At 38.5% G+C, this 144179-nt stretch overlaps 2 protein-coding genes across 6 annotated transcripts; one reads left to right on the forward strand and one right to left on the reverse strand.

Annotated features, from left to right (window-relative positions):
- Window positions 1–19068: 19068 nt before the first annotated feature.
- SNX20 (sorting nexin 20) lies at window positions 19069–32131 on the reverse strand. The gene is made up of 5 exons (XM_052797278.1): window positions 31832–32131; window positions 26755–26878; window positions 24497–24674; window positions 22667–22818; window positions 19069–20086 (listed from the first exon to the last, which is right to left on the reverse strand). Exons 3-5 carry the CDS (start codon window positions 24660–24662, stop codon window positions 19418–19420), a joined length of 987 nt encoding a protein of 328 aa, XP_052653238.1. The 5' UTR covers window positions 24663–24674; window positions 26755–26878; window positions 31832–32131; the 3' UTR covers window positions 19069–19417.
- A 630-nt stretch (window positions 32132–32761) lies between these two features.
- Window positions 32762–62796, forward strand: CYLD (CYLD lysine 63 deubiquitinase). Of its 5 annotated transcripts, none has more exons than XM_052795988.1 (17): window positions 32763–32961; window positions 37366–38026; window positions 39095–39262; window positions 40245–40350; window positions 41407–41505; window positions 42602–42718; window positions 44391–44770; window positions 46263–46428; window positions 47244–47385; window positions 47951–48073; window positions 49395–49486; window positions 50598–50664; window positions 53622–53754; window positions 54383–54491; window positions 55592–55710; window positions 56381–56597; window positions 58087–62796. In XM_052795988.1, the coding sequence occupies exons 2-17, from the start codon at window positions 37520–37522 to the stop codon at window positions 58269–58271; spliced, it is 2730 nt and encodes a 909-aa protein (XP_052651948.1). In that variant the 5' UTR covers window positions 32763–32961; window positions 37366–37519; the 3' UTR covers window positions 58272–62796. The 5 variants fall into 5 exon arrangements, with proteins under 5 accessions (XP_052651949.1, XP_052651948.1, XP_052651945.1 ...); XM_052795985.1 differs by having other exon boundaries at window positions 32764–33006; window positions 39095–39397; XM_052795984.1 differs by having other exon boundaries at window positions 32764–32961; window positions 39095–39397.
- The last annotated feature ends 81383 nt before the right edge of the window (window positions 62797–144179 follow it).

Genomic DNA, 144179 nt, shown 5'->3' on the forward strand with positions numbered 1-144179 from the left:
GTAAAGATTGAATCTAGTCCAAAATGGGTTGTTTTTCACATAAAGATACAATTCAGTAAAGGCAAGTGCGTTTTTAATTTAATAATACTTTGTGTAGTTACTTCATTGTAATGCATGGATTGATTCACCATACTCTTGTCTCCCAGCAAACTGAAGATAGAAATGGGACCTGGTTAGATGGGTGGGAATAGACCATGTAAGTAAAAGAATCCCTATGGAGTTTTGTTTCAGATTCATTTGCCCTCTGTCAAGACAACTTTGTTTATAAATCGGTGAGAACTTCTGGTGGTTATAAATTAAACCTCACTTTTACGAAGGTTCTTAACTTTTCTAAGAAGTGACCAGATTCCCACCTAAACTGAAAATTAGTAATTCTGATGTTCTTGATTGTGGTAAACTGCTAAAATTGATTTTGTAGTATTTCTTTTACAAATTAATTGTAATGGTGAGAATAAAATCAATCATAATCAACGTGAAAAATAGGTCTTTTCGAACAGGCTTAACTTCATTCTCTGAGAAAATTAGAAGTCTGATTAAGGAAGTAACCAGGTAAGGAATATATTTAGGCTTCTGTAAATCTTGCGACTATTACATAAAGAGCATTATAGTTTGTCTGTATGGAAAACATTAAATAATTAAGAACAAGTTGATAGACTTGTCTTGCAATAGCTGTCAAAAGAAACTTTCATCAAATAGCAATGTTTCCAGGAGTGGTATATATCAATGTGGAGCCTGGCATTAATCAGTATTTTTCATTGTAAGATTGCTGCTATGACACTGTTGAAGGCAGAATGCCAACCCGGGGCAAACCTGTCCTTCCAGGTGACTTGGATTGTAAAGTAGGATTGGAACCAGAATAATAAAATCTTTTGTTATATAACCAAAAGCAAACTAATAAATAAAGTAACAAGGACTATGAACAGTGCCTCGTGATTAAGAGCGCTATTGTGAAAGCGGATACTGTGAAATGTGTTTGGGTACCACAGTGGAGAAGCAACTGAACATATGACATAAGCAGGAAATGGCATTAGAGGGGGCATTGACTTATGTGCATGACACCTCTGAGGTGGTACAGGACTATAGCATGCAGCTGTAGCATTAGATTTCTAAAATTATTCTAAAAATTGGTAAGATGTAGGTACTGAATAACAAGGGAGATGATATATAGGTTCAGTGGATCTATAACTGATACAATCCTTATAGAACCGGTGTCCATGGCGGTATATGTCTCCATGTGTGTAAACCAGATGAGATTTTCTCTGTCTTTATTTTGGGGAGAGCCTTAAGGGACAAGGATTCCATCTTCCAGGTTTTGCATTGTTGATTTTTATGGTAATTGAGTCTTATCCCTTGTTTCCATGCAGCACTAAGCAAAACTATTGCTCCACTTCGTTAACTCGGATGTCTCATGGATAAAAATGAGCACAACTTAAGTGAAACTGAAGTGTTGAAGATGCCAAAAGCAGTACAAGTCTTCCAATTTGAACTATGTTGTCAAAAAATAATTACTGCAGAAGTTGTGGTATCTCCCAGCTATATCCTGAATATCCCCAATCTTTACTGCACTGTGGCCTGTTAAACCCTGAAGTGTGTGTCTGTGTAAAGGCACTTGGGAATGTTAATTCACAGCTACAGTTAATTCAAATGAATTTCCTGAGGTTTCCTGTTTACGAAAGCCTAAACTTATTAAAAGAGGTCTGGCTAAAGGCCCTGACATGGAACTTATCACAAGAATAAGCATTTCTATGACATTCCTGTTACAAGCCCTCACCACTAATATTTTTCCTTGAACTCCCTGCTTCTATGTCCTGAAAATAACACAGGTAAATCCCTAGTCTTTTACACATATTGAAAAGCCTTCTAAGTGAAAGAAATACTATAATAAATGATCAAGTATAAAAGAGCTTTGGCTTAGATGTTTCCCAGAAGTGATAGAACAAAATTAAAATTAACTGATTCCCCTGGAAAAACACTAATACATGTCATTGCAGCAATTCTGCAACGTATTTCTCTAAGTTTAATATAGTTTCTGGAATAGCTTTTTAGAATGGTTTTCACAGAAATTACTGAAGGAAGGAGATGTTACCTGAACGAATAATAACAAAAATGCACTAGGCAGATGGTACAGAGATCTAGGATCTAATTTCTGCCAGACTTCAAATGTGGCCATTCAGCTGCCTTTGCATTTTCTATGTGAGGATAACAAAACCAGCTTTGGAAAACTCCCAGCTCTCCCTATAAGCTTTAAGCAATTTCTAAGGAAACCTCTGAGATTTTTAGTTTTCTTTTGACAAAGGGAAGTTGGTGGTGTTCTTAAAGCTGTCTAAAATATTTTGACATGGAGCTGCAGTACAATTTTCACTTTAAAAATTTCATTTTCAAGTAGAAAATCCTTGCAGTTTGTGGGGGATTGGGAAGTTTCCAGTAAGATTTTTTTTTTTTTTAAGAAAAATAACATGAAAAGAGTAATGATTTTATTGCTGAAAATGAGTAAAGATTGATATTAAATTTTTGATTCACAGTGCAGCTTTCAGAAAGCCATTCTGGATTACTGTCTAGCATACTACAATAACCGAGATGTGCATCTTATGTTAGTCTTCTCCTTTATTTTCTTACTTTTTAAACTTTTTTTTATTATTTCTGTAACTGCTTTCTTACTTTTCTTTTTTTCCTCTGTGCACTTTATCTGTTAAATTTTAATTCTATGTCAGCATTTCATTATTCTTTTAAATCACTCCCTTCCTCCCTCATAATTTTAAACCTCTCTGGATTTGTTTGACTAGTTTCTTTTCTTCTTTTTTTCTTGTCTTTACCCTCTTTCTTTCTTTCATTACTACTTTCACCTATTTTTTGTGTAAGCTCACTTTTTAAAAATTCTGAAGTTTCTCATGTGCTTGTCTTTCCCAGTGGAAGACCAATAGTCAAGTTAGCCAGGAGTTCTCTTGGTAGTTGCACAGGTGTATTGGGTTTGCGTGGCAAGGTGTTGGTAGTGGGGGGGCTACTGGGCTGCCTGCTGTGAGAAGGTGCAAGAAGCTTCCCCCATGTCTGACAGAGCCAGTGCCAGCTGGCTCCAAGATGGACCTGCCGCTGGCCAAGGCCGAGCCCATCAGTGATGGTGGTAGTGCCTCTGGGATAACGTATTTAAGAAGGGGGAAAAAAAACGTGTGCACCTGCAGCCAGAGAGAGGAGTGAGAATATGTGAGTGAAACAACCCTGCAGACACCCAGATCGGTGAAGAAGGAGGGGGAGGAGGTGCTCTAGGTGCCGGAGCAGAGATTCCCCTGCAGCCTTTGGGGAAGACAATGGTGAGGCAGGCTGTCCCCCTGCAGTCCATGGAGGTCCACGGTGGAGCAGATATCCACTTGCAGCCCGTGGAGGACCCCACAGTGGAGCAGGTGGGTGCCCGAAGGAGGCTGTGACCCCGTGGGAAGCCCACACTGGAGCATGTTTGCTGGCAGGACTTGTGACCCTGTGGGGGACCCATGTTGGAGCAGGCTGTGCCTGAAGGACTGCAGCCTGTGGAAGGGACCCATGCTGGAGCAGTTTGTGAAGAACTGCAGTCTGTGGGAAGGAATCATGTTAGAGAAGTTCTTGGAGGGCTGTCTGCTGTGGGAGGGACTCCACATTGGAGCAGGGGAAGTTCGTGAGGAGTGCTCCGCCTGAGGAGGAAAGGAGTGGTAGAGACAATGTGTGATGAACTGACCACAACCCCCATTCCCCATCTCCCTGTGCCACCTGGGAGGAAGAAGGTAGAGAAAGGAGTAAAGTTAAGCCTGGGAAGAAGGAAGGGGTGGGGGGAAGGTGTTTTAAGACTTAGCTTTTATTTCTCATTATCAACCCATAAGCCTTTCATTATATTTTCTCTCCCCTACCCAGTTGAGGAGGGCGACTGATAGAGTGGCTTTGGGGGGTACTTGCTCACTTGGGAAAGAGGGTGCTGATGGATGGGAATCGGAGTATCAAAATGCAGTCTGCAGCTTAGCCTGTGCAGAGCAAAGTAGCTATCTCAGCTAACAGATACTGAAGGTTTAGCGCTTTCTTTTTGCAGAAATGAATTAATTTTTTTTTAATTGTGTATTTCTGAGTACTGCAGCCTGTAGCTAGCAGAATTGGAGACATGTGGAGTGGCTGGAAGTCAGGGGACAAACCAACCTGTGGACATCAAAAAGTACTTAGCTGTCTGAGTGCTGGACAAGGTTAACATGTGTAGCTAGAGATTTCAGTAGCCTCCTCTCTTCATTCTCTGAAGAACACTATTCTTATTGCCATTTCCTTTCTTAATTTGCAGCTTCTCTTTCTTCCCTGATGCATCTCTGACAGTCAGTTTTGTTGTGTAGGTATGGAAATTACCCATACATTTTCATCAGTGTCAGGGCTCTCTTGATATGCCCTGGAAAGTTTTGACAAATAAAATAGAGCTAAATACCAAGTGAAAACCTGTGTCTTCCTGAGCTGGCCCTAAAGCAGAATCAGTATTTTTTCCACAGTCATAAAGATTGAAGCCCTTTTTTTCAACAGTTTAGAGCTTCCAGTTTCAATCTTTTGAGGCTACAAACCTTAAAAGTCATCACTAACTCCTGTACAGGCAGACACCTGTGGAATCTCTGGGAAATGATTCTGTTTTGGAGCAGGACTGGATGTTACAATCAGATTGTGTTGCTGAAATTCTTTTGTGAGTTTCAAGCTCTAGTGGCAAGTTGCTGCTAAATGCCTTTTCCAATACTTAACTTGGAGATTTGTAAAAATAGGCCAAAAATGTGTCCTGCTATTCTGGAGACCATACTGTTTCTTTAGTAAAATGCCTGAAACGGACAGTTCACGTGGAAAAACCATAAAGGATCTATTGTTTTGAATACAAGAGGCACTGTTTCTCTGCAGGTGTTTTGCACGAGGGAAAGCTGCAAGGATAGCATTTGTGAGCTTTAACTAATGAGCACAGAACTGTGTATCCTCCCCAACCAATGATTCTTCCAGTGAATGTGATCATGAAGGAAAATAAATTCAAACATCAGCTTATTCCCATGCTAATTAGTGCACTCTGACTCTCTCACAAGATAACAGTAATCCAGACAGAATCAGAATCAAAAGCAACTTCTGGGGTTTTTTGGTGTTTAACATTGTAATTGTACTTTGGTTATTACAAATAGTACTATTTTAGAAGAAGAACACAGCCCTAAGAGTATGTGTGATTGTAACATTGGAGGTATGGACCAGATTCAGGGCTGGCGTTAATCAGTGGTTCAGCCCAGTGAAGCTAATGGTGATAGAAGCTGCCTCAGGGTGTCTGTCTATGTAGCTCCACTCTCCCCTAAGCTACTTCCCTGGCTTAATCTCTCCCCTATACAGCCTAGAAACGCATTTCTTTTTCTTACTTAAGATTCCATAGACCCTTCATATTTAATATTAGTATAAAGGGGAAACAGAGCCCCAGGAGAAAGATCAGAGTTTCTGTTCCATTGAGGCATCAGAGTCATTCTTCCCTTAATGAAGAGGAACAGCAGGATGGATAAAAATCAATGACTTAAAAAATAAATTGGATTTTTAATTTAAGTTTAAAAAAAAGTTTCTTCAGTAAAACTATTTAAAATTAAGTTTTAAACCCATATTAAGTCCACATTATTCTGATGTATTAAATTATTCAAAGCTTAAAGAAAAAAAAAAAATCCCCAAACGTGTTGCTGGCAAGGTTTTCACATTGGGCCAGTGAGACACTACTCGGTAGCAGTGAAGAGAAAACAGTTCTTCCAGATTCCATTTACTCACTTAATTTCATTCTGTAACTAAAGTCAAAACAAAGAAAATTGAGATATTTGTTTTCACTGTGTTTTTTCTATTACACAGTTATTTTCCTATAAAGATAGCAATATTAAAATTTGTCCTTGGAATTGAATATATCCATTTTGCCATATCTGGCACTCAGCACTGAGTGTCTGAAAAAGCAAGATGCCTCTTTTCCTCTACCACCTATGGTTAAAAATTAAGTGTAAGATGAGGTCCACTGGTTTTAAAATCTTGAATGACATGATAGTCAGAAATAACCATTGCAAGTCACTTTAATAAGCCTTCCTTTGTTGATTAAAATAATTTGTTTGAAAATCAAAATATATTTTGATAACTTTACATATTCCCCTTGAGAACACTTGCATTAATTTTTATTTATAAATATTGATTTATAATCTACATTTTTGTAGATTATTACCTTCTATAGTTGCTTTAATAAACATGTATAGTTAGAAAACTATGTATGCAGATGCAATAAAATGGCTATACTTAATCAGAAATCAACATGTTTTAAAAGTTACCAGTCTCTCTTTAGAAAAATAACTGAGAAGTAGTGATGCAAAACAAGACAAAAATAAATCAGTTTTCTGCTTGCTGACTTAAAGGTCATGATTCTCTATCAGGCTGTTCTGTTCTAAGCCTTCATATAACTTGCTAAAAAGCCCACAGGTCTAGCTCGTCAGAGTTTAATATGCAATTGACCAAGCACGTGTGATAGCATGGGTTATTCACAGGAAATATCACAGTGGTACAACCTTTTGGCATGTCTGTGTCAGTCTTGAAAAACAAGAGCACATTCTCTAGACATCTGCCACAAAGGAGGTGTTGAAGGGTGTGTATGTGCTGTTAGGAGGAGGCTATGTAGGAAATGAGCCTGCTGTTTGATTTGCATGCATCTTCATTTTCTGTTTAATTCAAAGAACTGAGACTGCCTGTCCTACCTTAGCAAGATACCTATCTATTTGCATTTGACCATTATCTGGGTTAGAGAAAACATAGAAGCAGCCCCTGCAGATGAGATATTGGTCAGCAAATCTGCAGAAACAAATTAGAAACAGGAATTGGAGGAGGAATTGCTCAGAAGGCTGAGCAGCTCTTCACACCACAAATTAAAATCTTGCCACTTGTTTGGGACTCCTCTCAATGCACAGAAACTTCGTTTGATCCATGGGGTTTATTCCCATTGTTTTCAGTGTGAGTAAATGGAAACATATCCATGATTTTAGGGCCTGAAGATGTGCTAACTGCCTTCAGTCCTCACTGGAATGAGGGCCTTTGCCCTAGTGGGCAAAATTCACTTTGAAACTGAAGAGAGTTTTGTTCTGGCAGATCCTGAAGAAAGTAATGTAAACTGTCATTCAGCACGGAGGGGTAAAGGGCTAATCTGGACTTGGATTCTGATTTTTAACACTGCTGTATCATGGGGTGAGGGGGAAGCTGTATGTTACCTTTTCAGCACGTGCAATGTGTGTGGGGGAGGGAAAGCAAATACTATTGCACAAAGAAATGAAGCTCCACATTTGCAGTTGTTTCAGGGTTTACCCCAATACAGGTTATAGAGGGGAGTAATATTTCTACTTACTCATCAATATCCTGTTCCGTTTCTTTTGTAAAAGCTTTTTTTCCCCCCTCCTCCCCCACTCCCATCCCCCTGTTGTCTTTGTGCCTAGTATTTTTCCACACTTTATTTCCTAAAAGACTAGCAGGTTTGACGATGCATTGTGATTTCTTTTCTACAGGGCTTTATGAAGGAAGCTGGAGGCAGTTCTCATTAGTCTCACTGACATCTTTTATCACTTATCAGAGGAACAAGCAAACGGAGAGCAATTCCTTTGATCATGGCAAAAGTAGAAAGAGTATTAAAAACCCTATGAAGATTCACTAAGTAGAAAGTGGAAAAGACAGTCTGTGGCATGTTTCAAAGAAGTAACATGATTTAAAGTTGCCAGATTTGCTTGTATATATTAAAGAATTGTTAATGATGCTACATTTTACATGCATCCTTAGGTTTTGGGTTTGTTTTTTTTTAAAAAAAAAACAAACCAACAGGCAAAGGAGTTCTTGGGTAGAATGGATGGATTAGATCAATTGGAAAATATCTCTAAAAGGTGAGCTATGTCAGAGGAATTCTGTGATTCAATGAAAATTCTTGAAAATAAAAATAAGGTTGTAACGGTGGCACAATGGGTTGGAAAAGAAACCTGCTCTCATGGGAGAATGTTAAGAAATCTTAAGAATTCCTTTTCTTTTGGAGGCATTCTGTGGTGAATCAATGTATGTTTGTGAAGTCTGCATATAGGAACTGCAATGCTTGCAATTATCCATGTATACCTGACTGCCCAACTCTGACCTCAGAGTGCCGCTGCTTCCTCATTCTATGGAAAAATAAGATTTTTCTCAGTGGTTCCGAGTATTGATTCACCTAGCATGATGCCCTCATTGTGCGCCTTGCATTATTACCAACAGGGCAGGGAGAAAAAGAGAAGCAAATATACCCTCCTACCCACAGCTATTGAGGCATTATGTAGTCTAGATCCACTAGTGCTTTTCTGTACAACTGCAGCGCAGTTATCCACTGCTTATAAATCCCTTCTCAATTTCTGCATGTGATCAGCTCGTATCTCAAAGCATCAGATTTGAATTGCCCTTGAAGGCCCTTGTCTCAACCTGTGAAAATACAGAGACCACAACTATTTAGGCGTTTTCTTCCAGCATAGACTCTGTGCCTGCCTTGTCCCTGCAGCATTTTTTACTACCAGAACAAATTTTTAACTATGTTGAATTTGATTGGGATATGATGCAATGTAGTACATTTCTATAGCACCTTTTATGCAAGCATCCCCAGAGCACTTTCTGATCAAGCTAAAATTAGCTCTGAACTACATACAAATTCCTAAAAGATTCATTTAAAAAAACTGGTAAAGAGAAGGTAGAAATGTATGCGCTCAATTCAAAGTCAAAACAGGCAGAGGGGTGAGTTGGTCTCTCTTACACCAGAGTAACAGAGGAGGAACTAATTCATTGTGTTGCTTTATAACAGGCTTGGAGTGTGATTCTCCAACTAGTGCAATGCACTGCTCTAACAGTACTGACCGAATGAATTGCATGAATGCTGTAAATGACCTGGAGGTGGCAAGTGAAGCAATACATAGGTGGTTTATCAGATGTCCCTTTATGTACACGTTGTTCTAACGTTTGCTGCTTCTGATAAGAAATGGGAAAGCCACACAATTCTTTGTGATACATGGCCTCCATCATCCACGAGGAAGACAGTGGGAAGAATAAACAAACATCTCTAAGGGATGTGAATCATGGATCCAAAATTATACAAATCTTTTTGCTAGAGTAAGGGACTTGGAGATAAAGCAAACTCCAATTGGTTTCTCAGGATTAAAAAAAGAAGATTGTTGCCAGAAGTTGTCAGGAGAGACAGGCTGACATAGGGGGACATGCTGAGGAAGGAGGCAAAGAGTTAGATCTTTTCCTAGACCTAGAGATCTTAATGAAAATCAGACTAGCATATGAGCTCTTTCATTGTTGTAAGACTTTGTTTTGATCCTTTTCTTTTAAATAAATAAAATGTTTCTTTAAGGCAGTAATTTGATCACCACCATTCTTCATGGAAGAGAACTGTAGGGCCTGAAGTTGCATCAAACCTGCTGAGAAAATTAGAAGAGAGATTGCTGCCTAAGACAGGTGATGATGGTCTGAACTAGAAAGAAGGGAACTGAACGTAGTTCAGTGCTCTTACTAATAATGGTCATGCATGTTTGTTAACAGCTTTACCTGCACCAGCCTGGTCGTCAGGCTGGTGGAAGACCACCTCCATGGCTTGTCCCTGTTGCTCCCAGAGCAGTGAGACAAAGGGCATCAGTGGCAACCTCAAATTATGGCAACTGTGTGACCAGTGGAGATGCTTGAGGGTCATCTGCAACAGGCAGGAAAGCCTTAAATGGCAGTGAACAAAAGGAAGAGAAATTTTATAGCCAAGTGGTTGAGAGAGACAGTATTTGAAGTCTGGCATTTCTTACAAAGAACAATGAAAAAAAATCTTTAGAGAAAAGTCAAATTTTTAAATACAACTGTACAAAGAGACATAAGCTCTTGTAACCATAGCTAATATATTAAGCAAGTTGCATTTTCTGTGGAGATGTGCCTTCTAACACTTCATTCCCCCAGACTAACTGAAAACTTACCATGGGGCACAGCTGAGCTGTACTGCAGTATGGCAGGAAGGGCAGGAAGCATGTATGTCTGAAAACTTTATCTTAGGCTGGGCTTTTTAGGTCTCTAAGGCTATTATGTGCTTTTGTGAAATTAAGAACTTTACCAAAATAGGAAGACAAAACGTGGAGAGGGTGTACATTCAGGCTACAGTGTTCAGTGAATAAATCCCATCTAAGCCTGAGGAAAGACCAACAGTATAGGTCAATTAGGAAGTTAAGGGCACCTCTGGAGCCTGTCCTGCTGCAGCCAGTCCTTTATGCTGTGGTGAGTCAATTGTCAAATGTGGCAGCAGTGAGGTGAGAGATAGTCTCTCAAGTACATTGTTTCCAATTTAGAGACCTTTCCATAGCTAGTAAATCGATCTATTTGCCTCCAAATATAATTGCAGTGTCTGAGGCAGAGAGAATGTGACAGAAAGAGCAGAGAGGTCTGTGGAGCCACATAGTGACGTCATGAAACAGATGCAAAATAGTAGCTATAAATATATCCAGGGGAAAAACTGAACCTCTGGACTGACACACAAATAATCTGCCCAGCTCTACCATGTGCTTCCTCTGACTGTGATTAGCTGCCTAATTGTTCTTTGTCTTGGCATTCCACCTGTTGCTGTTTATTGTGTTTACTGCTCACTTATCCTGTCTATTGTGAGCATCAGTGGCATGCTACAGTGTGGCAGGAATAGGGAGAACAAGCTGAGATCAGATAAAGTGTCTCCCTTGCACTGCCTTCGTGCTCTGCCTCTTAACTTAGGCATTGAAGGGTTTTGGGGTGGCAGCAGCAAACAAAGGCTGTTTCGGAGTGCTCTGCCTTCCCAATCAGAAGTGAATTCCTTTCCTATAGAAGAGATTTATATGGCAAATTAGGTCAGTTATCATTAAGCTACTGCATAGCAGGACAAATCATAATTTTAAATACATTTAAAATGTAAGTACATTTAAAACACATTCTGATGCAGTACAAATCAAGCCTCTTAGAGTTGCTATGTGGACCAGTCAGATGAACATGGAGCATAATAATCAAGGAATAAGTTAGTTGGGTTTACTGCTGCTTGTGAAGACTATATAATTTATACCATTGTTTATGTTTACTTCCAACCAAGTATCCTCACTGGTATCTCTTCAGGATAAGAAAAATATAAATGCATAAACCAAAACCCACTCTTTTTGTCAGTCTCTCTGAGTTAATGTTTTTACCTTAAAAATCTGCATCACTTTCTGTTCTCCAGCAGACTTGAAATGAACAGAAACTTATACCCTTCCTTTCCCAAAGCTTCCCAACATCAGCCCTAAGAATGTAGCCATCTGTTAGGTAACAGATCAACCATTTGTTTGCTTCTTCCCAGATTTCTTTTCTCTCTTCATGATTCACAGATAACAAACTTTTCTTCCTGGCTGTGCCTTTTTTGAGTCTCCTTTTTTTGATTGTCATAATTTAGTTTCATGGCAGACTTCATAATCTCATGGGCACCAGAGCCCTCTGCCAAGGTTTATGCAGATTTAAAGCCTGGGTTAATCTGTCCCAGTATTTATAAAACGTTCTGAACATGTGAAGCACTATAAAAGCACTGTAGATTATTACTGAGTCGATGGAAGTCGTGTCGTCCCCCCCGCCCCGCTAACTCAGCACACATCTAAGCTGCTGCTCTTGGAGGTGAGGTGCAGTGACAGAAACAACCAAATCTATGTCTCATCTTCTGAGATTGTATCTCTCTCTCTCTTTTCTTTCTTTCTGTCTCTCTTTTTTCCCTTTTCTTTCCAGGATTTCTGGAAGAAACTGAAGAGGAAGGAAGGAGATCCCCTTCAAAGATTTCACCTCCTGAGAGTATTCTTTCAAAGACTTTGGCATAGTCTTCCTGCCTTTTGCTGCCACTGGACTGCCCAGTTCCCTCACGCTGTTTCCTAAGCACTTTTAAAAGCTAGCAGTTTCTGCAGAAACCTTTTGGAAAAAAAAATTATCTTGATGCAGGGGGAGGCTGCTTTCAAGCTCTGGTCTGCAGCTGGCACTCAGTGGGGGGAGAAGCCAGTCTCCAAATCCAGGCCATCCCAGTGACTTGATAGAAATCACTAGCACAACTCAGGGAACTGTAGGCCTATGCTAGCCAGATCTGCCATGTTTTTCAGGGGCTGCTTCCAAAACCATTTTTATGTTTTGCTACTTAAAGCACAGATGAAGATGACCAGTAACTACAGTCCAGGTTTAGTCACCATGTCTTCCCCTTCCACATTCTCAACATGGGGACAAAGCTCAAAATCAAACATATGTATGTATAGTGTTTGCAGTATATTTGTACCTTTATATAATTAAATTAATGGAGCTTTAAAATATTTTATAGTAGTTGGACTCAAAACAGGATCAGCTCTCGTTTTCACACTTGGGAGTGTGGCTATCTAAAATGGAGTCAATGAACTTTCCCCAGCACTGTTCAGAAGGCATTATGGGTACATTTATTTTTACTTCCCTCCCCCCATTATTTGATAGTTCTTTTAAGAGTTGTGAGTTTTACTTGGTTCCTTTAGATCAGAAGGAAAAGTTACTGTAGGAACTGAGACGCTGCAGTGACTCTGGCTTTGAACTCACCAGGTCTAAAAGCCTGCAAGAACATTTTCTCTTTCAGCTTTCTAGCTAGCTCATAGAGCTGGCTGATAAAGGGGTATGTTAAATTGTCCTGAAGGACAGGTGGAAAGCTAGGCACTACAGTCTGAACTCACAATGGAATTGATATATATATATATTTAGTTTAATCATATTAAAATTTAAATGTTAGACTTTAGAGTAGATTAAAAAAAAAAAAATCAAGTCGTTAAAGTTTATGTCACTTCAGCTTGCGGGGGTCCTGAGCTCCTGCAAATGCTGCAGCTCCATCTAGTGGCACTGGAGCCAGTTGTCAGGGTGGAGGCAAATATGTTAGAAATGCTAATAACGAAGACAAATACTAAGATTTAAATTCTTTATTTTCAGTAAAATTCTTTAAGATTTCCTTTCGGTTATCACAGAGTCTACTCTAGCACTGTCTGGAATGAAACAATATTTAAATTACACTAGTTTAGAGAGATTAGTATATGAAACTCCATCCAGTCTATTTCTCTTTGGTATTTTTATTGCCTGAATAATCACGGTCTTACAGATGTATTCCTATTTCTAATAAAAGAGAGTAGTATGTTTAAAACTATGTAAGTATACATAACCATGTGGTAGTTGTAAAAGTAGCTTTGATCCAAATTTCTTAGAACACTTGGCAAACATTTACTACGCATCAAAACATTAAAATTTGTTAGCTCTATCCACTCATCAATCCATCTGTCCATCCACCCATCCATCGTGTATAGAGATTGTGCACATGTTTATATAGACAGTAGACCTTATTCTGCTCTCAATTACATTATAACTTAACTTATTTCAGTGTAGTTACTCTCAACTCTCACTGGTCTGACATGAAAATTAGTGTCTTGTGTATCTGTGTATAGAGCAAATATATAGTCACAAAGTGTGATGAACATATGTTGTAATGTGATCTTAATGTAAATAGGTTGGTTCTTTGGGGTTCTCACCTCATCCAGATGGGAATTGACATTCAGTGTTTTACACCATTACAACTGTGTTTAGTTTTTCAACACATCTTGCTCCTGCCTTTGATCTAATAAAAAAATAAACATTCTTGATTTGATTTGCTCAGCTGCTGTCTGAGCCACAAAACCTAGATTTCATCTTGTGTCCTGAACTCGACTCCCATGCTGCTTGTACAAATCTGTTGAATTCAATAAATGTATTTAGCCTTATTAAGATTCAGGAAAGCAAATATTATCCTCCAGTGATGCGGCAGATAACAGGAGTTAATAACAAGTATATGATAAAGATCACAGGATTCTCTGTAAACAAGATGCTGCATTGCACAGAGAGCATCTTGTCTGCATATGTTTCGTAAGTAACTAGGCATCCTCATGGGCTTCTTTAGTTATTTTAGAAAGTTGTGTAAACAGTATTATCTACTTAATGCCCCAAATGATATAATAATTGATATGGAAATGGGGCAAAGCTCAACAGATCATAATACAACTCTCCATGGACTCTTGGAGATGATCTGCCCAGATTTTATTTAAATTTTCTTCTAGCTTGTATGTATGGAGCCTGTGGTTTGTTACACATGCTAGGCGGATGTTGGTTGGATAATATTTTCTTTTTTTGACCTTTTTTTCTGGAATAAATTTAAATGTTCATTTATACTTGTTATCTGTTGTTGGTATACTTCAGAGGTGTCAATGACAATGTGAAGAGTAAGATCATACTGAAAAGGTCTGATACATTGTGTGCTGTTGTTGAGAAAAGTGGATAATAACAGTTTGCTAACATATATGGTACCCTGTAGTGGCTGTGTGATTCTTCTTGTTTAGACTACAAGAGCAGTGGAAAGAAATACCAGAGTTCTAAGAAATTCTTAAAACTGGAAAAATGTATTTGAAAATATTTTGCTGTTCCTTCTTGTGGAAAATGATATTGAAGCCTGGAGATTTTTTTATGTATTCTAAAAATCTCTTATGCAAGACTTTCTGCTTTGTTATTTTTATAAAGTAGTGGTTAAAATATTTTCCCTATTCAACCACTTATTAGTTCTTTGAACATATTAATTAGTCAGACTTACTCAACTGTTTTCTCTTCCATAGACAGCACATGCAATTGTCTCAGGTGTATGATACCAGGCAAAAATTAAGCTGTGTTGCAGTTGTCCATGCAAGATGAACTTAAGAACATGCAACCATGACACGTCTCTGTTCTGCAAGCTGTGATGCCAGTTGTACTTAACGATTTCTCTAGACAGTTAGTATGGTCTCCAGACCACTGTATTAAACTTTGGGAAAAATCACGTATTTGTACCACAATTCCCCCAGCTGAAAAATGGGGAAAATGATACATTGGAATGTACTGATAAAATATAAGTAAAACATAGCTTTATAGAAGAGGGCAAAGCAATATTAATATCAAAAAGGAATCTGAGATTTGATTAGACTTGATCAAGGTCACTCAGTGGGCTTGTGATGTTGCCAAGAGCATGGCTTGGGTCTCCAGACATTCTGTCTGTTGACTCCAGCTGCCTTCCAGGTACAGAGAATGGCTGATGAATGTTAATAATGCAAACAGGACAAATGCCAGCAACTGTTCATTTCCATTTATTTTATTAAACTGAAGAATTTTTTTGTAAAAAGCACATATAGTTTTGGGAGACAGGAAATGGATGAAATGGGTTTATTTATAAAACAGGATTTTATCACTCAAATATTGTACAGTAATGAAGAGTGGAAGTAAAATGGCTGTCTGGAAGCAGGAACCACCTGGTTGCTTAATTTATGTTCCATTCTTGCATATGTGGTAGTCCCAGAGTTTTCTTCTTCCAAAATAGCTTCACTGATGCAGTGCTATTCGCTTTTGCTGGCCTGGCACCTGGAGAGACAAGATGTGTACTCTGGGGACAGCATGCAAACCCCATGGAAAGTGCACAAGGATTTTAGTCATTGTTTCTCCAATGGCTTCTTAACAAGAGTTAAGGAAGGACAATAGATAAGCAAGACAGGTAGATGTGGATGAAAATGTTAGCTATTTCCTTTTTGAGCCATTCTTAAAACATTATTCAGAGGAAAAACAAGACACGGTAGCAGGTGGAGAGCACCCATTTAATTTCTATACATCTTGTGAAAAAGCCAGGACAGATTCAATTAATGAATGGGGGCTCTGCAGCCACTACTGTATCCCTGCACCGAGCAATGTTAATGGGGAAAGAGACTAATCTTCTCCGACTCCCTGCAGGAAATCTGCCCTACCTGGCTACACGGTTTTAACTGTGGAAGATAAAGTTGCATGTACAGGCAGAGGGAACCCGGTCGTTGCAGGCTGTCGTTCCAAGTGGAAGATAGCAGGGTCAGTATGGGAGAAGGAATGCCATTACCTTTCAGTTTAGTAACAGGTAACTGCTGAATACTCACTTTGCTGTAAAGATCAAGTGAAAAAGAATATGCAGAAGTTGACTTTTGAAATGTGAGTAAATGAAAGCAGAATTCTTTTGGCAGGTCCAACCAGTCCCTGAGAGTACACAGCTAAGAAATCAGAACTGGCTGCTTGCCTGTGGACCAGATGAGCCAGTAAGGTCTCACTACAGTCCAATGCAATAAATGGATACTTTGTAACTTCTCTAGTATATAAGAAAAGTAAGCACTGATTCTAAAATAAAACTGCATTCGTAAGAAAGTGGGCAATCAACAATAAGCACACAGGTTTGGCAACTTACTGCCTCTAAGTTCTCTTCCATTTCAAGATATCTTCAAGAAATGAAATAGGCTTGCATAAATCAAAATTGCCTCCATCCCAATGCACATTTCTAAGTTAAATGTTGGAGTTAACTTTTTTGGTCAAGTTTCACAGCTTTTCTGTTCAGTGAGTACTGAAAACCTAAATGAGGAAACTTTACTGGGGAAGAACTGGGTGAGGAAATAGGGGCACAGAGGTTAAGTTACTTGTGCAAAGTTCAGACCAAGTCTGTGGCAGAGCTCCAGGTGAAACCCAGGCCCTGTGCGTCCTCATTCACTGCCATCACCATACTAGCTTTCTCTTTCCAAGGACTTTCAATGTCATCTGTGAAAAGATGAACAAATCCGAAGGCCACAGGCTCTGCATTTGTAGGAAGGCAATACATACATGATTTGCTTGGGGGAGGTTGAATTGGTGGGGGAGATTTGAATTTTGCTGTATTCTAATAGTAATGAAATCAGAAACTGATTTTATGAACACTACACTTGACCCTTTGATGGCACATGCTGTAGGCTCTGCAGATTCATACATGAAGTGCCTTGGCTGGAAGTCCCAGTGCAGCAGAAATTGAAATCAGCCCTTTGAGTGAGGCAGATGATATGTTCTTCCTGGGTAGCTCTGAAGACGTTGTGGCTGACTGATTGCCACAGATGCCCCACTGAGAAGACTCTCCTTTAAAGAAGTTCAGTGTGGGGGAATTACCCAACAGACAACATTGTTCTTTCTTCACACCATTCCTGTATTTATTTAGTTCATTTTCCCCCATAATACAAGGATACTGACCTCTGCCTTCTGGTGGATAGGGACAAAGTGACCTATTCTAGGACCATTTTGCTGACAAAACTCTGCTAGTACATTATATGAAAAGCATTCTCAGAAGAAATTTGGCTTACACCAACAAAATAGTGGGGGGTTTTGGCACTGTTTATTTTAGCGCCTTTAGAATTCTGCACATTTTTCTCTTGGCCAAATTGCACCTCCTCATATTCCTAATGTGCACTGCCATGCCAACAAAAATTGTTTAGCTTTGGATTAGTTAATCCTTCAGAAATGGAAAGTTATAGCATTACCACAAGTAAAGGTTAAGTAAGATCTCTCCGATGTGCCGCTTTTCTGGTACTCGTCCTTGCTGGACAGCAAGTACCTGTGGACCCTCTAATCTTGTAGTCAGCTGTAAGATGAGGGTCTGTGGACACAATTAGCTACTCAGGTACAGTCCCATAGGAACCTGAGGAGAATCCAAGGCAGCTGTGCCTGGGACAATGCACACAATGATGGGAGGGGGCAAAGGGGGGAAATTATTTTTCCCTATCCTTTTGGTCTTTCACCACAAACTGCTGTGGAGATAGAGCAGCGTGATGGCCATGTTTCCTTTCTGCCTTAAGTTCAAGTCACCTGAGTGTGATGCAGACCCCAGACATGCTTTCTTCTTCACCACTTTGTTACCGATTCAGACATGATCCTCTAAGAAGGTGTTACCTTTGATCCATTTTCACTGTCCTGCCATATGGTATGTTGTGGGAAGATTAGTCCTTAACTTTCTTAATTAATTACTCTTAATTCTCTTACTTCTGGTATAACTAGAAAAAATAATAATTGTCAAATAACAAATAATCCACATATTTTGTGTTTAATGCCTAGCTGTTAATAGCTACTTAAAATATTAACTTTACACCCTAGACACTCCTATTATTCTGTATTTTTTCCAAGCCATCCTTCTTGCAACAATGCACAGTGATGTTTTTCAAGTTCAGTGCACTTTCAATTAGCTTATTCTTTTATGTGTCTGGGAGGTAAGTTAATACAGTTATTCCTGATTTATAGACAGTGTCATTATGGTGCATGTAGTATCTGTACCTGGAGTACAGGCCTGAAGGTACTTGGTGGACTACGTTCAGCAGAGAACAATGACCAATGCTAGCATGACATGTTAATTACAATATTTATGAGAATTAATTTACCGGATTATTAAAATAAGTGTATGGGAGAATAGAGTTGAGGGAAATTACAGAAGCAGGTAAATAGAGACTTTTTCAGCTCTTAGGAAGCTTTCACAGGAGTGTTAGGGCCAAGACAAGTTTAGTATTTGTATATGTGGGTTGGATCCCTGAGAGAATTAACTATAATATTGCAGTGCCACCAAGAAGATATTTGTGTTGTGTACCAGGCTGTAAAACTAAGGCAATGCCCAATTTACATAATCCTCTGAAAGGCAACAGGGAAGCACATGCTTAACACAGACTGTCTGTTAACCATGTGTCTCACAGCTTGATAATCAGAATTAAATGCTAGCATTATATTAACCAGATGTTCTCCCCAACAGCACCCTTCTGTGGTTCCTTTCCATTATGTATATAGTGCACATGGTATGAATTTTCTACCCCAGTCAGAGCTGTACTTAAAGATCACCCCAAACAAGAATGTGCCTTCAATGCAAGTCATAAAACTGTAGCAGCTACAAAAGGGAAATGAAGCATATTCCCTCATCTCTGATGGAATGATCATCGCTTGTATTTTTTGCTCCTACCAAAGCTGATTGTAAACCTTCTGCCCAGGTCCTCCTGCCCACAGCAGTTGACTTCAGTGGGAACAGGACCAATCCTGTCATTCTCAGAAATGGCAAAGCACTGTTTGACCAGGCTTCAGCTGGAGGAGTAAAAAACTACATTCAGTGACTGAAGATGCATCCTTTAGATTGCATCGACTGGGAAGATATTTCTCTTCTCGAAAGGAAGTAGTTCCCACATGAACCAGCAACGCCTCTGATTCTGCAGATTCTTAAGTGCTTTATTCATCGTATTTTCCTATTCTGACTTTTCACACAAAATAGGCTATGTTCAAAGTAAGCAAATCATAAATGATTTTTTGTTGCAAATTTCTTTCCAAAAACCTTAATAAGCTTAGGTGCTCCTCGTATCTGTAGAGTAAATATAATATTTTCCAACATAAAATTTAATGTCCCTTTCGAACATGGAAGATATTTGATTTAATTTTTTTCTGTTAATATAAAGTTATGTTAGCCAAACAGGTAATTTCCAGTTCTTACTCTTTCAAGAGCTTGTCTTTGGGAAAAGGAGCTGACAGCTTTTCTCTTTAATGAAATTGTTTCTTGTGTTCATTGTACATACTCCCGAACTGCAAGTTCTTTCAGGGTAAAAACCCGTACGGGATCTTTTTTTGCCTTCCATTCTTCCAGTTTTTCTTGCAAAGACAGAAAATCCTTGCCAAGTTCATATGCCAAAGTGATCATTGTTTCTAGCAATGGAGTATAATACCTGTGGCTGGTATGCACACAAAGGCATGATAGAGCTTTTTCTCCATATTCAAAGGCACTTGCGGGATTTTCCAGGTCCTTGTGGCACACCACGATAGCACAGAGAGTAGGGACAATTGAGACAGGGTTGCCTCTTGTCAGCCTTTCCTGCAGACCAATGACTTCTAAAAGGATTTCCAAAGCTTTGGTGTATTGGCCACCCCGCAGGCAGCCATATGCTTCCTGAAGCTCTGGCCTTGTTAAAAAGTCAATAAATTTTTTTGATCTTCGGATATATTTCATAGAATATAGAAGTCTCAGGTAGTCCTTGAAGGCTAATTTTCTCTCATTGATTATTTCTTCTGTGAAGTTCCCTGTTAGAGTTTTTTTGGGAAAGGTCACATCTTCCATTTCTTCACTAAACTCCTCCAGCAGATTTCTGTGCAGTTTCTCAAAATCTGAATAACGCCGTTCAATTACAGACTTGTTGCTGTCAAAACTCCCTGTTTGCAAAATGATGATTTTATACATCTAAACACAATAAAACAGAAAAATAAGCATGAGAAGGACCATTCTAGCCCCAGTGCAGTCAGATTTTGTCTGTTATTGCTTTGAAAAAACTTTGTGCTTGTATATTCCACCAGCTGAAACATTCCTGCACCAGTTTTACGTGTGTAATCTTGTATACTCCTATGGCTGATAGCAGTGCTGCTAAATTAGTTGCTGTCTGGGATTATGGTGCGTGCTCAGTGTAGGCCTGATCTTTGAAATCTGCAGCCATCAAATTAATAATTCGCACCTCCTGCTGTTTTGTACTTTTGTTACCAGACTTAGCCTTAGCACGTAAATAAGTTGTAGATAAACAATGCACTAACAGATCTCATCCTGCAAGGTGCTGGGAATGGTGAACTAGCATCAGACTGAAGCACGTAAAATCACTTATAAAGCATTTCTGTGGCTGTACTTTGTTTATAACAGCCATGGCTGCTGCAATCAATCATCTTCAGTGAACTGAATGGATTTCCCAGACTTAATATGGAATGTAATCTATTTTACATTGGTTGTTAATACTTAGAAATGTTGTTTGTATCAGACATTTCCAGGGATTTGGGGGTGTTATTAATGCTGTGAAAGAAGAGGAAGTATTTGGCAGTAATATTTGGTGTGTGCAAAAATAAGATGGAGCAACTCCAAAGCCTTTTTTCCCCCTCTAAATCATTGTTCTGTTACTCAAACTTACTTGGCATATAAATAATGCAAAAAAATGTGACATTTCTACAACAATCTGTTTGCTATCCCAAATCCTTCACTAACAGCTAGCAGCAATGCTGTCCCACATTAACAGTACTCAAGAGTATGTCCTCCTCAGCTCTTCACTAGCCTCAAAATGGCTATAAGAAATGTGATCTTAGAAAAATAGCTGCAAAATAAAATTGTGTGTTCTGTGTTGTACAAATAGATTCTCTTCTGGTCTTGATCCAAGCACAATGATGTTGAGGGCCAAATCCCTAATGTGCATAAACCAGTGGAGCTCCACTGAGGCCAGTTTAACTATGTCACTGTACACCAGCTAAGGACATGGACTGTTGGCCTTGCTGGCTTTTGGACGATGACCGTGTTCACATTCAACTTCACCCTGTTCCCATTGAATTATACAGGAACTGGAGCAGTTTTACTCATGCCAGTTATTTTCTTTGCTGCTGCTGAAGGGTGCAAACCAGTACTAGCACTAGTGTCTGTCTGATTCTCTTCCTTGTTTTTCCTTAAAGAGAAATTCTCTCTTTTAATCTTCATAAATTATCTTTACAGGCACTCCTTGAAAGGTTTCTAAATTTGAGCTGACTTCTCTGATCTCTCTTCGTTTGTAAGCACTGTGACATTTTCCTATACTTTGTCCTGCTCCCTGCTGAAAAGTGTATATATGCCTGATGCATATCCAAACCAATCATAAGAGCAATTTTTTAAGCTATCATTTTATCAAGGGCAGCTAAGTGAATAATTTACAAGTACTTGTTTTTTTATTTGTAGCGTGTGCATGAAAAAGGGAAGAAATACCATTTAATTAGACTATCATTCAAATTGTCTCAGTTAGTTGTAATGTAAATCTTTTTGCCCAGGCGTGTAACTTATGACTAAGTTTAACTACTTGCACATATGCTGAATGATACTCCTGTTCTCATACAGTTATACTAAAATAATTTTTAATATTCAACAAGCTGCATACTATTGAGTGTATGCAAGAATGGCAGCATCTAAGTAGGTGTGTATAGCATGCAATAAGATCTTAGGACAGTCTCCAGAATATTTACCTGCTCCAAATTCTGCCAGGCTGCATCACCCAGTATTAGCAACACTAGTATGACTCTTAGCATTTTTGATCTACAGACCTCAGAGGTTGTTGCAAACAAGCAAAACATCCCTATCTGAATTTAACATGAGTACTGAAAGAGACTTCCTCTAAATCAGTCCTCCTAAAGGCCAGGAGCAGAATCAGAAATAAAAACCAAGTGTCAGTACTGTGAGTAAAGACAGGAAAATCCAACCTCCTCTGCTGTTCCCGTCCCTCATATTCATGTTTCACCTTAAAAATATGACAGAAATATGCCATCTAATGGAGCTCTAGGTAGGGAAGGGGAACAATCCCAAGTGATCTACCTGGAAGATGCCTTAGACTTTGTCAACATCAAAGAATTTTGCACTTGTGCTAACATAAATCTCTGATTTGGAAGTTATACAAATGTAATGCAGCTGCTACAGCAGGCTAGCTCAATGGAAGTGTAACTGTATTGATATTTTTATAGTTGTGTGAATTCCCTTAAAATTGACAAGCCTCTGGGTGTTAAGGATACCCAAGCTACTAATTTACTTGATACCACTTTTCCACTGCTGCGGATTTTGTGAACTGATTGTTAGAGGGTTTTTTTAGGGGCAGATTCCACCAGCTATGCCCGTATGATCAGTGAGAACAGGTTCTACTCGGTATGATCACTGCTTGCAAAACTTGGCCCTCAGTAAGGCTTTCATGTAGTGAGGCATGCTGTGTGCTGTGCAGACCCCCTGTAGAGTGAAGAAAAATTAATGATCTTCTTACATATTCATTTCTTAGCTTACCACATATTTTGATAAGTGGTGCTCTACAATTCTGGTTGATGGGATTTCAAAAAGGAGTTTGACTTGTCTGCACTGGCGTTTTTCATTCCTCCAGTATTCCTGAAGCTCCTTAGTGGTCATCGAAGAGTTGGGACTTAGGGATGTGTTGGAATCTAAAACCAATACATTTAGTGTTTCAGATTATGACCTTTGCATTTGGAAAGAAAACTCTTATGCGTTTACTGTGAAAGGAGAGCCTAGAATTTCTGTTACTGTAACAACAAGACCTAAAGACTGATAAAACAAGTGATTTCACTGTTAATAAAGACAGGTCCAGATTCTTTGAGGAACGGTATTATGGTCTTAATTTTTGAAAGACACCAAACTGGCTGCAGAATACAAAGTTATAGAAAAAATACTGACAAGAAGTACTGTATGTCTAGGTTGTAACCTCAGACACAGCCTGAGCAAGAGATATGCTTCACCATCCCAGGAGTAGACCTAAGAAACACTGACTCAGTCTTCTGAATCAGATGTTTCTCCAGGCTTTTGTTACTAAAAGGAGGAGACAATAAAATGCAGCTGCAAATTCAGACATATATTCAAATACTGACACTATTCAAATATTGGGTTTATGCAGTAACCTGTGAAAGCTGAGAAAACATGAATAGCCTAACCTGAAAGGAGAAACTCGGATAACCAGCTCAGCTGAAGGAGGAATTCTCACATCCTCTTTTTCTTTTGTAGCTGAACTGATGCCACAGTCCAGCTAGAAATATTTTATATACCTCCCTCCCTTCCTCTCTCTCTCCCCCCACAGTCACATACACACACACACACACACACACACACAAACATATATATATATGCATAAATAAAAATGTAGTACTGCTGGTTGAAGAGTTTGCTTACAGGGGAATTTGATGTTGCTTTTTGAAAGGGTGATTTCTCTGTCTTTGAAATCTACTGACAACAGTTTTCATCTGGTGGCATATAGGCTAGAAAGGTGGATAAAAGAAATGGAATTTTTGTTTTCAGTGGGCACACCAGTCCCAATTTCCAATCAATAATGTCTCTGTCAATGCAGTCAGCTGAAGTCAGTCTGCAATGTATCTAACATTCAGTCAATGGAGGTGAATGACCACAAATGAATGGGAAGATAACAGCTTGATGCAGAAATAGAATTGTAAAGGCACCAGAGTACTCCTTCAGTGGCCCCACTTTTACATGTTCTTAACCATTTGGCCATACAGTTTCCATTATCAAGGCCTTTGGGGTTTGGCTCAATCTCTACAAAGCATGTATTTCCTAAGAGAGGTGGTGTTTATGATATCTTTGCAGGCTGAAAATCTTGATGAGATTATATATATTTTGGATTATATATAACATTTTATTTAATAACAGACGACAGCAATCTTAGGCATAGTAAAAGTTCAATGCTGCCTCTTCATAAGGCATGTGAAAGACTACTGCTTGAGATCAGCTTCAATCTCGGTGTCCTTGCTGATACTGCCAAGAAGTTCAGATTTGGAGATCTACAGAAAGTGCACTCCTGAGACAGGCCATCTGATGATCACTGTTTTGGTCCCTGGTGTGTAAATTAAATCTGGAGTACATTTTAGGTGCAAGGCATTTAAAAGGAAAACTCTGTGTGTATGTATACACACCAGGATGTGCATCTGTTTCACTATTGCTACATTATTACTACAAGTTTAATCAAGGCTTATTTTCAGTGGAGTATAGCAGTGTAAAACTGGGCTACTGCTGCAATAAATAAAGCTGATTTTTTAATATAAAAGATTAATGGCATAAATAGCTACATGAAAAATAAAATTAAAGGATAGTATCAACCTTGCAGGTCACCTTTTTCTGGGTTTTCTTTTCTCACTTGACATGAAATTTCAGCTTTGGGTTGATTTTGTTCTTCATCAGATGGACTTGCGGTAGAAAATGTAGTAATCCTGCTTACAGCTTCCAACAGTTCCCTTTCTGCTGTGCAGTGTGAGTGTTGGTCCATTGCAAGCTATCCCTGAAAGATTACAAAAAATATGACATTTCTTAGTAGCATGTCTTTAGAGGATCCAGTCTGGTAATCTTTTTTATTGACTTACTCATTGTTCTCTGTGAACTTGTATGAGGGCAACTGTAGTTTCATAAAAACTAAAGCAATAAATAGAAATATCTGCATAGCTACTAGTGAAGAACCATTCCTATTGCCATTGCCACTGAAAGTGTTTGGATATCTTTTTTGGCAGATTAAAATCAAACCTGAAAACCGTAAGAAGTTATGTTGAATATGATTAGTTGGGGAACTCGATTCTTATCTATGAGAATTTTGTCATAAACTTCAGTGGGGGCAGATTTTTTCTCCTTCTATTTTGCCCTCAAGCTTGCAAGTATGAGTTCAGATGAACTAAAATCTTGGAGATAATTAGTATAACTAGCAGCCTGGCTCTCTTCCACTGCTAGAATTTACTGTTCTCAAGACTTCAAAACTTGCCATCTGTTCTTAATCACAATCTGCAGGGCAAAATAGGGTGATATCTAAAATAGTATAATATTTTTGTCATATTTCACAGTTTCAGGTGCTCTCCAGAGACTTGTCTCTGTACTGTGAGAAGAAAACAACTGAATCTGACAATGGCTAGGTGGAAGGAGAACTGAGTTTTCTAATTATTATACAGATGCATTCTCCCTTTACTTGTCCTTTTAATCTATATACTGTGCTTGTAGTAGATCTGTATGCCTGTTCTGCTAGGACTACTATTTTACCACATACTGATAAAATGCCTAAGACAATATACTCCTATTCCATAGACCAGATTGGCCATTCTGTCACATAAATGTCTCCCCAGGATGTTTTTTTTTATTTTAAAAAAACCTACCTGTTACATCATTGTGTTATACTAGCAGTTGAAAAAATTCTAAGAGCATCCTAACAACTTTGCTGGGGTGCTGTGTTCTGTTAGTTAGCATGAGAGAACTGTTGCTCACAATTCAGCCAACAGGTGAAAGTCAAATAGAAGAACAACCTACTCTTAAAAAAAGCCAAGTCTCCCTGCTACAAATGTAAAAATAATGCCCAAGCAGTGGTTATTAAGTAATGAGAGGGTTTAGGACACGGATGTTACTAGATACCTTTTTGCTTCCACTTGTCTACCACACAGTTATGCAATGCTGGATACAGAGGTGAGGAAACTCCTTCAGCGGACCTATTGATAACTGGCAAACTGCAAGGCTGTAAAAAGAAAAGCAATTAATTTCCCCATTAGAAGTAATGGAAGTGCAAACCACGTTCCTGTAACAGAAACCCTTCCTTTGCCTGGCTTGGATAAGCAAGTACATACCTGTTGTCATCCTCCTTAATAAGAGCATCATGGAAGCCCTTCTTTTTGGACTTTGGACTAGGAGGTGAAAGTTCTCATTGTTCTTCTAGTCCTCCTTAAGATCTGCTTTTTGAACATTATGAGTAGCCACTTACTTCTTGTCTAACTGCTCAGTCTTTTGAAAATCACGACAGTTTATCCCAAGAGCATAAACTTGCAAATATTTGTTTTTAATGTAAAGATAATCTCAAATACAGTAGATTAAATGAGGAATCTGAAAATGGCCAAACAAATTCAAATGACAACTTTTTTCTTGGTTGTGAGTTGGTACAACCTTATCACCAAAACTGTATTTATTTTCAAGACATATATCTTTTTATATATGTGTAACTTTATATACATAAAATATGTATGTATAAAAAACTACCACTTTAGAACATGATTTACCAGAGAAACACAACACACTTGTAAACAGAAGAATGCAGAAGTGAACGTTAAGATATACAAGTCTTCTGCCTGGAATATATCTGACTTGAAAACTATCTGTACTTCATATAAGCAGTTTCATTTTCACAGCTAAAAATCATTGTAAGCTCTTTTAACTAAACTACTATTTATTTTTACATATTAAAAAAATCCCAAACAATACAAAAACTCTGCAACAAATTACACAATTTTACTTTGAATAGACACTGATCCCGCTCCGTTTCAGGGTAAATGCCACTCCAACTGCTTCACTGAGTTGTGAGTAACTCTAGAAACCGCAGTGCACAGAATACTCACCTGGAAACTGCTGAAGAGCTTTTAGTTGTGGTGCACGTGTAGCCTGTACGAAGTCACGAAAAGCCTTCTTCGCATTTTCAAAACGCAGAAAAATATGTCTGTGTTTTCTTCTAACAGGCACATTCTGTGTTTTACAAAAAGGAAGGAAGAAGCCTTGATTATATCAGACTTCCTCCTCCAATTGGCTCACTGGTTCAGTGCTGACTGATTACGCATGAAATTTCCTATCTGCCTCGAACAGCCCTTGTGCTGTCTGCGGGCGAGGTACGGCCTGCTGTCCGCAGTGCAGCTCCAGCAGCAAGGCCAGGTTTGCAAACCCGAGTGTCAGGATTACATGTGCAATCACAAAGTCTGGCAGAGGAAAGAGTTCAACAGTAAATACAATTACAAAATCAATGCAAACTTCTCTGTGCGGATTTCTGAAACCAAAAAACCACACTTAGCAAAAGAGAGATTAGGAAAACAGAGCCAAATATGTAAAAATGTACTTATGTGGAAAAACATGCCCCTTGGGACATCTTTAAAATACAGACTTAATATCCAGTTCAGAAAAGAAAATGCAGATGGTACCACAATAAATAGCCTCACTCAATGTAAACTTGTACTTCTGACAGAAATCCCGATTCCACATAGTGCTTAAACATACGATTAATTTCAAGTATCTGCTTAATTAAAGTTCAAAAAGGAGCATTATCATATCTGACATGACTACTAAACTTGAAATGGGCTTATGTGTGGGCCTAAAATTAATCCTGTGCTTGAATTCTTTGTTGAACTGAGGACAAAGTGAAGGAGAATGACGCTTTAACCCACATGTTCTTTGGCCCAGATGCTTGCTTTTGTAGTTCACTTCACTTTGGAAATTTGCTTTAAAGCATCAGGATAGCTATTTCTGGGGTAAATAATACGGACGCTATCTTTTTTTTGGTAATGTAAGTTTCCCTATTGCCAGTGCTCACTCGCTGAAAAACCAAGAGATTTTAATGCAGCACAAATGTGGGAGGCAAACATCCAAAGGACCACGTGGGTCCTGCCCCACGCATTCCTTTAGAACAAACAATTTAAAATAATGTAAAACCAGGGCCATAAACTGGCAATGCTTCTCTTCTGCTTTATTTGCAACATAAAACAATGCCAACTTTAACTTGGACTCAGTCTAAATGTAGAAGTTTTGCCAAAATAGCTGTCAGAATGATGAAAAATCACTCCCATGCAGCTACAGCCATACTGGCAAAAGCCCTAGTGTAGATGCCGTTATACTGGCAGCGTCCTTTAGCCAGTTTAGCGTGTTCCATGCGGAAAGTGATTTAAGTTACACCAGAAGAGAAATCTGTGCTTGCCAATACAGCTCTAAGGTGTAGCTATACCAGCCAACCCTTTTAAGTGTAGACAAGGCATGGGTTTCTGGCTCGAGTCTCATTCCTTTAAAGTTAGATTTATGGGTTTGGTTACAATTGTGAGCAACAACTAAGGGGGCTTTCAGTGCATTTCATTCACGCTGACAGTTCACAGATGTATCTAAGCTTTGAATTTTGAATCTGTTAATTTATGTGTTGCCAAAAAGCAATGTATTATTTTGTGATGCTTAGTGCTATTCTCCTGCTCTTGATAAAGCTAAAAGAAAGGAGGGAAGTATATTTTTCAGTATATTAAGTATAACCTCTACTTTCAATTATTTCAGAATAAGCTAAGTCCTAGTCAAATTAACCCAGATGATTATAAAAAAGCAAAATCTGTTATTATAAGCATGGCTGACGGATATGAAATCATTTACAAATCAAGAGTGTTCTGCAAGAATTCTGTCTGCCTCAGTCACAGCCAGTTCCTGAATGGGTTCCTCATGCCCAGGAGCCGTAACATCCACAGCAGGTTTGGCAGGCTGCTCCTCTTCATCTTACTCCCATGAGCTCAGGTTTGGTCCAGACAGCCCCTGGCCCTTCCCTGGAACCCAGTGTGGTTAGTCTGGCAGCATTTTCCTTTCCTAAATGTCTACTTGATTAGCACATTCAAAAAAAGTCTTCAGTATACAGTGGTGGTTGGTAGCAGAATGCATAACTAGTACCTTTCTTTTCATATTCTCAGTTCCACCTCCAACAGCCAAATACTGTGTAAAGGGTTAAGCAGTGGAAAAAGGGAATTTTCACAATGGCAGCATTCTGAGAGATGGGCAAGTGCACTTACACCATCAATTTATCTGACTATTCATACAACTGTGGTAAATTTTAATGGAAAAGCATGTTCTGTCATAGTCAGTGATGGAAAAGGGATCCTCATGCACTGGCCCACTCAGAGTTTGTATTCTGTGAAAGCACTGACTCTGGCATACACACAGAGCACAGTGTTAAAATGCATCTACCAAGGGATATGGAAAAGGTGCTCTACAATAACATAGGAGCAAGGCAAGGTTAAAATCGTAACACTGCAGTGCATAAAGCTGGTTGTCATAGGAGTTAGGTCCTCCATACTGATTTAAGATGAAAGGACTCATTTTAGGAAGACTAACCTGAAAGTTTATGTCTAAAACTTGGTAACCAGCCCCCAGATGAGCTAGCCTTGCGATGCCATGATAAGGATGCCTGTATTGAAAGACTGTGTTTGTGCTTTTGATGGTTAAAGAACCAGAAGGGACTGCTGCAATACTGTAAAACATCCTGCCTTGATTTATACCCGGATTTGGGCAGTTCACATTTTCCCAATCAGATTACATAAACCCAGACAGACACAATATTTAACCATAGAATACAAAGCTGGTAGCAGCTTGAAAAATTGTGAGATAAACTAATGTTATATACAAACTGCAGTTCACTGCCAGATTTTATTGGCATTTTATTATAGGCACCGCAAGGTCTTACTCTTGTTAAAGAATGTGGCTGTAATACCCCTCTTACAAAATACTCTTCAGCTTCTGTCCTGAGAAATACAGCTTTAGGCAACCTCATAGAGTCTGTCCTGCTTTTCCCTCTCAGGCCCCAAACTATGTAACTAAACCTTATTTATTTTACCAAATCATTCATGAAAACTGTAGATAATGAGAAAAAACAAGAGGAGGCAGGAATACCTAACATATTTATCCAAGTCCCCTTTTATCACATAACTAATATTTAGAAAGTGCTTTAATGTTGTCTTTGATGCTTCTACAAGAACCTTTCCTCTCTTTTTTTAATGCAGCTGGATAAATACCTACCATTTCCACGTTTGAAGTAGCAGAAAAATTCAGCTGTTCTACATGAATATTCTGCACTTTTGGGGTGATGCTGTGATGAATACCATACTCCTATCCTGGCACAGCACAAAATTCTGTTCCATGCTATTTATGTAATGTTTAACTGTATGGTGTTGTGTCACTTGAAACTGGAATTTGTTTACCATACTTCATTATTACAAAACATGTCTCTCTTAACAAGAGTGTGGTTTAAAGAAATAATTCACTGTTTAATGGCAAATATCTCATGCTGGTGTTACTGACAGGCTTTTCCACATGAAAGAAACGTCACAGGCCCATTTTACACTGCCAAAGCCCTGTTATCACTTTACAACTCCCTTATACTTCTAAAGGAGTATGAAGGAGCTTTAGAGTAAACAACAGTCTTGGCCTGCCTTTCATCCGTGGTCTGTCAGTGACACAGAGCTGTAATGCAAGCCCAGTGGGTCAATAGGATATTAACTTGGGTTAAATTTCACAAGCATTATTCTGTCTGTAGAATGACAGACTTTCTAAATGGTCTACGTCAATCATTTTTCCTGCTGAACTCATAGAGGGTTAAGTACATAATTACATGGACTAGAGAAATATTTTTAAACATTTGTTTTTGAGTTGTTAGGTATACCACATGTAGTCATTCCTAGCTAGTATTTTGGTATTTTAGTCTTATAATGTGTCTGTCCCGTTTTCTTCTCAAATATAATTACGGTGTACTTAGGCTAATACTTACAGTCATGTTGCACACGTAATTTATTTATATCCAAAATGTAAACATAATGAAATTTGGGATAACAGGATTTATAGCAGACATGCTAATGCATTTTGTAGTAGCATAAAAGGCAGCCCTACAAATGGAGGAAAATGCAGCTGCTGTGTATAGATAGCCACCTTGAGGATTAGCAGAGCATAACTCGGGTTTACTGTGTGCCCTTCTGCAAAATGAAGACATGTAATGCATAAATCTTTTTATCTTTTCACTACTCTTTATTCTTTAAAAATTAAGTATGACTTCAAAATGCCATTTTGCTCTTAAGTGATTAAATAAAATGGTTAGTGTGAGCATTCATTCCATAGTAGATGGAATCTCATTGTTTCCTCAGGAGTTTCCAGTAAACTCCTGCTGGTTTCTGACACTCAGACTATGTCCTTTCCATCTGCACATACCCACACCAGCAAAAGCCTGTGTCGTGCCTTCCCATCTTCCTACCAAAAGCCATGGCAGCGACACACACTGCTTCAGGGCTCGGAAGCCGGCACTCCAGCCCCAATGTGGGGCTGCATTGGATCTGCTTACTGACCGTCTCCAGATTCTGGAGATCTATAGGGAACAGGATTGACTGGAGCAGCCTTTACTTTAGCTAATGTTGAACTGCACATGTTACTAAATTACATAAAAACATATATTAAAGGAATGTTAAAGATGCTAAGAAACTAGGAAAGTGTATATTTGTACGTCAACGCCGTTGTAACCACCTGAGGTACGTGACCATATGCTATTATTTTCCAAGATGCATCTTTGTAGGAAGTCCATTTCTAGCAGTACAAAACTTCCGGAGTGTTTTTAAAATTAAATTTAAGGCACCAGTTTAGAATACTACGTGATTAAAAAAGTCTTCTCTAAAAATGAATGTCATCTTCTGGAAACGCTGAATGCGTGAATACAGCCTTTAAACATAACCACCCTGTTGAGCAACCCTCTTCTATTCTGGAGCTCATTCTCTCATTCATTAAAGAGCTCACTCCATAGAAAAAGCACTGATGCTAAGTGGATAAAATACAGCAGCATTCAGGTGACAGTCACATTCGGAAGTAGGTCGGTTAAAGAGGAGCTACACGTGGCTTTTATTAAATCAAACGTTCAGCAGCGTTACTTACATTTCTCGAGAGTAAAAGTGTTTCAAACCTGCGTACGGAAGCCAGATCAAGTTTGACAGTCACGAGCAGTCTCTGCTAACCCTACAGCCGCCCGCTTCACGAGGGATGCCTGACCGTACCAGGCGGGTGGACCCGCCGCACGCAGGGCACAGCACGCCGCCCGGCAGCCCCGCGAGCGCCGCTCTCGCCGCCCCCTCGAGCCAACAGCGCAGGCCCATCAAACGCAGTTCGCGGCGTTTCGCTCGGAGCGGTTTCTGCCCGCGGCCCAGCCTGCTGAGCGCGCCGCAGCCGTCCCGCCTTTCCCCGTCCCCACGTCTGCCGCTCGCCCGCCGCGCCGCGCCCCGCCCCGCGCCCTCCGCCGCGCTGCGGAGCCAGACCGCGAGCGCTAAGGCGCCGCCGAGCAGCCCCGCACGGGCGCCCGGCCGGCGCGCCGCCCCGCGCCAACGGGCGGCACTGCCGCCCGCCGGTGGGGGGGGGGGGGGGGGGCGCGAGCCACGCCCGCTCGGGCCACGGCGCTGGACGCAGGCGTGCGCCCTTTGCCGGAGGGGGCTGGGGACAACCGGCCCGGCCCTCGGGCAGCTGGGCTCCTCGGCAGGATCGGGCCCTGGGGGACGGCGACGGGGCGCCTACGGCCGCTCCCGCCCGGGCCCGCTGGCCCTGCCGCCTCCGCTGCCGATGGGGGCACGCGCACGCGCCATCAAATCAGCCCCGCCGAGGCTCCCGACGTCCCGCCTTCGCGCTCGGGACGGCCAATCAGCGCCCTCAAGGGAGAGCGTTCCGCCAACCGTGCCTTTCCGACCTCCCCGCCCCCTCCTCTGCGGCTCACACAACCTTGATGGAGTGGAAACCCCCGAATCACCTCGTCACCTGGCGGCGCTCTTTGCCAATAGCGCGACGAAGCGGTGGCGCCGGCGCGCTGTGATTGGCTGCCAGAGAGGCTGGGGGACGAGAGGGCGGGTCCGCCGGGGCAGCAGGGAGCGTTTCGCCGGCCGGACAACGGCGACGACGGCGACGATGACGACGGGGGAGCGGGGAGCCGGCCGGGCCGCCGCGCCGTGCGCCGTGGGCCTGTGAGCCGGCGCCGGGAAGGTCCCGCGGGCGGGCGGGGCGCAGGGGCTGGGGATGAAGAGGTGAGCGCGCGGGCGCTGCCGCGGGACGCCGCTCGGCGCCGTCAGGTAGGGATGAGGCGGCTGCGCGGCGCGGCCCGGCCCCGGCGCCCTAAGCGGCTCTCCCCGGCCGTTGCCGTGGCCGCCGGCCCCGCGCTGGAGGCGCGGCGATCGCTGCGGGCCAGGCCGCCCCTGCGGCGGCGGGGCAGTGGGGCCGGGCCGCGGTGGCCGCCCGGCGGGCGGCTGGGCGAGGCCCGGCGGTGGGGCCGGGCCGGGCCGGGGGCGGAGGTGGCTCCCGCCGGGGTGCGCGGGGGCGGCGGGCTGGGGCCTTGCCGCGGCTGTCCCGTAGTTCAGCGCTAAGCCCCGGGCAGCCCCTTGCTCCCGCTTAGCAAGTGCTTCGGGGCTTTTCTTCCCTGCCCTGCTGATAACCGCCCAGCGAGGTAGAGAAAATGATTCAGAACTGGGGGGGAGTGTGTGATAATTATTCTCAAAAACTTAGCCTTGCATCGAGCGTTGTGACGTGCAGGTACATTATATGTCGCATCTTACCTTGCTAGGCAATAAACAGATACATTGCTCTTGCCATTAAATGCTCCGTTAATGAACAGAGTTAAATATGGTTTGGTTTTCCTTTGAAAATCTGAACATGTGCATTTCATTTTATTGAGAGGGCTTGCATATCACGTTGACAGAAGGGTTGTCTGCGGAACAGTGATGATGGTGTGTCGTTGTATACTTGCCAAATCTAGTAGCGCCAGAGTATTCTGATAGTTCATAATGATTTTTGTTCTTCCTCTAAAGTAGAATATTTGTACTAAATTTGTAACACCTAACAAAATTTAGTGGAGTTTTTCAGCTGCATGTTCTTTTAGACGTCACGTTACCAGTATGAACTTACTTGTATCAGACAATATTTCAGCTGCTATTTTGAAGAAACAGTTTCTATTTTTTCGCTCATGGCTTGTATTGGAGTCGTGTAATTTTGTGTACGTTGAGCTGCAACTAAATTTACTTGCTCCTAGTTTTAACGTTCCTTTGAAAATTATTTTTGGACTGTTGAAGAACATGACTTTACATCTCGGCCATTGAAAACTTGGTATTTAAAGTGAGAGTTCTGTAAGAAACTGTACAATTTATTTTAGCCTCTTCATTTTATGCTCTGAATCAGAGCTACAGGCTTGTGTGTTCATGCTGAAACCTGATAGCTGATTCAGACATCTCTGTATAGTTCATCTAAGGCTACTGCAGGGTAGAAACAAAGTTCTCGTATTTCAGAGCAAACTGTTTTTATGTTTCTGTAGTGATAACAGTGACTCAAGAGAGGGGAAAAAAAGGAAGTTAGGGAAGCTTTCAAATTAGGTAGCTTATTACGGCCTACCTCTGACATTTTTGAAATTTTTTTTTTTTCTTTTCTCTGAAGTGTGTAGTGTTGCAGTCATAACTGTGTTTTGCCTGTTGCTTCCCAAAATCCTTTGAGCATGAAAATAATTCAGGTGGTAGGTGGAGTAGAAGAGCACAGTTGAACAGGCTCTGACACTTAAACGTCCATGGTGATGGTCCAGTACTCTGGTATGCACAAAGTTTTATGGTTGCTGGTATGTTGTGCAGTGTAGTGATGACTTGTTGCTAAGCATAATTTGTTTGGTTCCCAAATTAATGCTGACATCTAATAGTTTATTCTGGTCTTAGTCCAATACATGTGTCCTGTTTGTTCAGCAAGTATACTTTACTTGCAGAATAATCAATTCCATGGGAAATGGCTGCAAAAAAAAAATTATCGTAAAATCAGTGGTTTATGTACATACATTTCTGATATATTGCCAGAACTTAACATACATTTTAGCAAGATTTGCTGTGCTCTTAAAATACTAATTTATAATTTTTATTATCCTACAAGAAGGGGATTTGGTTTTTAGAGCTGTATATTTTGTTTGGCAGGGGACAGTGGTGGTAGATAGTTTTTAAGGGAAGGTATTTTATATAGTGCTAATGAACTTTTTCATAATGGAAAACCTTTTGGTACTGTATTCAGTGGCTTAGTAACATCTCTGTGGATAACTAGTAGTTTGAAAGACTGACCATGCACCATATAAAGTTATCATTGTATAATCTAAATGCAGCTGTTAACATGTTTTCACACTGAATTCTTTACTAGTAAACATGTGAAGATTATGTAATCTTGCAGCAGTGGACCTGCAAGCAGGGTATACTTGTTAAAAAAAATAGATATGATAAATAATATTTTTAATAAAAATTAAAAATTACTTTTTTTTAAGCTCTTGAACAGACTTCTCTGTTAACATTGTTTCCATACATACTTATTGAAATTAAAATGAATTATTTCTAAAAGTGAAATAGGAAAGGTCACGATCCCTGTAATGTCAGAGTTACTTGTTTGCAGTGTATTGGGGGTTGATTAACTTTGTGGAATGGCCTGCAAAAAGGAGAGTTAAGCAAGTGTATCAGCCTTTGAAAGCTGAGAACATAAAATGGAACTATGAAGAACAAGACTATCTATTTTTTTCCCCAGTGTCTGGAAAAAGTAAGGGGAGGGAACTAAACAGAACTTGGATGGAACTCTATTTTAATATCTGAGTAGACTTGTAAAAACTAATGGTCTTTTAATCATGTTTTCTTTGGGACGGGGGGGAAGATCATGTTGTGTTCTTCATCAGTTCCCATATAAAACATTACTATTTCAGTCCCATACTGATATCAGACTTTTTTGTTAATCATCAACAAACATTAAAGCCCATTTATGTGTATCAAATGAAAATGAAGAAAAATATTTTTTAACTTGAAACCACATTGACAGTCTACCAGACTTCATTGCAGTGAGGTCTGAAACTGTCCAGATTCTGTCCCTCAGATGTTAATTACTTTGCAGATGGAAACACTTTAAACCCCATAGTTCCTGTGAGCTGCTGCAGCAGTGGTGTCAAAGCGTGATGATGACATTGACACCCACATGTAACATCTGTGCAGACGAGAAGCATGCTATGAATGGCTGTATGGTACGAGTGCCTCACTAGGAGGCTCAGCAAGTCAGCAGAGAAATGTGTGAATTCCTAGTGACTGAAAGATGCTACTTTGCTTAAATTTCAGGTCCTCTGTTGCTGTTACTACTTTTCCTTAGGGGAAAGAGTTTTGTTAAATACTCTTTTTCTTTAAAAACAGGTGATGAAAATAATTATAGTACTACTGGATTCCATTGCTTTCTGATAGCTTCTGAAGCTGGGATCAAACTGAGTAGGAGAAATAGCAATAGATTTTGTGGTATTTGAATGCCATCAGAGAAAAGATCTGGAGGAATAGGGTAGCAAGAGGAGGCACAGGGAGAAAAGAGTATTTTCTTTTTATTTACTGAAGTTAAATTGATAAATAATCATTGAGATTCTCCTGTAACTGAATGCAAGCTGTGGCATTGCAGATTACTAACTGGAAAATTTACATGACAATATATTCTTAACTTGTATGCTACCCTTTTCTGTCATCTTTAGAAGAACAAATCCTGTTAAGGTACTGCGGATCTTTCTTCGCGTATCCAATATGATCTAAACTGTAGGCGTATATATGTGTGTATTTATTTTACTTTTGTATCTGCTACCATTTGAAATGAAGTATTTTCAAATTGTTCTTGTTTATTTTATTGATTGTGAACTATAATTCTTAGGATGATGTTTAACTAAGGTGTTTTCTTTCAGGGTATTTTAATAACTGAAAGTGATACAGTTCCTACTTCAGTGAAGTGCATTATCTTTCTAAAATGATAAAAAGACTCCAGGTTTTTCTTCAGAATTGCATGTTGCAATGCTGGCACAATTTGGTTTTCATACATTGTTTATTGGTTACTGGAACTGTCCATTTCTATTATTTAAAGAAATGGCTCTTACAAATTACTAAAGTTTCCATTTTCTGTTGCTCTCTTACACTGACACAATTTTCTGCTTCACCAAATCCAAATGTTATGTGGGATGACAGATGCAGTATGGTTTGTCAGAAATAAGTAGTCAGTAAGCACGGGAAAAGATCTTCATAGTAGAAAGCTTCCATAAAATATTGTTTGTAAACTTGAGCAGGATATTTATTCCTGTTCATCTGAAATTAAGATTTCTTTTTACTTTCACTTATGTCTGTTTTCTGCATTTCATTATACTTTTTCCATAGCCCCTTGCTTCAAGGAACTAGAGAAAAAAAAAATACACAGCAATAACAAGCAATAACAATAACAAATGGGTATGTCCATGATCAACAGTACTGTGGCTGTTTCAAGGCTACATTCACCGTCTCAGATTTGGTGAACTATTTCTACTCTGTAGGAGGAGTGGGGCTGGTCACAGATTTAAATGATTTTCTGTTGTTTTACTTAAGACTAGCTGTAGTTCCTCAGTTTCATTTTGCTGCTTTTTTTTTTTTTTGTTATTCTAGGCTTTCAGCTCTGGATTTGGTTCTTTACAAAACGAATATTGCATTGTTTCACAAAGGTTGGACCCTCCAGTAGCATTTGTCAAGATCAGTGCACATAAATCAACTGCTTATTTTTCTTGAAGACTTCTGTGCAGCTTTTAAAGTTTTAATCACAATGAATTCGGGCTTATGGAGTCAAGAAAAAGCAAGTTCATCCTATTGGGAAGAGCGGATCTTTTACTTGCTTCTCCAAGAATGCAGTGTCATAGACAAGCAGACTCAAAAGCTCTTGAAAGTGCCCAAAGGTAGCATTGGGCAGTTTTTTCAAGACCGTTCTTCTGTGGGACACTCCAGAAATATTCCTTGTAAAGGCAAGAAACTACAGATTGGATTAAAGATTCTGGAACAACCTCATGCAATCCTGTTTGTGGATGAGAAGGATGTTACAGAAATAAATGAAAAACTAGCTGAGTTGCTTTTGGCCATTACTAACTGTGAGGAAAGATACAGTCTGTTTAAAAGCAAAAGCAGGTTAACTAAAGGCATCCAAATAGATATCGGCTCACCTGTCAGAGTACAGCTGAGATCAGGAGATGATAAATTTCCTGGAGTTGTTCGCTTCAGAGGACCCTTAATGCAAGAAAGGTCCCTAACAGGGATATACTTTGGAGTAGAGTTGCTGGTAAGTTTCTTGCTAAGTGGGAGCATCATATATATTTTATAAGATGAGCTAAAAATCTTCTATTTAAAAAGGCAGTCATAATAATTTTTTTTTCTAGAACCACCATTACCCCTAAAAATTCTGTAATTTTCAGTCTTTTCGTAAGTATTGTTATTAAATACCTGTGAACGCATCATATAACATCAGCCTTGTATTCTACATGTTAAGTGATGCTTGATGAGGTGCATGTGCTGGCAAAAAGACTTGAACATACTCTGACTCTTCCAGCCTAGAAAAATTTATTACTTGCGTCCCCATCATGGCAAATATCTGACTCTCAGATTTCTGTTGAGTACTTTGTTTTTCCCTGCATGTGGCAGGATGCAATCCATAAATGCAGGCTTGGATTTTAGGGCTGCTGGTTTTGTAGAACCCTGAAAGTCAAATGGCAACTAGTTAAGATAGAGAATGTTGCCGTTGGGTGCTCCTAGTGAGGTATTTCTGCAGAATTAATGTCAACCATAAGCTTTTTAAGGATTAGATTCAGGAGAGTGTCACTCTTGCGTTAGAAGTATATTTTTCAAAGCACTCTTTAAACTTTTCCCAAATTCTTTGTGGTTCCCACTAAGAACCTCAGGGAATATCAGGCCCAAGTGCTTCTGAAAATCAGCTCTCTTTATTTGGCATCTGAGTGGAATTTTGGATGCTTAGCATTATGTCTAGTATGAAGTACTCTTGTCTTGATATGGCAAAATTTGATGATAGAAGCAAGATTTGCACCTGAAGAAAACATGCTTCTCTGAGTAAAAAGGCTTCTGCCTGCAGCTACTTTCTAATCTAATGACATCTTACTATTTATTCCCCTAAGATAGTGTGTATATTTGCCACAAATTCCGGCAATAGAATTCTCCCAATATAATGATAGTTCATCCAGCAAATTCTTACTGCAATATCTCCAAAACACTGGATTGTGTTACTGCTTTTGTAGTAGTCTGCTTTTGCACAAAATACACTGCTGCTCTTTTTTTTTTTTTTTCCTTTTTTTTTCTTTTCTTTTTTCCCTCCTCTTCTTCCTCCTCCAACACTTAGGAAGAAGGTCACGGTCAGGGCTTTACTGATGGACAGTACCAAGGCAAGCAGCTTTTCAGATGTGATGAGGATTGTGGGGTTTTTGTTGCTTTGGACAAACTGGAGCTGGTGGAAGATGATGACAATGAACTGGAAAGTGACTATGCAGCTCCAGTTGACGCAATGCAGGTAGAACTTCCTCCTCTGGAGATCAACTCCAGGGTTTCTCTGAAGATAGGAGAGAGTATAGAGTATGGGACAGTTATATTCTGTGATGTCTTACCAGGAAACGAAAGTTTAGGATACGTTGTTGGAGTGGACATGGTAAGAAAATAATCTGACTTTAATAACTTTTGCATGTGTGTTAGCTAGTAATTTACATGCAATATAGAAGAAACATTATCCACAAGCTACTTCAGTGGAGGCTGACCTAAAATGGGAAATAAACACTTGTGTTCAAAGATGCCCCTTGGTGGTAACTGGTTTTTGGCATGAGGTAAATGGTATCCTATTTGATGCTAAACAGTTCAGGAGAAATACTGTCGTTACTCTGAGGAGCCTCCACTGAGCTACTTGCAATGTTAGATGTTAGTGTTGAAGTAACAGTGTTGAGTGTTTGTCATGTGAGACTGCCTTTGTTCTGCCTTTTAAAAAAGTAGTCTGGATGCCTTTTTCTTTGTTAGCTATTGTTAAAAGCTTTTTTTCATGTAATTTTGGTTTGTTTTTCTTTGTTCTACCTTAAAAATACTGAATTTTAAGTACAAAAGTCAATCTTTCAAGAAAATGTGAAGCTTGTCATTAAAAATTATTTCTAGCAACTTGAATTTTTTAAAATTAACAGCTTCCAAATTTTTGGTAGTTAAAAGGGTGATTTGGTTTTGGTTTTGTAGATCAGGTGCTTCCATTTTCTTGATTGCAGTAGCTGTTGCCCAACAATGCACTGGCATTGTTCTAACTTGTTTATAAATAATGGATTTCGGTAGAGGAATGCTTGTTAAAATAGAAAATATTTCTCAAAAGAACGGTTTTTAAGTTTGCATTTGTGTTTAAAGACTGTAATGTTTGACTCTTCTAAATACAAAGTTTGTTATGTTCCTAAAGATGTATGTGTGTATTCTGTACTATGTAAATCTTCTCTTGGGATACATGTAACATGTTTTTCTATTTTTAGGATAATCCTATTGGAAACTGGGATGGAAGATATAACGGAATACAGCTGTGCAGTTTTGCAAGTGTTGAAAGTACACTTCTTTTGCATATCAATGATGTTATTCCAGGTACGCTCTGCTTTCTTAACTAGAAGGCAGACTTTGATACCATCTCAACCTAGGCACAGCTATATGATTGAAACAGTACTGTGGAATTAATATCCTAAATTCACTTGAATTAGTTTAACCTTCTCTGTTATACTTCAGTTTCCTTCTCCTTTTGGTTACAGTCTCGGTAGTAGAAAAGGCTTAATACTGAACAAAATTCATGTCATCATTCATGTACAGTTGTATAGTATTCATGAATATGTGAGTGTCTGTAGCAGGAATCTTTTTATTGAATGTTCTTCAGTTTACTCCAGGAGTTTAAATATCTTGGATCAGAAAGCTGTTCTTTCTGTGCTTGAAATGTATTGATGGTATTGTTTATGCATTCTGGGAGTAAATACTTGAAAAGTCATAGCAAGACTGTGGAAAAATTCACCATCTGCTATAATTCAATGAGTAGTATTAACTTGTAACCACTACAGTCCCCTGACTCCTTTCCTGAAGAAAGAAAAATGTTTCATGTAAAACTTTTGTTTGTGCTCTATCTGAAGACAGGTACTAATGAGCGTGCAGTCTTGTACAGCCTGTAGTAGTCTGTAACCCTTGCCCTCTCTTCAATTTGGCTAACTTTTGTTATGTTCACCTCCTACTTGTTGGTTTAGTTGAGATCCATGTTTTTGCATGAATTCTCTCTTCTCTGGAGAATTCATGGGGGCTTGCCATTTTTTGGGAGAAGAGCATTTGTTGTAGATGTGTTGGTAGTAAACAAAGTTTAGCATTTCATGCATCTGTTTCACGTAACGGAAGCATGCACATACATTGAAGAACGTGAAGTGAATCTATTTGATGTGTTCAAGAAATAATGGTAGAGTTCAGAGTAAAGTAATTGCTGATGTGATAGAAGCAAATCCTATATACATAAAAGGTTGGTTATGTGCCAAGCAAGGTTTTGCTCCAGTCAGTTTTAAAACTTATGATGCTAGACCTTGGTTCAGTTACATTTCAAGTTGAACTTCTTTGACATAGTAAAAGCATAGAAAAGGGAAGCTAACATGCTCTTTATATACCACATCTTAGAGACTGTGTCACAGGACAGGAGACCTCCCAAGCTTGCCTATACCTCAAGAGGTGGTGGTGACAAAAGCTTGTTCAATCATAGTAAGCCAAAGGCTACAGGTACGTATGGGAAGTGATTTTCTTTACCTTTGTAAGATTGCAGATCTCTTGTTGCTCGGGAAAAAGTGTTGCCTTGCATTTTCTATCACTTCATTTATTATTTCAGTTGCATATCAAGTTAAATTTCTCTTAGTAGAATATTAATATGAGTTTATTTAATCATAAGAAAGATGGTAGATGGTTTAAGGTAAGACTGCTCAAAATATGTTCACTTTCATGAAAAACAGTTCGAGGTTTAGCAAAAATTCAAGAGCATATTGCCTAGTTGTATAACCAGTTCAGGGCTGCATTCCGTTTTTCTGAAAGTGTGGCGTGTGTTTGGTTTTTTGTTGTTTCTTTTAATAGTTTGCTATTGTCTTCCTTCTGCAGGATTAGAAACTTCCAAATTTTTAGCCCAGGAGCAGATCTACTTAATAGTGAATATGTTAATTTTGCTGTGATTCAAAACCAAAATTGAATTCCCGAAATATAAACTTCTTTTGACTCTGGTTTTGGCCAGCTCTGAAAATCCTCCCAGGAAAAAAAACCCAAAACTGGAAGGGAGATTGATTTTTTTTTTTTTTATTTTTTTTTTTTAAGGCAGAAATAAAAATTCAGTGTCTTTTGAGTTTACTATTGGGTATTTGGGGTTGTAGAATGCTAATGACAGTATATTCTGTAAGCTTTCATTCTGCCTGGCATTGGATGCTGGCAGAGATGGTCATCGCTGAAGTAACTGTGCACAAGTTATAGCTGTGTGGAATCATATTGGTAATTTATTTGCCTACTTTGAAATTTTTTTGCTTTAAAAACAAAAAATACCTGCTGTACACTGTATCTCAAATACTTTTATATCCATAATTTATAGTAATGAAAAATTTGCACTTGAGGGGTATTTTCTGCCACCTTTTCAGGTTCGTGACTTTAAATTTCAGCTTGGAGGATTAAGTTGGTTTGGAATAAACTGCTACCTTGTTGCAAGCTTAGAACTGTGTTAGCTTTGATGGGCGAGTTTGCTTCTTTGTGGAAGGGTAGTTAATGTCATCTTGAAAGCATAGCTTAGCTAACCTTTAGTAAATAGAGATTAACCTCTTCAGAAAAATGTGTTGTTTTGCAGGGTCTACCTCTGAAGCTGGAAATAGAAACAGATCTGAAGTCTTCTACACGTTAAATGGCTCATCAGTTGACTCTCAGCCTCAAACGAAAACAAAACCCCCATGGTATATTGATGAAGGTAAAGAGAGATGATAGTCTTTCTTGTAGGCATACACTTTATTTAAAAAACAAAAGAAAACTAAAGTGTGTTGATGTTCTTCAAATAAAACAAGTATGAGTTTAAATTTAAAACAGTTGGAATATGTTGTCTTAGTGGAAGACATACTATATCATAAAAAATCTTGGAACCCCCATGAAAATATACTCCATTTTAATTGACAGACCTGTTGTTTTATTCTGCATGTAGGAGATTACATTCTTGGCAACGTATGCACAGCTCTGTGGGAATGTGTATGTCTTGGAGGCAAAATAAAAGCTGAGGCTTGGAAGGAAGATATGAAGATATTCCTTGTAGCCAAGTATATAGAGTAATTTTATTTTGCTTGTCTTTTTGTAGCTAATGTTACAGATCTAAGGGAACTGTAATATTCTGCCATGCCAGCTAACCAGTCTGGAAGTAAGGGGCGGGGGGGTGGAATCTGACTAAGCATACATGTTTTTTCAGTATTTTTTTAAAGTTATTTCTGTAAAATCTCTCTCTGAATTCTTACAAGGGTGGGTGCACTTATCGAAAGGATGAGTATATCTTGATTTGCTTCCAGATCTAATTTTTTCTTTTTTTTTTTTTTTTTTTTTTCTGGTCAACTTTTCTAAAGTGTGGCTGGCTGGCTTAGTGACTGAAGGGGTAAATACTAAACTAATCATGTTAATTTACAATGGAAACCTATAGCAGTACTTGCCCCTGAATTCCATGAACTGTGAAAGAAAATGGGTTAAAGTTGTTCTTGGTTGCCTAACAGATGTTGTTCCAATAGCTTAGAACTCTGTTTAAAAACTAGTTTATTATAATATTTAAAATAAACAAGGTAAATATCCTATCTAGAAAGGACTATGGAAGTAAAGGATTAAATAATTTTTTTAAAAATTTTTGGACATTAACCTCATGTAATAAAACAGTGTGGGGAGAAGAGGTGATGAAGAGGCTTTTGCTCTGTGAATACCAATTGTGTGTTAGAGACCATGTAGAGAGATGAGAGAAGATACAGAACACTTGGGCTATTACATCTAGTTGTGATCTCATTTATCAAACACTGCATTAGTGATGACTTATTTCAATCTTTTATTCTTTATAGACACTGATAGATTCCTTGTGTTAGAACCAAAGTATATTGTGATAGAGCCAGGGGACTAAACACTTTTCCATTTGCAAATCATGTCTACAAGCAATTGCTCATATCTGTTTAAGCTGTGAACCAAATCCTTTCCTCAGTCACACTGACCAATGAGTTCTTCCTAGTTTTGCCCATTACAGTCATATTCTTGGGGCTGTTAACTTGTATTCAAAGAAAAATTCTGATGTGTGGGTAAAAAAAAAAAAAGTTTTCAATCTAAACTTTCCTGTAGTTTCTGGCTAACATCTCCTTTCTCTGTGCTATTCATTTCTGTTGGTTGTAGTAAAAGTGGTAGGGCTACAGCAGTGTCTCCTCAGCCAGTTCTGTCCTTCCACTGTTGCCAAGTGACAAACATCTTCCTGCATGTCCCCAGCTGTTAGTGCTTCCTATACAGGACACCCATTAAATCAGATGTGGTTGCAGATAAACTTCACTGGTTTGATAGCTAAGTCTTTCCTTTTGTAAGATGGGGAAAAAACCCCCCATCATTTACTAACATCTTGGTTTTGATTTTAACAGTTGCTGAAGACCCTGCAAAATCACTTACTGATTCATCTCCTGGATTTGGGCATTCTTCACCACCACTGCAGCCACCTTTAACAAACTCTGTGTCTACAGAAAACAGATTTCACTCCCTCCCTTTTAGCTTGACAAAAACGTCAAGTACCAATGGTACTATTGGACATAGTCCTCTCTCTTTATCCGTTCAGTCAGTCATTGGTGATGTAAATACTACGGCTAACCAGGAGACTCCATCAACAGCAGGCCCAGTTGGGAACTCGCATGGTCTTGAAGCAGGTTCCTTGGCTGAAGTTAAAGAAAATCCTCCTTTCTACGGAGTAATCCGCTGGATTGGCCAGCCCCCTGGAGTAAATGAAGTATTAGCTGGACTGGAACTGGTAAGTACAAATTGTAGTTCACATTAATATTAATTACATGTTACTAGTTTTGTTTCTGAGAGTTGGTGCCTGTATACTTTGCAAAAGCAGTCAGTCTGGAGGAATTTATCCAAACAGGTTACCGTGTGGTCTCCTTATAGCTAAATTCTTAGATGAGCTCTGACTTTTGTGGCTACCTAGACCTTACTCTCTTAATAGGCTCTGAGATATCTTTGTGTCACAATGGGTAATTGAATTTGTAGGACTGATCACTTACTTTAAGGGAGTGCCCTTTGCTTATGTTGTGGAGATTTTAATTTAAAAAGCTGATTGTATTTAAAGGTTCTTTGAAATGCAGATTTACATAAAATGACCTGGCTGTAAGAGTCTTTAATGAATATCGATTTTTTGTTTGTTTTTTGCATACCAGCAAATGGGCAGCGTCAGTTATGACTGTCAGAATCATAACACTGGTTTTGATAATCAGTGGTAGTGATATTGTTGATTTGACATCCATGTGCTTTATGTGTTCGTATGGGTCCTTTGTAAATTCACAGTTGCTGCAAACATGAATTGCTGTTACGTGCTGACATTTACTCTGTGGCAGCTGCTGCCAAGGTTGTGATTGGCTATCAGTTAAATTAATGTGTATGCAATTAGGGAGATGGGGTTCTTTATTTGGGATAATGATCAATAAAATTTCAGCTAAAGCAGTGTACAATTATGTAAAACAACAAACATCTTTAGCAAAGTAGGTGAGAATGTGACTGGAATTTCAGCTGTTACAAACAATCCTGATGCTTGTGAGTTTTTTGAGTGAAGCTCAAGCTGCAGTTTGCCAACTTCTTAGACTGCATTTTAGGATGCCTTGTGTTAAACTGGGGCCTTGGACTTGCCTGTCATGCATTTCTGCATTAAAACCTAGCAACTGTGAGTAAGCAGACAATATACCTTAAATCATGTTATCAAAGATAAATAATGGTAACTTGTTATTTTTCATACCTAGTTTGTGTTGTCTTTCCTTGTACATTTTGTGTGTTCTGAAGCAGGTATTTTTCTTGTGCAGTCTACAGACACACTGGAAGTATTAACACTACCCAAGGCTTAGTGATTTTAATTGAGTTTCGAAAGGTGTTTGGTAGTGCACATGTGCTCTCTCTAACTACAGAAGGAATCTGGAGTGACTAGCTAGCTTAGTTAAGTTCCTGATGTTGACTAGGTTTAATTCTTGCTCTCCTCTCCCACCTCCCCCGTGCTGCTTCTGATGGAATTTTTGTTTGATTTTGGATGGAGTGAAAACTTAAGCATGAAGAAAAAAAGTGCGACTCTTCATTTCCTCAGTAAATCCAGTTAAAGAACACCTCAGCTTAAGCTTTGCATACTAAAATGCAGCAACATTGTATATCAAGCTTCAGAGTACCTGAAGGGTGCTTACGGGTATATACTTTATCAAATGTCTTACTGCAGAATTCTAGAAATAAGAAAAATAATGAATTCTCACTTGAATTTTCAGGAAGATGAATGTGCAGGTTGTACGGATGGAACATTTAAAGGAACTCGATACTTCACTTGTGCTCCGAAGAAAGCTCTTTTTGTTAAACTCAAAAGCTGCAGGCCAGATTCCAGGTTTGCCTCACTACAGCCCGTTTCCAACCAGATTGAACGCTGCAACTCTCTAGGTACTGAGCTTCTGCTTATTACTTACGTATCAGCTGGGAACTGACCTGGGTTTTGGTTTCATTTATTCCTGCAATATGTTCTTTGTATTGAACACTTGAAAATCTGTACAGGTATTACTTAGATTAATGAATAGAAGATCAGTCTGTACAGAACATAACGCTTCTATGGATTACTTTTTTATGCTTTAAAACAGGAAAATGTTTATATATTTGAAGGAATTTCATAAAATTAAGGGATTTTCATTATGCTGTACATTTTTTACTTTAGAAGTTGTAAAGCAGTCTTGCTGAAAATGGTATTTGCAACTCAGCAATATGTGATTGCATTATCAGAACTAAAGAGTTATTTTTCTATAATGTCAAATTATTTTTTTCTAAATATTAACATAGAAAAGCATGTATTTTTATGGTGGAAGTTAGTGGTGAAAAACTCAGGGGTTTTTCTAACTTCAAATATTTGAGATTTCTTGGGTCATGTTGTATTGCCTGGGACAACAGCAAAGAAAAAATTGTCTGATACTTGTAAGATAGTGTGAACAGGGCATTTATAATGAGAAGAGAACTTCATTCCTACTGGATAAAATTAATTCAGTGCTGCAGGCTTTCTGAAGCACTCTGATGTGCATTGTCAGTGGAATGGAAGGCCTTGTTCACTTTCTGGAAGACAGTGAGTCACAGCTATAATAAAATGTTATTCTAGTCCAGAGAAGGAATGCTTACACTAAGGCAGCAACTTAGCTATAAACATTAATAGGAAAATCTCAAGGGGATAAAATTTGAGGCTTTAAAGTGTCTTTTGAAAAAAAAAATTTCAGCCTTTGGAGGTTACTTAAGTGAAGTGGTAGAAGAAAACACTCCTCCAAAAATGGAAAAAGAAGGTTTAGAGACAATGATTGGAAAGAAGAAAGGTATCCAGGGTCATTACAACTCCTGTTACTTAGACTCCACCTTATTCTGGTAAGTTCATAATTTGTATAGTGGCATCCCATGCTAGAAATGCAGAACACGTGGTCTTTGTTGTAATGACTGTCTGTCTGTATTACTGTGCAGCTTGCAAAGTCATGCACTGCAATCTTTGACACATTACTATGCTCTTCCGATTTGAGCAAGTTCTGCAGCATTCGCTGCATAACATGAAGTGCTAATCATGTCCAAATTGTGCTGGCCCTTATGTATCTATACTCTTTTTGACTGAGTGAGTCCCTGGCCTGTAAAATGGTTGAAGGATGAAAGAGTACACAGGCCAGGGGGTGGAGGGAGGGAAACATCTCATAACTTACTTGCGGAATCCTGCCTGGGCAACTGGTTTCCTACTCTGCTGCAGAAAGGATACTGGGTTAGTGAAAGTGGACTTTCACTATTTAGTACAGTTGTGTTGTCCTCTGTCCATAATTATCTCTTTTTGAGTTTGTTTAGTTCTTTAATTCTTCCTGTGGCTTTGCTTCGTTTGTCTTAGTTGCTCAGGCATCTGAATAGTTGTATCTTCCAGAATCAAAACAACCTTCCTTTTTTTTCTTTGTAGCCTGTTTTCTTTTAGCTCTGTTTTGGACACTGTGTTACTCAGACCTAAAGAAAAGAATGATGTAGAGTATTATAGTGAGACTCAAGAGCTGTTGCGGACAGAGATTGTGAATCCTCTGAGAATGTAAGTAAAGACATGAAGTGGTCTCTGGTCTAATATAAATTTTATACTAGATCCTGCTGTGTGTCCATTCCTATCACAAACCTGAAAAGTTTGGCTAGCTGCTGCCGCCAGTCTGTTCAATTTTTTTTTTTTTTGAGTATTTTTACTTCATGGTAAAGTTAATTAGTGCTAACTGGAAATAGTTATTCATTGTTTGGTGGTAAAATATTTTCACTAGTCTCTATTTGGAAATGCAGTCAGCATAAAGCTATTGTAAAATTTGTATAGGTATGAATACAAAAGCATTGATAAATGTAAGTTATGTTCATTCATGGCATTCATATTTACATGTGTTTAATGTTGCTGTTCTTGATGAGAAGTATTTGGGTTATCTTATGTTGAGTTTCACAATTTGATAGATTTGGTGGGGCTTTAAAAGTTTCATTAATTTTTACATGTGGTCTGCAAGTGGTTGAAACACTTTTATTAAAAGAACTTAACATGAGCTTTGTAATTTCTTAGGCACAATGAATAAAGGAAATATGGCAAAAACATGCATGAAAAGTTAGTCTTTAGCTTAATTGTTTTTTTTAAACATGCAAATAATACAGTTGTAGTTCTGAAATTCTGTGGGCTGTCAGTGAACAATTTATCACAAAGGTTTTCTTTTCATTCCTGGAATAAAAGGATGGCTTCTGAACCCTGGTTCTTGTAAGGGTGTGTGTACTTCGCCTGATGTGTTCCAGGGTTCTGTGGTATAGGTAGTAGGATACACACCAAGTAGCAGAAATCTCAAGTGGCTGAGAAGACTGAAAGTCTTACTTCTCCTACCTTTCCACAGTGCTTAAAACTTTCTTTGCACTTTTTGTAAACTTTTAGAGGAAAAGATGAATGCCCAAAACGTCAGCTTCTTAGGTCAGTAATACAGTTCTGTATCTTTCTATCAGATATTGAAATATTTTTTTTTTTGTTAACAACTCCCACAGTGGTGTTATATGTGACATTCTGAAAGTGATGTATTAAGTGATGCAAATTAGAGTGAAAACAAATCAAAAGTAATTGACTGAAAAATCAGAAAACAGTTATCCTGGTAAGTTGATGTTTAAAAAGAGCATTTAAAGGTTATGTGAGAACATTGAGCACTGCACTAAATTTATACTGCATTAAAAAAACGTGAAGTCAGATTGAATATGGGGAGACAATACATAGTTTTAAAGAAATACTGTACACAGTTAAAGAAGGATCTGGGAGCCTGTATTTCAGCATTTAAGAGCGGTTTTTCTTCTGCTTCTCTGACTTGATCACAAACTAGCTAATAGCTTATTAAACCCATTTATCTTAGATATGGATATGTTTGTGCTACAAAAATCATGAAACTGAGGAAAATACTTGAAAAAGTTGAGGCTGCATCAGGATTCACTTCAGAGGAAAAAGGTAACTGGGGAGGTTTTCCTTTCTTTTGAGATTTGTAAGAATCGTAATATGAAGGAACTGAAATACCTTGCTATATAATTACACGAGAACAAAATATACACAAATATTTTTCTGTAGCAGTAATATCTCTACCAGAGATTTGAGTGACCATTGGGTGGTTAAAAGGTCTTTTCTGCTTCCTTGGGTCTGTAAGGAACCCTAGCTGAACAGTTTCTGCCATAACAGTCTTTCACTGACTGGATTTCTTTTCTTGCCTTCCTGTGCATATGTAACTCCCTTCTAGCAGTTAGGGGAGATCTAAGGCTTTTCCTCAGAAATGAAGACTGTGATAAGGCTGGGGTCTTTGTCCTCTTTCAAAATGTCACTTTGGTCCCTGAGGAATAATCTTTCTACTACCATATTTCATTGTCACAATGGTTAGGTAGTATTTTATGAAATAAAACGTGTAAATCGTGTTAGAAAAATCAGTTCCCAACCTTTTGATCTTCTGCTGCATATAATGATTAATTAGCATCGTATTATGTAGCTGTTTCATTTTTGTTTGGGAGAACACTGCTTTCTCTATAAATGGTAAATGTTGAAAACCAATATTTATAGCAGTTTGTGGCAGGAAGAGAAATATACCAGAAAACTCTCAGTGTTGGCGGAGAATAGAACTCTGGGAAGCTAGTGTTGGCTGCATTCTTGATTAGAGAACTCGGTCTCTAGTTTAGATGAACTTTGTACTATTGTGTGGTTTTATGTAAGTGTTACTGTCACTACTCCTCACTGCTTCTGTGCAGTTTCACTGTTTTCTTTTGAAAGCTTTTATTTCTCCTGGAGAAGTTGTGTGGTGCCAAATGATTCCTCTGAAATACACAGCATCTTTTTGATCTTTACTGGAAAGCTTTGTTACCCTGTTGAGCCTGGGTCTTTTATTAGGGCCATTTGACACCAAATGAGTAAATAGAGGTTTGTGTCATGAAAATGTTCATAGTTTGTCATAACCTTGTTGTGTTAATAAAGCTGTAAAAATGAACCTTTACTTTTGAAAACTTTCATTTAAAATCAGTTTTGAATAATGTATCTGGTTTTGCATACTAAAAAGACTTTTTTTTTCCTCCCCCCCCAGATCCAGAAGAATTTTTGAATATTTTATTTCACCATATTCTAAGAGTTGAGCCACTGTTGAAAATAAGGTGAATCTTTCTTCTTTGTTGAACTCATCTATTTGTAGAGGCTGATGAGGAGAGAGCATCTGCCGCCTTTCAAATTGAGATAGCTCTTTTGAGATAGCACCTTTGTCTTGTGATTCGTATTTCTAATAGAATTCAATATAATGAAGTTATACTGACAAATTTGACACTATTTCCTACCTTTTTTGGTAGGTGGTTTTTGCCCCACTGGTCTCTCATTGCAAAAGCTCATGAACATAGTTTTGTGAGAACTGGACAAAGATCTCGTGCCAGCGCTGTCTACTTGAGAGCCTTACTATCTTCCTGTTAGTTATGCTGGAGAAGGGCTGCTGTAAGAGGACCCTACAGCACTTCTTAATGTGGCTTACAGCTAATAGCTACTTATCTCTGGGACAAGCTGCAGACATTGCTGAATCGGTGTTCAAGCTATGGAAACTGATTTGCGTTTCTTTAACACTAACGAAAATATTTCAGTGGTTTGCCTTGATCAAGTTTGGCTTCTCTTACTTTATCAAAATAACAGATACTGGCATTTATGTATGCCTTCATTCTTGACTGTAGCACTGCAAGGATTCAGCTGTCATAACCGAGTTTAACAGAGGTAGGGATAGCTGCCCACTGCTGTCATTCTGCTAGCTGGCACCTGAGATTCTCAGGTTCCTTGCTGCATTCTGTGGCAGTAGTAGTGTTGCAAGGCATTTCCCATAGTTTTTCAGTCCTTTCCTCGTTGCAGGAATTGTATTAGTTTATATGCTGCTTTAGTTCAGTGGTGTGTGAGGTGTGTAAGTGCCCACTGGCCGCTGCACTATGTGGAGGTACAGAAGCTGCGATGCCGTAACTAGAGCATCTGTGTGTAGTATGCTGTAGTTCACTGCGCAGATGCCATGTGAGTACACTGAGGCTATCTTCTGTGGTAGTTCTGTAAAGAAATTTTGAAAAAATTTGAAGGGATGAGAGATCAAGGTACGCAATGAATTTGGAACTGTGTTCCTGCTTCTGCCTAGACAAAGGTCTATGTTTGTAATCTACTGTTAGGTTAACTGCCCCCCCCCCCCCCCCCCCCCCCAAACATAACTAGTAACTTCCAGCATGTATTGGGTCTATATAGAAAGGTGTTTAGAGAATAGCTTGCTATCTTAAGACCCTCACAGTTGTTACTGCCCCTCTTCAGTTCTCTGAAATACAACGTGCTGAGAAACCCCTGTGGCTAATGTATTACTCTGGTGAAACAGCTGGGGTACAATACTATAATTATAATAATAGTATTTATTATTATAATTAGAATAATAGATCTTCATGTGAGAATGTGTTTCTAGTTTTTGGTAGTTAACAGGTGTGCTGCTGTGGTAGAAATCACAGCTGAAAGGAGTAAAGTAAAAGCAGAGGAAGATGCCTCTTACTCCACTTGTATGTTTCTGCACTGTCTTCCATATTTCTTTAATCCTTCTTCAGTAAAGCTTGGCCTTCCAGGTTTTTGTCATGTCTGTGCCATACAGAGGAGAACAGAACTTATATTCCATCATTCAGCTTTTAGCACCAATGTTGGTGTGTTTTGTGTATGTACCTTAACTCTTAAAGAGTAATTCAGAAGTCTCCTTTCTTAGAAAGAAGGCTTAAAATTAGTAATAGTAACTTTGAGCATCATACCCTTAGAATTCTCTCAACACCTGAGAACTCTAAAAAGCAATGTTGTCTTAAATGCTGGCTAGGATGGGAAGAGATTACTGTTTATAGCAAATTTGATGGAAGTTTCCAGGAGCTTTGACACTAGGATGAAACAGCTCCTATCTAAGTTTTTTTCTTTTGTTATTGGAGGCCAGTTACTCCTATATGCTTTTTCTCCATGATAGCAAAATCCATTTCTTCAATGTTAGCACAGTCTTCTATATCCTTTCTTATGTCCTTACAGAGTAGGTTGAATTACTCATCTGAAGCTCTCTTCCCAAATATCTCAGATTTAAGTTTATGTAACAGAAATATTACCTGAAAACATCAGTACTTAATTTTGACTTTGTTTTGAAACATGTGACCTCAGAACTTAAATTGGTAGCTTAATCCTTTGTCCCTCTCCCTATCCATACTAAATTGTGTTGTGGTTTTGTGGTTCTTGTTTTGGGAGGGGGTTGGTTTGTGGTGTGTGTGTGTGTTTGTTTAGTGGGGTGAGTGTTTGGTTTTTGTTTGTTGGTTGATTGGTTGTCTTTTGGTTGGTTGGTTGGTTTTTGGGTTTGAGGGTTTTTTGTGAGGATGAGGAAGTTTATCCAGACCACTTGCTACGGCTAGCATTGGCAGTTAATGTAGTAGCCTGCCTTCTTAATGTTTGCCTAGGTGTGGAAGGCTTCTTAACAATTAGAGCTGGACAGCCCTTAAATCTGGATTATCCTTTTGGAGAGTTCTCTGTTAACTGTATAGCAAGTCTAGCAACACTAGCAGTCTATGTGAGACTTCCACTGTAGGAAGCCGTGTAAATATCTCCGTGATTAAAAGGAAGTGTTTCATTAAACCCAGTCATTTTTTTAAACTCCTTATTGGGAATATCATACTGAAGAGAATTATTGTTATTCCTTTTTGATGTTTTATTACTGAAACTCTTACTTGTCCTTCCAATGAAAGCTGCTTTAGTCCGTTAAGAGTTTTCGATGCATATGCTTAGGAAATATTTCTCAGTTGGTAGTTCAGTAATGCATAGGCATATGTTTTTCAAACATAGTCTGAAACTTACACTGCTTTTGTTTCATAAATAAGTTTTTCTAAAAATCAGTCCACGCTTAATACTTGATTGCCTGTCATTTCAGGCATTTTGTTGTTGCTGTGTTGTTTTTTTTTTTTTTTGAAGTACAATATATTTCAATACAGAGAGGATGTTGTATAGACTATTTTCTGGTAGTTGTTATTTTCCTAGTAAAATATAGTCATGGTTACAGTAGAGCTTCAGAATCTGTTTTTTTAAATCTGTTTTTTAGATCAGCAGGTCAGAAAGTACAAGACTGTTACTTCTATCAAATTTTTATGGACAAAAATGAGAAAGTTGGAGTCCCAACAATTCAGCAGTTACTAGAGTGGTCATTCATCAACAGCAACTTGAAGTTTGCAGAGGTTGGTGACAGCTGTTGCTTTGTTAGAAGTGATGATACCTAGATATTTGCCCATTCAGCAATGGGACAAAAGTAGGATTTGGTGCAAAAACAAAATGCAGACATGTTGGAAATGGGAGCGGTCACTAAGTCAGTGGTACAGGTTGCCTATATTACAAAAATATTTTAAGGTTGACTCAATGACATGTATCCTTTGGCTGAACAGACCAAAGTAATTTAGGTAAAGAGTTACCAAAAGAAAACTTCTTAGTTACTGCCAGTAACTTGTCTTAAGGACTAATATTTTGAGAGACCTCTGTTTTGTAAAAAGCTTTACAAAGGGAAGATTCCGCCACCCCCCACCCCCCCCCCGAATGGGGCAGTGTAGTCCAGTATATTTAATGTCATACTTGAGCATGACTGGGACTTACAACATTTGACAATGATTTAGATGTCACTTTCCTGTTCTTTTTAGCTGTAGTTTCTCTCAAAGACTTAATTTTGTTTTGCTTACTGTTTTGTTAATTTTGAAGTGAATGGGCTGCAAGTTTAAATAATATGAATACGTTTGTAGCATTAGAAGTATGTCTCTAAATTTAGATAATTATCTATCTCAAGCTCATTACATTATATTCTGGCATTTTACGTAGGCACCCTCTTGCCTGATTATTCAGATGCCTCGGTTTGGAAAAGACTTCAAAATGTTCAACAAAATTTTTCCATCCTTGGAATTAAATATAACAGACTTACTTGAAGACAGTAAGTATATAACATTGTGTTGTGTAATGAGAGTTGTTGAGAGTGACTAACACAGTGAAAGTAAATACTCCTGGTAGTTTTGGTGGTTTTGTTTGGCTTTTTATTAAATACTTAACAATGTAGTGTGAGATGCTGAGGCTGAGGAGAAAGGAAAGTTTACTGGCTAGAATGCTTCCCCCCCCCCCCCCCCCACGTAAATTAAAAGCTGTAATTCAGAAGAATATAACTTGCTTGATTATTTAATTCTTGAGTATCTGTACGACTAAACTTATTTCAAGACAGTGTTGTTAAAATTGAGTTATTAGCAGCAAAACAATTCATTAATATGGCAGGTAGGAAATCTTAAAAGCTAAGTGTAGCACCAAGATTGGTTAACTGGTATTTACAATGTTGACTACATTTCATTAGTCATCAGTTTGTGCTGCTTGTTTCTAAGCTTTTTGTCATTAGTTAATCAAACTAGAAGAAGAGAACCTGAGATTAGTATGTAAGCCTGCAGCATGTAGTGATGGTGCATTTTTCAACTATAAATTTATCACTTTTTTTGTGACGTGAATTTCTGACATTTGTCATCCACTGGAATTTTTCACTGCATTACCTAAGGAAAGACACCCAGTTTTAAATTTGAGATAAGAATTAATAAAACTGCTAAAATTAATAGAATAATAATCTCTGAAACCATCATGGCCTTTTCTTTCACTGTCATGGCCATCAGTTTATGCTATTTATTTTTTTTTTTTCTGGTGTTTACAGGCATAGGGGCTAAGCTAAGCTAGCTGTACCAGTATGATGAGAGAGAACTAACTTGATTTAAGTGTTTTTACTTTTTCGTGTAGTTGATAGAGCTTAATTTTTATCATCTTCTGTTTTGCAATTTACCACTCTAAATGTTTTTCTTTTATTCCACATTATGTCAGAGGTAAGAAGTTAAATACAGTGGTACATTTCTGCTTTGATTGGCAATCTGGTTTTAGCTTTTTTTAATGTAGCGGTTTTCCTCCATTTAAAGTAGTAATCCTCCCTCCTTTCCATACCCCTTATTTTAAAAAACAAAAGAAGCCTCCCCAAATTGGAGACTAATACCTTCTTTAACAATGCAGCTCCCAGGCAGTGCCGTATATGTGGAGGGCTTGCTATGTATGAGTGCAGAGAATGTTATGAAGATACTGATATTTCTGCTGGGAAAATCAAGCAGTTCTGCAAAACGTGCAATACACAAGTGAGTTGTTGTCTTTGTTATTCTACATGGGTTTAACCCAAATGGTATATGCTGTAATAATCAAAAGAAAGGCGTAAGAGCATAGTGAGACTTTCTCACCAGTACTAGTGTAATTGCACCCACCAAGTAAAATGTAGCCTTCGGTGACAAATCAGGAACTCCACCTGACACTGCAACGTATTCATCGACAGTTTCTTACTGAAAACATGGCAACTGCCAAATCTGTGACTGAACACAGTGGAGAAGTAGTAATCATAGGCAGCTTGGAATCTGTTTCCTGTCACCTGCTTTAAATCCTAATTTTACATACATGCTACCTTGTTTGAATCGATAGATTCATGACATGGAACCACTTAATTTTGAGTGCTGTTTGGTAACTTGCATGAAGCTGTCATAGTCATGGCTTGTTTTCAAGCCCAAACCTAGTAGAAAATTGTTGCATTAAATCTGACCTCCCTTCTAACCTCAGATTTGAATTTTGTGGGCAATATTGAGCTATACTGGTGGGGAAAAATAGAGAAACGTTTAGTCTGCTACTGTTACTGCAGTTCTTTCTCTAATGCCATTAATCTTCAGTTCAGCAGTAATGTTCTTTTTAGCTTTGTCTGTCACTGAAACAAATAATCTTATGGGGTGTTTTTTCTCTTCTGAAATATCACTTCAATTGTAGGTTCATCTTCATCCCAAGAGACAGAGTCATAAATTCAATCCATTGTCACTACCTAAAGATCTGCCAGACTGGGATTGGCGACATGGCTGCATCCCATACCAGAAGATGGAGTTGTTTGCTGTTCTTTGCATAGAAACAAGTCACTATGTAGCTTTTGTTAAATATGGGAGGGATGACTCCGCTTGGCTTTTCTTTGACAGCATGGCAGATCGGGATGGTAGATCTTTTATTTATTCTTATTAATTTTCTCTTACTTTTTTTAATGTGTATTACTATCTTAAATTTCAGTGCCTATTTCTTAATGTTTTGGAGATACTAATATTGTTTAACTTGATGTACTTGATGCTGGGACATTAATCTTGACCTAGCCTTACCTCAGTGCATTGATTTCATAGCAGTCACTGATTTGCATAATCTGAATTTCACCTAAATTGGGTACTGTATTAAGTAGATAGTACAGAAGTAACTGCAGAAGTTTTCTGGCGGGACTCCTTATACATTTTTCTATCCTTTGCAAGTTTGGCAGAGAGAATTCATTTTAAATAATCAACTGCAGGAATGTGTTCTTTCAGTCTGTATTTAAGTGGATGTACACAATCTCAGATACTATGCAAATATTTTTATTGCTTTTGTTTAAATGACTTAGTGTAGGTGTCTTCAGAATAAAAGAAATAGTCACACATTACAACATCTATGCCATTCCTTTGAATCTCTTTAGAGTTATCAGTGGAAAACTGTTACCCTGTAATAATACAAATGTCAGTAAAACAAGTGTTCTCTCAGATACTGCTGCATTAAATAGTGTTTAAATAAGGACTCTCTGTTCAGTTCTGGTGCCTGAGAAAAACAGGAATAGAAGCAAGTGTCAGACTCATAGTAACAGTTCTTTGCATGAAGAATTCTTGAACCCTTTTGTTACAGTGTGACTTGGGGGGGGGGGGGGGGGAGGAGAATCTTGCCTCCTGTTGAAAATGAAACTGCGACAGGATTAAAGTCTCTTTCTTATAGCAACCAGAAGGCAATCAAGCTTTGTTTCAGAGTGCTTGAAATGTGTACGACTGAATTCTGTAAAGAACCACTTTATTTCAGGAATGTAGATCACATGAGATACTCACTGGGTATCTCCTGCTGATCTTAGGGGGTTTTGTATCACAAGTATTTCCCTTCAGCTAGTGCTATAAGCTAAAAATGTTTGCTGGGGAGCAGTGTCACAGATGTCCATACTCGTGTTGTTTGAATTTGCTCATTTTTTACATGGAAAATGGCCGGGAGCAAACTCTGCCTTAGTCTTGCAAGTCAGGTACAGACACTCATGTTTTATGAATTCATCAACTGTTACCAGTTGTCATGTTATTAACAAATTCAGTAGCATTTGAGGTGGCATACGTATTCAGGTCACTCTCCCAAAGCCGTACAGAATTTTTAGTGTTGATGAAAACCCGAAGCTCTCATTCTGGTAGGGTGTTTGTGTGGGTGTTTGTTAGTAAACACTACAAGATACTCTGACACCAATTGTGATTTTTTTTCTTGAACAATACACCTTTCATAGAAATTTACCCTGCAGTAGTCCAGAATGGCATACTTAGGTTTTTTAGCATGCATTTTCAAGAACTGGTGATGCTGTCATAATTAAAGTACATTATAAAGAGCAAATATATGTAGATGCTATCCTAATCTGTTTCTCTTTCTTTCCTTACGGTTAAAAGGAGGTCAGAATGGCTTTAACATTCCACAAGTTACCCCATGCCCAGAAGTTGGTGAATACCTGAAGATGTCTCTAGAAGAATTACACTCACTGGATTCCAGAAAAATTCAAGGTTGTGCACGAAGACTACTTTGTGATGCTTACATGTGCATGTATCAAAGTCCAACAATGAGTTTATACAAATGAACAATGTCCTCTGGAAAACTGAAGAAACAGTGTAGAGTTATTGACTGTTGCATTTGCTACATTTTTTGGTTAGTTTTAATGCAACCGTTGCTGGCAATGGATGCGATGACAAGGAAGAAGTTGACTATGAGAGCAAAAGGATTACTGTTCCAAAAACTACATGTGGAGTTCTGTAATTGAAGTATTTAAGCATTTTGCACTCTAGGAAGTGTGCTTGTGTGTGTTTGTTTTATAAACAAAGTCTAAGTGAAGTTACTAAAACTTAAAGCTTTAAGTGCATTGATTATACACAGGCTTTTTTGAAATGTTAAAGGTGGAATTGTGTCAGGAGAAACCTCCTTAGTCCATTGAGAATGTAAAGGTACACAGTGTTCTTTCTTGCTCAGTGCATTTCTGTGGGCCAAGGATGATGATTCTCTTGTGTTTCTCTACCCTCCATCCCCACCACTTCTCCCCACCCTTGATCTTTTTAGCACCATAGATTCTCTCTTGAAGGGAGAATAACTTCAGTTTTACTAAGATAAATTTTGGACTGTTCATTGCATATTAATTCTGTTCTGTTATCTGCCTACTGCATTCTTTTCAGTTCACACATTTGCATCTTCAAAAATTAACGTTCATTTAAAGATCTGAATTCCTGTCTTGTGAAAGTCAAGCACACAGATTTGTTATCTGTTAACTTGCAATTTTTGGAGGGGAAAAAGAGGAGAGGAGAAAAGGGTATTAACAGGAACCATAATTGCTGAAATATAAAATAAGCAATGAAAGTTAACAGATGTCTTTTTCTAAGTGTCTATTTTTAAAGAAACAAAGCAGTCTGGAACAGAACAGCAACTATATACAAATGATTCGAGGACAGAAAAATAAAACAGTAGATTGCCTCAGGGAATGTTGCTGAAGTGGATTCTACTCCTTGGTAAAACAAAACTGACTTTTCTACAGTACTTTAAGCTACTACCTGGGAATATGTTATGCATCTGACTCTTCATTTCAGGATTAGTAGTAATGAGTATTAAAAATCTCTGCCTGGAAAGGCAAAACTATGAATAAAAATACATCAGAGTTTTACTGTATACCAAGCACCTAGTGAAACCTAACTTGAAAAGCTGCAAAACCTGCATTGATGTAAAATATTATACTTTGAAGTCTGTTGGTTTCTGTTTGCAATGAAATACTGTTTTAGTTGCTTTTTAGCTATTTCTGTCTACTACTGACTAGCAAACATGCAACTATATATATACAGTAAAATCTGGTTGTACAAACTGCATACATATGAGCTGTACATTTTCAACTCTTAAGATGTTTTATATGGAAAACTTCCTTTTTGGGATCAAGTCTATAGAAGGAGCGGTCACAAAATATAACAGAGGAAAAGCCACTTTAAAAAAGCCACTGTTTTAAAGACAATGGAGACTGATCCCATATTGTAGAAAATGTGGTTACTTTGTTCTTCTTGGAAAACCTAAAATCTTTCTTTGGGACACACTCCACCACAGAACAGTACTAGAGAGAGATTTGAAAACGATGCTTGAAGGACTAATTTGTCTAAAGCAAGGGGTGCTGAGGGAGTTGATCTGTTCCGTTAGCCACTGCATGAACTGTGCTCTAATTTTTCACTCGCAAGAGCAAAAATGTTATTAGAAGTGTCACTGTTCCTTTTGCCTCTAATTGTCTCCTGGGTTCTGCATTCCCTTGCCTTATTTATCTAGTCTGTGCTCCTTGGCAAAACTCTTATTTCTTTTGTTTCAGTCCTACTACGAGCTCTTGAAAAAAACCTGTTTCTTTAGTTTCAGTACTACTATGAGCTCTTGAACTCTTTCTTTCCTGAAAAATTTCAGTGAGGCTTTAGGTGATGGATTCCATAACCATCTGTCAATGGATGGGTTATTGTCCATTGGCTCTTCCTTGGCTACGTACCATCCTGCTCTGGGACAGCAGCTGCAGATGTGTTGACAAGGATGCCACAGAAGCATCTCATAGGCAATATAAGGTAAAAAGACTAGCAATAGGTCTTGGCTAGGCAGCTTGTATTTATTAAAATGGCCTTGAGAACACTTATATAATCTGAGCAGAAGGTATGGTAACCCACCCTTGGCTGCATGTTGAAGAGGAAGTCGGGCCACCGCCTCCAGGTACCTCAACTGATGTTTTTAAATAGGGCTGTTTGCAAAGCAAAGGCAAGAGGGGGTTTGCAAAAAAAAAAAAAAAAAAAGCAATAACGCAACAGACTCTCAGCTTGCTCTCTACAATGTTTGATACCTTGTTTGATAACTTCATTCCTCCAGCCCCCTCATGACTCTCAACCTGAAAGTAGTTGCAAGAGATAGCCCCTTCTGAACAAGGAGCAAACGTAAAGGCTTTACAAAATGAACAAGCACAAACCTATGTACCAATGAGACCAATCTGAATGTCTGGATTCTTTCTCTTCCCTATCCCTAGATTTATTCTCTACTTTTCCCAATGCATTAACTTTCATATGTCTTCCACTCATGTCATCTTTCTGCCTCCCTCCCTCCATATATTACATACTACCTAAAGTTGTAGTTACCTTACCTCTTCCTTCTTGAACTCGGAGAACAGCCTTGGAACTGCTATGGCCAGAGAGGAGACTTGGACTTGCAACTGTATTGAAATTTTCTACATAAATAATCTTCTAGCAAAATAGCCACTCTTTTTTTACAACTGCAAATATTTAAGAACCCCATTTTTTCAGGATGTATATTCTGTTAGCAGAACCCAATTAAAATAGATGGGTGTAAATGAACTGCTTCGCTTCTTGCCTCCAATCTTCTGGCCTTTGACTGGAAAAGAAGTTGTGTGAATTCTTACTGTGGTACACCTAGAGAACATAGAGAAAAAACTGGGAGTTTAAAAGCATTATTGTGCACGCTTCTTGGTGACAAATACTGTGTTTCGAATTGCAGGCAGTACTTTACAGCCTGCATTTTGTACTACTTAATATTATTGCAAAACAGTAAATAGTTTTGCAAACAGTGTATGATTACATGGTTAGTTTATTGCTTATCAGTTAAAAGAGCAGAGATGTCTTCTATAGCATTAAAAAAAGTGTTGGTTTTGACAACTGAGTCTTCTTTTAATCCAAAAAGTATTGCTTTATGGTGTACTGCATTTGACTGGAGATAATCTGGCAATGTAAATGAAATGTTACGGAAACTAACCCCAGTTTTTATTTTCTTTCTCAGAAAGGAGTATACAGACAGAAAAGTGATTTCACTGTGAAAGGAAACTTGTAAAATAACTTATATACAAGGGTAAGAAACTGTTTTTAGCCTTCAGCATATATTGTGGGGGAATTGAATAAGCTATTTTGAAGAAACAGCCTGCATTTTAAAAATCTACTGCTGTTAAATGTAACGCCCAAAGATTCCAGTGACTAAGCACCCAACTTTTATGTGTCTAATGCATTTGGGAGCCTCCCAATCAGTTCTCTCTCTCTCTCTCTCTCTCTCTCTCTCTCTCTTTTTTTAATATGGTGAATGTGCCCATAAATTAATAGCACTTAGATCATTGCTTCATGGTTTGGCTCTTAAGTATTGCTAACAATGGCCTTAACCTGTGAGTAGGAAAACACATAGAAAATATGGTTCCTGACAGCCTGTAAAAACGTAAAGTTTCATAATACATAAACTCATAATCGGGGAGAAAAACTGCACCCCTATACAACTCTCAGCCTCTACTCTGCTAATCATTTTTAGAAATAGGGGTTCAAATCAGTAGAAAATTGAACAAATCACTGCGCCACTAAATGCTTGCTTATTTTGAACATAGAGGGTAAAATGAAAAGGTATTAGTTAAAGGTGATGCCTTACATATTACTAAAACAAAAAACCAAACAACCAACCCCAAACCCCACAGTAAACTACATGAGAATGCTTGTTTTTTGGTGTGGGAGATAATTGGAGGAAAAAATACAAAAATATGTATGTTCAGTAAAGATCCTTCTAATACCTGTGATAATACTGATTCTGTGCTTTTGAAAATGTAGTACTGTGTCTTACTAAGCCTGTGAGAGTTCCATTTTAAGCAAGTACTATGTGTTACAGGAATTACTCATGCAATCGTAAATGGTTCATTTCAATGCACTTATTTTTCTTGTGCACTTTATACTCCACTGAACAGATGAACTTGGTCACCACAATCCCTAATGGTAGCCTGGTTAATACAATACTAAGGCACAACATGCTGCAAACTGGAATTTTACGGTTTCAGAACTGAGTTGGTGTAAAAAACAGCTTGAAAGCTTTGTGTATTTTTACCACTGTAACAAAGCATGTTTTTCTCTGTTCTTGATGTTTTGCTAAATAAACATCCCATGTTTTGTGTACAAATAGTCTCTTAAACTTAAAAAGGCTGTCTCCAAGAATGAGTTAGGGAAACTTACAATCAGATTGCCCTCAACTAGCCTTAACACCCCCCCCCCCAATGGTAGAGTGGAATTTGCTGCTGGAAAGGAATGTACCATGTGCTCTTTCTGTATTAATATTAATTAAAAATATTATTTTTATGGCTCTATTAATTTCTTTGGGGGCTTGCAGTTCTGGGACTGTCACGAACAACAACGAATACAGTATTGAACTAGCTTGGTTTATGTATTTACAAAAGTATTTTTACATATTTTTGATAGTCTCTCAATTTCAACTTTTCTAGGAAACTTAGGAATTGCTGTACTGTATCAGATCAGGTCAAAGTATACTACTTGTGCCTTACCAGTTAGTACCTGATACTCTAATGGAAAACCAACAAAACGCTGCTATAGCTAACTGTAGTTTGCCTGTGGGGAAAAATAAATTTATTTTTTTAAATGCTTAGAACACTACCTTACTGACCCTAGATGATCAGCTCCTCCTCAGATCATGCTGTAGGTTCAGTGCTGCTTCCGTAGCTACCATTTAGAAGACCTGAACACCAAGTCTGCCTGCATTCTCTATCTAGAAAAATGCTGCTATCCAGTATTTCTAGGTTTAATTTTTTAAATTTCCTGAGTATTGTAATAATAATTATAATAATGAAGAAAAAGCCCTACCTGGGACTGTAAAAGGAATGCTGTCAATTTAAGTATTTTTAAAATCTTTATTGTATTGAAAATACTTAAACAGTTGTAAAAATACTTGCAAAATATATTTTTAGGAAATGCATTACCTACTTCTGTAGTGTAAAGGGTTGGTTTGTTTTCTAAACTGAGTTTCTCATTTGCAATAAGATTATTATTTGACTTTTTTAAAAGCTAAAGCTGGGGCCTCCTGTGAATCACTATGGGAAAAGTGCTCAGAACATCTCAACGTTTTTACAGCAATAACATCAATGTTTATCTTCTGTAGAGCTGAGCTCTGCTGAGCAGCTGCAGCTGGAGGTTTGCCTGTATTTCGAGTGTTCCGTCACTAGAGGGCAGTGCCTGTACCAGCTGGAAACCTCTTGTCTATTCCTAACCCACGGCTTTTAAAAATGAAGATATATATTTGTATGTGTCTATCCAGCTATTATAATCCCATTTTTATAGTGCTGCTCTTAAAACTACTTTTGGGCTAACACAATTAGGTACATATAAAACTTTCACAGGTTTATAAATTTCAAACTTGCACCAAATCTAACGCACAGGGTCTTTAGTGCAGACTTGGCCATGTGCGTTGTTCCCTCAATCGTCAAGCCCACAGTTCATAAATGAAGTGCTGCGCGGTGAGCGGGTGCCGCCGCCGAGTGTTGGCGTGACCCCCAGGGCTGGACCAGCATCTCACACGGCAGCCTGAGTCTGGGCAGGGCGGCTTCGGGTCCTTACTGCACCAAAACTGCCCCTGGCTCTAGGCCCAGCTGTGCAGTGCAAAGCTCTGAGAATGGAAAATTGGAGCCACGTGACTAAAGCAGATAGTACTGGGAGATGTAAAATACCTAGGAGATCTTGGGGCCTTTGTAGAGCTTAGTGGAATCTAATGAAAACCGCAAACAACTTGAACGCAGTAGTAATTTTTCAAACCAAAGACTTTCATGCAAAACAAAATGTCATCGAAAAAAAGCACGGTGTGAGTCACAGTCTTCAGTCACTTCACGAGGAGCAGGTCCAGCCGCAGCCGCTGAACCTGGCGGTGTGGCTGCAGCCTCCGTTAGCCCTACCTTTTCTTCTTTAGGCTCTTCCTCGGTGATCTGCGCCTGGCCAGCTCAGGAAATGGGAGCTGGCTGAGGCCCACCTCCCCTGTAAGCTGGTGCAGGAATTAAGTGGGTTTGGGGCCAGAAGGAAGCCAGGGTAAGTATGGTACATGTTTTCAGCTGTAGCATCGCTGACGTGTGAATTAGTTAGAGAGCACCTTATGGTCACTGGCATCCATTTGCTCTTCAGGCTGGTTTTTACTGGGCGGGAGCTGCAGCACACTCGGGGCTCCGAGGCTGCCCCACAGAGCTGCAGGCGGCAGTGCAGCCCCCCCCCATCCCCCCGCTCCCCTCATTGCTGCCTCCTGAGGTCTGTAATGCCGGGGAGCACGGGAGGCCCCATGGCTGCTCTCACCAACTGCCCCACGGCTCAGAGCGAGTGATGCTGCAGGGTTCCTGTGCGAGCAGGGCGGCGGTGTGAGGCCGCTGGGTGCAGGTTGGTCCTGATAACCACAGCAGGGAGGTGCTGCTTGGGCTATGACGGTGCCACATAGAGCAAGCAACTATAGAAAGGGACAGTAGGGAAAAACAAAAGAAAAAAGGCCTGATTACTGAGTCACAGCACAAGCCAGCTGCATGTGTGACTGCCTCGAGGTGCTGAGGTGGCCACGTGCAGGGAAGATCCATGGCTGCTGAACTACTTAAGGCCATGATTGGAAAGGGTGCCGGCTGCCATTCCCAACTCAGCCCACAGCCAGCACTACAGGTAGTCATGAGTGGTGATAAATACATTTAATGCATTTTATAGCTGAGCTAGTAGTGCAATAAAAACATTTACAAAAAGGAAAAAAAAAAAAAAACCAACCCAAACCCCAAACCACCCTGCATTTTATGGCCCTAATGGTCAAGTTTTGCAGCTGATTGACTTACTTATGTATAGAGAAATTTGATAGTGGATATTGTTATTTATTAATCAATTTTATCAATTAATTTTAATTGAAGAAAAATTTGGAGTTTTTCTGGGTCTAACTATTCTCTATATGGATTAATAACTGAAAACTGAAATAATAATTCTGTGTGCATATTTTCTGTCTCTGTATATGCACATTCTGTGGCCTTATTTGATTGTTATTGTTGACGCTGTCTTACCTGAGAACCATTAAGCCACAGATTTCTCCTCCTGCCCCCTGGTTTGATGCTGCAACAGTGGGTGAGCTACAGCCTTACTAATGCTGGGATGGGATGGGTAGCTGGTGGGGCTGGGCCTCCTGCCCACACCACACTTCTGGGCTCTGCTCACAGGGATGGTGACACTCAGTGTCTCACCTAGACCCAGAACACACACGTGTTTCATTGCACACCCCCAAGCTAGGCACTACCTGCCTGCCTCTCTTGAGATAATCCTCAGCTCAAATGGAGCCATCTTACGATGTCACGTGGTAGCTACACATTAGGGGGGTTTTGGATAGCAAATAAGGTGGTTTGTGGTTCCCCCCTGCCAATGTCCACTTAAGCTCTGGTTTAGGCAACTACATACTTGGGAGGGGGTAGTGTGGGTCAGGATGTAATATGGCTGTAAGTCCTCTTTTGAACTTTGCTGCTCAGTGTTCAGCCCAGCTCTGTGAAAGGGCACTATCTCCATTGCAGCACGGCAAGCAGCCAGGCAGCACCCCTGGCCTGGACTCTTCCTGCAAGGCAGTGATAGCTAGTACCTCCTGAAGGCAGGAGCTACATAAATACAGCTTTTCTAAATGTGATGATACCCACACTAACAGAAAGGCAGCCCTAGCTTAACCAAATGCTCTGCAAACTTCCTACCTTTAGGTTTCTGATTTTTGAGGAGTCTTCTCCTCCCATCTATTTAGCCTTCATTTTCAGCTGATTCCCTCTTCCATGAAGAGAAGAGACACCTGGGAATGTAAGGATAATTGCATATAAGTTGCATCGTAATTTCTTTTTAAACAGTCTATAAATTGGCTGGATTCACCTTCACTGCCTAACAAGACCAGTTTGTGTATGCTAGCACTCACACTTTAAGATGCTATTCACTAGGTAGCATTTCACATTCCACACTGCATATTGTTTGGTTTTTTTTAACCATGCACATTTCCCGCATATCAAAGTAATTTGCAAAGGTCATTTTGTTTCTACTTATCTATTACAATAAATCAATGAATAAATAAATTATAATGCAGCAATTAAATTTATAATGAGATGGGCAACAACTATTAATAAATGCAGAGCTAGTTGCCCAAAGGTGAACAGACTTCCCCTCTCTTCTTACAAGTCAGGTAATGATCCTTCTATGATCAAGAAACAAGCAGCTGCTAAACATGTAAATGAAACCAAGGGGTATATGAGTTCACACTATAATACTGTTCTTCAGCCTCATTATTATTGTCACATTATCAGTTCTTCTGTGACTTTTCCTGTGAATATTTAAAGACAGGGAGGGGATATGCAATTATTTTTAAATATCCTTCTGCCAAATGACTGTCTGAATGAACCCAACCATGTTGCTGAAGTGTTGGCTCCCTTCAGTAACCTAATTGGTACCACACAACTGCATTTTATCCCAACAGAGCTATTACAAAAACCAGTGCTGATCTGCAGGATAGTCCAAAAGAAAATGCTGAAATTCCATGAGGCATGGAAGTGCCTTTTAAAAAAAAAAAATAGTTCAGCATTATTAAATACCAAATCTGAACAAAACAATACAAGCAGGGTATAAACTAGTGTATTTTCTAATTTTAAATATAGTTGTAAATTATAACATCTCTACTTCTCTCAGTAGTTTGATATTGCCATAAGGAAAAAGCAGAATGATCTTAATACCTTTTTTGCCCCCAAGTTCTTCCTGCTGTAGTAGGCATGCTCCAGGATGCTTCACATTTCTTTGGTTTCCATCTGTCTTCAATATATTTTTCCTATTCAAAATTAAATGCCAGAGAGTTGCCATTTCATAGGAACAGCCTTATTTCTTTCTTCAATAGCCACAACAGTGGATCCCTTGTTATTTTACTCCCACCCTTTCCTGAAAGTGCATGCTCGCTCTCTCTCTGTCTTGTCTCTCCATGTTTGCATTATGCACATGTATGCTCCACCATCTGAGATCACATTATTCAGAAAAATTGTTTTTAAAGGAATGATTGATGCATTTACTGGTTTTGCCCCAGTCTGAGCTGACTCTGGCAAGAATGATCTGTTAACATGGGGCTGAGGAGATACAGCATTGCCCAGAACATCAAGTTGTTTATCTAAAACTTTTTTATATTTAGAAGAATAAGGGGTTTCTCCCCCCCCCCGCATACAGTTTGAGAATTTAAAGGGCAGCTCATTAGTTAGCAGAGCCTTCAATGAAACTACAATGGTTGATTTATTGTAATAGATGGCAGGAAACAGAATTATCTTAGCAAATTAGTTTGGCTGATAGGAAAGCTGGCCAGTAGATAAGACACAGTGCTGACATCTGACCTGACCTGCACATGCTTCTAATGGAGGTATGCTGATTCACAGCTGAGCATGAGTCACTACACTGAACAGAAAGTGCTCAGGAAGAACAAGCCAGCCATGAATGTGGCCAGGAACTGCATGCAGTATGCTACCTGGAAGCACCGTCCTTGAGACTGTCTTGCTTCCCTGCAGTTTCTGACTAAGGTGAGAAATATTAGCTGATCCATTCATAGTTTTTATACAATTCAAACCCTCAGCAGGAGGCTGTTTCACAGAGGAAGCTAGACAAGTTTTTTCAACTCAGATATTGCAGTCACAGAAGTTCAACTGTATTTATCAAGCCTAATGAAGCAATTTCTCTGGTTTCCATTGCTGCACTTATCTGGGTCTTTAAAACCCAGCAGCAGCTGGCATGAGGGGGACCTATAGCAGTCAGTTGACCTATGGAGCTTTTACTAAAGATGCATAGTCTTATACGAGATCTTTCATGCAGATAAAACCAAAAGCATCTAACACTTTACTAACTGACTACTCCCACTTTTCCTGTTTAGACAGGAAAAAAAAAAGAAATCCCAAAGCCTTTAATAAGTTCACAGTGTATGTTATTTAGCACTGAATGCAGCTGTCTCTGCAGTAGTGTGCAGAAGCTGTTTATAACCAGGCAGAAAAAAGATATGTGTAGATATAAAAAGCTCGTATTTGAGAGAAATTTAGTTCAGGAATTGACATTAACTGCACGCACACACACACACATGTGTGTGTGCGTGTGTGCGCGCATACCCATGTAGTTGAGAGGGCACGGCGGTCATAAAATGAAGCAAGAGCTTGCCTGCCATACTTCAGCTTGCCATTGCTCCCTGGAGCACGATGGCCAGGGTGGAAACTGTAGGACAAAAGCCTTCAAGTGACATTGTTGGTGTATTGCTGTACAAGGTGCTCAGAAGACATTAAATGAATATAACATTGTCTAAGCAGGTATTAGATGTGCCTCCAACTTTATGTTGGGCTGCTGAGGGTGGCATAAAGAATTTTTCAGCACAAACTCCAACTTTGCCAGCAGGCCCCAAAAGATCCCCCTCCAGTCAATAGACAGTTTTAATATCTTTCATCCTTTAGAAGCAATTGCCTCCCATGCCCTGGGACACCCACAGTTTGGTCAGGGTTACTGACTCTGACCTCACAGACAAAAATTTTGGAGCTTAGTGGAGCAATTGATTTTATGCACCAAGTCAAGTTCCCCCACAAGCTCAAAACTGCAGAGTTGTGGAAGACCTCATCATAAGAGCAGGCTGAGAAATGTACATGGAAGTCCTGATCCCCGCAGATACCAGTATCAGTGGGTGGTCAAAGCCTTGCCATTTGTAGGACACCTGGATTAACATATTCATCAAGTGTGTAGAAGTGAGTGAATAACAGGAGTTTTGTGCTGTGGTTAGTAGCATTCATTCTGTCTTTGCACGGGCCGGGAAACCTGCTAGACCTTCTACAGCCAGAACAAATGGCCACCTCTTTTAGTTCTTATGACAAGTGTGGGGAAATTAAATGATAAACATGGAGAGAAATACAATGATAAACATGGGGGGGGGAGGAGCGGGGGGAATGAACCCTTTCTGCAAGGTAGGAACTCAGTGATAAATAGATCTGTGCATATTTCCCAGCCTCATTCCTCACTTGCCAAGTCTGATGCTATTTTCATTAGGTCATGTTACCATACATGTCATTTTATACAAAGGTGCAGTATATCACAACTGGAGGTTGAGGTGCTTGTAGTGAACACAAATGAGCTTGTAATGGTCCATCTGCTTTGATTTTATTTAGTGATCCCTCAAGGGCTGGGAGCTAGAGTGAGAATAACAATGCTTCAACCCATCTGCTATTGTAGTACCAGCTCCAGTTGAATTATCACATGTTCTGAGTGGCTGGCATATGCTGTGACATAAAGCTACAAGAAAGTGTTGCTCTCCAGCTGTTGTGTTGACAAATACTTTTCAGCCAGTCATTAAGTTCAGCTCAATAACCAGGGGGAAACTGCAGCTAAAAGTTGATTATTATTTTATTTTATTTTAAGCATTAGAAATCACTAGTACAATATATTTTATTTAAAAATGCGTCACTAAGGGCACACATTGTATATGAGCTCTAACAATAAAAATTTCTCTGTGATGCCCATAAATTTTTGTGTTATAGGATTGGACAGGCATCTCTGTAACTGACAGTGTAAATCTTAGTAATGAAACTATGGCTAACCTTGTTTAAGAAACAGCACATCTGAAGCTGTGTAGGTATAAACTTGCTGGCTTAGTGGTGCTATGGGCCATGAGCATGCCTGACCAGCAAAGGAACAACTCAGAAAGAGATTGTGATCTAAGGCTACATGCAATGATGGATAACTAGATTGTCTTTAAATTGAGGAGGAAAGCAAGTAGAGACCCATGTAGAGACATTCACCTGGTGGATGCAACAGGTTTGGATGGCTCATCTGGCATTGCACCTCATCTGGGCTGCAAGGTGTGTTTGCTAGAAGTGGCCACTAATCTTGCCTTTACTCCCCATTCCACTGCTGGTGGCCTGCTGAAGAGCTCAGGACGCTCTGGAGGCACCTTAATTTGCGCTCACTCAGCACACTTGCTTCAGAGCAAGTCTTGGAAGAGTATTTGTGGATCTCTGCTGTCAGATTCTCCCCTTCTTCCTCTCTCCACCCTGTCCTCTCGGGGCTGCTGTGGGTATGGAATCTGCCACTGTGGCTGGGAACAAAATAAAAGGAATTTCCCACAGGTTCAAAGGCTGATACACAGCCAGACATATGTAGGAAATGTGAGGTCCCCTGCACAGTCTAATGTTCCTCTCTTTCTGTGGATAACGTATCCAGAAAGGGCACGTGCCTTTTGGGTACTGTCCACCGTTCAGCAGCCACATGTTCAATGAGAACAAAGCAAATGAAATCTGTTCTTGATATTCAAAAACACTCTCCAGAATTCTTGTCCCTTATATGAGATAGCCCCACTGCAGGTGGAGAAGGGATTGTTGAGGGATTACAACCCGAAGACACTAAATGATGGTACCGAACCCTCAGTGCTGCTGTTACCCCAGGAAGGCAGGGCGGGCTCTCTCGAGCATGGCTCTTGTGCATTTCTGTTAACCATTGCATTAGAGATTCAGTTCTTAAATATGACTTATGCTTGTATTTTGTCTCAGAAAAACAATAGGCACTGTTCATACTGAAGCATTTCAGTTCTAGAGGTTTATATTTCCTATTGTATCCAAAGACCTGTGGGTGCCAGCTGTCACTGGTGCTGCCGTTGTATTATGATCCCCTGGCTAGTGCAGGAATTGTTGATTACGTTGCCTTTTGAATCAGTTGATTACCATGAATAATAGGCCAAAAAGCCTGTCAGCATTTTGACTTTAATATAACTGTTACAATTAATTATGGGTTTAATTAGCATATATGCCCAGCAGTAGAGAATATAATACTTCATGGGTAACAGATGATCCTGCAGCTGTAACATAAAGTGTGATACAGGTTGGGATACAGATAGTTATTAATAAATGACTTCTATTGTTTGAGGTCCTTATTTATACAAATTAGCAGACACGACATAATCAACCCAAACTGTATAATTTATAATAATTGATTTCATTTTGACTGACCACCAGTTGGCCTACTACATGCCCTCAGAAGAAAAATAGCCCTATTAGGATAAGTTTAATCCTAAACATAGCTAATGAATCCTATTACTTTAAGGTCATATTTGAAGCTTTTGTTAATTGTCAGAACCATTTTAAATTGATTAGAGTTAAATTAAATCAATGTAATGTTTAGAAAAACAATATTTCTAATGGATGAGGCCAAGCTGACCTCAAATAAACATATTTATCAACCGATTTCAGTGAATGAGAAGGCTAGCAGCTGAGCTCATAATTCACGATTGTCTATAATATGGGAAATGTCACTATCTAGGCAATTAATTATGTCAGGTAATAAATCTGTTGCTCACAGTTGAGCATTTGCCAGTTGGGGTGACAATCCCCTCAGCAAGGTTATGATGTTTAAAGACTCTCTCCTCCCCCAAAAACACACTTTACAGTAGCAGAACGACTACATACAACTTTAGGGGAATGAATGTAGTGTTTTCATAACTGCCAATTACCTGACAACATGCCAGACTGATAACTTAGTATGGAATCATTTCTGTACCAGGTCATTTCACATAACAAGGATGTTCTATGAGGAAAAAGTTTTGCCGAACTATGTAACAACGTTTCCCAGGCTGAAGAGGTCAGAAGCTATTAATAGTTCCTTACAGACCACTATCAAGTTGTTGGTTTGCAGTAAATATATTGAGTGGCAAAATGTATAATGATCAGAGAAATAATTGTTTTGCACAAGCTTGAGAGTGTGAGAAATTCAGAATGGGTTAAGACGAACTAGGCTACATGATACTTCACAGGTAATGATTAGTACAGTTTAATACAACAGGACATAGGAAAAATGATACACAGAAGTAGGATAAGTTTAAGGTTAATCATGCATTCAGCAGCTTAGGAAAATGTCTGGCATTATTGCAGACAAATGACACAAAACATCTGTTCTCTGTTCAATATTTTGTCAAAAAAAGAGCAAAGGTAAACTAAATTTTCATAAAGAAAGGCTGAGAAAAAAGTATAAAAAAGGCATAGCAGTAACCAGAGACACCTAAATTCTCATTTGTATAGTATTGCATGTGCAGCATGAGCTGTCTTATGTTGAACAGATCACAGAACAAAAGACAGTATAAGTAATACAATATTTCTATTGAAAAAGAGTAGGATAAGTGATGAAAAGTTCACTAAATTAAAAAGAATCTGGAGCAGTTCAAAAAGATTCCTACCATTTTGGAGGGTGCTTTACTTATTCTCTAGAACTAAACTTTCCATTTTGCATGTTGATACAGGATGATGTGTTCTGATCAGCATGCTGAAGCGGGACTGTGTTTGCGATGGGTGAATCATCCTCTTACTGGAGGCTATCCTGCTTTTGAAGCATCAGCTGTTTTGTATATTTCAGGTTCAGCCATAAGCTTCGACACTGAATTTGGCCATTAGCCCTGAACTGTGCTAATTAATGGTCATATTCTGACAATCATAATCAAAAATTAATATAGCCTATGCAATCTTAGATTTTGCACATGGAAGGTATGATGCACTAGCAGGTACACCCTGCACTTGCATGTACACGACTGACATTTTGGAACCAAAGTGTTGGCTTCATAAATTAAATACGTGTATTCAGTGAACCACGTCAAAGGGCTCTTAACAGCCACAAGTATGTTGTGAATTGGCCTTTTTTGCCTGAACTGTATCAACAGCTTCATAAAAAGTAGTTGTGAAATAAGAAGTACTCAAATGCAAGGCATAAGCTTACATACATTATGAACAACTGAGACATAAAAAGGCCTTTCAGTCATAATATAAAAACAGCCTCCTATGAGAAGAAGAAAATACAGATGCTTTCTAGGTACCCAAACAAGGCAGAGCATGTTCACTAAAAGGTCCTGCCAGCAGGTTTTTTTCATCGTTCCATGGACAGGCCGTTATGTCTTAGGAAATAAGAAATGTAACCAGAGGTCATCCGGCAGGATTAGACCAGACCAGAAATGTAACCAGAGGTCATCTGGCAGGATTAGACCAGACCCTTCATATGAAGCACCCAGAACTCCACCCCACGAACAGGGTGCCTTGATCTCTGCTGCTTCTCTTACAGAGGCTACAGGCAAGTCTCAGTCCCACATTCACTCTCCCATGATGGGAAATGTTTTGGGTCACACAGTTCAGCTTCTCTCATGCTTTTGCCATGAGTCTGCTTTGAGGACTGGCCTACCTGTGTTTATGCTGTGAAAAGCAGCTGCTCAGCCACCACTTCTGATACAGTTGAGCATGACTCATCACAGTGGGTAAAATCCAGCTTTGCTTTCTATTTGGGCTAGACTCTTACATTAAGCTATTTGTGTTACTGAGAATAAGACAAGCCATAGTGAAAGAGAAATTTGCCCTAACACACACACACAGACTTAATTTACAGTGGGCTGAAGCTGCCACTTGACTTCAGATCTCTGGCAGATACTTTGCAGATACTACTTGTCATTAAGCATTTAAATAGTAATTGGTTACATTCGTATATAACTTATTAGCAGGTTTGGAAGAATACGAGAAAATCAAACCATCAGCTGTGAAATGCTATGCTGTAGAGCAGCTTTAGGATATTAAGACAATTTGTGTGTGTGTGTGTGTGTGTCTGTGTATGTGTGAGAAAGAATGAAAGACTGTGTTTGTATGTGTGTATATAATTACTATTTCATTTCTTGGGTAAAAGTCCTGTTCCCCCCCCCCCCCCTTTCTTTATGGCAAGGAAAATTGCTCTTCTAACCTGTCTTCAAAATGTAATAACTTGCAACCAATCACTGTAGACCCTGAGTGGACTCTGAATTATTACTGTGAGATGAAACATTTCTTTAACAAAACTGAGTCCTTTAATATCCCCCATCTCTGTTATTAGATGGACGAATGAATTTTACTTTGAACATAACATGTGGCATTGTCTGAAAATTGCCGGTATGAACTGAAGTTGGCAGGTATTTTCTTGCTCGCCTCGTCAGTGATTGCCATTTATTATATGTTGCACCTTTATCTGTCAAATACTGCAGAGCGCTATATTGATTTGTGTCTGCTGCAAAGCAAAGGTCACTTTGATCAACATACTACAAAACCAGAAAAAGTAGGGTTCTGACATTTCATTACCTGGGAAAAAAAGAACTAAAATAAATAAGAATATGTTTGAGAACAGAGCACTTCAATATCACAGTGTGCAGTAACTGTAATTAACAAAAGAACTGCTCTATTGAGGTTAAAGAGAAAAAGGAGAAGGCAGGTTTTCTTGCAGGGACTATTCTTTACATGACTGATTCTGTAACATTACAGCTGTGATCTTACTGAAGGGTTACATTCATTACAAATCAAATACATTGGCTTCTCAGATTCAGACTTTTAATGAGCAATAAAACTCAGGAACTCTTTAGGAATTGGGGAAGATTTTATAAAACTTTTAATTTTGTCTAAGAAACCCTAATGAGATTGGGGACTTTCTGTGCTATACCCAGATGAAGAGATGGTCCCTACCTTAGGAATGTACAGTCTGAAGAGATAAAACAAAGCACGAGAGAAAGAACTGGACCCACTGCTACATGTGGCTCACCCAAAGTCACAAGGAGCAAAAGGCAGAGCCAAAAATTACGCCCGGATCTCCATTTTCTAATTCTAGTTCCCAAGAGCTTAGTTGTCTTTCAGAACTAGCACACAATTTAAAGATTTGTAAGGAAAGTGGTGCCCCAGGTGACATAGTCTTGTTATTTTTCTTCATGCCCAGTGTCTTTTGGGCAACCCCTACATATTGCTTCAATGGGATCAGCAGACACTTCTTTGCCTTGTGTAAATAAAATAGGCCCAAGATTTCTGTGGAAATTTTTCCTTCTTGCAGAAACTTCTGTTTTACCTTTTGGGAATTTGCTTTTAAAATCAGTGTAGTTCCCCATCCCTTTCCCAGTAGTTTCTTGCTTGTTTCTGCAAGAAAACCTGGCATTTTTTTCATAAAACATCTATTTTTGCTAGTAAACATAATAATTTTGTGGTTTGTTTTTTTTTTTCCCCATGCAGCACCCAGACATCCTCACTCAAGAGCTGAGTTGCCAGACTGGGCTTTTCCTGGAGCCAGATCTGGTAATTCACATCCCTGGTCTTTCTACACAGAAAAACGAGTTGCAGCTCTACCTGAACACAGGCAAGAAAGTGGCCAAAGTGCTTTCCCATTATTGCTGCTGTGAAGTTTTCTTTTTCTGGTTTTATATATAGTGTTTAGTTCTTCACCTGAAGTCACATTTGCACTGAAATACAGCAAGCAGTTATACCTAAGATCTTTTGTTATACCTACAATCATTAGGGTGCATATCACAGCTTGCATGGCATATGGCAGTGCTTATCATGTCAATAACAAAGTCTGAATAATGCAATTCTTGGTTGTAATTATCTTTTATTATTATCAAGGGTCATTCCTGGGCTCTTCATCCTTTCATCTCATGTGGAATTTTGAGCTTCCTTATTAATTAAATAGCCAGTGTGATTGAATTAGCCAATTAGCTCTGCCTGAAGGGATGAGCATTGATCCAAACAAAGGGCCTGATTCCACAAACTTGTTGCTGCGAGGGAGAATCTTGCAGGGAGCTGGCTGGCAAGAGTGGGCTCATAGGACTTGGCAAACTATTGTTTGCCTATCCCAGTTAATTTGCAATTATTAGACCGGGTAAAAAATTTTTATTTGGATACTTTCCTACTAGGAAAGTACTGCTTATCAGACATGAAACCTTGCATGGGGATGTTTGATTTTATTAAAAATAATGTGTTTGAAAAAAACCCAGACATTGCTATATAGTGTTCTGATGTTACCATTTTTTTCTCAGAGTGACTTTACATATAGTCGTATTGTAATTTAAAATTTGTAAAGTTTAAATTGAAAATGGGAACAAAATCTGTTAATGTTAAGAGAGGAGTCCTGACTGTTCCTACATATTGGAACAGTTTTGCTGTAAAATCCTGTATCGCAGAAAACATTCCACTAAGCAAAAAATTAGACTCTGTGTTCAACAGTTACTTCAACAAGACAATGTATGTATGTTCCCTAATCCTAAAGCACAGATTAAAATCCCACATGGCAACAGGGCTATGCATCTCTTAAGTATCTGTGCCTAAAAGGCACATTGGATATGTATAGAATTGAAGCTCATCTCTCTCATTGCTCCCTCACCATTCTCACTCCCTTTTTTCCTCCCTTTATCTTGACATGTTTACTATTTCTTCTACACTATGCTTCACTGAATAGCAGATCAAACTTCAAAGCAACTTTTAGTTTGAAATTTGTTTCCAAGCTCCTAAGCTATTCTTTCTCTGACAGCAGTGGATAAGAAATTGTCACTACCACTGGTGATATGTCATCGGGAGATACAGGAATAACAGATGGGCAGCAGTGAGATAGCAGGAACTAACTTCTTTAAAAGACTGTGTTGACATCACCAACTATGAGACTAGAGGTAGAATGACCCCCAGAAGGGAATCCAATCCGCTCAGCTCTTTCTGACTCACAGGTGTTTTGTCTTATTTATTTTTGTACATAGATCATATTGGATTTAAGATTGTTTGAAGTTTTAAAACAGCTATGTTAGAATTAATGGAAACTATTAATAAGGATTAGGAAAAGGATGAATGGATTTAGCCACTAACTTAAGTGTTTTAAATGATACCACTAAAATGATAACTAGGATTGCTGATGTAACTGGTGTAGCTGAATGCTATTAATAAGAGTCAAGAATCCTTGATTGCAATGTGAGATCAATGGGTTATGATGTTTCAATGTCCAGCTGATGGGCCTGACTTTCTAAATGAAGAATGATTGATTATGACTCTTCAAAAGTATGGTTCATTATCAGCATATCTAGGCAACTCTTGACATCAACCATACATAACACCCATTATGGTATGCCAAAAGTCATTGCTTTGGGTGGCCCTGATTTCTGAGAAAATTAATTGTTCTGGTTACTGCAAGATATTACAGTATATTGCATAAAACAAAACAGTGCATGGTATCTACAAGGAAAGCACCATAGAGGCAAAGACAAGACTGATTTTTTTAGTCCTAAATGCATTTTGTATCTAACAGATGGTCCACACAGCCTGTAAGAAACCTGTTTTTTCTGATGGTTGTAGGAAAATGATACAAAGCACAACATGGACTTCATTTGCTGCATTTTATAAGCCTATGAATTTGTCTTCCAAACTAGGAATGACACAGACCCATAGGAAAACAGATTTCTTGATTTCAGAGAGCTGAGTTAGTGCTAATTACTTACGAAAACCTCCTGCTATGCTGCATGTTATATTTTAAAATTTAAAGAAATGTGACTGTTTTATTTATAGTACCTTACAGTCCAGTTCAAAGTTTTGCTCCAGCATGTAACTCCTTTGTGTAAAATTGTTGTACAGTGGATAACATGGATGCTGTCATGGAGAGTACATTAGATGCAGGGCATAACAATATTCATGGTAATAAAATAATATCTGAACAGTCCAGCCCAATACCCCATTCTGTATAGAGCACTACTTTTGAAAGGAGCTGATATTACAAAAGAAAACGCTAAATATAATTCTAAAAAGGTGTATTAAATGTGGTCAGTTCACCAACACATTATGTTTTATTGTCTCCTTCAGAATTCTTGGAAAAGCTCTGGGCCACCGAAGGAAAACCAGTCACAGCAGAGATTTTTGCCACAAGGTCTGACAGAGTGAAAACAGAAAATAGCCAGGAAGAGACAGATTTATCTCAGGAGATAAAGCACCCAACTACCCTCCGCTACTAGCTTCTGAATCACTACATGTAGGATATACAGGGTTTCAAATAGGCATTGCAAACAGTTTCAAATCACCACATTTTAACCTTATATTAATTTGGCTTGGGGCACATCATATTGTATTGACTTTCCATCTAGGACACTAAGACATTAGACAATTACAAGTTCACTAATATCTCTAATTCTGCCAAGTCTTGCCAATTATTCTGTCTCCCAAAGGACAAAGAATACAGAAAAGTTCATACTGAGAAAATTACCTTTTTTACAAAAAATTAAAGGAAAAACTATTGTGAAGAAACATTCTTTTAAACCAGGGAAGGATCTGCTGAAAGAGGGGGGTTTTTTTCCCCTTCTGGAAAAAAATTGGTGTCTTACTGAAATAAGGTGGCAGTTATTCAGGTGGGGATTTACTTTAGGGTGCTTCTAGTAAGAGTTGGACTTTAACCTGTGGATCAGTTTTGGAAAAGTCAAGTCTTAAAAATAGATAACAATTATTTAATAAATAGTAACAATTATTAAGCAATCATTTTGCAAATTCCTCTCTGTTTTGGAAGGTCAGCATATTCTTAAGTGAATTGTGGTTTAGGCACACCATTTTATTTTTGTGGCTAGAGTATGTTTGTCAGAATGGCACCTGAGAATTTCCAACACTTGCTACGCTTGTTGACCTGCTATTTCAGATGACTAAATATGAGGTCTCTGTTGGTTTTATTAAGTCATATTCTCATATGTGGGATTAACTAACACTTAATGAGACACAATTTGCTACTGCTCTGAACTAGGCCTGAGCACACATGAAGAGCTCTGCTCCATTTTGATCTGTTCTTATTTTATGTCTATACTGATTGGGGCAAATTACACAAATCACAGGACAGTGGAGATCTATCCTGCATCTCTGTTGCTGAAACATCACCAGCCAGCAACATCCAAAGTTTTAGTTACTGTAAATCAGTACAATTATGAGTTAGTGTTTTCAGGAGAGCAATTGCTTGGCATTTTATCAGATCTTAAGAAATTCTACTAACATTACATCACCATATCATTGCAGAGAAATCCTAGTAAGCAAATACTGGATCAGGCCCTAAATGTCAATTCAGAGTCATAGCACTGCAGGTTTTTTTTTAAATTCAGTTTCTTTTCGGGGGGGGGGGGGGATTTTTGCAAAATCTGCCCAAATCTGCTAGATTTGATGTGATGAACAGCTCATAATCTGCTAATTGAAACCTTCTAAGCAGTTCAACAATAACTGAATTTAAGCCAAAATTTTTCTTCATCCTTAGTGAAGAAGCCTGTTACAATGTAATAGTGAAGCTACAGAATATTAATAGTGGGTTTACAGAAATTGCCCTGAACATCTACAGACTTCACTTTTGCATGTTGTCCAGCTGTGGCAGTTTGAATGCTTTACAGAATAGACCACAGTTCTCCATAATTTTTAAAAACAGAAAGAGACTGATTCAGTTTACAGCAGCTCCAACACTGGGGCTCCTGGATTGCTAAGGAGAGCTTGTGTTCCCCCAAGAGGGTTTGTAGGCTCCTCTCATACCCCTTCCCAGCATGTCCGTTTGCTTGTCTGGCCACCAAACCTCCCCCTGGAGGGGACCTTCACCTGATGCTAGCCTGCTGTCACAAGGTGCACTGTTCTTCTGGAGCTGTGTAGCTGGTATTTTGCCTAAGAAGTACCTAAGGCAATGACAAAAATCCTCCAAATAAATAGCTAAAATTCAGTCACGTGTCCTTTCTCCCTGACTGCTTCCCTTCCACCTGCTGCATATTAGTTTTTTTTAGTAATTCTCCTTTTTGGTTTTGCCTTCTCTGGAATACATCTGTATAATTTCTATTATTCAAAGTCAATAAATTAATAGTCAGTGAAGTTTCTGAAATGGCTGACCATGAGTTTTGGCACAGCCAAAACTGCCTGACACCACTTGCTAAAAAGGTGAAGAGTTAATCAATCATATATGCCAAGCATCACTGGAGAGATGGTGAAGACACTTTCCAGAAACGAAGACAATTAAAAAATACAACAGAAAAAATAATGTAAAATCTATCTACTGCTGTTAAAGTCTTGTATTTATTTTTAATATTTTCCCCATAACCATTCAAGTTCCTTAACTTAATATGGCTCATTTGGAAATGATGGCTTGGTTTTTGTATTGACTTGACAGTTATATATTCAGCATATATAAGCTATAGTTCAGCAAACAGAAAGCAAAAAATAAGGCATGAAATATCATCTGTTGTGCACAAAAATGCACATCAATGAATTTTTAGCATGACACATAGGTTTAACAATTATAGAAGCAGTATTTCAACAATGTGATTCTCAAACTCTGTTCCACAGACCACTGCTAGTCCATGAAATTGTGTTACATCACTTGCCAGGGATACCAAGGAATATGTCCATTAGAAGTCTGCTGGTGTGTATGCACAGAGGTCAGAGATACTGAAAGACAGTGAGGTGCGGCTGTAGACCATAGACGCATTTATGTCAGTTCATGGATAGACCCACAAACATCCAAATACAGGACCAAGTCTAAGCTTGTAAACAAGTAAAGGCTGGTGTAGTACTGTATTCCAAGTACTATTTAGCCTTGATCACCTTTGAACCGACTCTTTATGGAGCCAGTTCATTGTGCCTTCCAGTATGAAATATCTTCATATATGCCAGTAACTCTTAGTAAAGGCAGACTTCTTAGAAAAACCCCAAGCCCTCAGCTTACTGAGTGAGGTAGCTCATCCCTAGACTCCCAGTTTCCAATTTTAGGCAGTATTTGGCTCTCAAACTTCCAGGGAGATGTGAGCTCAGGGTGACCTAACCATCTACTTCAATCTGCAGAGCACGTGGGACAATTACCTTATTGCCTTATTCATTTCTGTGAGGTGTTAACCCAGACACCCAGGAATGGTAATTTAGATGTCATGAGGAGTTATTGAACTCATGTAAGAAAGATCTGTACAATTTGCTGTGACTGACATCTCGTCTTAGTGTCACAAGGGGGTGATAGCTGGATGATAATGCCACTTACTTGTTTCTTCCCCCATCAAAAAGAAGAAAAGCCTAGCAAAACAGGGAAGCTCCTAGCAAAGCATCACAGTCATTTGTTATATCGATGATTTTTTTTTTATTTTTCAGACTGCAAGAATGTTTTGTGCTTGGTGCTGTACAATTGAGGAACTAAAGATGACCCTGTCCTCAAAAAGCTTTCATATTAAAAACAGTGCTAGCCACAGAAAGATGGACTAACAGTCCTGGTCAATATAGTAGTCTATGAATTAAATTTTTGCTCATTTGCATAGTGTAAAATGAGTGTCAGTTCTAACTAGCTGAGCTTGGTTTGAAAGCTGAAAGAGTAGCACTGCTAGCACGAGCTGGAGAGCAAGTCAAAGAAAGACAGGATAGAGCTGTGTAATTACCAAAAGAGTTGGAAACAGAAGATTCTCCTATGCAGTAAAGTAGTTCCTGCTCTCTCCCCATCCTGATTCCCATTTTTTGTTAGGTTGATGGTCTGAAGGGCTAGATTTTGGGAAAAAATGAAGAATAGTAGTAGCTTAAATGAAAACACAAAACTGTGAATGTAACTGGAAAAGACTTTAACCACTACATTGAGGAAGTAATTTGAAAGGAGTGCTGCTTCTCAAAGGTGCAAAGTTAAGTGTAAGATTTAGAGAAGGAGGCCAATTTCAGTTTTAGGACATCATTAGCTCTTATTCCATGAAAATTCCTTCTAGCCACTTACTCAGACCAATGAAGAACCAAAAAAAGTAATTCATGGACTATTACTTAGGCTATCACTTGAGTGTTTCAAGGCTATAACTTATAGATGTGATTTTCCCCACCCCCCATCCCATCTCACAGTAAACTTGTGATTTTATGTGCTTTTTTATGCATGTATTAAACAAATGGCACAGCTGAATAGCTTTTCTTAAAAACTGGACATTCACCAAAAAGAAGTTTGCCAGCACAGACAATTAGGCTTTCTTCTTTTAACAATAGATTGACTGACTGGCACATTTGAAATGCGAGTGTATTTTTTATTCCTCCGTTCACCCTTTGAGCTGATAAACATGAACAATGGGAAACAGCTGGGACAGGAAAACATTTTAGTTTGTATTTTCAAAGCAAGCAAGAAATAAACCCATCAGTGGGAGCCAGATCACATCTTCTGCCTTAGGGGTAGTCAGCAATTGGGGGGAAAAATACGATCCATATTTTTAATCAAACATTACATATTTATTAATGTGCAGCTGGCCTATTGTGTGCATGATTTTTTTTCTTTAACGCTGTGCTGCGTCCGTCAGCCTGACATTGTTCTGTAACTGACATTACTCTATAAGGATCTGGAAATGCACAGATTTAATAGGAATCATTGAGACAATTGCTTTCTGTATTATTAGGTCTGTGTGACGTAGGTACCATCTGAAATTCAATTTTAGAAGAAAAATAAGATATTGTTCTATCAAGGCAATTTTGTGCACCTGTGATACAGTAAGAACATACACCCCCACCCTCCTATTTTCCTCCTCACTCATCTAACTTCACGGCCATTTAATGATATGTGCCACTCTTTTGTTAAAAATGTTTGGGCAAATGTATTTTGATGCTTATTGAGATTAAACTTTCAGTACTTCTCCCTGGTAGCAAAGGTTGGGCTGTTCATTAGTTGGAGGTTTGGCCTTGTCAGGTTCCATTGACTGTTGGCTAAAAGGATCACTTTATCATCATTTGTCTGCAATGGAGACAGTCTTTATTCAGCCTTGATTCCTCTGGGGTCACAGCTGTCATAACTTCACTTGCCTTATAATGCAGACCCCAGTTTTGCAATCCCCTCAGGTAATTGTCTAACAGATTCAGTTTACCTTAATATAGGTAATATGTTATTTATAAAGAAATACAAGGGAAAGGAAGGGACAATATTGCTTCAAACATCCCCCTCCTAACCTACTGCTTGGGATCAATCATTTGGAAATTATGTTAAACTCAGTTCTCCTTTTGAACCCAAAAGGGAAATATATTTTTTTCCCTGAGTTTTACTCTCATCTTTTATCTGCAAATCTCTAGACAGAACCCTCAGGCCTGGTTTTCCACTGGTGAAAGTTGAGATAACTCCACAGATTTTGACAAGGCTATGGTGTTTTGGAGAAAAAAGCCTTCATTTGCTCTTATTTTCAAGATCCTGTAACTAAAAGAAGTCTGGGGGAGTTTGGGCTTGTCTTTATTTATTTTGGGGGATTACTTTGGTTTTGAGATTTGTTGCAACACACTAAAAATTTGCAACACAGAACGTACAAAGATGTTTCATCACAAACAATATATTTCATACCTTTTTGGTTCTCTTTTCATCAGCTGTGTGAAACTGCTGCCACCAACCTTTTCATTACATAACTTCCTCAAAAACATACCACTTCAGTGGGTGATGCAGGACATTCTCTTGCTAGGTTTCAATGAGAGCCAACACAAACAACGGAACACTGCAATTCCTTCCTAATACCGTACTGAGAACACCATTTGCTCCACTTTCAGCCCCAGGCTGTTGGTTCATTACTGGCGCAAGCCCTAGGTATTGGCTCCCCACTCTGCCTGCAGGAGAAGCAGGACTGGCAGCCAGCAACTGTGCAGGACTGACAGGCAGATGATATTCAGGCTCCTTGGATGGGAGTGCTGTTCGAAAGGTGGCATCTTCTGCAGCGTCCAGGAATATCAGCACTGGAGTGAAGCACGTGTTCTGGGCCAACAATTTATTTGCTGAAAACTACAGTTCAATTCAGCCTGAAACAAGAATTTTGACCTAAGGTCAATGTGCTAATGTTTTGAGCCAAAAATCAGCAAGGAGAAGGATGTGCTACTGCTGCCCTTTCTTCTTCAAGGGGGGCAGCCACCCAGACACTCTGAGGAGGGTCTCTCTTCCATAGAGCTCATCCAGTTTTGCATCTCTTGACACAGGAACTGGAATCAGTTTGTCTCCATTTGATTTAGTAAAACCTGACATGCTTTATGAAAAGTGGAACAGCTCCATCAGGGCATTGTGAAAAGCCCAATTTTGAGTGCCTTGGTAACTGATGCACTCTCCTTGCCGGTTAGATGTTGGCTTTCACAGAACCAGAACCAGCTTGACTGCCAAGAGGAGAGGGGCTGACCAGTTGCAACATTTGGTCTTCTTTAAAATTCCCATTAAAGAATGAGGGGAAAAAAACACAGCTTGATTTCCACACTGTTACTACTGCTTTTACAAAATTTTCTAAAATCTGCTGGCAGTATCAGTTACTGTAAATAAGATATACTTCTCATATTTTTTATTTTATATCTTTTGAGGATTACACATAAACAATTGAATGCTTCATAGAAAGTAGTTGCCACGCTATGTTCTTAGTAGCCTTGCCAATGAAGCTTTGCTTTTCACTGTTTGTTTTCAATAGGAAGAATGATGTTGTTAAAGTATCCATGAAAAGCACATAACAGAGACAGTTCTGAACAAAAAGTACTAGTATAGAACTATATGGATCCAGGCAGATACCTCTTTGTAGGTAACTGCTTAAGAGGAGTAATTTCACAGACTTTAATCATTAAAAGAAAGCCTTGATGTAAAGAAAAACATAATGAAAAATAAAGAAACACCCTGTGGTGGGAGTCTAAAGTTCAAGAGGGAAGCTGTGCTTTCCTTTGCATTTGTAGAAATTTGTGGAAGCTCAGACCCACACAATAGTCCCACACCTTTCTCTTCAGAGGATCCAAACACCAAATTCTCTCCGCAATTCACTGACTGGCTGTTTCTTTTTCAGACTGTTTTCCTGAAAGAGTGGCTGTATTTTTGAAACAAAACATATACTCTGTTAACAGCATATTCTCACAGTAAAGTTTCTTTCAAATTTCACTCGGTCATATCTTGTGTGTGCATTTGTGCACTAGCATGTGTTGAATTTCCCAGACAATATCTTAACTGGAAGTTGAATTTCATTTAAGCTTCTAATTCAATGTCAAAACTCACTGCACTGTAATATCTTAATTACAGTTGGAGGTTGATAAGCAAGCAAGGAAATGGAGCTGTAACGCTGTGGAAAATTTCCCTATAAATATTAGCTTTCATTTCTTTTTTATTATTTTCTCCCAAATATCTTCCTTATAAGAAATTAATTCAAAATAGTGATAGAGAAAATAAACATGACATAGGGACCCCCCCCCAACAAACCCAAAGTAATCTTTTAAAGGGTTGCAGAAAAAACTGGATATAAATGCCTGTTTCTATGTGTACTGCTGCACCACCCATGAAAAGAGCCTTTAAGACAACTCATCTTACAAAGGAAAATCTCACTAGATATAGTGTTGATCATTAGGTGTACTACAGTGCATTCATCTGCTTGTACCCCACTTTGATTAGTATACAGCAAAGATGGCCACAAGCACTCAGAAAGTTTTATTGAGGTTTAAATCTTCATTCAAATGATGTAAAGGGGCATTGAATGAAGATTTAGAACTCTATAAAGCTGCTTGGCAGTGTCTGTGGCAATCTATGCCACATAAAAACTGAAATGCTTCTACTTTGATATTGAAACATTTCTACTGTAATTCTTTAATATTAGGTAGCAGCCACAGTGTTGGGACATTACCACATCTGGGAGTATTTCTCTTACTGAGGAGCTTGCCTGCTATCAATTGTGCAGGATATTATACAACGTACACACTGTTGATGTCTAGGAGATAATGGAAGAGGAATTGTTACTGCAATTACATATTATTATGCTTTTCAGAAGATAATGTGGGTTCATTCATGTGAGTATTTTGAACTAGCAAATACCCTAATTGCTTACATGTCTGTTATAATCCTAAATCCAGTTGACATATCTGACGTACCGTTGCATTTTTATCTGGCCATTTGCACATGTACTCTTTATGATTTCCCTCCGACCTGCATGAACCGTGCAAACAAGGAACACAAGTGTCTTGCACGTTTCCTTTGCAGTTTTGGTCTAAGTAAACAGCCAGGAAAATAGAGAGACAGAGCACTATAACCAAGTGCGCCTTTTTTCAGGAATACAGAATTAGCCTGTGCAAGAGCAGGATAAGTGCAAATGATCTGATTATACTGTAATGACAAATTTATGAAACGAAGAGCGTGTGTATTGTTTCAACTGTCCTTTCACCATATATTGGACTGACAGAGAATGTGTGGCAAATTATTCACCCATTCACTTAACCAGGAAACAAAGGGAGATGATTAAGAAACATCAGTATTCTGAAGCAGCAATCAAACTGACCCAGCCAAGGAGTGAAGAACAGCAAGCCCAGCCAAAAAATGCTGCAGTTGTCTTGCTTTATGACTGTATGTTTATGGCCAGCATTGTTTTGCAGACTTTCCTGAGGTAGCAAGCAGGGGGACGGAGATAACAACATATAGATACATGGGAACAGCACGGTGCCTATAATAGTCTCATGTTCACATTGAGTGACAGAAAATGTTAGGACAAAAGCTGTGTGCTTTTATAAATTCTTGCTTAATAATCCACTAGAGGGAGCTTATGTATAACCTTTGCTAGGCCAATTATGTCAAAGAGCTTGGTTTTGCATAATTAACAAAGCTGAGGTAGTTATGAGGGGGATACCTGCACTGCTATTCTTTCCTCCACCTGTTGTCAGGAGCTCAGAAATGGCATTTTTGGAGTCTTGAGTTCTAGCCAGAATAGCTATTTGATTTTCTCAAGTGGATGCAGTGTTCTCATTGGCGTTAGCTGAGATTGACCTTCATCACTGACAGATGCAAACCTGAGAAAGAGCAGCCACCGCTAAGTGAGGATATACACTTATCGATGGAAAAGTATTAGCAAGGTTTAACTTACCCTATCTTCTGTCTTTGCCTATTTCACCCTATCTTCTGTATTTCTTTGCCTATTTTAATTCTGACTGTAAAACAATAATTCAGTCTCTATGATTCCCTCACAAGAAACTGGCAAACAACCTGGATTGCAGACGTTGCTTCCTTTTTATTTCAGTAGGACAGGGCTTTCAGCACAGTGTTTGTCTGGGACTGCTTGCTTTCCAAGTGGAAACTCTGTCTCCTTTCTCTGCGGGACAGTTGATATAAAATTTGGTGTCCTTCACAATATTTAACATGCAAACACCTTCAAGTATTTCCCATAATGTTAACTAATAAAAGACAAGTTTAGCTCTGTCATATCAGAAAGATGAACTTTAGTTTAGTAGCAAAGATGCACTTGCAATTACAATTCTACCTAAATCTAGAGATACCACACTTTCAAGCTACATACCCACACAGTACAGTCTAGCTAAGTAGTCAGATACACTATCAAAAAGCTTATCATAAAACTTGAAATTGCTGTATCCTTTACACTCATTTTGTTGCCTTTTTCCTTTCTATTTTTCTGTTGGAAGAGAAAACTTATGACTACACTTCAGCTGTCACCAGCTTTCAAGGTTATACTGATAGGAATGAGAAACATATTCCTAATCTGCATACCAATGCATTGAGAATGCAAAGGCAGGCTTTTTGCCATTGAATAGATGATGATAAGGTCTTAAGTCTTTTGAATTTCTTGTGTTGTACTTGTATTATCATATGATTTCTTAAGCCAGGAATGAATATGTAAATTTCTTGCCACTGACTTGCTCCAAAATAATGGACATTACACTTGCACAGTGGCAATTCAGAGTGTAAAATTGATTAATATTTGTTTTCAAAATGACATGCAATGATGTATGGATCCTTTTACAACTTAAATTAATACTTTAAAGAGATGAATGGTCTCTACAGAGGATGTTAAAGTTCAAGCTGAAAAATTTGCATATTTATATTACAACCAACTGATAATAATTGTCGAAACAGAATGTAATGTGGTTCGTTTTTCATTTTAATCTGGTTGTACTCAAACACAGGACCTCATTAACTTCCAGCAACTAATACAGCATTATCAGTCCCCATAAAACAGGCTTGCCTTGAATTTATGAATTTCAAAGACTATTTCCAGTGGTGAATCACTGTTAAACGCTGGGTCAGCCACTAGCATGTGCACTCCATGTCATATGCCATAGAAGCACGAAAGTTACCTGGGCTAAAGTGCTTGAGAATCCCATGGCCAGCTACCTACTTGCTAGCTGACATTTGGAGTCAAAATTAAAGTGTGATATAGACATCTTACCTTTGATGGCTCACTCAAAGACAGAATTTTTTTGCTCTGAATGATCAAAGTTGGGAAATGCAACTTCATCCGCTGCCTTGGTTACGTAATATTCTTTAACAGTAAAAAAAGAGCAAGAGGTATTTCCTTAAGATATAAGTTTTGTATAAGGAAAATGCAGAACTTCTTTTGATAGAGAAGATAAGAGAACTTGGAAGGTATTGAGGATACAGCCCATGTAAATACTATTCCATTTGGATTTAAATAGCAATAGCATTAGCAGTATATCGCTTTGCTGAGGAGGGGAACATAAAATAAGCAAGCTATCAACATGTCTTAGAAGTAACTTCACATTTCTGTGAATTTCTTGTTGTGAAATGGATATTGAATCTTCTAATAATGGTGCTTATTTCTTTAGTTCACTAAAAGTTGATGGCTATAAAAAAAGGAGGTATTGCTTACAGTGCACCCTCTTCAACTTTTTTCATTTTTCCATATAAGTACTAATTAAAGGATAGTGTGATTAGCTTATTTCTATGAACAAAACTACTTCGGAGAAAACAGTAAACTATTTTATCTATGCCATCCCATATTTTGACAGCTAATCTGAACAGATCTGTGGTTTTGAAATTCCATGGGCCTAAGAACTCACATTGACCCATCTGTTCAAGAGGTCTGGTGTATGACTGCTCTGGTAGGGTGGGAGAGCAAATGTAACTTTATTTTAATATTATAACAGCTACAAATAACTAAGGACTGCTCTTGACTCAGAAGGGCTGTCTGATAGTTGGCAACTTCTGGAGTATAGAGGCATATGCAATATCCTAAGTATATTCCTACAGGGAAGAGGGTAACATTACTAAACTAACTTCCTGTAGCCCAGATGTTGTCTTTAAGCAAAGAACAGGTCAGTTAGGTCAGCCCCATGGCTGCTTTGCGCAGTCCTGGGAAAGTCCTGAGAGGCTGAGAAAAAGAGGAGGAACATCACAGAAACTCTGTAAGGAAAGTGAATGTATACCTTGCTAAGAAGAATAACAAAAACCTTTATTTAAATGAATGAAAATCTCTAAAATGTCAATACCTGGAATTATAACTATTATTTCCAATGAAGCCATACAGACTTCCCATTATAACATCATGAAGAACTTCTTTTTTGTAGATCTTCCTATCAACTGCCAAATACCTGGAGGACAACCTGTTCCAACCGCACCGTGATTGGACATTCAGTTGTTGCAACTTTAAAATGTTGCAAGAATTGACTTTTTGGATGCTTCTCACAAAAGCAGTCCACAGAATAGGCTAGTGAGATGCCTTGTTGAATTCCCAAGCTTTATTGAATGAGCTGTGTCACATCCAGGTCACCACAAAACTTAAAAACAAAATCAGAAAAAAAGGCAGGCAAAGCAGTGGAACCTCTCTTCCAGCATATTAATTCATCCATCCTACCTGTTGGTCACCAAAGTATGACTAAATAATTGATTTTTCATGATGAAGGGAATGTACCTTCCTATAGAGCTCTGTACTAGGACCTGTGCTATAACATATTCGTAATTGACTTGGAAAAATGGAGGAGTGCATATTCTGGTGACAATTTAATTGCTAGTAGAACATTATCTAGGACAGTCAAAACTTAAACTGATCAAGACTTGGAGAAGAATCTCTGAGCAACCTGGTAATAAAATGGCTGAAGAGACAAGATGCTGACAAAAGAAAATATTGCATAGGTGGGGGGAAGGGAGGAGAAAACAATACCCCAAACCAGAAACACAGTATACAGCTCCAAATAATTTATTATCACTTAGCAAAGTGAGAGGGTCAGTATGGACAGTAAACATTAACTCAATGCTTAGACAAGGAATGGAAAAAACATTATATATACACAGCACCCCTGATTTGTGAATACTTCACAGTGTTCGATCTCAAACATGGTATTACAGAATAGCGTAGAGAAAAATAATAAGGGCAAGCAACATTTTGGAATGGTCTCTGAAAAATTAAATAGATAGGATTCCTTTGATTAGGAAAGGAAAGCTTGAGGGAGGATTTGTGAGCAGTCTATAAAAACAGCCTTAACATGGAAAAGATGAATTGGGAATAGTCTCCATTTCTCATACTACTTCAATTAGGGAGCAACCCATGAAATTACAAAGCAGCAGGTATACATAAATATATATTTCTTTACATGGTTCCTATTCAATCAAAACAGACTTCCATACTATACTTGGATGTTAAAATTGTGTGTGGGTTCAGAAGGTGACTGGAGAAAATTCAGGCAAGAAATGGCCATCAACGATTATTAAACACAATCATGCAGATGTAAACAGCAGTCCCTGAACTCCAGAATGCTGGAAATACTAAAAATGCAATAAGGAAAGCTTCATTCGGTTGCTCGAGCCTTATGCGTTTTTTTGCAAACATCTGCAGGAGACAGGATGTAAGGCTAGATGCTCGCACAGAGCATAACCACTGCTGTGCTCTGACGGACTGAGAGAATGGCACAGCAGCAGCAAGATCAAGAACTGGAACACAGGAATGCTTGTTCTACTCTAATCACAGCTAAGTAGATCACAGAATATTTTGATTTTCAACCCCACCAGACATACTGGCAAATTTTCTTACTGTAGCAAAATTCTTAGCCAGTGAAACCAGGCATTTCAAGTACGAGTTCTGGCAATCCCTATGAGGCAATAAGGGTGAGTTAAGCCATCAGAAATATATATTTACACATGGAAATTGTCAGCCATACTGCTCTTCTTTTCCCTAGAGACAGCTCCATTGCAACAGCCTTGGAAAACACATGCACACACACACACGCACACACAGAGAAACAATCAATAGATACACTTAGAAAGCCTGTTATACCATGTTGTGCTTCACGGATTTTGATAATATCAATCATAATTGAGTTAGATATAATCCATCTGATTTTCAGTATGCTGGGGTCAGCAGGGGATGCAATGCCTCACTTCACATCAATTACCACATATAGTAAGGTGGTGGTAAGCAATTCCATTTGATAGTTTGCAGCTATAAATAATTATATGGCAATAGCAGTAAAGTTGGCTCTTGGGCACAATACAGAATCATGAATTTTCATTTACTTATATCTCAGAAGCTGTTAGGCCTACTGGTTTGAAATGTGAACCCCTGATTAGGTATATCAGTCTTTATATTAATACAGTATATGCAGCTGGTAGATGCTTTTGAATGAACATTTTATGCTTTCTCTTATTTCATAAGAATTTTTTCATTACAAATATGACCACATGATACATAAGGACTGATTAGAAATTGCTATGACAAAGCAAACTTGGTCTCATGCTCCTTTAATATCATGCTCCATTTTTCATTCAGTTTAGGGTCTGTCCCATCCAAGTCTCTGTGGGATTTCAGTAAGAAGATTTTTTTACATGCTGTATAATAAATACTCAGCAATTTGAAAACATACAGAGTAAAGCAGTTTATTAATCAGAAGAGTAGTGCAGAAAGGTTGCAGAAAAATCAGAGATTTTTTTACTTCCTTGCTTTGGCTGGATACCTGTTCCTTTTTCAATGCTGTTATTCATGACATATTCTGTGTTTTAAGAGCATTAGCCAACAGAGACAGAGTGGACATAGATATGAAGTCAGATTAGGAATAAGGTAGGAGCACGGGAAGGAGTTTAGCAGATTTAAATTTGTAAATCAGAAAAGAACCAGGTGGAGGGACACCTAAGGAAGGCTGGATAAGTACAAAGAACAGGATGATGATGAAGAGAACTGGAAGAAGTACTAAAGCCCAATCTTCCTAAAACATATGGAGGTATCTCTACGGCCCACAAAAATGCTATAGAATTAATTTGAAGTTTTAAAAGCAATATGGAAGTGGGGGCTGGGAAGAGTGAAGATTCAAGATAATCTGAGAATTAGTTAAATTGTTTGCCTTAAAAACCCCACCCACTTATAGAAATTTTATAATCAAACCTTTTCCTAAAGGCGATGAGTGTTTGGGGGATATCTTCCATGTCCACTCCTACACATGACATGGATAAGAAATGAAATACCCTAATAAAGTCATATTCTTGGATGATTTTCCAGATTTGAACTATACAGAAATTTTGAGGAACATCTACTATGTATAACAAAGCTTTTATAAACTAAGAATTTAGTTCAAAAGGAGCAAAGAATCACAGCCTTCCAGTACTTGTCCACTGGGAGCATATATTCTTGACACTTTCAAAAATCAAGATTTACACTATCTTAAGGAGAGTTGTCTTGTTGAAATAATGCTGAGACTCTCTGCAGAACTAACATGCTGTGATTCATTGATTCTTGTCTTATCAGAAGGTGGATGAGGCTGTGAAAGTGAAACATATCTGGTCTGCGGCCATTTGTTCATGTAAAACATATTTCTGGCAAGAAGAAATCAATCGCAACTAGCAGCTCCTGCCATATACCATATTCCACCCTTGATCACCAAACGAATACAGGAACATGCCACGTTCTCTCCTAGAGATTTCTGTGGTGGAGCAGGGGCAAGTTTCACTGGAAAGCTTATTTTCAGAAGTGAGCATGCCACAAGCAGGTGTTGCAGAGCACTCACACAGAATGCTACTAGCAGTTTACTAAGATGCTGGGGCTGGAGGTGCTGTACAGGAAACAAGGCAGGGAAAAATGGTGCTGGGGCAATGACAGGAATCAAATCCAAGAGTGCTCATGTGAAATGGGGTAGACATGGCTATGCAACACCAGGAGAGATTTAACAGTCAAGAATAGAAAAAAGATGCTTCATCAGCAAGATGTTGCCATGGGATCTAGATTTCAGGAAAGAGTCTTTCTCTTTCTTTCACCCTGACCTGAAGACCAATTGTGAAAACTATTAGCATTTTGAACAGCAAGGAAAATCAAAAAATGTTCAGTAACCTGAGAAAGAATTAACCTAGGAAAAAGTCTTCTAACCAGGAGAAAGATTAAATGCATTAATGATGTCATAGATATTTGATCAAGAGTTAATGATTTAAAGGAAAGGCAGATTACATGTGCCAAAGAAAGGCATAGTTGTCACTAATACTAGATGAATCACTAAAAAACATTTGAATAAAAAAGGAAGGGTTTGCTGTATGATCAAGTAAGAACTGTATCCTTAATTATGACTTGATAGGATGGATCTAATTTTAGTAATGCAACCTATGTAAAAATTTTGCATCCATGGCTTTGGGAGGCCCAGGTCACAGCCCGTAGAGCAGCATCTTGCTGATCAGAGAACTGGTATTTAGCAGCATGAATTGAACTGCAATCAACAAGGAGCCTGATTTGTGTTCTAAATTGGTATTTAGCAGCATGATCTGAACTGCAATCAAGGGAGAACTTGTAGCATTTTCTAAGGGGAGCAAATGGATAGTTTCCAATCTCATTACACAAAATATTTGCAGCAGTTTAAATTAGATTGGAAAAGATCCCAAATTATTTTAACAGAAGATCTGTAGAAAAAGAACATCTTGAATATGTTTCAGAGCAGAAACCTGCACAAATGTAAAGGTTCTAGTAAAAGATTTACTCTAAGTGTGCCTTTTATAATTTTTTACATTGTAAATGGAAAAATATCTGAAAAGCTATTGTAATATAACAAGTAGGTATTTTGTGTCTGTTGGTCTTTTTTTTTTTTTACTCTGTTCTTCCATTAATTTGTCTGCCCTACAACATGCTGCAACACTTGCATGGGTTGTTGGGTATTTTTCAGCAAACTATAACGCTTCCCAGAAAAATTGCAACACATCTTGATAAGAAAGATATATTGCCTGTGTCACAGGTCAGTTTCCTGATGTCACTGCTCAGAGGGCTAAAGAGCACAGCATAAAGTAATAATCCCTAGGCATAAGTATTATTAAAGAATTTGGTGGCCTTACCATGAACCTGATGCACTGTGCATCATCCCAGTTGGCACTGTTTTCCCTGTAATTATGTCATCAATCTGATATTATACCCCAAAGCTGATATTTCACAATATTCTCACAACTGAATATTTTAACAACCACCTCCCATGCTGATTTTGTACATTTTGTGTTTGTCTCATGTTTTTCTTCTTCTCCTAACTCAATCACAGCCAATGGTCAATTTGAAGATCTGGCTACCCGGCCTGTTGCCATACCTCTGCATATTCATGAGTAAAATCTTTCCATATCCGCATGGCAAACCTTTCAAACTGTCATAAGGAAGAAATAATCACCTTTTCTTTAAAATCTAACAAAGCCCACCAGAGCTGTGTTCTTTGTATAATAGTTAACATTGTCACTAGTAATCAATTTATTTTACTGGTAAAGACAGTATTCTCATGACAAGTCAAAGACCTTTGGAAACAGTACATCTGTGCCTGCTATTTAAGCACACACGGACACAAAGAAGCAGAATATATTAGAAACAAAAAATATGTCAGCTTGTATAATGGTCCCATTGTTTGCTCCACCAGAGAGGGATTGTGCCATAACATATGACGCTGAATGTGCTTTTCTTGTTCTCCAGCCTTCATAATAAAGTATTTGATGCAAATACTCTAATCACATGGAGATGTGGATGTTAGTTGTCCTTCCTTTCATTGCTATCCCTGCTGCCTCAAGAAATGTATTTTTATGAATATTAAAAAACCCAAACAGCAAATTGATGGAATCCTGCTTTAATGTGTTACTTTTAATAGCAGGTGCTTGATTCACACTTGGCTAAGTATGAGCCCCCTCTGCCAGCCACTGAAGCTACATTACTGTAATGTTCAGTAAATGACACCTGTCTTGTGGCTGCTCCATCAAGCTGCTTATTTATTTTGTATAGGATAAAACAGAATAGGCAAGAAAAGGCACAGAGACTAGCATACATCCTATGCAAATATATTAAATTGCTCTGTATAGCATTGTAACTCTGTAACTGTATGCAGCCCAGTGCAGCATTTCCTAATGGGTAGTGCCCACAACTTACAGAAAAAAGTGGGTTTCCAGAGGTGTAGGAAGAGGTAGAATAGGTCAGTTCACACATTTATAACACTTTACTTCCTCCTGAGCAGGGGAGGTCTAAGGTGCAACTTCAAATACACAAAGTGACCTTAAGTAACAAGGAGCACATTGACCTTTAATTATGCTGCATGCACCCTAGGATTATCCAGTCCTAAAACAGCTCATCCAGTTCAATATTTCTGTTCCTACTCACTCATTTATCAACGCTTGATAAAGAATGGGAAACAACTGCCCACAAGAGAAGGAAAAGGACAGGGATAACTGTGGAGAGGACTATGGCTTGTAATAGGGGCCAGAGGAAGAAAGGAGTTGCAGGTCCACCCCAGCTACACTCTAGAAAGTGCCATTCTCTGTTGACAGGCAACACACCACTTGGCAGACATGTCTCTTCCCTGGCTGTGCACGTAGGTCTGCACTAACTGTCACGTACTGCTCGAAAGCTGCTAATTTTTCCGTAATCAGAAAAAGGGGGTCTCCATGAAACAAACAGGACAGGGATGCATTCCTTTATCACAGCATACTTTGTTGTAATATAGCTACACAATATTTCTATCACAAGCAGCAGCCTTAATCCTAGTCCTACCTACTGTTGCACATCTCGTGGAGTTTTGCAGCAGCCTTCTGGATTACAGGAGAGTTTCCAGACTTCTGCTTTGTGAGACCTAAATGCATTCTTCCCAAGTCATTTGGTAGAAATATAATAGTTCTTTTCTGCCTGTCTGGAGATGGAATGAAAGGACAGGGCAGGCAGATACTCCTCTGCTTTCCCTTCCTTGGCACTCATTAACTGGGCTGTTACACGCATGTCTAGTTGAGAGTATTGCATGTGGTTAAGAAGCACATGGAGCTTAGAAAATCCATGGCTTCCATGTTATATTATCAAATTTCATACTTTTTTCCTTATGGAAGCCAAGAAGACTTCATGTGTGTGCGAGTCAGCTACTGCAGAAAGCCATAGTGCACCAAAATCAGCTTTAAACCAACACTAATTAAATTGAATAGACTAAATATTGCTTGCTGCAGCGTGCAGCCACTATGAAACAACCAGAAGTAAAATCAGAGATGCCATTAAAAAGGTCTGTTAAAAGCACCTGATATTATGCATCTAGGTCCATGTGGCCATTAATGTCTGGCATGAGCAGAAGGGGTCTACAGTGGTTAGTGTAATGGCCAAAGCTCCTCGGGACCCATTAACAACCTCAGCAACTTGTCCCCCAGACACTGGCTAATGTAACAGAATTCCTACATCTCAAAAGCCCACTCCATAAACAGAGATGAAATCTGAATATTCAAACCTTTGGCCCTCCTGCTGAGCACAGCTGAGCCTGCTGCAGCTTAACTTCAAAGGCAAGAGAGCCATGAGAAAGGAAGCGAGGCCTTACAGTGCACACTTGACTCAGCACTGGTGCCTGGCTAAGCTATATGACTATTGTGTGTGCACTATTAAACAGTACTGTAATGTACACAGCAGATCTTCAGCTTTGGAAAAACAGACTCAACATTTGGCTATTCTCATGCAGGGTCAAATGCACCTAATTATTACTTGACCGTTAATTTGCATTTCAAAAGCCCAAGCCAGCTCTGAATATATCACTGCTATATTATAACTGACTGTGGGTTAGACAGTAATTCAGGCTATGCAGTGAGAGTCGGACACAAACTTTCCCTGTACTATTACAGAGGTTACTTTGTGCTGGGACCAGGTGCTCCAGGCCATGGAGCTTTTGAATCCTGGAGCACGTGGATGGGATTGTGCAGAGGATGAGTACCAAGCCCCACGCACTTGGTCTGTGCAGTGAAGCCAGGGCTGTAAGCTGCTGCTGACCAAGGGTGGAAATTCTGATTCCTGGGGCACAATGAGAGTCAGGCTCACGCTGCTACAGCCAAGACGCTCGTGATTTAAAAAACACGTTCAGGGATTTGGAGATCCAACTGCAGTTCCCTGTATTGCTCAATTCTGAACTTGTATCTTCTGTATGCCAAGCATGTACTCAAACCAGTGGCAGTTCAGAGGATGACTATCAGTGGTAGGTCTTCATAACTTAACACCGCTCCAATTTCCCTACTTCCCATCCCATTCTGCACTGAAACAAAAGCATCATTCCTCCAAAATATTTCCCCAAATTGAATGTTTGAGATTTAGACTGTAATAAAGTAATATCCTCTTTGAGGGAGTAGGACAAGAAGATACCTTTATCTTACTATGGCTTCTGCTGATGCCTGGGGACTATATCCAGTGCTTCCACCTAGCATTCCATGCAAGTATTTTTAGTGAGACTTTAACACACTCAAGCTTATCTCTACTGAACAAGCATGAAGGAGCCTGGGGTGCTTCCTTGTAAAAGTGTGCTTGTAAGAGCACTGTTTCTTTCTGCAGGAGTGACCAGACAGCTGCCACTTAAGCAGGATACTGTAACAAAAATTATTTGTCCATTCTTTAGGACTTAGGACTTTTACTATTGTGATTGTTGTTTTTTTGCTAGGACAGTACGCAGCTTGCAGTGTTTGAAATGAACCATGTAACTATAATGCAGCCAGATGGTAGCACTGCTGACATCCCTAGCAGAGCTATTAAATGTTGCCACATCTGAGGGTAAGATTGATTTATCTTTCTTCATCTTTTAGAAACACCACCTGAACTATAATCTGTTTGGTTTTGGTGGTGGATTTACTTGTTGCTCCTTTTATCCTTAATGGGAACACACACATTTATCTTTGGGTCACTCATAATTTCTGCTCTCTCTCTGAGCTCTCAGACTGATGCCTGTTATGCCCTGTTAGCCAGCACTTTTTAATTATCTCTACTGCAAGGGCCATTCTAAAAGATAAAATTATAAGAGAATTTGTGCAATCTATGCCCAAGTGTCTCAATATGCCCTCGTCAGGCTGCAATAGCATCATTGCCTCTCACTGCATGTAGTGGCTCTCTGAAGCCTAGATGGCAACAATGGAAATGTGGGCTGGTAACACATTGATAGGTTCAATTTTTCACTGTCAGTGAAAGCATTTTTATTAAGCAGTTATGTTAAAAGTGAAAGGTTTGCAAGAACATGCAGTGAGGTGAGTTGCAGTTGAGAAAGCCATCTTTACACTGAAAGCAGGCATAGAAGTCTATCCTCATGGGTATCTTTAAAGAATACAGATCTGTGATTAATCTTACTGGCCATTGTATGTCATATAAATGTCATCAAAATCTCAGCATGTATCTGGCAGTAAAAATACCTGGTTGTTATTACATAAAAAGTGCAGTGATGATGATAGTTTTCCATAGCTTAGCACAATGCTTATTTCATGGATCACTGGTTTGGGGCTGGGAAGAGTAGGAGCAGGGCAGAAATGTTCATTTCAGGCCCTGATTCTGAAAACTTTTAAACCTTAGTCTTATTTAACAGAAGGACTTGTATGTATTAATTACACGTGTGCACAGCTATGAGTGAACTCAGGCACTAAATATTTACTCAGTAAACTGTCTAGCTGTCACACAGCTTTGAGTATAGCATAGTTACAACCGTAAACTGAACCGAAAATTCATAGAATCAAGAAAGATTCCTTAGCAGAGATTATTTTAATGAAGCAACAGGCCAAAACTTCAAGATCTGACACAAATAGACATATATAACAAGAAGCCTTTGCCTTAGTACAAGTGAATGCATACTTGAAACTAAAGATCCTGGGCTGTGCCAAGGAAGACATACAGCTGCTTTTTTTCAATTGCTGCCCCCCTTACTTGTTTATATTTGTTTATCCTACCAAGACTGAACACAACAAACTGAGTGACCATCAAGAAGCTCTGCTCCTTTAACAGCTCTGACAATTGCTGTCTCTAATGGAAATTTGAAAGCAGCAAATCAAAGAAAATCTTCACCCGTATATGCTCTCGTCAGTATGCTGAAGAGACGCTCTCTCATAGTGTGCACAACATTTACTAAGACAGTAAAGAGGGAAACGAGTGTCTAAAAAGATGTTAGTGAGATTGCTACTACATAATTTATAGAGAAGCCAAAGTAGCTTTAGTTTTTCAGCTGATTAGTTACTTACATCATGGTTTTGAGATGATTAATACAGTTATACCATGCTCAGCCAGCCACTATTTGCAGATTAAATATTTATTTTAATTACCACCTATAAACCAAATTTGTTCTGAAGGTGCTATTAGTATATTTATAAAACATGTTTGATGTTAGCTCAGCTGATTAAAAATTGTAGTTAATTAGATTAACAATTTATCACAGTTTTTACTAATTCAAGACATTCTTGGTAATCCTAGCAGACAAGGCATAGATTGAATTTGTATGGAGAAAAGACGTCCTCATCAAGCCCTCAAAGGAGTCCCATCACATCAGGGATGGGACCTGTGCTGATGAGAAAACTGTCCTGCTAATGACCAGGCTAGTGTATGTAGATGTAGAGGCTACCAGTGCAACATATCACTATCCAAATTTTCCAGTCTATCATGACATAAAGAAACATTGCAAAGTGAAGGTGTGAAGTTCAACTCTGTTCACTTATTCCTCACAACAATGTGAGGTTATATTGGTTTTATTTTCCCCAAGCTCCTTGACATAAAGCAGTGTTCATCTTTTAATAAGATACCCCAAAAGTTAGGTGTTCCATGAGGGAAAAGAGACAGGTAAAACCCACTTTTTCAATCTGCACAAATTACTTTATTCAAAGTTTTCATGAGATGAAGACATTGGAAAACCTACTGATTGCAGGTGAGCAGTATCTAGACACCTCACATGATATTATTTCAGGGTATTTCAAATACCTATTTTGAAAGCATATTTTATTAGAATTACAATGATAAATTTTTCCTTGCCAAAAGAGACAGAAAAATTTGATTATAAGGAATAAATTTAATTAAGTTTCCTTTTCTTCTCTTCTGCCTCTAAAGATGGAAAAAAATGGAAATCAGGATTCCTCAGAAGCTCTAAGAGCTCTAAAAGATACTGTTACATTTCATGAGAAACTTGTCAAAGATGTTATTTTTTTATAGATTTATTCAAAAACTTTCTCTTGGTCATGGCAGATTACAGGATAAGTCCAGGCACATCTACACCCTGAAGGCAGAATGAGAACTCATGAACGCTAATGCAAATGCAGAATATGTCCGAATGATTTCTGCACAGGGTTTTATTTTCAAAGGACATAAAAATATGTTGTGAAATAGTTAAAAACACTATGAAGTGTCCTTTCCTATGTTATTAAAAGGTGCCTCTATAGGCTCATCTAGCTGTTTTTAGGGAGAAAATATTGCTCGTTATTACTCGACTTGTGACTTTGAGTCACTTCTAAATACAACTGTCATTTTAGCTTAGCTGAAATGAATGTTTGCTATTAGGCACAGGTTAGCTATAGATTTAATGACCAATTCTTTCCATATCACAGACTGCAAGATTTGGTGAGGAGTACAAGTTGCTTTAAAAACAAAGGATCCTTCCTTTTAGCATTATTTCCCATTTAAAAAGGAAAAAAGGAATCTGACAATCAAAGTAAGCCTGTTATATTTCCCTTGCTCTAATAAATTAAACTATTCTGATACAAAAAGATGAATTAATAACTCCTCTGTATCAGCATTAGAGACTGTCTATGGAACAAAATAACCCTTTTCCATTTGGATTGTGCTAATAACATTTATTTTTCTCTTTCCATCTGGAAACCCTGTGGGTATCATGAGAATTCTAGCAAAGCTGATTGGGGTCATGTGTGAGGGCACTGGGATCAGAGCCAATGTCACGTCCAGCCTCCTGCAGCTTCAACAGCTCCCAGAGAGAGTGTAAGTACAAATCTGTGGCATATCGGGAAACGAGGGTGGTAACAACTGAGGTCAGTGGCCAGAGTGTTTCAAATAGTCTTGGGAGCAGTGATCAGTTCTTAACCTGCAGCAGATATATGGTGTTGTATCCTACAGGAACGATGCTGTAATCCTGTTGCTTTATGAAATTTGGGTACAATCATAGAAATACATGAAGCTTACAAATTGCATGTAGAGAGCCTTCTGTCTTCATCTGGCACAGAAGTTAGAACAGCAAATCTCATGCTTCTCGTTTATTTACTTGCTTAATAGCATTGCCGAGAAGAAAGTTAAAAGACAACGAAATCAGTATTTTAACTACAGCAAGACTGAGTTTTCCAGTCCCTCAAAGAAAGATAAAAGTGACAAAAATCTATAGTAGTAGGAGTAACTGTGGGCTTCCACAAACTGCTCTTGCAATGTCTTCCTGAGACTGAAAATTATGTGGAAAACATGCTGCTATATTTCATATCATAACATATGAGTTGATTTGTCTCATATGAAATATGATTTTGTACAGGAACTGTGGAACATCATCTCAATTTAGCAGAGACAGTGAACCACTGAGTTAAAATGTGCTGCTCAAGGTCACACAGAAAATCGGTGAGAGGTGGGACCCCCAGCCCCAGTCTTTGCTCTAGCTATGTGCTGCTACCTTGTTAAAAAAGCTAGTACACGAACACTGGTACAGTAATTGTGGAGACAGCCACATTCGTTGCCTTCAGAGTGCAATACATCTCTGTTGAAGTTAGCAGAGAACTTCGAGAAGCATCCTTTCCTGTAAAAGCATCCAGAGCCACCACAAAAAACCTATGAGGAGAAAATAGTGCTGAGTAGCAGATGCGTTCTAAAACCACACCAAGAGCCTGACTGCTATGCCACACTTCAGTGCTTTGAACACAGTGCACTAACTGCCCTAAGCTACGGGCCACCAAACCATGCTGAAGACAAGACATGTCTGAGAATCCCTCTCTCTTACAAACTCAACATTATGATTATAGTGGAATATAAGTTCTGCAATGACAGCTGCCAGAGTACATTGTGCTCCTTACTCTGTTTTATACCACAGTGCAGTAGCTGGAGCATTTATCCATGAAGTGGCAAGATCCGATCCTTCCCCACCTCGGCCCATGGGTGTTCAGTGTCCTTTGGAGGAAGCCTAGCTACCAGACAGCAGGAGCTAGGTGGGCAGAGGTGCCACTCTGCAGAGTGCTCTCTGGATTCTAGTTCTAGTTCTGCTGCTGGAACCAATTCTGCTTTTTTTTTTTTTTTTCCCACTAAGAGCCAGTGGATAAAGTGCCTAGGTACAAGGAGTAGACCATGCAAATCCAAAGCTCCCTGCCCCCCAACAGGGTTTGCATCACCGAGCTCGGATCATACTCCTTCTTGCTCACACCTTATGAATCATGTGACAGGACAAAAGAAACTGAAGCCCTGCATTCATTTCTGTACCCTGAGTACAGCTACCAACATGTGCTCCTCAGGGAATTTGAGTCTATGGATGCCAGGTCCGTGAATCCTACCAAGCCTAGGTATGAGATGATACATTAAAGCACACAGATCAGCCAAGATGGCATATGTTGTAGGCATGTGAAACTGTCCCGTGTTCTATTAGCAGCAATTAAGTATACCATTAAATATACCCAACTTCTCAATAGTATTGGCTACAGAAAACCACAGATTCTTTAATTAAGGTGGAAAGGAATGGGTGCATCATCCTGCAGAAGGAGGCATTTTTCTAATGAAAATAGTTTGATAACTTCAATTGACTTTATGACATTTTGTACAGGCAAAAGTGAATTCTCTGGGCTAAGGAGTCTGACTGACTGGTGTCATCTCCAAAGAGGGTATATTCCAATTTCATCTTGCCACTAGGCAAAGAACAACCAAAGATTCAACTATTCATCTTTCCAAAGAGATGAATGTTTTCATCAGATGCATGTGGGCATGGGATGCATTTAGGTCATCTGCTCTGTCTCAGACCCAACCCTGAAATTAGTCAGTGCTCTTGATGTGCTCTTTCAAAAAAATCTGTTATCTGATTACCTGTCACTTTACAGTTTCATACATATGCCTATAAACATGTGTATATACATATACCTATATGTCTATATACATATATAGGTGTGGGAGAAGGGAACAGAAAACAGCATCTGTGCTTTAGTCCACCACCTATACTTTTCACCTCCCCAAAAATACAAGTTGTTGAAGGGGCAGATCACTCTTGGATCTCTCCCCAGATCATCAGTAACAATGCACCGTCACACCTCAGTGCTTCAACAGCAGATGAACATGTCTTCTAGTGAGAAGTCCAGTGCCCTATTATTCAAAGCCAGAGTGTTGTTAATCACATGCTCTCACCTTGTATACAACAGTAAAATCAGTAGACAGCCTTCAGAAGAAGATTTGCTCATGCTAGCCAATTAAACTACTTCTGGACTTTAAATTGTGCTTAGACTGCAAAACCACATATACATTTCATAAGTTGAAAAACTCCTTACAATGTTTCAAGATTTCTTTTTAATAAATCAGATTCTAATTCAAGTATTTACTTAGCCACTGTTTTTTGCACATAAGGTTAAGACAGCTGGCAAATAGAATATACAATGTATAGTTTGTTGCCTGATTCCTAGCATGTAAAAGTGGATTCTAATGGGATTATCACAGACTTGAAAGTGAGTGCAGATACCTATACATGAATAGGTATCAGAGCAGTAATTTTTCAATGTGTTCATTTGCTAGACCCCATTTGATAAGTATGGCAAAAACTGAGAAATGACAAGGGCCAAAATACTTTTCACATGCATGAACCAACCATCTAACCTCAGCCCGCTAGGAAATGTAGTCAGCACAAATGTGGTGAGCTCCAAAAATTTAGAAATCCTATAAACCAGAGCAGAAATTCTTCTGCCAGATTTTACTAATTTTAGAACCAAGTAAGAATATTTGAACAAACATTGTTGACCAATTTGTTAAAAGTTCCTGCAGTTCCTCCAGCTTAAGTGAATAAAATAACAGTGATAATATAATTTATCGTGTATATTTCACCTGATAGCAAGCTTTTGACTTCAACTGTTTTGTTTGCTCTATTTATGAAATGCATCTCACAGTTATAAGAGATCCTACTGCAGATTATGGGAAACACCTGATTTGTTCTTCCCAGGAAGCACAGTAGCTTCAATGCTACCAGTGATGAAAAAATTTGCATTTTTACAGCTTGTCATATAACCATGAAGGAGAGACAGATGCCTCTGAGGGGAGTAGGCCCAAGTCAGCTTGTATTTGAATGAAACTTCCCAGTAACAACGTGTTAGTTTGCTGCTATTAGAAGCTATTAGAACCAATATAATGAATCCAGTAAGGCACTGCTGCCCACAGCACCGAGAGGTGCACTGGGGCAACGTGGAGCTGTCAGAGACCTGCTGCTGCAGGCAAGTTCTGTGCCCCACTCACTGGACCCCAGCTGCCACAGAGGTGTGCATTGGTTTTCCTGCACTCGCCAAGCACAGCCAGGACAGCCAAGCTTTTGGGCATCAGGTGCAGTGAAGGAAAGTCAGTACCGATACTGTTTTAAAATTGTCTTTTTCCACACAAGAAGCCTGCAAAATCCATTTATATCCAGGAGCTACAGATATCCTATGCTATCACTGGGTTCCTTTGTACCTTTAAATTGCCCTTTTCCATTCCAAGTTTTTCCCCCGCTCAGTTCTCTCCCACCTCCTACTCCTTTTCCCCCAGTTAATATGTTGCATCTTATTTCATGCTGTGACACCATTAGTGGAAGCTAATCTCCTCTCTAAAGTAGACTATTAATGTTGGTTGGGGCCACTTATGAGGTCATATGCTCACACAGCACTTATCTGAAGTAAATGCCTTGTAGCTAATCAGGAAAAGGTAACACGCCATCACCCTGCCCACAGCTTCCCAGCACCCAAATTCCACTCATTTATGGTGAGAGAAACCCCAAGCAGCCCAAGCTTTGTGTTTTTTCTTTTACATGACAGAAGCCGTAGCCCTTAAGTGACTAGGATGGAATGAGAAGGGAATAAACAATTAGACAGGGCTGCTGGAACAAATCCTCCTGTTTCATTTTTCTTCTTCACTTGTCTCAGCGGGAGTAGTTTTACCTCCTATTGACACCCATTGTGCTCTTGGCTGCTCACTATGATGCAGCTGTTTTCTTAATGCCTATCAACCCTCTGCCTTTTTATGATACAAAGGTGACTTGTTAATACAAATGTTGTTGAAACCTTAATAACAATGAGCCCCAGTTGTGATCAATGATATTGCACCTTGGCAGGGAATGTATCAATGCTTATGGATTCATTTAAAAGTCATCTGCACAAGGCTGCTGATTTTTTATTTTAAAAATCTACACATAAGAAATACGCCTGCTCTATTAGGCTGACGTTTCTAACTCTACTGGGTGCAGTAATACAGTATTATAGCTCTACTGTTTCCTGTGATACCTACTTAGTCTCATATCTACCATTTTCTATCTGCTCCAGAGACTACATTGAAACAGAAACTCAGTCCTCCAATGAAATCCTCAAATCCCAGTTACGGTCAGTCTTCTTAAAAAGGTACTTTGATGCACCTGTTCTTCTCCAATGGTACTTCCAAGACAGAAAAACCAGCCACATGATTCCCAATACACTTTTTGTTTTATTATCAAAACCTCAGCCCAAACCAAATGTTATCACCACCTAAACACTAGCTGAATTGTGTCTGGACTTACTAAGCAGTGTGATAATGTTATTTGAGAAAGGACATTATCCATCAAAGCTGCGTGTGTGAATGGCCACACCTCAAAATGCCATTGTGTTCAAAAGTAAATACAAAATTTTTAAAGATGACAGACTGGTTCTTCTTTCCTTTATGGCATCATTACATGGATGTTGGTCTAGTCACATTGATGGATGTATGCTAGTGCAAAGTGATATTAGATTAAAAGCAGATCAGGAATAATTAAATTTAATAAAGACACCAATACATGTAACTGACATTAGTGTCATAGAGAAGTGCCATTTTCAGATGGGAAATAAGCCCGAGTAAACTTCGTTCCTCAAATATTCTCGGTTCTTGATCAGGGTATTCTAAGTCATTTCCTACTTAATCCACTCAACCAGAGACATGATCATTGGACTATGCAGGGATCAGTTTGCCCTAGAGAATAAAAGCTTTTGGTGTTCAAAACACGAAAGCTGAATCATTCAGAAAGTGAGCTACACTGCTATTGTAATTCTAAGTAGAACAACTATGTAACAGCTGCTTTATGCTTTGAAAACTGTTTCCAGTGTTCCAGTGTCACATATTCCTCCACTCCAGATCATTACACTCTTGCATGAAACTAATCAACATTACAAATTGAAATTAATCTAGCAAACACACTGTTTCTCATTATAAAATTATTAGGTTCCATTACACTGTTTTAAAAATCCACACAGGGATTAGCTGGAATTTTGACAAGTGACAACCGCAAAAGCAGGAATAGCTTCTAATGCCTGATTTAGAAGTCTTCAGATTTTGTACCTCTGCCTTGTGAACAATAGTCTTTTTTGGACCTCTGCTTTGTGCTAGGACTCTGAGTCACCGAATATTTTACGGTGTTCAATGAACTACAGTATGAGTCATTCATCAGCTTTCAAGTATTTTTGGAATTGTGTTATTTTGCTTAAAATTGCAGAAAAATTGACTAGCAGAAGTGGTAAAAAATGCAGCACTGTAGATTTAATAAGATCATGTGATGGAATCAGAGCATATACACATCAGCATAAAAAATTAATTTAAGCAAAAATTAGTTCTACAAAGGAAATGAGGGATTCAACAATGAATTGTTAGAGAGTTATTGTATTCTTAACAGGACCCATTTCACTGGAGCTAGCTATGGTTGCCAAAAAGTTCTTGCCTCAGATGCTGTCCGTGCTTATAATACTTATTTCCATACCCTGCTGCAGTTTACCATTTCTACAGCATTCTGCAGACATGCAAGATTTTTACGAGCACTAACTGATTAAGAGCTTGATCACAGGAACATCAGATACCATATGAAGTGCATGATCCAAAGCTAGTTTCAGTTGGTGAAGTCAGTGAAGAAAAAAATCCCATTGAAAAGTCAGTCCTACTACAGTCCAGCAGGATACAAGAGAACTATTCCCAGTGCTAAAGAGTGATTATTCCTAGATTTACATAGGGGTTTTCTTGTCTTTTTTTGTTGTTCTTGTTTCTGGTTTTTTTTGTTTTGTTTTGTTTTGTTTTCAATAGTGCCTAAAGCCATTATATATCATAAGCAATGGCTTCAGCATAAGGACCTGAATCATCATGATCACTGAAAGACAGGAAAAATAAACCAAGCTTTACACAAGGCACATGAAGAGCAGTGGCAGAGCTCAGAGCTCACAACCTTGTGTTTATGATGAACATGCAACACTGCTTTTCACACAGGTTCAAACTAAATGACATTTAGTCACGGTTCTCTTGAGCAGAGATCAGTTTTGGCTTTCTAGCAAGGCTGAACTAAAGCTGCTTGCAGAAATAATGGGAAGGATTGTGTCAAAATCTGGAAGTTTTTCCTCTCTTGAGAGCCAAAGTTCTTGTGTCACAAGACTTTGCCTGAAAGAGAAAGTTTTCTTAGATGCATGAGTGTGTTGACACTCTTATTCTTGCTTGAGAGTTGCTTTTCGTGATATTTTTGAAACTTCTTACTAAGCAGTATAAACTAAGTCAAATAAGAATGGGCTCATGGGGCTTCTTTGGATGGAACTAATAAATTTACACTTTAGTGAATTCTGAACAAGCCTTCCCTGAATACACAAGATCTTAGCCAGTAAGAAGTTCACCATGTCTCAAATTAAAGCTTGGTCATTTTGACATCAAATGGATGGACATATCATCTTTCTCCCTGTGATGGGAGCAAGAGATAACTATCAAGCTAGTTCCAAATGTCCTTCACTGTTACCAAGTGATTAGGGGATGAGGTATCTGCATATTCTACCGTGATACTACGAAAAAGACAGTAACTTACATCCAGCCTGTCCCAAATGATTTTAATGCCCTTTCCTACTGCATATCTCCAAATCTGCTGCTGCTGAAGAGTGTCACGCAAGTGATGGACCTCTCTTTCCATACACTTAGTAGTCTGCTGCATACAGACTAAAGCAGTGGAGAGTCCAGAGCTCACGAGAATGGCCATTCAGCTTTTAGTGCACAACTCTCCTAAGAAGACAGGTATTATTATTAGCACTATGGTCTGATATGGTGGTATATCACAGAGTGTAAAGGAGGTGTATTTGTAAGTAAATGGTAACATGGCAATCAGTATACAACATTTTTCATGAAAAAAATAGCTTGTAAGAACTCTAATTGTCTTGACACAGAAAAATTATCTTTTGGGAAAAAAAAGTTTCTCCACACAGCTTCAGTATTATTGCATTTAACTGATGAAAAAAATGAGGGAAAGGGTTTGTCTGTCACTAGAAAATCTGCAAGAGTAAGATTGTTGCTTGGACTTCAAACTCCTTCCTGTCATGCATGAATGACAGGTGCCAGTTGCAGTAGTATTCTATTTTTCTTTCTGGAAAATTTGAATTGTGCTCCTCTGGAGAAAGAGCTGGCTGCCCACCCACATTCACAGCTACAGTAAGTAGGACTTCTACAAACTTCCTTACCACAGTTCTTGTTTGGAGGTAAAGTCTTCCATTTCAAGTTTTAGAAAAATGGCTGCTTAAAAATCAAGCAGCTAACAATAAAGGGGGGAAGGGAGTACTGTTTCTCATGCTACCCTATCAAAGGACAGCACGAGTTAAATAGTTTTTCATCAAAAGGTAAAAAAAAAAAAAAGGTACTGTGTATCACTTAAAGACAAAGGATAAATCTTTTGTTAAGATTTTGGATGAAAGGTTGCCTATATTTTTGCTGACATTTTTTCTCTGAGCCGATCTAACAAAACATTCTCTGTATTGTAACAGTGTTTGTCTCAGTCAGTCTAGTACATCATGTAATCATATCATTCAAGCTTATTTCAGGTATGGGTTACTTTTCCATTAATTATATTCCAAGCACATGTATACATATCAGAGCTGTTGGGATGTCTATTTCTATTAGTTTAACAAGCCCTGGTATTAATGAGATTGCTCTATAATTGAACCTTTTCATGGGTCCCTTGGTGATGAAATTATGCTAATCTGAATCTGCAACCACAAGGCATCCATCATACTTGATCAAATAGTAAACATCAACAGTGATATGCTAGGAGTGTAAATGTGCCGTTAATTATTACATAAATGAACAAGCCCCATTATTTCATCTTTATATTTGTGCAACTTAATAAAATGGGTGAAGACAGAGTGTATCAGACTTCCACTATGTGGCAGCATGGTCCACTTAACAGAGCGTGAGCTTGTGAATATTGTGGTATCTTGAGGCCTGACATACTCTGTGTGTATAAGAGAGGAAAGAAGGTGGATATGTTTCCTCTGCTCTGAGTCACTGTTGTGGAAAAAATGATACTGATCAGTTACATACCTTTAAAAGAGAAAAACCATTCCAATTTCCCAGTTGCTATAATTGTTTGCTTCTAAAGCACGTGTGGTTTGTGGATCACCGAGGGTTTTAAGTGAAGGACATATATCTCAATGTCTGCTGTAGGATGATTTATATGAACTTCAAAAAATATTTGTAAGCTTAAGCACATAAGATCTTATGTGCCTACACTTGCAAAAAATAGATGGATTTGCAGAATGCCTGTGTTCCTGTAGGCATCACTCCCCACCTATGGTCACACTACACTAAAGAAAAGAAGTAAAAATATCAAGCCACTTTTAATTAATAATATGAGGAGGAATGGAATTGCCACAGTGCAGGCATAAAAATTAATATGCTTTTTTGCCCATGTTTTTTATTAGGTGCACCGTACCTTGTAACTATCTGAGCAAATACTAAATTTCAATGCAAGTTGCTGCTATTTTTGATTTAAGATATACAGAGGTGAGCAGAAAAAACAAGAAGCTAAGACTTTTATTTTGTTTGGTAGCATTTTAGTTTGACAAATCACAACCCCAATATTTATCTAGTGACCAGAGTATTCTTCCACAATTATTCTGCTGAAGGAAAAATACCTTATCAGAGATCTTATTAATACTGTGAGCAAGATATGCACTTCACTGATGTGAAATACATCGGTGCCAGATGTCAGGGACAGATTTCTAAAAACAAGATCATTTTCCCTTTTTGAATGTACTTCACTAATTTGTATATAATGGAGTATGGTGTGGTGATTATATTAATTCTACTTTTTAACCCAGTTTGACTCATGCCTCGCCTCTGCCTTTTTAATATTTAACAGAACTATTTTAACCGTATTTGTGGAAAAAGACACTCTGTAAGCCATCAAGCTACACATTCAATTAATACAAAAATATTGGGATAAATATTCTGCCTTTTCACTCTCCATTGCATAGACGGAGCATATAGTTCAATGAAGGGGTGTTAAAAATGTATTCAATAATTTCCAGACATAGTTCAAAGTAAGTTCCCTGGATTGATGCAGCCCTGGGGCAATGCAACACATAGGACTACAAGTTGTTCACTCTAAGCTGATTCTACTGCCCCTAAAATCAAGATAAAGGTCCTTGTGGCAGGGCCTGTTCCAGTATTTATGTTACCTCTATAAGCAAGTGAACTACAAAACCCTAGGTTGATTTAACAAATGATCACCAAAAAAATTGTTGTTAGGACAGTTTAGTAGATTAGATTGCTAAAAACTGTCTCATTGGGTTTCTACTCTTAACACACTTATTCAAAAACATTCCCATTTTAAAACTTAAGTCCCAACTCTTTTATATACACAATGACATAGAAACAAGATGAAAGAGCGCGAGCTGCCCCTCTGAGCTCCCCAGGCTTACCATGTATTTATTCACAACCTGTTAATGATATTTTGCATTCCTGAGATAGTTTGCCCCAACTTTCCTTTATTAAAATTGAATTATTTTGAGATATATACCAATCGTGGTCAGAGTTTCATAATACAGAAACAGCATATCAAAAAGCACAAAAACATATTCAGTCTTGCAATTTCTTCCCTTTTCAACATTTGTCAGTGGAAGCACACCAGAGTGCTTGTGCAGCACTCCTCTCCAGAAAGTGCCATGTTCTGTTGCTGCTTACTTAAGCTAAGCAGCACAGTATTTAAAAAATAAAGCTACCAGAATGTGGCTGAAGATCAGGAAGCAGTACTCTTTCTGCACAATGCAACGTATAGCAGGGATTTACCCAGATATTTTTTCTATTAAGAATTGCCGCTGACTGTAGTCATAGAAAACCCATCTTAACTTCTGCTGGTTGTGAAAGGAGTGAAAACTGTCTCTCTCACGAGTCTCACTGACACCTTACAAGTCAGATGTTGGACCCTATTCTGACCTTATTTACACTATCATCACTGCTCATTTCAGCAGCCTGACTTACTCCAGTTTCAAGCAAGACTAGTGTCAGGCGCTTCAAGAGATTGTTTCCATCCTTCCTTTTTCTTGTTTTTGACAGCATTGCCTAATGCTGTGGTTTCCCTCAGGAGTGTTTTTATAACTGTCTCCTGCTGAATCAGCAGCCTTTTGTACTGATTGTAGCCATGCCAGCTAGATCAGATTCACTCTGTTCTGTGCAACCACCTATGAGTCTTAAACCATACAGAGAAACCCTGTGATTCAAAAAGATAAGAGATCAAAATGTCAAGGGACCTTGAAAATTAGGGGGAGGTGAAGGAGGAGGGTATCCACACCCAGAAAAACCCCCAACAGTAAATAAAAAATAAAACCATCTCGGGTTTGTGTAAGTGTATGCATTTGACCATACAGAGGCTTTAAATTCCCTTCATAGGACTGCTGGCTGAGGAACGCTGGCATCTGCAACGGCAGGCACTATGCCTAGATGCTTCCAGGTGCCAACTCCCTGAGTCTGCATAGGCTTATACTGAAACCACTGGGCCTTCACAAAGACTGTTCCTTCCCTCTAGTAAGGTAATGGTACAATTACCCTAGCGAAAACAGTACTGAGGCACTTAGAAAATCTGTCCTGTGGGCGTGACTCTCCACAGAACAAGTCTTTGCTTTCAGGTCCCTTCTCAACTCTTTTTGAGCACAAATGCATAGTCTTAAACTTGCAGCCTTCATGAAATATTTCAGTCACCTGCACAACATAGGCCAGATGCTGTATGAGAATGCCCTTAGCTTGGGTTGAACTAGGACATTTTTAAATATTCACATTCTGCTCTCAATGTTTTCAGTGTTAGACAACCCCTGTAATCAGTGCTTACTTTCTCCCTTTTGGAAACCTGCATTTTGTATCACCTGCACTTGTTTAATTTCAGATTCCAGTTACCAAATTTGATTTTTATTTATTTCTACACTGAAGATTCCTTTATCAATGCAGATGCATAAAATAATCCTCTAGATTTCTGTTAGGTAAACTACAGTAACAAAAATTTATCATAAGTATCATATGATACAGAAGCATGGAACAGCTTTTCCCAAAGACAGAAGTTTACTGAACATTTGTACTATTATTTATAATTATATCCAATTTTATTATATCCAGATAGCACAGTAAAACCACTCACTGAGGTTCTTTTGTTCATGGCATTTTAAAAATAAAAACTCCAAACTGTTCTTACAGTTCCTAGTTTATAGTCATCAACAGAAATCTATCCTTTCTTTGGTTTTATTTCTGTATACATTGCCTTTGTTACATATCTCTATGTATCTTTTAGCAATTATTTTCACTTTCTCTCCAAACAACAGCAACAAACCACACCTAAAATCTTATTGCTTCCTTGCCCATGATTTCTTAATATTTAACAAAAGAATTCAAGCAGCCTCAAACTATGAATGTTTCTATTAAAAACAGAATACCTTTACCTAATTTACATCTTTATTATTAGCATTGTTATTATTTATGGACACCATGTAAGTTTCTGATCTTGATTATATATTTATTTTGACTACATATACTAACCAGGTGCTTGATTAGCTGCTTGGTTCTCCTGTCTACAGAAGTCACCTATCGCAGGATTTGTCTGCAGTAACACTGATCCTTTTCTATGCGAGATCATATATTTTCAAATCATGAATGACACTGAAACAAGTAAACCCACTAAAGTAAAAGTAGACTGCAATCCTCTTCCTGTTCATCAGTTCAGACTTCCCTAAATAAGTTATTTATCTGCTATTCTAATTTCCCAGTCATGCAAGTCTTCCCACTAAGGTTCAGTAGTGACTTTGGTCAAATTTATTACTAGCAAGCAATTACAATCCTGAATAGTTTATTAGAAACTCAGAATTGTTTCTTATCTGTGTATTCAATATTGCATAATAATGTATATAGGATACTTAATCAGCTTCCTTGCTGACAACTATATTCATTTGAATGTAAATTAAGAATGACCATATAACATGATATTGCTTGTTTCAAGTATATTTCTACCTAAATCATTTCCCTTGTGTCAAGGATATTCCTCTATACTTTTAAGATCAATACAGTCCTGATCCTTTCTTGACTGGGAGTTCCCAAACCAAGGAAACAAACAAGTAATCCCAAAACACAATCAGGAAAGGCCAGCACTGAAGTTGAAAGCCAACTAAGTTTAAGTGATTACTGCAGATTTTCCAACGTTCTTATCATTCAGAAAGTCTCATTCTGACAGTTCATGGCCAAAATTCAGATCTCTTTCAGTATTCTGGTTCTAACTAATTTATCTCATAAAACTAAAGAGGAACGCCAAAACAACTGTATGCAGATTTGAAGCTTCAAGTCAATTTATAGGAGTTATACTCCACACAAAAAAAATTAACATTATTTTCCAGACAATCACAGAGTCATAGGAGCGGTAGTTGGAAGGAAACACTGGAGGTCAGTTAGCCCAACCTTCCACTCAGGCAAGGACTGCTGTTAGCACTAGAACAGCCATGTCTTTCTGTAGCTGGCTCTTGAAAACCTGCACAGACAGATTCCACAACATGTCTGGGTAACCTGTTCCAGTTGTGTAGCCATATTGAGAACATCATTGTCCGCAATAAATAACTAAGGATTCAGAACAACCTATTTCAAAGATCCGTAAATGTCAGAGATTTTCAGGTGGTCTTGAAAGCCAAATGTCCACCTTGTTTAGACATGGATGGGTAAATCTGATGGTTACAGCTATCACAAGAATTTGGTCCATGTCAGCCTACAATATTCATTTCTCTCACAGTCCATATAACCTTTTCAGGCAACTTCAGATGCACGTAACTTCTGTTTCATCAGCTGAGAAGAAAAAAGAAGATATTGCTGGTGCCACAAGAACAAAGTATCGGTGCACAGCACTGCACTGCAAAGTAATAATAAGCTGAACTTTCAGGGAATTCAAAGTCCATTGCTTAACTATTCGAAAACTCCTGAAGCAGATTTACTTTTGCACCCTTCCTAATATCTTGTGCCTGTCAATACCTGTCACCCATCTTTTTCTGGATGAATACATCTCAATCAGTACCACTGAGACAAATGAAATGCCTGTGGATATACACATGCATTAAATAGGTATGCATGCTCAGAATCACTAAGAGAATTGGCTAACCAGAATAAAGCACAGAAATGGAAATCTTACATGAAGCATTGATGTCATTGTTTCAGTGATATTCCAGGGGGAAAGGTTCTAACATTCTAGCTGAAAACTTTAGAAGGCAGTCTCTCAGAGAACATATATATGTGTGTATACATGTATGTGTTTGTATGTGCTCATATGGCCCTTCGTTTCTGTTGTAGCTATAGAAATAAAGGAATTTTCTTTAAGATCAGCCATACTAACCTTGCTATCACTGCAGTAGGATTCCCATAAGGAATTAAACAATGTAGTTTTAAGTCAGATCTGGTATCATTACTGTAGATGACAGTAGTTATAGTGAAAACATAGACTGAAATGGTTTCCCAGGAGGAATGTACTCAACACTGCCCACAGACTGACCAACTGCAACCTTTTTGGCACCTCTCTTGGGAGGGGTAAGGAAGGATAGGTTATTACCCCCTATAAGGGTAGTATAGACATCACAGCCTAGAATGAATGGTTACAAGCTAGAATTAAACTAGCAGCAGTCTAACTGTTATGATACAGAGGTCAACACTGTATCAGGCAACTAAGGAAACCATGGCCCTAAACAGGTTTGCATACAGCAGTGGAAAACTACAACTTCCCTCTACCGAGCAGGAGCTACCTGAAAACGATACACAAGGCACACAACACAGTACAGCAATCAAAGATGCCCAGTCAAAATGTTGGCACTTGCAAAATGTCACCACAGCACCTGCAGAGTCTGGAAGCTGCTAAATTCAGGCAGTCTCCAAAGAGAGGTTTTTCAAGTTCAAAACCTCAAACTTAGTTATATAAAGTGAGTGGAAATCCATGGCAGAAAAGTAGAGTGAGCTGAAAGGAGCACAGGGGCTTTGTGGACAGAGGAAGAAATAGCTTTGGAATTGGATGCGGCTGTGTGAAATCAGCTTAGTGTTTGGAAAGTATCAGGTCGCTTTGGAGTGGGACTGGAATAAGAAGTAGGAACTGAGCAACTCCAGGAGAGACTGAGGTTGCCATGGGCCAGCCTCCTGCCCTAGCAGAACACCCTAAATAGATTTCAGACTGGAAACATCCTCAGGACTGGTATGAATACACCTACCACCCTTCCCACTTTGGACCGTCTACTTAATGCCCCAATTAGCATAACTTCTACTAAGCAGTAGAGTCTGTGGTTTTCAAATATACAAACACAGTTTTTACTGCACTAATAACCGTTTCCAGTTACATTTAGGGCAAAAAGCTGCGACTGAACAACTTGTTATGGGTACTCAAATTCACTTACAGCCTTTTTTAAAGAACCTGCTCCCTTTTCCAAAACCCTTGGTGGAAAAAATAAGCTGTAGACCATCCTGATCTGTGCCACTCCTAACCTGTTAGATCTTCAGAACTGAATCTGTTCCTTATGTTTATTTCTTGACCACTTCACTCACCTTGTTTGCCTTCCTAGGTGCATCCAAGGTTTTAAAACTTTTATGGCAATCATTTAATGAGACTTCTTATACAGTAAAATGCTCCATGGTCATAGGTTGAATAAGGCCAGTGCCAGCTACTGCCCTGCAAAAAGATTATATGTATGTGGAGATGGGGTCATGTGCCAGGGAAAATGGTCAATGTTGAGAAGGTATCAGCTAATCCTTGGCTCTGTCCTTTGAAAGAAAATAGCTTTGGTAAATGAATCATCATGTAGTTTGAAAGATTACTTCACTTCTGTACTTCCTTCGCCTTGTAAGTTTGTGTTTCCACCTTTCCTTGCTCAAAAGATTGCGGACTTTCTTAATTTCACACAAGAAGACTACAGCTTCACATTAAGATCAGATTCAAATCTGCAAAACTCAGGAAACTTGTAACAGTTAATTTTAAGGTTATATCCCACTATTGAGTTACAGAATTATTATGTTCATTAATGCAGCTACGGCTGTAAAACCCCAATGTATTTACTGCTGAAATAGCTCTGTGAAAAAGCATTATGCCTTCTTCAAGAAGTCATACAAAACCCCTAAAGTTCTACTGCAACAATTCTGTCTGTTTTTACAAAATGTTCACTGTTTTATAACTTTTACCTGACAGACCATAGAGATAATACTTTTTCAGGCTAAATGAATTAATCTTCGCTGGACAGGTTTCATAGCTATACAGTGGACATAGATTATGTGTGAAAGGGGGTGAACTGAAATCTAATTAGATTTCATTTTAAGTCTAGCTGCTGCAATTATGACTTCTGAATAAAAGTGGTTGTTATTTAGCAGGGTAGCCTAAGCAATGCACATAATTATTATAATTATTATGTACCTAATGATATCTAATAGGAGTCAGCATTGTAAATAAATGCTGTAGACTGTTCAGCGGGGTGGCCTGCACTTTGCAGAAAACTAAATAACAAAGGTTAATAAATATGTTTGCAGATGATTGTTTTACAGGAACCCTGGACAGCACTATCTGTTGGAGATTAGCTACATTAGGACTCAACAGACCAGAAAACATCCAGAATAATAGTCTTGGTACTAGCTTATAGATGCAGTGTATTAAAATAGCTAAACCAAATTCCTTCTTTCCCCAGTTCCCAATTGTCCTCAATTATAAGCTGTACTGTTAATTTTTTTATAAGATCACTTCAAAATTCAACTTCTTTATTTATTGAATGCTACAAATCAGAGAACGTGAAATCAACCAATCAGTTCTTCTATTCCAAACTCCTACTTAATTCTCAGAATTTAAGAATATAAAATGGATACTGCTGTTTGAAGTGTGGATTACAATAGCTGCAGATGCTGCCTAACCCCTATTTGCACTGTATTAGCAGAAGAATTGTATTTATGTAATGAAGACAACATCTACTGCTGATATAGATGACACATTATAGATTTAAAATTGCATGTGTTTGCAAAGTGCATTTCAGAACCTTCAATTTCCAAAGTCCATTGTGTTTTCAATTATCTTCCCACCCAGGCAAACTAGGGAGAGACTAATCAAGCATAATGTCCTCACATACTTCTCACTATGCCTTCCTTAGAGAGGTCAAAGGGCACTGTCAGATCACGATTGCAGCTTGCTCTGCCATGGGAAACACTGGTATGATTTACAGTTGATAGTCTCCATTACTAAATGTAGCCATTAGTAACAGTATACCTAACTACAAAATAATTAAGCATTTTGTTATTTAAAGTATTCCCACATGACTTTTGAGATAATTATAGCATTTTAAAATTATTTTGGTAGTGGTCAGTTAGGTTCCAGGAAACAAAAGATACCAGCCTGTGGTAAACATTCCAGTAATATATTTAAGGCTCATGCATTGATTTGAGTGTAAATATTTGTTTTTGAATAACACATGTAATACAGTCTGCAAATGAGGGGAAAGGGGATGTATTTGTCACATATTAGTAGATGGGTTATTAACTGATTGCTGTCCTAGAATAAAAGGGCATAATCCAGATAGTCACCTAATTGCCTCCTGAATTGGAGGTTTGTAGGTCATCACATAAAAGCTATGCCCAAGAGACCCTTCCATCAGAGGTGAGAATTGGCCACTCACTCACTCATCTCTGTGTTGAGACTGCTTACATTAAACTATCATTGCTGTGAGAATGAGCACATTGTTACACTTCTCTATCACATACAGCAGGCACAGGCATTATCAGGTCATCTGGGGAGGAGAAAATTTATTTAAGATTCTGAAAATGACTTCATTTTGTACACCCAAAAGAACGAGACCTCTAGGACACTTGAACAGAAGGATAAGGGTAAAAATCATCCCTATTGGTGTATGTGACCTTTCCTCTATTCACTGTTAGTGGAAGGCAGAGCAGCTTAGAAGTTTTATCTCACTGGATAGGTATCACATACAAGCCATAAATGCATAACTAGAAACAGTACATTACAACATGTGCCTCAGAATATGGTCCTTTAAATATGTGAAGCATATACCAATAACAATAATGAAATATTGCCTTTAACCTAAGTTGGGTGTATTAGAATCTGCTAAAGGTGCAGCTGTCACCGTGAAAGTAATCAGTCAACTGAACATTATTTTACAATATTAAAAAAGGTAGCAATGCTTTTGGAAGAAACAAGAGGGCTCCTTTCTGGTTCAGCTTTCGATACAGGAATAAAGTGAAATTATGAAGTTGATTCAGCTCAGAAAAAGCATAATTTTTTAATCACAATATTTTTTAAGCCACAAATGGAATTCACTTTAACAATTCATGAATTAAAGATATGCTTTGAAACTGAGACCAGCTTCCTAAAAGCATATATAATATATCTATACAGCAAACTTAGGCACTAATGTAAACCAAGTTCTATTTACATTTTGATTGCTACCTCATATCTATCAATTAATGCACTGTACTCATAAAACACAACCTTCAACACCCAGCTGACATGAAGAACTTCCATATACTTTTCAGGCTCTATAGATTACTTCATTGGCAATGCTATGTGTGAAGTTAAGTACTGTACTTGTGTTTTTATCTATCTTAAATTTATTTATCTAATATTCTATCAACCTTAGGTGAATTCCATGCCTTAAAAAATACAGCTTAACAGAGCATTAAAGCAACAAAAAGCAGGCTGTTGCATACATGTTACCAGAGCTCTAACAAATTTCATTTGAAGTCACAAACACCATTTTTTCACTGATATCAGTAATAATTTTGACTCAGAGAACTAACATTTTCCTCATTTAAAAAAAAAAGGAGGGGGGGGCTCTCCCTAGCTTTCCATCAGCTTTAACAGGAGTTTTTGGTATGCATAGCCAACAAGTTGGGTCTACCTGTTTGACTCTGGCAATAGGAATACACAGGAGGTCAACTGGTTTAAAGAGTGACCCTTTACTCAGTGAATAAAACAGCCTAGAAAAGAGGCCAAACCCCACTACTTTTTACATACGTATGATTTCAACAGTGTTACGCAGGTGAACGAGGGAAGCTGAACTGGTGTTAATGTGCTTGTTTATATATGACTGACCTGCAAAACAAGCCAAAATATGCCCAAAATGATGGATTTGATTAGACAGATAGCAAGTCGAATATTCAGATGGAAAAACAGGATTCAAAGTATCACTAAAAATTGCAAAGCTCATCCCTGTTTATAAATACAAAATACACATGCAAGCTATGAATGCCATGGAACTAAACTCACTCCTCTCTCTCTCTCTCACCCATTTAAATCAGCACTTTCAGTAATCTGGATCCAGTTTATTGATTACTCTAGCTGCTAGGAAGGAGGTGGTTTCTTATACTGAAAGAAACAACTCAGCATGTCAGAGAAGGGCCTTTCAGAATAGGCCACAGCTTGGTGCTTCAAACTTCTTTAAAGTAAGAAAGATTATTTATTTAAAGCAGGTTGAGTGTTTGTATTTTGTTCTGTGTTCAAATCCCTTGATAGCCACCATGTGTCTTTCCCCTGAAGCTGGTGCTGTGAATACAAATGGTTTGTTAGTCATGGCTACACTGGGCTATTTAAGCAGATCAGAGGCTACGCAGAACATCAGCGTGAAGTGAGGAATAGAAACTGTTTTGCTTTGAGAAAGAATGATGATATAAGGAACTTAGCATGCTAAAACAGGGCTGGGGCATGCATGTAGGCAGTACAGCTGGCGGAGTTAGCGATCACTTGTATGCAAATAGGTTGATGAAAAGCTTTGTGCCATTGCAGTGGGTCAATGCCCACCAGGGTGGATTTCATGGCACTGGCCACTGAGCTCTTGAAAGATCAGGTTGCAGTGTCTCAGTTGAAAAGATCTCTTGCAGAGATCTTTGCTAGTTCATTTCAAAATCTGGCTCCAGCAGTATCAGTTATACTGGATGAGACTGTAAATTTGTTCCGGTAATTAGAGCTTGTTCATATTTATTGCACATCCCCCCAAGAGCCTCCTCCTCAAGGAGGAAGTCTGGTGCACAGTATTGGGAAGCTAAATTTGGGAGCTTTTGTCTGAAAGCCTTCTATACGTTTGACAGTTTCAGTGTAATTGGCACACCTATGTAGGTGCTACCTAAGCAAATAAGCCTCCTAACTCAGTTGCCTCAGTTATGCACTATGTTGCTCAGGGTAAAGATCACCATTTAATTATAACACGCTAAAATTGAAATACTACTCTTATGCCTAGAAAGAGATGTTTCCATGAGAAGGAACGTTTGTCATTACATGAAGTGTCAAAATTTATGATGTTTAATCTGCCAGAAATCACTTTTCTGCAAACAGACTTCCAAAGTTGACTACAATCTTGTCTTTTTTTCTCATTCCTTTGTTTTCCTGCACTGGAAGGCTTCTTCTGAATGCAATAAAAAAAAATATTGCAGTGAGAACAAATCTGATACCAGGAAATGATTTGTTTGTCCTTAGCACCTCAGCAGAGGGATGAGTGGCAACTTAGGTTATTATTATTTTTTGTTAATATTGCCTAAGATTATTTTGTTATAAATCTTTGGTGAACTTTCTCCTTAAAAGAGGCCTAACTAAATTCTTCTGTTTAAAGACCAATCTTGATGGCAGTTGGAAGAGATGTGGTTGTTCTTTAAACATTATTCAGCTCACAGAAATGTTTTTTTTCTGTCTCTTCAATGCCCAAACCTTCAAAAAACTTGCTGACTGAGGGCATCTCAAACATATTCAGCTTTTAAGATGCAAGTAGGTAATAAAGCCAGATAAATTCCTAAAACTACAGAAGATAATTAACTTCACATATTGAAGTCTTGAGCACGTGTGTATTCACTCTTTTTACAGAGACCCTTGCCATCTCACTGATTCAATCTGTGATATATAGAAGCTTCTTTTGTTGTCTCCAAACCCAGCAAAGACACTAAAGAATGTGAGTAAATTTCTCCATCTTTGCATTCACTTCTGGTGAATGCAAAAAAAGAAATGAAATGAAAAAAATTATTAAAAAAAAAAAGAAATGGGCTAAAAATATAGTGATCATTTTGAAACAGTTATCAGCACTAGGCCCTCAGAATGAGTGGCATGGACTAATGTATATTTAGTTTGTCTCTTCATGGTTTTCTCCCATCATGAAAACATCAGACATCATATTGGAGTAAGCCTTTCAAGTATCTTCTCTTGACTCTGCATGGATTGAAAAAATAGTTGTTCGTTAAATCTCCCTCAGAAGAAATTATTAAATCAATTTGGATTTATGTATTCAGATAGAACCTGGAAATAAATGGATTTTTATGATAAGCCTATGTTTGGGAGGATTATTTCAATTTGTTACATAGATATGACCTACATTTTCAAAAAACAGTAATAATTTCCCAAGAAGACTTTGATACTATCTATGCTTGTCAGTTCATTGTGATTGAGGACAAACCGCTTCTGAAATTTGACAAAAACCCCAGGTTTTGCAGTTAATATATGTTCATTAAAAAAAAAAAGATACATTTTTATTTCTGGTATTTATAATTTAAGATTACGTAAAGAAAGCTCAGATGTTGCTTCCCCATCAGCACTGAGTTTCTTTACCTTTTGAAACTGTTAGTATGTATACACTTGAACAGTTTTTTGGTAACTCGCTAAAGGAAAAGGAAAAACCAAGCAGCCTTATTACACAGAATCTTCAGAGAAGCAAGCAGCCTGTAGTTTTATATGAAGGTCTATTTAAGGACAAGGAAAATGAAGAGACTACTATGTATATAGAAGACACATTTTAATCTAGCAGAGCACAACAAAGTTAGGTAACAAATGTTTGTCATATGAAAGCATTTACAGTGTGTATTAGAGGAAAAATTTACATTTTTTATGAACTTAAAACTAAGGGTAATTTGAATGTCAGCTTTTAGACTTGTGACTTCAAAGGGCTGTTTCAGGTTTTCATCACATTTCCAACACAGTGGGGAAAAAAATAACTCAAATGCTAGCTATGTACTCTTGTCTTACAGCTAAAAAATCTTTAGTCCCAATTTTGGTTACTTGCATCATTTGAGGTATTATCTTGAAGATTACTCATTGTGCTGTTGCATATAAAAAAATATCCTGACAGCAAACTCAAATACAGATAAACTGAAATCCAGTTAAAACTTACTGACATCAGAAAATATTTATTATTTTGTATTTATGCTTTTAGTCACTTCCATGCATTAACTGAAGCCCAACAGAGAGTCTGCTGTGATTGTTTTAATTTACCAGTATAACAGAGGCTTCGTCTCCTTCTTCCATCTTGGAACACTTTGGTTCATTAAGGACAGTTCTAGTTGACTTTTATACTCAGGATAGTTCTTTAATAACTTTGAAAGTTAGAATTTAATAGTATATCCCTTTAACTGCATGGGTGTTATATCCAAACAGACTGTCCCCCACCTACATTTTTTCACATTTAGGTTTGCCTACTATAGGCACCTAAAAAGGGATCAAAGAAAACTTTTCCTGCATATAAATTTCAGGTATCTTCGAATTTTATGACCATTTAAGCTAGTAAATATGGAGCAACAAGTCCCTTGTATTTTGCCATTTTTGAGGAATGTAAAGATACATTTCTTCCACATCCCACAACTCTGAAATAGAAACTTGGCCACCAGTTTTGCTTCTCTGAAATTATTCTTCAAGATCAGGTAACAATTTCAGAAACCAACCAACCAAGTGAAAAATCTGCACATCTACTTTTTATGATCTCCCCTGTTAATTAGAATGTAGCAGTATTGTTGATGAGGGGCTTTCTTGTGCAAATCCCCTAGCCTCCTTATTTTTTTTCCAGTGAACTACTAATTCCATCTGAAAATAAAATGTCTGAAATGTTCTCTGGAATTTTTTTTTTTTCTCCATTGACTGTTAAGTAGAGAGAGACTAGATGAAAAATGTAGACTAGACTGCTCAACTTATTTAAAACTGAAGTTGGGTAGGATAGATTATTAGTATATAGTCAAGGAAGCAGAGCAATCCAATGACAGTTACCCATGAGAATGGTCAACCTAGACTAGAAATTTAGATTACAAGGTGGTCTGTGGTAGGAAAGGCAAAGTAAGGAGGACTTGTAAATACCTTCTAAAGGGTATTCAGAAGGTTACCCTTTTTATAAGCTCTGAGTAGAGCTTGTGGTGCATGGAATGCCTCAAATGAGAAAGCAGTGAGCATGGTGGACTGAACACCATACTCAGCAGATCAGCTGGGCAGACAACTGAATCTTGCTCCTGCTGGAGATAGGTGCTTGTTGACTACATAGAGAAACTTTATATTCATCCCCAGTGAGTAATTACCATAGTATTTTTAGTTGAAGTACAGAGCTCATAGCACTGAACTTAGAAAAAAGTGAGAGGTTAAATTAACCAGCACTCAAAGTCAGTTAAGAAGGGGTTCTCATCAGCAGTATATTGCCATAGTTATTGTAATCAGCTATCAAAGAACAGATTATTTCTATAGTACTACAGTAGGATGAGTGGCAATTTAGGTTATCTAAGTTATGATGTACCACATGCCTCTCATGTGGTGCATCAAATCAGAAATTCATACAAGAGAACCATCTACGCATCACATACATACATTATCATCATATTTGTCAGTAAACCTGAGGTCTCATTGTTCAGTTTAGTGTAATAATAGCAATCTTGGAAACAATCCAGATTAGGTACAGTCAGTTTATAAACAGCATCCAATTAAACTCCTTGGAATATGTTACCTATCAGTTTCTGAGAAATAGGTTAATGTAGACTTGTAAGTTAAAATGTTTTTTCTTAATTCTTTCATGAACTGAAATTGTAGAGTTTTTATACAATGCTTTAATCAAGTCCCTTGTAACATAACTGTGACCACTAGGCCTAAAATCTTACAAGGAATTAACTGCCCTATTGAAATCAGCATTTTAGTTTGGACATATACTAAGGTGCATCAGATCCCATGTGTTCAGGTAAGGCTAAGCAATACTCAGAAAAGAAGCCTTTTCCAGAAACTGGCACAGATGGTGTGGTACATTAAGTTTCTCCTTCAGGTTTTGAACAGAAGGATTTTCCCTATGTAGTATGAGGATATTTTTCTGCTGAAGTGAATGCATTCAGATAAGACATAAGATTAAGCGTTTGAATTTCTGTAGCCACTACTGGCCCAATTGACCACAGTCTATTTATCAAGCTGTTAACCCTAGTGTCCTAATCAAATACAAGACTCAGATAATTGCATTCTATTTGACTAAATTATTTCCATTGTGTTTTAAACTGCAGTATCAAGTAGCTAGGTGATATTCAGATTTGGGGAGGATATAGAAAAAGTCACTGTTCGTAGAAGAGGATAGCCTAAACCTTTCTACTGGATTTGTATACAAGTTGGACACTGACCTAGTTTAGCACCAAACTCTGTGTACCTGTAAAGGACAAACTGTAAACTTTCAGACTGAAGTACCCTCAATGAAGATAAACTCTCTGCCCTTCCTTATAAGGGAGCTTTTAGTTCAGATGCTTGGCTGAAGTTGGTCTGAACAGATTTCATCACATAATTCTTTGTCTGAGGGAAACGATGGGGTCCTCAAATTATCTGAACACACATAATGCTGGGAAGTGCAGTTTGTCATAAACAAGAGGAAGATACTGTGAGAATTACTGGTTAAAATACTGCCAGCATGTTGCTCATGCAGAAAAAGTACAGGTGTGAAAGGAGATGAAAGTTTATGTTTAGTTTAGCATGTCATGCTAGCCCGAGCCTTATCATACCACTTCTGATCAACACAGCACTTAGCAAAGCTCTTGGAAGGAAAAGGATTTTACAGAGATGAATGGAGGTGTGGGGGGCTGGAAAGTAAAAGAAAACTAAAGGAACAGGTGACAATTTTACTAGTTTTAGTGATTTATTAATAACTTCTATCACAGTTGTCATGGTTTAACCCCAGCCAGCAACTAAGCACCACGCAGCCGCTCACTCACTCCCCACCCTCCTGCCCCGTGGGATGGGGGAGAAAATTGGGAAAAGAAGTAAAACTTGTGGGTTGAGATAAGACCAGTTTAATAGAACAGAAAAGAAGAAACTAATAATGATGATGATAACACCAATAAAATGACAACAGCAATAATAAAAGGATTGGAATGTACAAATGATGCGCAGTGCAATTGCTCACCACCCGCCGATCGACACCCAGCTAGTCCCCGAGCGGTGATCCCCCTGCCCCCACTCCCCCCAGTTTCTATACTAGATGTGACGTCACATGGTATGGAATACCCTGTTGGCCAGTTTGGGTCAGGTGCCCTGGCTGTGTCCTGTGCCAACTTCTTGTGCCCCTCCAGCTTTCTCGCTGGCTGGGCATGAGAAGCTGAAAAATCCTTGACTTCAGACTAAACACTACTGAGCAACAACTGAAAACATCAGTGTTATCAACATCCTTCTCATACTGAACTCAAAACATAGCACTGTACCAGCTACTAGGAAGACAATTAACTCTATCCCAGCTGAAACCAGAACAATAGTGAAAGATAAAACAGCACATGCAAAAATGTCTGTTTAAGGGGACAATATATTTTACTGTTAAAAGAGGGTCTGTCTCGGGCAAAAGTTACAGTTATTACTTCCATACAGAAGCACAGGGAAAGTCACAGCTTAATAATTTGCATACAAGATTGCAAAATTGCATACCTGTGTCCAGCTGGAAAGCTAAATGGTTATTTGGGCAAATGTTTGCTGTGGTTGCACAGGTTAGTGAAGTGAATCTGAGGTATTTGACATAACCTATGTGTTTCAGAGTAGATCAAAGTGGTAGAGTGAATTGTATAAGAAAGGAGGGCAGGGGGGAAAGAAAAAAAAAGAAAAAAAGAGTAATTTAAGCAAAGAATTTGGTTCTGAGCATACAGAAAATTAACCATTAACGCTGACGAATCAAACCCGCCCACCTCCAATCATGATATGCTCGCAGACATGAAAAAAATCTTAATATGCTACTGAAAAGCTTTCATAATGTCCCATGCAGATGACTGAGGAAGTTTCCTTATGTACCAGACCAAGAGACCAGTCATTGACTCTTCTAAGCAACACCTTCAGAAAGCACCTTCCTGAACAGAATTTCAAGAGCACTGCCAAGCCAGTCCTTTTCATATAAGTTCCAGTTTTCCTGCTATTTTAATCTCCACATTAGATCTTTAGAATTAGCCTGTGGTTACTTCACTGACATACTACGACTTCAGACATGCCAGCGACACGTGGTACTCACCAAAGCTGCCTTTCTTAAAATGAAAGAGTCAGGATTTGGAAAGAAGTGACTGTGGTAGGTGTAGGCAGAAATAAGGAACAGATACAGAACAACTACAGCATCTTGAATGTTACTGCCAAGCCATGCAAATAGATTCTATCTGTATTTCCGGACCAGTTACTGTGAGGTCCCATCATCTGTTACCAGTCCTGGCACAGGCTGCTATACAAAGGCTATTAGGTAGATTGAAGCATGCTTAGCCATAGTATTACTAATGACAGTATGAAAAAAAGGGACCACAAGCCATCAGCAGTGGCAGTCTGGGCAACAAGCACCTATTTGTTTCTTGCAACAATTTGTCGAATTCAGTGTCTCCTGTTTATTTGTTTCTCCCATCAGGAAACTCTTAAGGAATAACAAAAAACCCCCTATCATATAGAAGTAAATAGCTTTGTTCCTTTGGAACCTCATTGCCAGTATCTCCCAATGACTACCACATAAACCATCTGGATCTGACGTTTGATTACAATAAGAGTGGATGAGAGAGGCGAGGAGAGGCTTATGGCTCTGGTGAGGTTTCACGCTTTATGCTTTCTCAATGTCCTGAGGACTCTGATGTAACAGCAAGTGGAAGCATTGCCCAAGAGGATGAGTGCAGGATTATTCCACCTTTATCCCTAGAGAAGGAGGTGTTGTTCAGCACGTCACCTCACTAAGCAAAATACTGTTTGGGTCAGAGCGGTACGTACCATTACTGACTTTCTGTTTACAACCTCAGTTTGTTTCCTAGTGCTGCACAGCAATTGTTAGCCTTTGAAAACTCCCAATAATCCTCTGATCAAGGTTCATTAGGAGTCTCGATTTGTTCTAAAGAAATATGCAATAGGGAAAGGAAAAGACAAACCCCAGAAGTATAACATTTTATTGCATGCAGTTCTTCACCAAAGGTAGACTGCAGTTTCAGTTAAGTCAACTAGAGGGATGGAGGCATAGTTCCATGAGGGTTTAAATTGTCCTCCATTCAAATAGATGTAGCACACAGATTGTTGGAACACTGTGTATGAAATACTTTTCAAACTAGCATCCACAGACAGTCACAACCTGTAGTGTTAATCATTTCACCTGCAGGACGAGAAGACAGCTTCACTGTCTGTAGAGGTGATGGAATTAAGAAACACAAAACAGACGGAGTTATCAACATGCAGAAAGTAGTAGTATGGGCATAAACACAAGTGGAAGTAAATTCTTGACTCTGTTAATATGCTTCCCTCCCTCCTACATTGCCAGGGCAACTATATTGTCCACCTGCACACCATGTGGCTCTGGCTCTTTAGTGAACAGTGGGCTATGCTTCTCTCCACTGACTACATTTCATTGTCGCACATTTACATAGCAACAACACGTGACAGATGATAGACTGAGATCAAGACAGAGGAGGAAGATAACATCAGAGTTTGCCTGTTCATACAGCTGCTGACCACCTTTCATTTTTCCCAGAGGTTTGCCCCTATAGCACTAAAGCATGAACAGCAAGCAATACAGTACTGCCATGGTCTGCAGCTCCCACTGCCTGCTACAAAACTAGTAACTTACAAAATACAAAACCTGTGCTTAAGAGTACTGACAATCATGGCAAATCCAAGCGACCATTTGAGTATGCCTTCAGTTTTCACTTTCAGGTGTTCTGGTTTTTTTACCGCTGCACAACCTTTTATCTTCCTCTCTACCCATGCTCCCCCTCATTCAACTGAGAAAATTCGCAAGTTTGAATTTAATCCCACAAATAATTGCAGCTGGGTTTGGTTTTTTTTTTTTACAGGCAATATTTTCAGGGGAAAAAAAATCATTTGATCTTTCAATTTTAAATAATGTTTTGTTTAAAACCTTAGTTATGTTCAATTACAATTAAAAAGCCCAATTATTAAAAAATTCAACTAAGTGAAACCAATGATTCACAGGCAGGTTAAACCACAGATCTGATAAGGTTGATTACTCTGATGTATTTGCCATGGTATATAAATACTTGTGGTAGCTCTAAATGAGCTGCCACCTCTAGACTGCAGGTATGTATTCAGAAACACTAGCTCAGGCAACAGAAAGCACCTCAAAGTGAATACAATAAAAGTGCACTATCATCTTGCTATCCTGCTTTTGACTGCAGAGGTGGGTTATTGCACGTTAGCTCAGACATCACCATGCTTTGCAGTACAGCACACCCTTACATGCTTTGCTGAAGACTGTTAAAGTCCTAAGACCTCAAAACCCAAGTAATTCAAAAAACAATATGGGGTTTTCAATTTACATGTATTTTTTAAAGTCAGCTTTCTCTTAGAGTGTAACCCACTACTTCAGGCCTCACTCTATACTTTCAATTTAAGTATGCTTTTATTGATGTAGTATTTTACATCTTGAGCACTTTTATTAACATACAAAATGGTACCTGCGGACTAAGACACTCACTACAGTAACTTTTGTTTTGCTAAATATCAAACTTGACACTGTTACATTTTCTACTCTTGTACCCAAAGAGAAACAATTAATGAGGATGTTTATGAAGAATCAGAAAGAACTAGGCAATAGGCTTGATTTGTTCTTTCCACACTTTAAACTTATGAAATACCACTATCTTAAAAATTGTGTTACTTTCAATTTCTCCTAGGACAAGACAGGTGATGGTAAGGAATTATCTGTGTAATTTTTTTGCACTTTACCCTTCCTACCCTTCCTTTTCTCTCTTTCAATCCCTCCTCGTCACCAGATTCTCACATTCATGAATCACACGAAAACAAACAAAGAAAAGAACAAAACCTGCCATTGAGATTGTGCACACAGAATTCAAATCTGAAGGATCAGAGCATATAACCACAATAATTCTATAACTGCAGTCAGATATTGCAGATATTAAGTTCCTACTAAAAGAGACTATAAACCTGAGCTATTTTACGCCTTTTTTTTTTAATCTGGCAGAAGTTTTTCAGATGGGTATTGATACCAGTCTTATGAATGCAATACACAGGGAACCACATTCAGAAATGAAATGCAAATAGAATTTTTAAGAAAAGCTTTGTTAAATAAGGCATTTGCCTGAATACGGAGAATTCACATATGATTTATTTAGTAGCAAAGAAAGAAGTAGCTTTGTTAAAAAACAAGATCAATTAATCACACTTATGAGCAAAACAGGGCTAGTCCCATAGTACTCTGGGCTGATTTGTTTCATTTTATAACATAAAAAAATACAATAATACTGACGGTTAAGCTGATATAATGCTACATTTACGCTGTACTGAAAAAGTTTTCTAACAATTAAAGAGAAGAAGAGGAGAAAAGGAAATTACACTAATAGAACTCTTCTTTTGTTTCTGACTTTGAAAGTTTGCTGTTGAATTTATTTGATTATGTTTAAATCAGGTTTGTAACTAAATCCTACTGTAATTTCTCAAATCTCAGAATGCTTTGGTTAACTTGACAGCAAATCTTTGTGTTCTACTGCCTAGAACACCAATATCTTCGGAAATAATCCAGAAACAAATACCCAGATAAAACTTCAGCAGATTGCAATCCCATATTTTCTTATGTGTTTTTCTTTGTCTCTAAATGCTGTCCAAGAATTTTTTGCTACTCTGCTATAAGGAATTTTGATTAACTTCCATTAAGTGACTAACTCCTCAGATGGTATATTTCTGAGTGGTTCCATTGATGTATGCCAATTACACCAGCTGACAAACAGCCACAGCATTACAAAAAAAAAATCCATATTTTTAATGACTCCCTTGCTGTCCTCAATGTACGTGTGTATGTCATGACATACAGCTTTCTACCATCTGCACCTCTTCCTTTATATATATGCATTTTGTACTATAAATTGCTTGGCTGTGAGGTATCTTGACATTTGACATAACAGCAGGGCTGGGGGCAGGGAGCGTAAGTGCTGATCATTAGATTATTGCTGAAGTATTCTCTCCTTTCCTCCCCTCCTCCCTGTGTTCCCTGGAGACACAGGTGTTAATAAAATCAAACAAAATGAAAATGGGTAAATTATTGCAAGCTATGAACACCTACATTGTGCCATGCCTCACTAGTTTCCAATACCACCTCATTCTTGAGACAACCAAAAAAAAAAGATGCAATTTCATCCTATAGACTGGGTGGTATAAGGAAAGGACAAAAGAGAAAAGATATTGCAATCCAAAGGTCAGTGACCCACTCCCTTGTATAATTATAGCATTTCATTTATATCCTACCAATCTGTCTTTGGATGGCTGATAGTAAATTAGTAGCTAAAAAAGACCAATTTTAAAAACTCCTTAATAAGTCGTAACTGAGTTCTAAAGCTGGACCATTATATAAGGAGATGAGCAAAAGTGCTAGCTTGTAATTTATTTTCTAAAAATAATTAAAAGCATACTTGGAAGAGTCAGGTCAGATCTAGAGATCTAGATCTGTGTCTCACTGCTGTACTTCAGGAATCCTGAAAACAGATTTAATCCTTATTCTAAAAACCACAGATTTTGAAGAGCTTCAAGGGTCTAAGCCATTCTTGAGTGCAATATACATCCAACTGAATCTTCCACAATGAATGCACTTTATACCTTTTTAAAATGTAAGCAGTATGTTTTTGTGCTGCATTCCCCATTTCCCATGATAAAGCACATACTAAACTGTGCTACTCCATTGCATTCTCCAGAGAAGATTTCATGCAGTAACAAAAACTGTGTAGGATACATTAATGTTAAACTTTTTGCTAATATATATTAACATCTTATACCTAGGTTTGATGCTTGCATTTGGTCCCTCTCTAGGCACTGAGGTAAAGCTTGGTTTAGTGAACCATGTCGGGTCTTAATACTTCTTTTTGGTCAGAACTGAATTTAAAAAAAAAAAAATAGACCAACCATAATAAGGAGATATTTCTAGTCTTGGTTCATCACATACGGTACTTCAGAATTTAAATGATCTGTCCTACCTTTAGTAATGAGTGGAGGCCAACATTTTAATAGTCTGCTAGCCACTGTTATTGGAGCAGTATCATCTTCGCATTATCATCTACTGAACAACCAGATAAGTACAATAGGAAAAAATTCTAGATCTGTAGAACGGATCAAAGAATCACTCAATCTATACCCATCCAGTATATTGTGAAATGCCAATGACTTACCAGGCTCACTCTCCGGCACAGCAATGTTTCAGACTTTGATGCAAGATACTAAAATGCTATATATTATACAATTTTATAAGAAACCAAATGGGAAATAACTCTTTCTAAAGGGCTGGTAGAACAGAAAAAAAATCAAGTGCTGCCTGTTAAGAATACTGGAAATGTAACTATTAAGGCCAGATACTTCAGAGAGCTCCAATCCCTACAATTGGTGGCAGCCAATCACAGGTCACACCCATGTTTCATTTGCATTCTAAATATTGACCAGAACTTTGAATTCAAGACTACAGCTTCTTAGAAAAAAAACTGATAACTTTCCACTTGCAAAGCTGTCTGTCTATATTTATTTCACCCAGACCACAGTAATTAATATTTATGAGGACGAAAGAAAGATGCTTATAGCAAAAGGGGATTATGAAAACACAAGAATGTGTGAAGATGCTGATGGGACTGAATGAATGGCACCTGAGACATACATGCAGCAGGCACATAGAAGTGAGAAAAGGACACGACAACAGTATATGTGTAGCTGCCTACACATGAAGGCACAGAAACATCTTTTTTTCTGCTTTTTTCCATGTGCAGTCCAGGAGAAGTGTTGGTACTTGTACCAAATACATTTACCATTACTTATTTAATGGGTTTATTTCACTGTTACAGACACCAGCATCTGAGACATCTCTGATTTCAGGCTAATCAAAGTAACAGTGGCTGGCATATGTTAACTTCTTCAGTGGTAAGTACTAGATCTGTTACGGGTTTTAAATGTGCATGTGTTGCATATTTCTGGATTTATATCTTACATGAATATGACTAATAAAAAGTGGACAGAAGAAGAGAGCTCCGGAAAGAGCTTGTCAACAGTATTTTCAGGTGAAAAAAAAAATGAAAAATAGGTGGTTTTGATCTGCAGAATGTGAATTGTACGAAGTACAATAATTAAAACAGAAGGGTAGATACTTTGAACTCATTAAAATTTCTTTTGAAGATGAAAGTAATTAGATTTCAAGGAGAACTTGGAGCAGAAGCTCACACTGACATGAGAATATTTAACCTGTAGTCTTCAGTGCTTCAAGCAATTGATAGTATGATAAATAATTGCTTGGCTGTAGTAACCACATAGAAGGAAAAAAAGGATTACCCTAATCAAATACAGTCAGTGTGGTGTTGCCTGTCTCTGTGCTCCACATTTCATTCTGAATTGTTCAGAAGTTTGCAGTTATAAAAACGGAAATCCTGAGTTCTTAAAGAGGAAATTGTAAAGGATTTCTTTTCCTGTCACCTCCAAGAAAACTTTGATAACATTCAGGGTCAGTTCTTCAGCTGGCATGATCAGCATAGCTGTGTTGAAGTCGGTGGATCATTGCCAATTTATAACAGCTGAATGTCTGGTCTTACTACAGGGACAACCCTATTTTAGAACTTCTTCCTCCATACCCCTGCCTCTTGTTGTCAGGAATACCTGTTATCCTCTTTTTCAATCTTCATGTTAGTGAGTTGCACTAGTGATTAATTCTCACTCATATTTCAGTACCACCACAAAGCACAAGCCAGGACTGTACAGTACTTTACCATACAGGTATTTTTTACACTATATATTGTAGATAAAGGGGAGCTCGCCCCACTCAGCGCTCAGAGTTGAAAAAAGCCAAATAATGATGTTAACAGAGGCCTAAAACAGAGATAGTAGACCCTCCTGAAAAGGCAGAGCAAGCTTGTGTTAGACAGCAATACACACTGCAAACAGTGTTTTACAGTTAGTTCACTGTAAAGAAATGAGAAGGGGCAGAAAACGGAAGACACTTGCACAAGTAAAGGCTCCATGCCATAAACCAGGCAAAACCAGGATTGCTCTTACAGATTATCCCACCGGATGTACAGTGCCCATGCAGTCAGGCGTGAAACCACAGTGTGTCCTTCTTCTCAAGAGAAGGTAGCATTTACATAGTAAGCAACACATAAAGACAGTGGGAAAAAGAACCTCAAAGTGTTTCCTATTCAATCTCTTTGCACTTTCCTAAACACTCAGATCCTGAATGTACAATGCTCAGCAATGTTCTACCAAGGCCTCTTTGCACCCTGGGCAGCATGATCCCTACATAAAATATCCCTATAGAAGAAGAGCCCGACTTCTTTTTCACACATAAATACTTTCTGCATTAATCAAGAGGATAAAATTGACATGACACTCTGCACTAAGAGATTCCCCCTGAAGGGCTGTGTAGGCAGAGGTTTTCATTTCATTAAGAACACGCAACACAAATTTCACACCTTTCTAATCCTAGGCAGTGTTTCCTTTATCCCAGAATTCTTTCTTTTAACAAAAAGATAAAACCTTTATGCTTTAATCTGAAGTTTGAGAATGCACCTGGTACCAGCAAGCAGTGGCCTTAGTGGCCCACTCTGTAGTGCAAGGTCTGTGGGGAGGTGGGTGCAGGCCCCCTCACTCACAGCCAGCTATCCTCTCCTCAGGCGCACCTCTCCATGTCCCCACTGCCCTTAGGCCCTGAGCTGCATGCAGTCAGCAACCTTTTCTTTCTGACCAGACTCAAAAATGGCACCTTCTTCCAGTCAAATTCCTGCTCTCTTACTTCACAGCTCTCTCTCATTAAGGTAACAAGGTGCATAGCTCCCAGTTGTTCCCAGGGGCACAGCTCCCAGTCTTTCTTTACTACTTCCCTGCCAGTACTGGTAGGGAATTGTTTCCACCATAGTTGTGTAAACACAAAAAACCAAATTCTGAAAAGAAGTCATCTAGGAAGGAAAAATGAAAACATTTTACCCTGCATATATTGAAAAAAGCAGTTCTTTTCTTTAATTTCTCCCCTATAAAGAAAATGCTCTAGGGAAAGTAACTGATTTTGTGAAGCCTTTTGATTTTGACGATAATCTTCTTTGCGTTCTTTGACAAACAGGGGCCCGGGCAATACATTCTGACTGACTTGAGTTGCATAAACAGGCTTTTGTAGATCCACAGGATAGCTGGGAAGCCTGATGGTAAGTGATCACTAGTGTGATGCTAGACCAGTATCCATTCATTTCTGAAAAGACAGATAAAAACCCCAACATACTTATCTACAACAAATTATATAAAAAAGAGCCAGCTACTTTTAGCTAAATTAGCCCTAAAAACAATTTCCTAAGAAATTATGACTAGGGCTGAACAGGAAGGGGAACAGAAGAGCAACTGGACAAAGATGGAGAGAGGATAGGGCAGCTATGGGGAAAGAAACCAAATCAGAAAGTAGTAGACCTGTGGGAACCTGGCAGAGAACCATACAGACTGAGCTAATGCCATCACTGGGAAAGGGGAAATGTAGATGGTCTCCTTCAGTCAACTTTTGCAATCTTTCAGAAAGATTTGGTTTAATTCAAGGGATGAAGTTGTAGCTGGTTTGTTTCTCTCCTTAGTAATAAAAGCTCTACTAAACTCCAAATTTATCTTTGACCCCCCCCCCCCAAAAAAAAACCTCAAACCTCTTTAAAAACCAGTCCCTTTCAATAAAATATCTCCCCAAATCCTGACATCAGCAAAGTTTGCCGCAAGGGAACAATTTAAAAGCCACGTTTACCCTTTAGATAAATGGTCAAATACCACTGAAATTGTGGTACTTGCAAATAAATTTGAAATTTAGCCTCTTGGATGCACAACTGAGGCACGTGTGCCCCTAACAGTGCCCTGTCAGTAGTGCAGGGTTACAGTACTGATTATTATAGAGGAGACTTTTTTGGCTGTATACTACATATTATTTTCAAATTGCAGTATACAAAAAGAATGGTTTGAACTATGAACAAAACTTGATAATTAGAGCTTAACAGAAAAGACTTTTGGAAAGTCAAAGTTTTTTATTTAAATGAGAATGGAATCTTTGGATCTATAACTACATCATAACTACTCAGAAAATCCAACATCCCTGTAATTTGCTCATTCAGCTGGTAATGGAAGAAACCAAGGTTCAATTTCTTGCTCTGTTAAAATATGCCAAAAGCCTGCATTGCTTGTATCCCAGCTGACTGACTGGACCACCCAAGAACTGTTGAGTTTGGGCATATCTATCTTGATGTTCCTTTTAGACCTTTTACAAAATACGTGATGAAAATATCCATTGGATTTTGTTTTTCCACAAACCACTTGCAAGGAAGGTGAACCCAAAAGTTAAGAATGAAGGATGCATCATCTGGGAACATTGTTAACCAGTGCTAACTGAGAGCTAAAACACCATAACCTTTCTGAAAAATCTGTTATCTGATTGAATACCTCAGATTTCAACATGATAAGCACTAACTACTGAGCTATCATCTATTTTGGTGCGAAGGAGGTTTTTTGCTGTCATTTATGCTGAAAATTCCACTATTAGTGAAACTGAGAGAAGTTTGATAGGAGGCTGTATCACTGGAAGATTCCCCATCTGCTCCTCTGTGAGTGGCTGTTTTCCAGAGAAATAGAAAGTTATTGTTCCATGGAGCTGCTGAAAAAATTTTGGTGTACAAGATCTTGTGTGACAATTGCTTCTGTGATTGTTCTACAGTAAGATTAGTAAAGACAAGGCCATGACAGTGGGTGACTATCATAAAGCCTTGTCCCAGTCACTGGCAAAAGTTCCAGTTGAATAATATGCTCTGCATTTGCAAACAGTGTTAAAAAAAGGTTTCAATAACATCATTAAAACCTCCCCAGAATTCAGCAGAAAACTGACTTGTGTTGTAGAATTTAAAACTCTTATTATTACTTTAAAAAGTCCAAGCAACTTTAACACTTTCCTGAATATACTCTAAGATAAAAATGTTTTCCAAATATTTGAAAGGAAGAAAGGAAGGAAGGAAAAAAAAAGAAAAAAGACTAAAAATATTAAGGTAAACTTACATAAATCCCTCCCAGTACATTACTGAGTAGATGTCACTCTAAACATTGTACGTTTGAGTTCACTACCACAAAATAAAGATATTCCTTTGCTGGTTTGTTACTGTATAGCCCTGCAACCAGACTATCTAGGACTAAATCTGCAAACAGAATACAGGCACACTGTAGCATTTAAAGTTTAGAAAATCCTTTGCCCTTGCAGTATTCATAATCCTATTATGTTAAATTTAGCTGGTCAAATTCTGCTCTTACTTGAACTTCGCATCTGTCAACATAGAGTGTACAAGGCATACGTCAAGGCAGCATTTAGCTCACCATTGTGAGAGATTTGATATTTGAAATACATTTTGTCTTTTGAAAGCCATACGTTTTTCCAATAATAATTGTTGAAACAAGGTTCCCCAGGGTCATGCAATCTGTGTTCCTTCCCACTCAGCTAAAGATGGTATTAAGGAGCTAAAATAAAGAGAAATACTGTCATTTGGTTATGTAGTGTGCTTGATATCATTCTTCTGACACTTTGGATGCTTTGTTTAACAAGGAAATCAACATGAGCACACTAGCTGCTGAGTAGTTCCAGGTTGAGAGTTTGTGACAAGACTGGATTGTCAGCTCGAAGGCTGTGTGCGTGCCACCAAGCTGATAAACACACAATCTCTGCAGCACAGTGCAAGGAGAACTGCCTGCCTGGTGAATGGTAGATCTTTAACAGCTGGTAAAACAGCAGCACTGCAGGCAGCTGCTGGCCTTATTTGGCAGACAACAGCTGCAGAAATCAAAGAGAATAAAAGAGAAAGAGGAAGGTGGAAAGACTGAGGTAAAAAAGGAATTTGGTCTACACTGTTTTTATGAAGTAGATGAGTTCCTTTTTTTAACGATATAAACATATTATAATATTATCAGTTTGCCTAACTTTTAAAAAGAAATATTAAAAATACTTGCAAACATACACATGGAGCACTAATTCCTCAAGCATCCTACTGGAGTCCCAGAGGGTTAATCCCATAAAAAATACTGGGTTCTATTGAAAAAGATGCCCCAAAATTCTCAGGTAAAATTTTAAAGTTATTTTCCTCAGGTAAGTAGAAATCACTAGAGCAAGTAAACTTACTATGAGCAGCATTTACTGTTATTACAATGTCTTAGTTTTCTTATACTGGGTACATGGAAATAGAAATCACAGCTGCTCAGACTGCCCAAGATGAGAGAAGTCATCTATTAAGGTGACTTAATTCTTTCTCTGACCCTTTACAGCAGTGAGCCAAAATAGAAAACATACCGATAAAATATGCTAGTTTATGCTGTAGTGTACACACTGTGTATGTTTTGGAACAGCACAAAGTGCAGTAGTTTCTTTTGCCTTTGTAATAGAGGACACAAGTTATTAGCGATGTTTTAACATGTAATAAGCGCTTGTATTGAAAGATGTAATGACTGTAGGGTATCAGATTAATGCAGAAATTCAGTTTTAAATGGTCAATGAATGGGTAAGCAGTGAAAGAATGGTACATATTGTCCAACTTTCAAACATTTGAGCTGCGCAAAAGACCCAAATTAGGCCTTTTGAACTGGCTGACTGTATGCATTATACAGAGAAATTCCAATCATTTTAGCTGAAACTCTCCAAAACATTCTTCCAAAATTTTCTGCGTGCTTCCAATATTTCAGTACAGAAACAACAAGGTGGGAACAATAAAACTAGCTGCATTTCAACTTCTTAATCCCATTGTGTGTAACTAAACTTTTTTTAGTTTGGTTTTTTTTTAAAATTTATTTAGCACCAAGTGAAGGATTTCACTGTCACACTTGTTTATTATTGGAAGCAATTTTCTTTTTTAAAGAGTCCTGGAAAATGGAGACAGATTTCCTTTACAGATATTTTAGGTCAAATAGTTATCCACATAGCTAGCTTCCTGTCCACTTAAATCACAGGCACTTGCGCACCTGAACTTGCTTGCTTGATGATCTATCTCTGTTTAATTTTCTTTGTTCTACACAAAGACCTTGTCCCCCATCAAACAAAGTAACTAAATAGGTGGTAGGTGTTTGAGCAAGTGGTAATTCCATTGAGGTCAACACAATCCTTCTCATATACAAAGTTAGGGATATTATACTTCGGTCTTCTGAAGCTGTTCAACAGCTCGTAGGTTTAACAGCACTAGTTTGGTGTGTCCAATGCTACCAGCTGAAACATCGAGACTTAAATTTTAAGATGAAAATTCACAGATAAAAATATTATGATAATTCTATCAGCTATAATACTGGAGTGTGCATGCATACAGCATTATATACAATGTCAGATTCAAACAGGCCATTAGAAAGTGTCAGATGGTATATACAAGGGCTTGTTTCCCAACTTGATTCCCACAAGAACCTCAACCAAAAATCATCAGTCCTATTTTTTCCACATTGTAGTTTTCCATTTCTAATTGTTGCCAATTCTTCATAGAAGCACTTTCCACTCAGCTATCCAATATAATATAGTATACATAATATTTTGTAAGAGACAGCTTCTGCAACTGCCTTTATACCTTTAGGCTTTGGGACTTGACGTCATAATGGTCTTGATTTATTAGAAGACAAACCTTTTCCAATGCTTTTTCTTTTTAAATAGTGAACTGTAAATAACCAATCCAATATGAAAAAAGCTAAATAGCTCCTCTGAAATTCTAATGGAGATTGTCTACAGTTATATCACCCATTGCAGAATCTTTGTATTGATGCTTTACCTACATATGTGGAATGTATAGGAATGTAACCTGCATATGTATGCACATTTCTGTGTTGGTCTGCTGGAACACAGAAATTTGGGTTGGGTGCAGCTAGCATGTTAAAGTTGGATTCCAAAACATAAAAAAAGATTATTTTGCTATATTTGGGGCTTATAGATTTTTTTACCTGAATATTCAATGACATATTTGCTGTTAAATGTAATTCAACCAACAGTCTCCCTGTCTTTTTTCTTTTTGGCAAATCTTTAATTATTTCAGTTCTGTAGTCTTGCTGAGCATCTTGCTGAGAGGCTTCCCAACTCTCAAATCATCACTGAAGAAACCTTGCTGCAAAGCTTAGCTCCAGCCAGTCCTAATTTTCTGTGAGCAACAGCACTTTCTGCCTATGTTTACATTATATGGCATGTCAATATCATGGCATGCCTCAATGTCAGCAGCCAAGTCTGGATGGAGCTAGGACTGACTGGGCCATGCACCATGATCCTTGAGTTTAGAGCTCTAGCTCTGACTTCGTATTAACCTCAACTCCTAAGCTACCAAGCCTTCCTAATGACTCCACTGTCTTCTCTTGTTCCCTACAGGCTCCATCTCTAGTGCATTCTACTACTGAGCAAGCTCTGCTCCATCAGCCTTTATTCTATAAGTTATGATCAAGGCTTGTAGAGTTCAGAAGCTCTTTTCTCCCTGACAGCCTTAACCAAATCACTTTTCCAGGCTCGCTGTTCCTCAGAACCCTGCCCGGCCTTGCTATCACTAAGCCAGCATTTCCAGAATGCAGTTAAGTGCTTATCACTTAAAACTTTAAGTGCTAATTGCTTAGTAATGAAAACTTTAATTGCTGGGAGATTAAACCTTTAACTGCTAAGTGGCTGGCGGAGTTCCAGTCTGTAACAACCAAAATTCACTAATATAACATTTTTACATGCCCTTTGTATAAAAACTATTCTATACCCAAGTGTGTGAAGGCCTAAATGCAAGATGGTTGTTTTAAGTATTTCCAGGATTGAGAAAAAAATGTGACTGAATTAGCAATGGCTACTTTCGGATTAAATAAAATTTCAGTGTTCATCTTAGAAATGTCTAAATTATTAAAAAACATTTCCCCTCTTCCTTTATTTCACCTGCCTGTGTTCTCAGGTAAATTGATCCCTCTTGAAAATGTATGCCTCAAGAGAAAGATATTCAGTTTTGTCCTGAACTAGTCTTCAGGATGGAGACTCTGTTGTGTTCTCACATTGATAGGTTTACTATTGATTGCCAAAGCTACTGTGTAACCTGAGGAACTTTTCTCACCTTCTGAAACAGTATTCTGATCTTGATTTTCACAACTTCAGAGGAAATACTGCCAGAAATGAAGCAGCTAATTCCCCATAGATTATATATTCTCTTTTACTGCGGGTGCTAATGGAGCTGAGTAGAGATGTTTAATGCAATGTTACTTGTGAGACACAAAAGGGCTTACACTGGATAATGAAAAGAAGATACAGGCAAACTGAATTCCTAACATATCATTAACTACTCAACTAGAAATTGGTTTGGATGGAATTCTTCACTCTGCTTTCTAGTTTCTAGAAACTGCAGAAAAGACATCATGAAAATATGTAAGACAAAGCAACAAGTCTATATTCCTTAGCATCTTTTCACTGTATTTAGTCCATGTTCAAAATTCCAACCCATTCTTTAAGATCTCTTTCATATCACAAGAGCTTTGCAGAGGGCTTGGACAGTGTTCCCAAACACAAAACAAGAACAGTGTCTCTTGCTTTTACCTTCAGAGCCACAATATGAGAAGCTTCTGGCACTCTGATGTTCTGTCACTTTTTAATGCAAACTCTGGAAGTTCACGGACACGACGCTGCACAATCTGAAGAAGATAAATCACAGTTACTTCAAGCCAGCTGACAGCAGTTTAAGCAGCTGCAATCATCAACCACCAAGGGAGTTTCTTCTTTTATCTTACTAAATGCAAAAGTATACCAGGAACTGGTAATATCACTGGACTATCAGGAGCCCTGCTTTTACATAAATATCAGCAAGCGGTAAGTAAATTCTGTTGACGAAATGTAATAAAACAAAGACGGTTTCAAATATGACCATTCCCTGATGCATTCTGTAGCCCCGTCTTACTCACTTATTGCATGCTGCTGAGATTATAAGGTTTGCTTTTATCTGTCAGAAATCAATATTTCAAACATCGGATAAAAGAGGAAATTGAACTGGGAATAGGCTGAAGTGCTGTAAAAACTACAAAGCACAATTATCAAAAAGCACTTAAAGTACTTAATAGGACACACATATAAAAATGCTCAAATTAATGTCAGGGAACTATAATGAGAACTTTTTCTATGCTTTTTGATCCAAATGCAATGTAATTCGAGTGCAGTCTGGTCAGTCAATACAGTTTTCAATTTATATGAAACCCTAAGGATTTCTAGCAATCCATTTGCTAGAACTCAACCATTACATATGATTGGTTAATATTTCAATTTATTGAAAATACATTATTTTGTGTAAAGTGTTTAAGTTGTTGAGGTTTAACCATTATAAACAGTTATGATAAAAATAGATCTTTGGGTAAACAAAGAGCTTACAGTGAAGCTTTTAATAAACACTAGTATAACTAGAAAATTGGATTTTAAGGGGGATAGACATAATAAGGAAAAACTGCAGATATGGGGTGGTGAGATGAGATGGAAGTGTTGTATAGAACTGATCTTTATCAGCATGCATTAAACTGAGAAGGGACCTCTTTGTAAAATGTTGGAAACCATGGTTATTTTATGCAAAAAAGTTCGCTATTAACTTTGGTATTTTCCCCTTAGATTTATATATTCATTTATCATCTTGAATACTGTTGAGCTGGAGGTCTTTACAAAACTGTGCTAGATCAGAAATCACTGCAAATGAGCGTGTACATGTCTGTATGCACATACTAGCACCTACAGGAAATAGCTTGTGTGGCCTTAGATAATTTGATATGAAATATGAAGAGCTGTAACACACAGAGCAGTTATAGCTATGATTTGAACAACCAAGACCCACACTAACTAAATTGTTGTATCAAACTGTATCACTCACTTTTCTAACCTACGTCCCACATTTTTAATAAGGAACAGCAAGGGATTCTTGGGAAATCTTTCTTTGTGGAAAGTTATTCTTAACACTTATACTTCACTTTTATACTTTAACCATGACACTTTTTTCATATGATGAGGGAACCTTAGCTCAATCAGAATTAAAATGTGCTTCTGATTGGAACTACATCAAACTCCCTGAACTTTGAATCAGACTGTGGTTTCCACTAATTGACAAACTGTTTCATTAGCCAAACATCTTCCCACCACCTCTCCTCATTACAGTTTTGGGCCTAATCCAGTTCAATTTCTTGGTTAATATACCTACTTTGTCTGTCATCCAGGAGAAGTGCAAACTTTGTTGCTTCTTCTATTTTCAAGATGCAAAATTGAATTTCAGTCCCTAGAATCCTGATTTGGGTTATAATTCACTGCTTTAAATTAATCCTCCCTATCCTTTACAGTTCTTCATATTATCTTCCCTTTTCCTGCTTATCTCCTTATTAATCCCCCCTCCCCCAACATCCACTTTATTCGGCAAATAATGCCACCCCAGCATGCCACACCATTCTCCTTGCTTTCTATATGCCATTTTTGTTTTTCCCCTGCTTATTTGATATGGCCTGATCTTCCTAAGTCAGTTTGGAAGCTCGCTACCTTTTCAGATTTCACAGCTTTTCTGAATACTTGTTTTTACTTTATTGCTTGTAAGAAATTCCATGAGCTACAAGGATTAAGTGGGGATGTAAATGAAAAAAAAAGGTAATATTTCACACAAAATATTATTTCTATCTTTTGTTTAACAGTGTTTTAAACATGTAACCAAAGAACGAAGTATGCACAAGTCATGCAAAAATAATGTATTTGCATACACAAAAAGGAAACTGAACAAAAAGCCAGAAATGTATCCATGAGTATATGATTTGAAATATAACATATGGATTACTATCTGCCAGTGTGGCCTTTATATTTTCACAGAGTTACACATTATATAAATCATGTAACTGCTGGCTACTCATGATGCTGGATAAAGCCCAAACTACATGGGCCAAACCCTAGAATCCAAACTCTGATTGGCAACACAGACGTTTTGTTTGGATAACAGAAAAAGAAATTGGGAGTTGGGACAAGTGTATCTGTATAATTCCAGCCAGCTGTTGTTTAACCTGTTCCTGCAGAATTCCAAAGACAGAGACTTCAAAATTTCCCAGGCAATATATTTCAGTGCTTTATTATCTTACTATTTTAAAAGTTGGGTTGCTTTGTTTTCTTTTTAAATTCTAATCTGAATCTTTGCTACTACAATTTAAGTCCTACTTCTTGGCCTAGTTTATGTCATGGAGAACAGGTTACAGTATTCCCTTTTGCAACAAATTTGACTATGTAAACACAGTCTTCACAATTTCATTCTAACCCCACTCTTTCTGCCCTTCCCCATATACCATGTTTTCCCCAAAAGCACTCCCAGATCTGGAATAGCATTACAGACAAGAAGAAGAATGTCTTAGGGTATT

Source organism: Harpia harpyja, chromosome 9, assembly GCF_026419915.1.
Source record: "Harpia harpyja isolate bHarHar1 chromosome 9, bHarHar1 primary haplotype, whole genome shotgun sequence".
In the NCBI taxonomy this organism is placed as follows: domain Eukaryota; kingdom Metazoa; phylum Chordata; class Aves; order Accipitriformes; family Accipitridae; genus Harpia; species Harpia harpyja.

Coding starts and splice junctions, on each gene's coding strand:
- CYLD (XM_052795985.1), top strand. CDS start 37,520: ATGAATTCGGGCTTATGGAGTCAAGAAAAAGCAAGTTCATCCTATTGG. Junction 49,487..50,597: donor ATTCACTTCAGAGGAAAAAG/GTAACTGGGGAG, acceptor CTCCCCCCCCAG/ATCCAGAAGAATTTTTGAAT. Junction 50,665..53,621: donor GAGCCACTGTTGAAAATAAG/GTGAATCTTTCT, acceptor TCTGTTTTTTAG/ATCAGCAGGTCAGAAAGTAC.
- SNX20 (XM_052797278.1), bottom strand. CDS start 24,662: ATGGACCAACACTCACACTGCACAGCAGAAAGGGAACTGTTGGAAGCT. Junction 22,819..24,496: donor AGAAAAAGGTGACCTGCAAG/GTTGATACTATC, acceptor TATTGGTTTTAG/ATTCCAACACATCCCTAAGT. Junction 20,087..22,666: donor ACCACTTATCAAAATATGTG/GTAAGCTAAGAA, acceptor TATTGTGTTTAG/ATGTATAAAATCATCATTTT.